This window comes from Crotalus tigris, unplaced genomic scaffold (genome assembly GCF_016545835.1).
Source record: "Crotalus tigris isolate CLP2741 ecotype Arizona unplaced genomic scaffold, ASM1654583v1 scf7180000018368.3068619, whole genome shotgun sequence".
In the NCBI taxonomy this organism is placed as follows: Eukaryota; Metazoa; Chordata; class Lepidosauria; order Squamata; family Viperidae; genus Crotalus; species Crotalus tigris.
The window spans coordinates 1,968,595-2,090,490 of NW_024096968.1; the positions used below are offsets into that span (position 1 = coordinate 1,968,595).

The window sequence follows — 121,896 nt, forward strand, 5'->3', positions numbered from 1 at the left end:
ATATATCTGCCACTAAATAATATCTTTCCCAGGACCCTGCACCTTGTGATTTGAGAGAATGGAATAAAGTAGGTCAAGTTTAGGATAAAGACTCGTTCAAATCAAGTTGAGCTCTTGAAAATTTCTTGATTGTGCCGTGGTAGTTTTCACGGAATCAGTTTGGAGCTAGTTTTTTCATTGCTTTTTTAAAAAAAGCTTTCCAGTCTCAGGTCACATGCTTCTTCTCCGCAAAAGGACCGAACATCCAGTTGGATGCTTTATCTCCTATCTATCTGCCTATCCAGCACTTGGACTTTTCCTTCTGGGCAGTAACCTCCAGCCCAAGTAACTTGTAACACGCGGAGTCAAATATAATATATTAACTCTGCTTTCCAACTACGTACAGGTAGTCCCCGACTTACGGCCACAGTTGAGTCCAGAATCTATGTTGCTAAGTGAGAAATTTGTTCAGTGAGTTTTGCCCCATCGTATGACTTTTTCTTGCCACATTTCTTAAGTGAATCGCTACAGTTGTTAAAATAGTTGTTAAGTGAATCTGGCTTCCCCCATTGGCACAGAAGGCCGAAAAAGATGATCACATGACCCCGGGACACTGCAACCGTCATAAATATGAATGAGTTGTCAAGCATCCGAATGTAAATCACATGACCATGGGGATGGGGCAATGGTCATAAATGTGAAAAATGGTCATAAGTTCATTTTTCACTGCCGTTGTAACTTTGAACGGTCACTAAATGAACTGTTGCAACAGTAAGTAAACTATCTGTATGCTGTAAATCATTTCAGGAAACAATAACGCTTCCGATGTTGCTGAACTATAACTCCCAGCATGCTTTGCTATTGGCTTGTATGCTAGCAATCGTAGATCAACCACTCTTCAGAGAAAGAGGATTTCCATCCTTGCAAACTCAGTGTACTTTTTTTCCTTTTTCACAGTTTTTATTTTTAAGAAAGGAGAGAGTTGCAAAAGGGTCCCTTGCGCTGATATTTCTGAGATGTCTTGGTCGACAGTGATAGTGTATTGGCCCCATTTGATTCATCTACTATGGCTTCAGCTCAGATTACAATTTGCACTTTCCCGACACCCTAAGAATTGAACCCCCTATGTTGGAGATGTGGTTATAAGGATGCTTCCTATTATCATATTTGGTGGTCATGCAGAGAGATAAAAGCATTTTGGATTAAAATATGGTGGAATATCCAGAGAATTTTTAGAAGGAGGGTAAAATTTACTCCGCAATTATTTTTGTTAGGTATTGTTACAGATTGTGATACAAAGGAGGTTGTATTGATGTTAAATTTGATTACAGCCGCCAGGCTGTTAGTAGGACAATATTGGAAGAAGGAATCTTTGCCTACATTGCAGGAATGGTTTCTTAAAGTAGCTCATTTGGCGGAAATGGCAAAGATTTCGGCTTTCTTAAAGCAACAAACGCAAGAGAAGTTTTTTGCTGTTTGGGATAAATGGATAAAATTTATACAATTTAGATTGGGTATACAAAAATATTATATAGTTTTTTCATAAGTTTTATTTTTATATATATTATAGATAATCTTTTTATATATATAAATATAAAGTTCTTAATTTAATTTTTATTTTTATTTCTTAAGCCTATATTCTGCTCTGGGAAGCTCAGGGGGGGGGGAAGGGAGGGTTTTTTTTTGGGGGGGAGGGGTGGGGGATGGGGGGTTTTTCTTATATATGTATTGTTTAGTTTTATTTTTTTGTATATGTTGTCTCTTGTTTTGTATTCTTTTTTCTTTTTTGTAAAATTTATAAAACTTTTAATAAAAAAAAAAAAAAAAGAATTGAACCCCCTAAGAACTTGCATATTTTATTTCAAAACATTTCTTCTGTCAGATTATATAAAATATTCATAGGCTTGGAGATGGGCCTGAGAAATCTATGCTGTTCCTTCAGCTGATCGACTGTGACATCAGTGGATGTGTGCCGCAAAAGTTATTTCCAGTGATAACAAAATCCCAGAATTTAATCCTTAACTTATAGCTGTTGCCCAGAGCCAGAATTGGATTTAGACATAGTGAGGCCCTAAGCTATGGACTGTATTTGGCAGAGTATATAACAAGTAAACAAGGCAAGAATGCTGCCAAGATGCATAACAGTCCCAGGGTGGGATAGAGAAAGACTCCCTATGAACAGAAAGTGTGAATGCCTGCTGAAAGAATGCATAATTTAATCAAATTAGCAAGTGCCATATGAGCCATACAGGAGGGCTTAATTTATGGAGGCTTTCATATGTGAAATTATAATAAAATCATGACAAACGAAAATTGGAAATATTGGAGGCCCCCTTTAGACATTGACATCTTAAGCTGTAGCTTGATTAGTTTATGGCTAAATTCAGCTTTGCCTAGAAGCAAGAAAAATCTTTATTTTTTCTTGTTAGGAGTGCCTGCATATTTATATATTTCTTGCTCACACTGAAAGCTGTGTTTAGGTGATTTTTTCCCCTCAAAAGCTGCAAAGCTTTTTGTAGTTTGCATTTTTAGAAAAGTCTTGACTTTTTTTTTTTTAAAAAAAAGGCTACTGAACTTTTCCAGCCAAGCCTTTTAGTTTTGCTTAATCCATAGTCTGAATAAAAATGATCCAAAATATGCAAAGAGGGATGGTGAAAGAACCACTAAAATTGGAAATATCATTGACTCTGTATAAAGCAACAACAACAAAACTCATTTCCATCTGCTGTCCTATAAATAGCTTGAGACCTACAACTCATTATGCTCTGTCACTAAACATTGTAATAATGGTTGATTGCTACTTGCAATTTGATAGACAGATTGAAGATTATGCCTTACAAATGAAACTGATCAGAGGAGTAATGGCTACTGTATATTCTTAGATTTTTTTTTTTAAGGAACATTGACTATTGCCACAATTCTTCACCAGATACGTTTGGGCTGCTTAATAGATTTATACAGATTTTTTCATATGTCCTCAGAGTAAGATTAGTGCCATGAGAAAGCTAAGTATTTATCCAGAGATGGTATTTTCACATTATTTCCTATTACGGTGTTTATTACGGTGTTCGCAGGAATTACTAAATATTACAGTGTTCACAAGAATTATTGAAAATGAATAGGACAAAAGCATTAAATAAGCTTTGGCTCTCTGGATATTATGGAATTCAGCTTTCAGTATTCTCACAAATACTGAGGTTCAGCAATATCTGCAGGACCACAACCTCCCCACACTTTAAGAAGTAATTAAATTGAATACATGGTAATCTGCAGAATGAACAAAACCATGAATGAATTGGTAGGTTCTGTTGGGCTGTTCCTAAACTGGGAATTGACTTAATTCTTAAGATGTAGACCTAAGGGAATGCAAAGATTAGACGAGAAATATAAATAAACAGTTAGTAGGAAGGAAATAAAGTATATGAATTACAACTCATATTTAAGCCATGGAGCCCTACATGACTACAAACTACCGTATCTCCCAATCTTGAAGTCTAAATTCATGCTTGCTGCCTCAGCTCAAAACATATTATCCATTCAGATATCATAGCTAATTTTAGCAAACCGTGATTTCATACACCACCTGAAATGACCTAACACATTAATAGAAGAGTGTAGGCCAGCCTTTCTCAATCTAGTGTCCTCGTGGTATATTAGACTTCAGCTTTCATAATTGATAACCACTAAATTCAATACGTCTGAAGACATCAGACTGTATAAGGTCTGATCCCTGACTGCCCTCAGTTAGCAAGAATGTTGACTGTTCAGCCATTTCCAGAATGAAATTCTCTGCACATTTCTACTCTTATTATATTTCCAATTTGCTTCTGTGCAGGTGTTCCAGGCAAAAGAAATGAGCTGTACTATGAATGCTGTAAAGAGCCATATCCAGATGTAACTTATACCGTTACGATGCGCCGTCGCACCCTTTACTATGGCTTGAACTTATTGATTCCCTGCGTCCTTATATCAGGCTTAGCACTGCTTGTTTTCTTACTTCCAGCTGACTCTGGAGAGAAAATATCTTTGGGTAAGGATTAAGACAATGCACAGTTTAGATACGTAGAAAAGGATGTAGCAGCAAGGGTGATTTGTGTTTTTGATTATATAAACAAATATCCTTCAATGTATTGATTAAGCGAAAACTTAAGAGAGAGAGACTTTTGGCATTACTGTCTTCTACTATGCTGATCTCGTGTACATAGGGAAGCATTTACATTGATTATGCTTATATGTTCATCCAGAAATCTAGAATTCCACCATCTTAGTCTCGGTTTTGCTTTCTAAGCCTTTTTTTAATGTCACCTGCCGTATGAAACTATAAGTATGGGGAAGTTCCACTATAAGACTGTTTCTCCTGCCAGTTGGCCCTCCTCAAAATTGGGGAAATGTGGATTCAAAAGAAGGAAGCAGATTAATTGGAGAAATCTGTTGTTACTCAAATTATATTAGAATGGTAATTTTATAATGTGCAGAACATTTTTTTTAAACTTTTCTACAACACACATTTCTCTTAATCTAGGTATATTTCTTTATCTAATAAATGGAAGGTGTACATTATTAATGACCTTTAAAGTGGAAAGCATTCATGACTTCACTTTTTGTCTCTTTCATAATTTTGTTATAGGTATAACTGTTCTTCTGTCCTTGACGGTTTTTATGCTCCTTGTAGCAGAAATAATGCCTGCCACATCAGATTCAGTTCCCTTAATAGGTATGTTGATGGTGCACCACTTCTCATGATAAAAAATGAATCAGGTTTAAAACTGCGTAAAATTTATCTGGATCAGGTTCCTGGGCAACTGATGGGAAAGTAAAGGTGAAAGCGAGGAGGTGGCAGTGGAGGTGAAATATATATATATAATATTTTTCCCCAGATTGGAACACAAATTGATTTGCTTTTTAGAATTAGATGATGGCTGTAGATATCAACTTTTGTTGTCCTTTGGGAAAGAGAAAAACTGCTTCCCAAAAAACTTTCTTTCTTCTCCAAAGAAATTTGGAGGAAGAAGAGATTTCTTCTGAGTTGTCAGCGGACCAAACTGAGAATTATAAATACAGATAAATAAAAATCTGCCAGATTGCTTTGTGAATGCTAGAATGTCTTAATATTGTTGCTCTGTTGTCCTTATCCTTAGGAGAAGGAAGTTCCAAAGCAGTTTTCCAAAACCAAATTCCTTATGAAAATCAAGGTGGCTGTGTGGTTGTTAGAATCTTGTGATTGTTTTGCATTGCGATGTTTATAGATAGACAGTTGAACAGACACTACCCTAGGGGCAGCTTAGTAGTAAAGCATAGGCTTTGCTGTGAAAGAGTCAAAGATTAGTCTCTTGGAGGGCTGGAGATACGTTTTCCTGAAACCTTGTAAGTCTCCATTAGATGGATCGAGCAGTTGAGTTAAATACAAGTAGTCCTCGACTTATGACCACAATTGAGACTGGAATATCCATTGCTAAGCAAAGCAGTTGTTAGTCAGGAGAGATGCTTCTGATTTTACGACCTTTTTTTTTTGCTAGGGATGCTAAGCAAATCACTTTGGCCATTAAGCAACTATAGCTCCTTCTATTACTGCTTGTTGAGAGCCAAGCTGGGAAGGTTGCAAATGGTAATCACACATGACCCTAAGAAGCTGCAGGGAATCATAAAACCATCCCGCTTGCCAAGAGCCTGAATTTTGATCCCATGATCACGGGGACACCGCGATGTTGTAATTGCGAGGACTAGTTGTAAGTCAGGTTTTCTTCACTGCCTTTGTAAGTTCAAATGGTTGTTAAGCAAATGATTGTACGTGAAATACTACCTGTAGATGACCAATTAAATGGACTGGCCGAGGATTTTGCTCAAAGGGCCTTTCCAGAGAGATATACAAACCAGATTATAGACTGAAATAACCCCCACCCACCTTGACTGTATGAGGCTGTGTCTGACTTACATGATATGCCCACATCCTCCAATGTTTCAAACAGGAAAGGTCACTCTTGCAATGACTGTGTCTCCCCATTGGTGCTTCTTGGGCTTCCATAAGCACTCCAAGAAAAGGCACACATCACTAGCTGAGCATTGGGTGGCCGACAGTTCTCTGTGATCATCCCCTGCTTGACTGCTCATTCTCTATCATCACTGTAAACCAGTAGTAGTAAACTTATGTCACTGCACCTACAGCATTCTGAGATTCTTGTTCAGATCGATCCTGTTTGTGCAGTTTTAAACTGCAAACAGGAGAGTCGGAAAACAGAAAAGCTGGTCATCTGGACAGAACTTAGGACAGCTTCTAGCGGTCGTATACTTTGTCCTCCCCTTTACCAGTGAAACTAGAAATATTTCGCACTCAAGGAAGGCTAGGAGAAATGGGACGGAAATTAATTCGTGAGTTGTGTGGGCAATATGATCAGGCAGTCTATGAACACAGTGATGTTTTTCAACTGTGCCTGAAATGTCAAAGCAATATGAATAGTTTCAGCTCAGTCCAACTTCTTTTTCCCCACGCTTAACGCAAGAGGGGATGGTAGAGATTCCACTCTTGTAAAAAAAAAAAAAATACCCGTCATGTATGTAACATGATGTGTGCATTTCTTATGCATTTTGTAAAACACGCATGCACAATGAGTGTTGTGGCACATTTACTCTTGTACAATAGATCTATTAGTATCACCCAATGTTCTTTTGCATATTTTCTCCTGGGCTTTTCATGATGATCATAGGTCACTGAGGATGAACTCCCCTCAGCTTCAGAGTAGCCATTCGAGATAATCTCTTGTACGGTGGCCTCCTTCATTCCCACAGGGACTTTTTGTAGTCATGAGCTGGGCTGAGTTCTAGAGCTAGACATCTTCTCAGCAAGACAAAAGATCTGCCATTAAGGGTCCTGGCTAGAGGCAGAGCAAGGCTGATCTGTTTCTTGCTATATTTACGGTCTTCTGCTCTCATACTTGTTTCATGGCTGCTGGAACTTCTGTCTCTTCCATTTCCTTTGCCTCTTTGATTCTCTTTTTTGCAAGAAAAGTGTTAAGCTGGCAAGATTTTTTTTTTCCAGTGTCTTGATTTTCTGTGTCATCCTAAACCGAGTCTTCAGGCTAAATAACAAGCTTGCCCCTCTTAGTCTACATAGAGACTGTTTTATATTTGTATTCTTGCCTGATATCTGTACTGGTGCAGCTTTACCTCCTTGGTGGGAGTAGAAAGAAGGCTGCTACTTTGGATGCATGTTTTAGAACACATGCATCTTTATTCCATTTGCCTTTCCTATAAAAAGACCATAGGATGAACTCATACATCAGTATCCCCAAGCAGCTATATTTTTTCTCTTGTTTTGTAAGCCACAGAAATCAGATGGATTTTGTCTTCTCTCTCCCTCTCTCTCTCTCTCTCTCTCTCCCTCCCTCCCTCCCTCCCTCCCCCTCTCCCTCCCTCCTTATTCTTATCTCCCCTCTTTACCAGCCAAGTAGAAATGGCGCTATTGATGAAGTTACAAGGGCATGGCAACCTGCATAGATCCTTCTGAGATATTTGCCTGACTCTATAAGCTTCATTAGCACACACAGTTCTTTGTATGCTGCTACTTTTGCTGATTGAAAATTTGATAAACAAGAACAAGAAAGGAGACGGAAGAGAAAGCAGAGGACATGCTCTATTTCAGTTATATTACTTAGATAATAAAACCAATGTTTTTTTACTTGAGGTCTAGTACTTTCCTCTATTCATCTCTAAAACAGAGGATGACAGCACAGAGAAGTAGATTCAAAATGAATTCTTCTTTCCCCCAATGTGCAATTTTTGTTCTTCAGTTTTTGATGATATTGTACAATATTTTGTTTGTCTCTGCTAAAAGTCATCAAGGCTGGACAGGATAGGAGAAGTAACAAAATATTCAGCATTTACTTAATGGTTTACTACAGCATATCATTCTATTCCTAATTATCTAGGACTTCCACAATTTTCTGAGAATATCACTTCCTGATAATATTTAATCAAAGAAAAGGATGTGTTCATATATACTTTTAAAATTGAATCTATGAACCTTCTTTGAAACAGGAATATTGTGTTTAGGGTGCTTAGGAACATAGGATTTAGCTACGACTGACCTACAGTTCCCAGCAATCTCATTTTTGACTAGGCTGCGTGGGGCTCCTGGAAAGTATAGTTCAGCAATGTCTGGAAAATCACAAATGTTCTGTTTTTGAGATAGTTGCCTATTATCTCATTATGTATTAGGGTTTTTAAAAATCCCGACAAAAACACACATCTTAGGATAGGATAATGAAATGTTGATATATCTTGAAATGATACTTACCTATCCACTAGTTAATTTGTGTGACAATATATTCCAAACTATTTTCCCAACCAGCTTGTGTAATGTCTTGCAAGATAAAGAAATTGGAATATCTTGAAGGGTTTCTATCTTCTTGTAGCCTGTCAGTTGTCTTAATGAAAACATTGCCCTAAAGTGACCCGCAAACATTGCTTGGCCAAAAGAAAGAATTCCCTCTTCACTCTTCTATCACTTCTCTTTCTGTTAGATGTTTTAATCTATTTTGCATTCAGATGTTTTCTCTATTTTCTCTGAAATTATCAAGCAAGATTTGAAAAGTAAAGGTCTTCTTCTCATCATCTTTCTTGAGGCCTACAACTTTCAGTTATCTATTAAACTGACAAGTACCATCTGAGTGAAACTTGGGTTCACTAAATGCTTTAGAAGGGATATTTTTTTTTTTTTGTGTGTATATATATATATATATATATATATATATATATATATATATATATATATATATATATATCGGTCAGAAGCACACTCCTCAAAAAAAAAAAAAAGAAAAAAAGAAAAAAAAGGAAAGGTAGGGCACAGTAGAGCCAGGAAACAGAATTAATATTACTTGAATTATTAATTAAAATAGATTGTCTACTTAAAAAGCTCTCTATTTGTAAAATTAATTGATTCCCATTTGCAAATTAGCCATTCTCACACAAAGAGAAAGGCAGTAGGGGCCTGTATAGGTACATATACATAAATATACATCAAAGAAGCAAGAGTAAAACAAGGTGGCGATACGGTAAAAGAAAGAGGTAGTTGTTTTAAAATACTTGTAGCTTGTCTCATATATAATCTGCCTCCGCATGACCACCCTGTCTTCCCCTCCCCATTCCCTCTTTATCTTATTCCATATTAAGTCCTACCTCAGTTTAGCTCTTCCATGTATCCGATGAACCAAACTGTACTTCAACAAAATGTGCTAGTCTGAAAATGCCTTACCAGACTGAATTGTGGCTGTTCTGTTTGATTCTTCTGCAAAGGCTAGTAAATTTCCCTTGAGGGCCAAAAATTATAATCTGTCACTTTGTACTAAAGCCTGTGACAGAAGACTCCCAGAGGAGCTACTATGACATATGTTGAGACTAATTAATAATCTTGTTTACTTTCCTTTTAAACTTCATTGCATTTGTTCTCCCTTCATCTCTGCTACAATGCATATGCCTGTCCAAAGACTGAGTAACCTATGCCCATGTGCATATTTCTCTGTGTGAAAGAGAAAAATGCAAGCATAGATTTATGAAGGCTATAATCACCCTTTGCAGTCCTTCCGTTTTAAACTATGAAAAGAGACAGTGAGCCAGACATTGTTTTATGGGCAGAAAGATTGTGAACCTAATTTGTAAATCATGAGCTGGCTGCCAAGTCCCTAGTTCACTTTGAAAAAAAATGTTAAGATGTGAGCAGGTTACTGCCTTCATCAAAATACATAGACAGATCGAAGTCCGGTTCTTCTGGTAGGCGTATTTCTGTGATATGTATTCCTGCGCTTTCTGGCTGTGTCTGCAGGGTCTGAAACAGAACAAGGAGACACACTATTGAAAGAGACTTCCTGCTTAAGCTGAAATGCTTACGTAGAAAGAGGTGAGAAAGATGATGATCCTAACGGATGAAGGCAGGAAGCTGTAACACTTAGAAATAAGCTACTAAAACTGGCAAGGCATGACATGAAATTAGAAAGAGACAGACATTCTAAGCATATCAATGAATTGGGAAAAATGGTTTTAATTCAGAAGGCAACAAATGTATGTGTTGCATTTCATGGTTGCTTTTTTAAAATGGCTGTCCCTTCTTACGCTGCTACCGGGATGCAACTATCTCTCTTCTCCACTGCATGATTGATTTATCTCAGCAGAACTATCAAATTGTTTTTGGACTTTCCAAGAGCTATTAAATTTTGATTCTAGCTGTTGTGCATACAACAGAAAAGCCAGACTACAAGTGAAAGCATGTGCCTAGATGGAGATAATTATGGCTGGACAATTGAATGTTATAATCTAGTCATGAAAGTAGCAGAAGTCTCCAGAGCAGAGTAACATAGAATGGCTAAGGCAGTCACAATAATCACTCAGTAGTGCAAGTATTTGATATTAAGCTGTAAATATAATGGTTGTACTGGAGTCTCTCTTCAAATAATAATGTAGTTTGAAATCTGGAATAGAAAGTTTAGGAGCTCATTTGTACTAGAGATCAGTGCATTGTTCCAAAGCAGAAAAACACACTGATTTTAGGAAAGCCTGATCCACCACTGATCAGTCTCTTGGACTCCATTTTGAACCTGCAACACAACCGTTGTCTATGCTGCTTGTATAGACTTCAAAGCAGCATTTTATTTTATATCCCAAGCTAAATTATGGGGGATGTTGGAGGCCTGCTAAGTTGACCAATGTCTACTTCATTCAGTATGTATGCTCCTCCCCTCAATCCCATTGAAACCAGAAAGGCAGCAAGCAAGGCTACATATTGGCCGCACTCTTATTCAGTTTTTATGGTGAGCCCTCTCCACAACATGGATTTTCACTCCCAAAAATTTTCTGGAAGACACAGATGATGCAACAATACTTTCAAGAAGGCTTTCAAGAGAGCAATGGGGAAACTAGTGCAGTCCTGCAAGAAAGACCAGCTGGAATTCAGTTATCAAAAAAGCTAAAATCATGGCATTTGCCAAAAGACCCAAGAGCCATTCCTGAAACAGAGATGGATAGCCACAAGTCTGAAAACGTCTTCTTCTTTACTTCCTCTTTTACCACTTCAGGTATTGAGAAAACAGGTCTCCTGTACCAAATACAGGAGGGGTCTTTCTAATTTACCTTCAGTATGAGAGCTCACGGGGACTTCATTGTTGAAAATACACAGAGGAGTTCATTTGTCATTCTTAAATATCTTAGGACAATAGGTAGCTACTCTTCCTCCCTCCTGGCAAAACCTAAGTACTCAAAGTACCTCAACAAAGAAAAGCCTTTACTTTGGCATGATGTCATGCCCTCTCCTTAACTGTATTTGATGGCTGGAACAGGAAAACCCCTAGGTCGAGAGACCATGCCCCTGTGGATTCTGCACAGACAGAAACAACACCGGGTGTGTTTCTGTAATGTCTGTATTACAGAGACATTTGCACTGGTCTTGCCTTACCATTATTACAGAAATACTTAGGGTGTACAGAAAATTTTTATACCACCCTGTTGCTTTCAGGTACCCACCCTGCTACAATATACATACCAGGCTCAACTAGTAAATTAGACAAATTAGGTCTAATAACTGCCTAGTTTGCTGTATTAGGCTGCTTTGTAACTTGATAGAGATAGATTCCACATACTACCTTTTTACTTCCCTATACCCATCCCTAATAACTTACCTTTTGTTTTAGATTCTTACTGTTGCATATCCTTTTAGTTTTTAACTTATATATCTTTTATATCTTTTTATAATTCTTTTTTTTAACTTTTTCATTTTTTCTTCTGTATGTTCATACATCTATAATATATAATTACACATATAACCTTTGTGATTGTTTTTAATGATGGCATCCCATCCCTTTATGTTGATCTATGGCCATCAATAAAATATTGATTTGATTTGAAGTCCAAATTAGTTTATTTCAGCAACTGAGGTCTGTGATGTGGATGCATATAAATTACATTATACATTTACATTTACAATATACATTTAATCAATATAGTGAATGATTTGATTGCATTATGGCAGATATGTGTCAATGAGGTCAGGAGAGTGAGGTAATGAGGTGAATATAATGGATTTCTTACGTTAAACAAAGAGCTTCTAGAATGCCTCTGGTCGAGATGTTTCTTTCAGCGAGTGTTATATCAAATGTTCTTGCTTTCCAGTGTCTATACTTATCTGAATCAGCATTCCTTTGTGTTTCACAGCTGAGCTAGCCATTTATATTTCTTTAAGAAAATGCAGATAGGGAAGTGCCGAGTGACTTTAGAAGGAGGTGATTTACGTATCTGAAGATAGAATACTAGTTTGCCTTCAGTCACACAATGAGAAGAGGTCATTCATTAAAGGGCCTCAGTTTCCATATCAGAATGCGTACTGGACATCTTTCAAGCAGCAGGCCTGTGTAGCAATTTGCACAACTTGCTTCTTGAATTCACCTGTATCACAGACTCAAGAGTGAAAACCTCCACTACACTCCAATCTAAAATCAAGAGGATATTTTAAGTGATTTAGGATTTAGATTTAGGATGTGCTTATTTTTAATTAGAAATTATTCAGCAAGGGTCTGGAATTCAGATTATGATTCTTATCTAAAATAATGTCAGAGCTTTACAGCATAAAAATATAGTTAGCAAATGAATGAATGCACGAATGAAGCAAGCAAGCAAGCTATCAATAATGTCAGTCTTAAAAGCAGCAAAATTGGAATATGATGTACAATTCTAATCACATCTTTCCAAAGATTAGTTAAAGGCAGTATCAGATTCTCTGATAAAAAGAGTCTAAAGAAGTTGAGGTGATAATTTAAGGAAAAAAGAGACTGGATTTGGGGAACGTGGTAAATAAAAGTCAAAGATGTTGACCAGTAACCTTGCACAGCAGAAAGAATGTTTGGAGGGAGGAATGCTAAAGCTGTAATTTTTCTGAGAAAGCCTTCTCTAGTCTGGGGCTTGAGTGAAATAAAGGTAAGCTTTATTTAGGAATAGAACATGGTGATAAGAAAGTCTCACTGATTTAAGTGTGTTTACAGCCAAGAGATCCTGATGTCTACAGAGGGAGAGCGAGTCAGTTGAAAATGTGAACTGCACAGAGATAAAAGAGAATTGAACTGAGAAAAGAAGGAATGATAAAAATCATCCCCCATCGCTAATGAATGATATATATTACATAACAATATGCAAAGTAAGGGTCTTAGACAAGGACAGGAAATAAAAGTGCAGAGTCTCTCAGCCAATTGTCTCAATATCTATTTTTCCTAGTGGTCAATAAGTTTATAAGTGCAGAAAGCCCGTGTAAGCAAAGTTGAATTTTGACGAAAGATACATGATACGAAGATTGCAAAATGTTTGAAGTCTGTATCTTCTAATTAAAGTTGATTGTAAAAAATAAATAAATGCTTTCACAATGAACATGAAAAGCTTTAGGATTAGAACAAGTGAATAATAGTACAGCATGCAGTTTAGACAAAGTTATGGAGAAGGTAAAGGTAAGCTGAAGGAATCCCTGCAGATTTTACTCGTTAGTCATTGCCGACTATTGGGGGCAGTGCTCATCTCCATTTTAAGACCATTGAGCCAAGGCTGTCCAAAGACATTTCCATGATCATGTGGCCAGCATGACTATATGCCAAGGTGCACGGAACACTGTAACCTTCCCACCAAGTGGTACCTATTTATCTATTTGCATTTGCATGCTCTCAAACTGCCAGATTGGCAGGAGATGGGGTGAGGATGGGAGCTCACCCTGTCACATGGTGCTCAGTCTTGAACCTGGGCTGCCAGCTTTCCAGCCGACAAGCCCAGCATCTTAACTGCAGACCCACAGCGCCACCCCTTATAGAGAATGTATGTCAAGAATATTAGCCTCCTTTACCAGAGGTGCTGTTCTGTTAACTAGTGGATGCTAATAGAAAACAATTGTCCATAATCCCTTTTGCTTAATCTGGAAGTTTATTACTTGGAGGAAAAAGTGGGGGCATTGGGCTAAATGGTCTAGCATGAGCACCCAAAGTGATGGATGATGAAACAAGTATTGTTACTTAAAAATGCAAACTCCACCTCTTTTATATCTGCATCATGATGTCACAAACTTATGTCAAGGGCAGAGCTTGACACATGTTTCATCATTCTCAGCAAATTGTTGGATTCTATGGATGCTTGTATGGACTGATGCTTAATACTCTTTTATACTACCCTGTCTGTTCAAGTGTATGAAAGACAAGATGATCCAAATCTAGGTCAATCAGTTAACTCTTTATTAGGATAATTGATCAGTCCAGTCCAAAATACATGCTCTCTTCTGAGAGTTTGGGATAATAGCCTTAAAATAAAATATTATTTCTGGAAGTCTGAAACTGTTGAAACTCAACAATAAATATAAAGAGATAATATTGGGGCCTGTTGGATATCTCCTGTGGTTTGACAACGGCCTCATCCAACCCTAAGAGATGTATTGAATAAAACTGGTGGAGGAACAAAAGTAGTCATAGATTAGGGGGGGGAAAGATCTCAAACTTTATTTAGAGCAGCCTTGGCAACTTTAAGACCTGTGGACTTCAACTTCCCAAGACAGCCATGTCCAGAAGTCTTAAAGTTACCAAGGTTGGACACCTCTGATTTAGAGGTTGTTTCTGGAGGCAATATCCAGTGCAGTCTTAAAATTTATGAAATTAGTGTTCAGAAACAATTTGAGCGACTACGTCAAGGTATTGATTTAACAGCTAACCAGCTTATGTAATGCAAGATATAAGATGTAATGATGGGAATGACCAGGGCTTTTTTTCTCATAGAACGCCCAGAACGGAGTTCCGGCACCTTTTTTGGATGGAACCTTGTAGGGTAGGCAAGGCGGGTTGTATGACATGTGTGAGTTACGGCACTTTTTTTTTAAGAAAAAAAGCACTGGGAATGACTCAGCAGTGTCTGTATCTCTTTAAGAAACTTTGTATAAAGGGAAGGCTCTGCTGATCTGTTCTCTCTCTTCCATTTCCTGCTGTAACTGTGGTTTGTTGGATCCTGCTGTATTAGCACGTGTATGGATATTGTTCCTGGTGTATGATATTGTAGATAGTGTAAGATAAACCACCATTTACTGTAGACCACTGTTTACTGTGTTTACTCCTGGGTTATCTCGTGCAATAAGATTGTGCACGCTCTGACGGACTGTGTATATTTCTCTGTCAAGTGCTGTACCATTAAGATCTAATAAACTAAGTTATTTTTGATCTTCTGTAAAGATTTTAAGATTTCCAGCCAGTGCCATCACTTCCCCAGCAGATGCTTAGCATATAGTTTGCAAATGATACTTAGACTGATTATCCAGTGGCTACATGAAAATTTAATTTTCCCCTCTTTCTAATTCACTGGAATGTTGGAAAGTGATTGTGTAAAGAGGCATGAAACTCTATCTGTGAACAGTCTAACTTTTGAGTAACAAAATAAATCGAGACTACATTTTGTATGGTGGAAGAAGCCAGTGAAAGTAAAATAATCTTTGAAAATACCTTGGAATGGGTCAGGGGCTGCAGAGGGGGAAAAATGCACAATGTATCCTCATTAGAGAATTATTTGAGCAGCAACTACCGGTAGCAGCAAAATGAATTCATTAATGAACTCAGCACAACATGCCAAGAAATAGAATCTCATATTGATTAATTGTTATCAAATACAACAAACAATAAGAAGTAGCTGGAAAGATGATGCAGCTCAATTTGCTTACAACTGTTTTGCTTACATCAAAGAAACAAATGAGAAGCTTGCTTATAACCGAGGTATAGAAATTTACATGCAATTCAGCAAAACTAAAAAGCAGTTTAGAACAGCCAGTCCATTTTTAAAGAAATTCCAGATCATTCATATATTGCTACTCTCATTTGAGAAAGCTGGAGTACGTAAGAGTCCCTAAGTAACTTTGGTTAGTCTTAAAACCTAAGTAGGGTCATGCTGGGTTATTACTTGGATGGGAGACTACCAAGCAAATCCAAAACTGTATTAGGCTGGGAAATTGAAAAATACCTCCTGCCCCCAAACAAAACAAGGTGCAGATAGAATGAAGGAGCAGCGTGGTTGCATCTGGAAGGAAAGAAAAGGAACAGCGGAAGTGGGAAGCTAGATGGAGATAACGTGAGGGGCAAGGTAGCTGGTTAAGGAAGAAAGGAGAGCAAAGCTCTTTTAAACATTGCAGAAAGGAATTAAATTCAGCAAACAAGAGGCCTCTCTCAAGAAGCTGTTAATTTTCAGGCTCCGGCCAGTTGCAGCACCAAGCTAAGCAGGCTTGGACCTGGGTAGTGGTTGGATGGGACAGCCTCAGGGAGACCCCAGCACCATAGATTATATCGGTCAGCTAAAAATCTCCCTGGATGAAGGCAGTAGAAAACAACATTCATATGGCTGTCAAAAAAATTACATGGACACGTCTAGGGAGCTCAGAGGAGACTGCCTTTTGGCTGCTCAGTGCCTTCCAGATAATTGAGACTCAGCTTCTGGCCAATGGCAAGAGATGGCTGAAACTGTAGTCTGAAATACCTTGAGCACAGGAAGGAAAAAAAATTACCCCAGGGACTGTCCTTTCATCCCTGATATAACGATGATGTGCAGTCTGTTTCAAGAGAACACATTCTCTGCTTTAAGTATAAAAGTTTTCTTCTCAAGAGTTGCTGTTAGCTCTGCATGAGAGATGCTTCCAGCTGATGAAGCAGCAGGGAAGAAAAGAGTGAAGCTTGCTTCCTTCCTTCCTTCCTTCCTTCCTTCCTTCCTTCCTTCCTTCCTTCCTTCCTTCCTTCCTTCCTTCCTCTCTCTTTCTTTTTCTCCCCTCCCCAGCTCCATTTTCTGGTAGATTTGACAGCCTTTCCAATCCTTTGATAGCGAAGACCTTCACCCCAAGAATATTCTCCCTTTTGTATGTTCAGAGGGTGGGGAAAAAGACAGGAGCTCATTCACACACACATATACACACACACATTTCTCCCAACTAAAGTGATTTGACAAAGACATTGATGTGTGCTTATCCTTCCAATCTATTATGATTGGGTGATCAAATTTTTGTTGGCTCCTAGCAACCATACAAACAGATCTTTCTTTTACATCTTAATTGCAATCTAATATACATTTACTTACAGGGTGTTCATTGCAATTTTTAATTGTTTCCATCCCCCTCTTTTTTCACTGCAGTTTCTAAAATTAATCCCTGGACTTGGTTAAGTCCTTCTCTTTGCTTTGTTTTTGCTTTTCTGTTGCCGATTTTTTCCAAGTTAAAGAGGAGGGGGAAAAAAGGAAAAAAAAATAACTCTTTTCTGAGGCTTCTTGGTCATGCTTCTTTATACTTTGTCCCATTACTCATCTCCTGAACTGTCCTTCCAACATAGCTCCTTTTCTTCATTGTTCAGTCCTTTCACCAGCCAGCCTACTCTTCAAGTCTTCCTTCTCAATTCTTCTGGGTGAGGTCTTCCATCACACATTCCACCTTCTTCTGATTATCCTTTCTTCTTTCCTTCAGCATTTGCAGATGACCTGTTCTGTGATCCAGGTGCATCTTCAGCCTAGAAAGAAACTCAAAAAACCAGATGTGCTTGCTTGCAGGTGTCCTAATTAAACCAAGAGCCTTCTCATATGCTGTGTGAGATCTTCCATGCAGTTGCATGAATCCAACTCTGTCATAAAGTACAACATCATCTTATTCATAGCAGCAGACTCTACCACAGGGATCCTACAATAGTGGCCAAAATTGGGGAAGCCTTTTGGGAAAAGTGTATTTTTGAGATTTGATGGCTAATAACACCACTTTTTTTTTGGAGTAGTACCATAAAATTATATATCAATGGAAAGATAATCTAATCAAGAATGTAATGCAACATAGTTTGTTCAATTATCTGTACTGTATTCTATGAAAAGTTATAGCCAAATAACCAGAAAAAGGAAGCACAACTTGCTTAGGTTGATATCAGGTAGCTTTCCTTCATCTGATTGTAGCCAATGAGCATGAGTGCTTAGAGAGCCAATCAGGTGTCATTTTGTTTTGGCAATGAGCCTATCAGATCACAGTAGGATTCAGTTATTGATGTCATGTATTGAAGCTGAGAGGAGGACATTTGTCAGTGTGTTATGTGATTGCTATCAAGTTGGTTGGGTTTTTTTGCGTTCTTTCATTTAGTGAGCTTGTAAAACGTAATGAAATTAAAGTAATGGTGCAAAGAGTTGACTGGTTGCCCAAAAAGCGATATAAAATAGTATTATTGTGAACAAGGCTATAGTTATAAAGAAATTGGAAAATTGGTGGAAACTTAACCAAAGGTGGCATTTCTATTCCCAAAAGATTTCCACAATTTTGCCCACTACTATATGTTGCTTCTCACCAGACTATCAGCTCTAACTAGCATAGCTAATATTCAGAGATGATGGGAACTGAAGTCTATCACAGATTCTGATGGGCTAGATGTTATATAACTTCATCTATAAAGAGAGGCTGCTGAAGCCACAGATGGAAGTAAGGCTTTTCTGTGGACTGCTGTCTTTTCAAATAGCAGCCCAAAGAAAAAGAGGCCACTAAAATACAAACTTGCTTTGCTTATATTACATACTTCAGTAGGTTTATTTACCTCTGTGTCTTGAAGTTCTAGTTCCTTTTAAACATCTTCTGGTGAAGAAACATACAAAACATAGTTTTTCAGATGGTGTTGTTATTAGTTGCAAAGTCGCGCCCCATGGACCCATCGCGCCCCATGGACAACCTTCCTCCAGGCCTTCCTGTCCTCTACCATCTTCTGGAATCCATTTAAGTTCACGCCTACTGCTTCAGTGACTCCATCCAGCTACCTCATTCTCTGTCATCCCATTCTTCTATTGCTCTCAATCTTTCTCAGCATTAGGCCCTTCTCCAGTGAGTCCTTCCTTCTCATTAAGTGGCCAAAGTACTTGAGTTTCAACTTCAAGATCTGGCCTTCTAAAGAGCAGTCAGGGTTGATCTCCTCTGGGACTGACCGGTTTGATCGCCTTGCAGTCCAGGGGACTCGCAGGAGTCTTCTCCAGCACCATAGTTCAAATACGTTATCTATTATCAAATACATTTATCTAGTTTTCATAGTCCATTTCTCGAGATTGCTTGCTGTCCCAGTGGGTGCTTCCAAACAGTAAGAAGGTGGATGGTAATTTATCAGTTTAGTTACGGTGGGTTATGAACTTCTCCCCTTCATCTCTTTTCTCTTTTTCTCTCTTTCTTTCTCTCATCAACAGATTCTCCATTTTTGCAGGAAAATGCAAGATAAACAGTGATATCTGAACTGTATCCAAATAGGCACATTCTCAATAAATACCTGTCTCACAAAAGATATCTGAGTTATGCCAACTTAATTGTTATAGCTGTTCTCCATGCAGAGATCAGCCATTTTTTTTTTCTTGTTAAGGCATCATCCTGTGTAGCTGGTTGGGAATTGTTAGAGTTATCCAGAGGCATGAGCAAAGCTTCCCCTCTCTATGTTGGGGAGCAGAGGGTGAGTTTATGGAGAAAAGGGCAATTTGCAACGAAGAACAGTGGGGCTTTCTTCTGTGCTGCAAAGAATGCTGGGAACTGTAGTTTGATCAGTAGGCTGGCTATTCTTCATTTGATATCAGAGGCAAGCTAATATCTGCTATTGTGTAAGTAATAAAATAATGGGGCTCCATAGAATGAGTTTAGAAGGGATATACTGTAATCTCTATCCTCTATTCACATTTTTGGAGGAACAATCAGCAGTTAATTGGACACTTTCAGAGAAGTAGCTGGTGCTCATATATAATTTAATATCAACGAAGGGATAGGAGGGATTATGCTGAGTTGCACCTGAGAGCATTTCCATTCCAGACATCTACTTCAACAATCCTTTTATCTTTGGAGCAAGTTATAATTAAATCCCAATATTCCGTTCAATCTCTTGAGCCTGATTCCTGGAGGTAAAGAAATTTAGGGATGACCTCGGGGGAAGTTATGAAAGAACTGTTAAGAAGAAAGCTGCAAAATCAATCAGATCTTACTCTCAGTCATGGGCCAGCCTAAAACTTGCAGAAAACTTTACACAGTCCAGAAACTGAAGCAAGCCTGAGAAAGAAACTCAAAAAAAAAAAAAAAAAAAAAAAACCCCTGCCTTGATTTTGTTTAGTATAAGATGGGACAGAGAGACTTTTGGACAGGCTTTCAAAACTGATGCCAGCCCTACAAGGCAGATGCCACAGAAATCTCTGGAGTTCTCCTTTATTATTGTAGGGTACATTACATCTTACAATAAACAAAATCAAGGAGGCATCATTTTCAGTTTCTTTCTCTTATTTCTTTCTGTCTTTGTACTGGGTAATCTTTCTGCATGTCCTTTAATCCAAAGCAATTTCTACATTCTTTTACTTTGGATCAAGTAATTCCAGACATTATTTTGGGATGTACTATCTTCTTCCTTTTTATTATTGAATCTTGACTGCTGTTTTACCTTACAGAAAACATTCACCTTTTTTGAGCACCACCCTGAGATAGGAGGCTCAGTCTCTGTGTTGTGAATATGCTGTTAAAAGAGACATAATACCAAGATCACATCTGCTAATTCATGTTAATTTAATTAACATGAACAGTATGTATCTAAAGCTTCTTTTTAGTTGGCTGAGCCAGACCAAATCTTTGCTCGTGATCTGTCGGAGGAACACAGTGGAAGAACATAAAACAATTATTGGATGCAATTAGGCCTTGTAGGCGGGGGGGGGGAGAATGTAAAGAGACTATTTTGGTTGCTTGCTGTTTTAAAACCATGTTATTTTCCATTAATGTCACCATGCCTGGGGATCCAGTGGTAGTACGGAGCCTGTGAGTTGGTTATATTGATAGCAATTGCATGGATTGTACTCTCCCAGAAATGAGATTTTATGGTTTTAACTGTTTTAATTGGCTTTGGATTGCTTTTTATTTTAATTGTTTATTGTTTTGTTATTTAATTGTGTGAACTGCCCAGTCACAAATGTGAAATGGGGGGGACTACATAAATTAAACAAACAAACAAAATGTGTGAAGTTGCCTAGAAGCCTTCATCTAATAATGTGTTACCTCTTTTTTCTTTGTCATCAGCATCTAGAGCAAAGAACATGATAAAAACAGGAAGAGTGGAATTAAATTTAATAGGATTAGAAATGTGTAGTTGTTTCATTTTTTAAAAAAAATATGCTTTAACCAGATGTATTTTGTGGTAACTCTTTTGCAATGTAGCATTACAATTATTATTATTATTATTATTATTATTATTATTATTTAACAATTGTCGATAAGAAAGACAAAAAAGTCTGGATAATGGACGTGGCAGTGCCTGGAGACAGCAGAATAGATGAGAAAGAACTGGAGAAGATAACAAAATACAAAGATCTAGAAATAGAAATAGAAAGACTGTGGCAAAAGCAAGCAAGGGTAGTACCAATAGTAATAGGCTCCTTGGGTGCAGTCCCAAAACAACTGGAGCACCACTTGAACACCATTGGCATTGACAAATTCGCTATTAGTCAATTGCAAAAGGCGGCCTTACTAGGAACTGCTTCCATCCTGCGACGATATCTGTAATACCATCCAACATCCACATCTGCCTATCCCAGGTCCTGAGTAAGGACTCGATAGGTAGACAAAATGCCAAATCCAGTCTGAACATCTGGCTGACTGTGCGATGATCCATAATAATAATAATAAAAGTTGAAAGGGACCTTGGAGGTCATTGAGTCTAACCCCCTGCTCAGGCAGGAAACCCTACACCATTTCGGACAGATGGCTGTCCAGTCTCTTTTTAAAGACTTCCAGTGCTGGAACATTCACTGCTTCTGGAGGCAGGTTGTTCCACTGGTTAATTGTTCTAACTGTCAGGAAGTTTCTCATTAGTTAGTTAGTTAGTTAGTCAGTCAGTCAGTCAGTCAGTCAGTCAGTCAGGCTTGAAAGTTATAAAACCTATGGTCAGGTTAATCTGGGAGTCTGAAAACAGTGTAACTGTTTATTCTTGTTCCCCTTTTAAATCTGCAGCTCAGTATTTTGCAAGCATCATGGTCATTGTTGGTTTATCTGTCGTAGTAACAGTCTTGGTGCTTCAGTTTCATCATCACGACCCTCAAGCAGGAAAGATGCCTCAGTGGGTAAGTGACTACTACACATCAGCCTTCATAAACAGCAATACCTTTTGTATTTCATCACTTAGACAATGCTAGAAAGAACAGATGATTTTAAGGATACGATACTAATTCTCACTTCTCACATTGGTGTATGCTGAGCCTGCAGGGTTTATGACTGACCAAGCAGGAGACTTTTCATCTTTTCTTTTTCTTTTTTCAAAAAACCCCAGTATTTTTATTTCTTTTAATATAGAGAAAAAGAAAAATAAGGAAAAGTGAGTTAACAAAAACAAAAAGTGAGTTAACAAAAACAAGAATACAGAACAGTCTCACACACAGAGAGACTTCTGACTCACCCTTATGGGTGGTTTGTGTCTTCCTCAGTTGTGGGTCCTATACCAGAGGCCTGGGAGTTTGAGGGTTCGTGTAGTATCTTAGCTGTTCTTAGCACTGCACTCTTTTGGACAGAAAGCTCTGATGCTCTTCCTGGGATCTGTTGGAATCACTCTCCCAGCTTAGAGGTCACAGTCCCAAGTGCTCCTACTACCACTGGGACTACCACGATCTTTATTTTCCTCATCCAGTCTAGTTTCTCCTTCAGGGCCTGATACTTCTCCAGCTTTTGGAACTCCTTCTTCCTCATGTTATTGTCACTTGGCACTGCTGCATCTATCACCTGTTCTTCAGTGTGACCTTCTGTGGAATCCCCCATATGGACCTGTAAGAATCTCGTTCCTATATTGTGCATCTCAGTTTCAGTTCTTAGTTTATAATCGTGTGGACCCTGTTGCACAGTTACTTTCCATCTTGAAAAATATGTTTTAATTTACAGAAGCATCTATATCAAAAGATCAGTAGAAAAAGAATTGTTCTCAACAAAATTCCACTTTGTAAATTGTAAAACATCAGTTTTACCAGCATAAGTCTTCATTGCACTTGAACTTTGGCCTATTTCTTTAAAATTGGCCATCTAACTACAAGCCCTTGCTTCTGTTTTGCTAAATGTACGCACCTCTGAATTCAGTTCAAGTCTTTCCCACAACATGAGTGTCTTCGTGTATGGTATTTTTCTGAAATGTTTTCTTGTCTTTTTTAAGTCTACAGTTTTAAATATCCTGATGAGTTTCAGTTTCAATAACCAGACCTAACTCTGCATAGAATCAGCTATGGTCAACTTAAAGCAGTAAAAAGAAATGTTTTTCCTTAGTCTTTGGCATTTCAGTCATCAGTGGCACCTTCTTTTAAAGTTTCTGATTTTTTTTCCTGTTTTCTCATTGTATGCCTTTTTGAAATAATGCATCATCCTGTATCGTATTTCACTTTTGCCCCTCCACTGAAAAAATCCCTCCATATGTAAACATTCTAAAATGTAATTGTTAAACATTAAATATTTATCATCAGGAGCATATTATTTCTTCTTTATACTTCTTAAAAATTCCCTGTTTTTCTGCATTCACCGCTTCTGGAGGCAGGTTGTTCCACTGGTTAATTGTTCTAACTGTCAGGAAGTTTCTCCTTAGTTCTAGGTTGCTTCTTGTCCTGCCTTCAAGCGCTTTGGAGAATAGCTTGACTCCCTCTTCTTTGTGGCAGCACCTGAGATTTTGGAACACTGCTATCAAATTCATCCTTCGTTCTTCTCTTCATTAAACTAGACATACCCAATTCCAGCAACCATTCTTTATATGTTTTAGCCTCCAGTCCTCTAATCATCTTTGTTACTCTTTCTTCTCTGTACTCTTTCTAGAGTCTGAACATCTTTTTTTACATCGTGGTGACCAAACCTGGATGCAGTATTCTAAGTGTGGCCTTACCAAGGCATTGTAAAGTGGTATTAATACTTCACGTGATCTTGATTCTATCCCCTCTGTTAATGCAGCCTAGCACTGTGTTGGCTTTTTTGGCAGCTGCAGCACACTGCTGGCTCATATTTAAGTGATTATCCACCAGAACTCCAAGATCCCTTTCACAGTTACTACTATTGAGCAAGGTACCCCCTATTCTATACCTGTGCGTTTGGTTTTTCTTGCCTAAATGTAGAACCTTACTTTTTTCACCATTGAATTTCATTTTGTTAGATAGCACCTAGTGTTCAAGTCTGTTCAGATCCTCCTGTATCTTATGCCTGTCTTCTGGAGTGTTGGCTATTAAAAAGGCTCCATTGGTGTCTTGGGAGCTAAACCTTGTGGTGTAATAAAACATCGCAGGCAGAAGTGCTAGAATTATTCCTTTACATTTCTACTACAGAATACTTTGTGAGATCTGCTTGTTGCAGTAATCCGAGTAATAATTCTAAGACATGTTCTCCAGCTGTACAATTGTTTTCCACCTTGCAGATATTCTCATACAGTTCAAGAACTGTTTAGAGCATTCTCAGTGGCAGAGATATTAGTTTTCCTAAAAGCTACCCAACTAAAGCCACAGTTAAAACAGACTTTGAATTAGATACTTTGCCGAATATTTTTCACTAAACAAATACAAGGTAGTCCTTGGTTTACAACAATTTGATTCAGAGTTATGACGGCACTGAAAAGAAGTGACTTATGACCCATCCTCAAAGGTGTGACTGTCACCCCACCCCACACAGTCACATGATTATGATTTCAGCACTTGGAACCAGCTCACATTTATGACAATTGCAGCATCATGCAGTTGTGATTTGCGACTTTCCCAGTCATCTCCCAACAAGCAAAGTCAGTGGGGGAAGCCGCATTCGCACTATAAGTGTATGATTTGCTTAATGGCCAGTGACTTGCTTAATGATCACAATAAAAATGGTCATAAAGTTGGGCCTGGTCTTGTAATGACTCAATGACCTCGTTGCACAGCGATCAAAATTTCTGTCCCAATTGTGATCATAAGTCGAGGACTACCTGTACAAGAGTGTTACCCTTTTCATGTCGGAAGCTGGTTCAAAGTTCTTAGGGATTTTTCTGCCCAACAATTAGAGTAAAATAGGACATGATAGAGAAATAAATGAAAACGTTTTGACTGGTTGTGTCAAAATAGCGGTTGGTCTTTTCCCATTCGTTACATTTAACAGGCTTAGCAATCGCTTTCAATCAAATTAAACTTCTTCAACTTCAATAAATGCAACTTTCCAGTGATTGGATTCTTGGCAAATGTTAATTTCTTGGGAGCAATCACATTCTTCCTAAAGCTATCTGTAAGCCTTATTATGAAGGATTATAGGTATCTTTAAGAAAAAATCTGTTTCTGCGGCAAGGATAAAACAGCGATTTTGTGAAAATACCTGAGGTGGTTTTTTTCCCCCAGATGAACGGCTTAAGGCTAGAGAGGAAGGGCTGGAGGAGGCAAATAATTGAAAAATGACTTTGTCCAAGATCTTTGTAATGAGTTGCTATGCTTCATATAGCAATGTACCAAACGGCAATATCCTTTGTGAACCACGTTCCCCCCCCCCCCCGGCTCTCTTTATGCAAGACCTCCACGAAGGGCACTGAGAGTTTGTCTTTTTCAGGTCCGTGTCATCTTGCTGAACTGGTGCGCTTGGTTTCTCAGAATGAAAAAACCAGGGGAGAACATCCGGCCTCTCTCTTGCCGATACGGCCACTCGAGGCACCAGTCCAGTGTCAGCAGTGTAGAGATGAACATCTTACCAGGACACCATTCTAGCAATGGCAACATGATCTATAGCTACCATGCCATGGAAAATCCCTTCTGCCCACAGAATAATGAGATGGACACCAAGGGCGGAAAGGACCAGAGCTCTTTGCCTGAAGATAATGACAGCACTCAGAGAAAAGTTTTAATGGACGCCATCCCAGTGATTGTGAAAATCCTGGAAGAAGTTCAGTTCATTGCAGCCCGTTTCCGGAAACAGGATGAAGGGGAAGAGGTCTGCAGCGAGTGGAAGTTCGCAGCTGCTGTCATAGACAGATTGTGCCTGGTGGCATTTTCACTTTTTGCCATCATCTGCACGCTTACAATTCTCGTGTCCGCTCCGAATTTTATTGAAGCTGTTACAAAAGATTTTACATAAGGCTCTCCGAGATGAGTAGAAAAATGCTCCGTGTAATTGGAAATTATGAAATGGTGCCATTAATTTTGAAGAACAACGAGACTTTCTGTGCTGAATTTGGTATTTAAAACAAAGAAGTCGGCACGGGTTTCAAATTCCAATTGTTTCCCCGGTGTTAGATATTCTAGATACAGAATTGGCTCTGTTACTTGTTATTTGTTTCAAATAGTGTCTTCTCCCTATACCTGTGATCATAATCACCAATAATATTAGACAAGAAATCAGACACACAGCATACACTTTGCTGAGTAAATAGAACATATACTGTATATGCTACTAGGAAACACTAGTGAACATGTTGCTGCATTGGTAAATTCTTCCTAGAAACATGATCTTTGCTAAATGTATCATTTTCAATATTTTTGTTTGGCATCGTTGTTTAACACAGATTTCATCTACAGTAATGTATTGAATAATGCTGTCAGTAGCTGTTTGCCAAATAAACGGCAAGTTTTAGCTTTTATTATCACTGTGATAATCTGAAACATTTTCCACTTGATAACAATGTGAAGTCAATGCAATACTTTTTTCTAATAAGTTAAAAATGTTTTCATTGTTGAATATTCTGTTTTTCTATTACATAAATTACACCCTTTCCCTAATCTGCAGCTGCAGCTGCTCACTTATTATCTTTGTCTTTGAATGTATGTCTGAACATCTCCAATGTCCTTAAATTGCATTTACCATATTGATTTTAATTTTCTTACAATTGATATATACCACAACCCCAAACGTGCACAGAAAGCAGCACGTTTCACTTATTACTGACAACTATTGATAGAAATCAGAGATATAGTCCGATGAGCAAAATTAATGCACATCAAAGCAAGATTCAGTTTTTCTGCACTATATTGCTTTGAATGGAATACACATTCCACTCACGCGTAACTGCACATTAAAACTTGGGCATGACTACTTGAATTGTAGTTTTTACCTTCTACAGCAAAAATTATAAAGTTTTTTTTCCATAGAATAAAAAGATTCAAGAGTCTCAGAAGCCTATAAGATCACAGAAAGATGTTGTTACTCTAACTCCCCCCCCCCCAATTGACACCACGGTTAATGAATAAAGGATTTTTCCCTGATTTTTTCCATTCATTAAGACCATGGGTTTTGTTTGTTTTTTTTACAATAAGTCTTCAGGATTGAAATAGTGATTTGCCAAATGCAGATAATCGCACCATACATTAAACTCACCCAAGATCACAATTTGTACCCATCAACTCTTGGAAGTATACAATGTAAAATTTTCCAATTGTTTGCAAGCTGCCAAATTGTGATGATAGCTTTCCCCAATAATTATTTCATGTAGAAAGGTTCGAGAGAAACCGAGGAAGGACGTATGACATTTTACAGATAAAACAGAAGCAGCCAAGACCATTGGTTTTTTTTTTAAAGGATCTTCTTTTATAATCAGATTGCATTTACAAAGAAAATGAAATAAAAAGACTAAAAGGATAAAATTCACAATAAGATAATAATTTGATACAAAACATGCACTTTTTTGACATTTTTTAAAAACAGCTGTATTACTGATGCAACAATCCATGTAATCTGCCTATGAATACATGCAAAGGAATGGAGAGAAATGAAAAGTGAATATTGATTCCTGAATATTAAAACCAAGTTGAAGAGAAGTATGGCCTTCTGACAATGTGTTTATGCAGGGATCTATTTCCACAGGCATGACAATGATGGAGTGTTACTATTCCCCACCTGGAATAGAGTCTCAGCATGATGCCAAGGTCTTGCTTGTAGACAGAAACCCTATCCTGCTGATTATTCATTTAGCTGGCAAAGTAATGCAGATCCTTTGGATATCCAGTAGTCGCTTGGTTTTTTTGAAGGAAGTAAGACGGTAACCACAAAATTGGTAGAATGACCTAATTATAAAAAAGAAAAAATTGTTAATGTTTCAAACTCCCCATGTTCCTAAGCTGCCAACCCCCCCCCCCATCGTACACCCAAACCTCAGAATAAGTTCTATACAAAAAGAAAACCAGTATAACTTACTCCTTATATGGTTGAGATAGTTGGGCAACATTTGGGCACTGGTATACTGCTGATGCTAACCAGTTGGCATGCATGTTGACAAAGGGGTACAGATGTGAAAGGAAAAGTTTTTCTCGTCTTGTCAGGAGGAGAGCACTATAAAGAAGGAGCTCATAATACTCTCTTCTTCAATGCAGTATCACGCTTGCCTGAGTCCCCTGCTGATCTGACGACTGCTGACAGTAGGGCATGTGAAGGTGACAGCAAGAACTAAGGGTTGAGAAAGCCATCCAGGCAGACTGCCTTGGAAGCTTAGGGGGTCTGCATGCAGCCCATCAGAGGCCTGGGATTCCAATGAATTGGGTCAACTTGTGTGGGGCTGTGGAATAGGCTGACTTTTCTGGAAAACTGCATACTCTTTTGGCAAAGTACACCTTACTGTGCTTATGTGGTTTCAAAATGCAGGCATCATAAATCAGACACCTGCATGCATCTTTTAGGTTAAATTGTCATTATTCCTCAGATACTTGCATTGATTACGGTGAATCGCAACATAATTGCGACGTGCTCAGATATGGCACACAAGCACACTAAACCATAATGCTTGAAAATCAGGCTCCTGCCATTCTAGGAAATAAGAACTTAATAAAATCATCTTTTAAAATGAACATTTCTTCTGGCCTTTCAACTCAAAAAAATTAAAGGCAAATTCTAATCTGGTAGCAGCAAGTAAGGGCCTGAGTTGCCCTGATCTACTATAGATGATGAGATCAAACCATTTTCTTTAGATGATTTTTCTTTGGGGGATAATAGGAGACAATGGACACATTTAGTGCAAACGATACAAAGATAAATGCACAAAAGTTTGCCAAATTATTTTAAAACAACTACATAGTTGGAATGAAGCTATTTCTAGGCATCTGTTTCTGTATTAATGTCTGGTGACCAGCGGCACTAAATTTTGTCCCTAGTGCTGCATAAAGGTCCCAGTCTGGATCAGATGTGACAATAAATCTTTGTGGGATCAGGTGAAAATAAACATGCCACAGGAGAACGTTACAAGTTGGAAGATAGGGCTTTAACTAAAGAAGTTTAAAACAATTTATTCATTAGTTGAAATACTAAAAATTTGCTATTTATTTTCTCTTCACTGCTGATAAGGAATTCAGCCAACAGGCAACAAAGCACTCAGAACTTGAGTCTGTTAAGCTGGCCATAAACGATTTTCTTAATACTTTCATTTAAGAAGGCCTTTAGTTCATATGACATACTATACCTATGAACGATTTATGTGTTCTACCAGTAGTGTAATAAAGGAAGCAAGCATATAGAAATCAGCAAAACAATCAACCAAACAATCTGTGATGGTTCATCAGCTGTGCTACTCACTTCTTTTGAGTTGAGCTGAAACAGAATTTAGCAACAGATGTCATATCCTTATATACTGTTCAGCTTCAATGGAGTGGAATGCCCCCAACACATCACTATTCATCTCCCTATTCAAATTACCTGGAGTTTTTCACTTCCACTTTCTCATTCATAATTCTAGGGAAAAATATCTATGAAACTGTCAGGAAGCTGGAACATCAGCCCACATTCATTGACTCATGTGGCATTATCCCCATTTGCCACATCCCCAGAAGCAAATTCACTAATAAACAGCAGGTTTGGCAATCTGCACTCTTATTCCATGAGCTATTTGCAAAGGGGAAGATCTCTTACAGCAAAGCATACATACTTCTTAAGAAAAAAGAGTGACATCTGATAACCTGAAATAACTTGATTCTGCATTTTTTGTACCAGATTCCAGATAAAAAAGAAATTATACTTGCTTTTTAGGAAGGATTTATCTACTCCCAGGATCTGGTTCAGGAGTAGGATCCATTCCAAGTACTTTTGAAAACACTTATAAATATTATCGATGTGGCAAATTTCAAGAGTGGGACTTTGGTAACGTAGAGGGTTTCCCTGCATTTTTTTAACATAATAATATCACCTGATCGATAGACAGGACTTTACTCTTATGTTGCCTAGGCCTCTGGCCTTTGATCAAGCTGTTCTTCAGCCTGGATCAGTGGTTCCTTGCAACCTCTTGCACCCTTGAGTTAGATGGGGGATTCTCTGCTACATCTGTCCCAGGATGCCCCTTCAAAGCATCATCTGCCTTGTGGTGTTTGAATAAAAGTCATTTGCTAGGCTGTCATTCATGTATATTTGCCAAGTTGATATTGGATATCTAGTGAATGTTATAGAAAAAAGAATGACCTGTGGTAGACAGAGTTCCTGCTCTAGCTCCTGTTTTGTAGAGGGGCGCATGATACAACAATGGATGGGGCTCGTAATTTTGATGCGGCTCAAAATGAATTACTGGAAGCATTGGGTTCATTTGTCGAGGTAACGCATCTTCTATAACCATTTCATCCTCATCCCAACGACTAGCATCCATAAACATGCCATGGACCAACACCCCATCCTTTGGAGAAGGTAACTGAAAAAAATAAGGTAGAAGGTGGAAGTCAAAGCTGAGCTACTCATTCATTATCGCTATCAAGTTTCTACCTTACCCAGGTACATGTTCTTCAAACATAGCAAAACATTTTAAAAAAAGTATCAGAAATCTACCACAGTACAAGATAAACGTGATGGTTTTATGTAAAGGTACTTCATGTGAATTCAAGTTCTTTGTGGCTGGATAGTCATTGCAGTTGCAGACTTGTAAATACCTTTTCATCCATTGGTAATTCATTTCCAAAGTGGCAGAGTTTTGAAGCTTCTGATACTTGTGTTTGGTCTCTGAAGACAGGAATGACGTTGTAACTAAAACTAAGCTCATCAATCGGCAAGTTATATTTTCGAGCGTGATTCTGAAGAGTTCCTGAGAAATAAAACATGGACCTGGTTCTCTTTTTAAAAACAAATAATCAGTCATTAAAGAACCATTAACAATGCACAGCCACAGAGAAATATGATTAGGGGATAGTTTATTTGATGTTGCACATCTTGACGGCTGCCAGACTGGCGTTTGCACAAAAATGGAAAAACAAAGAAACTCCCACAGAGGAAGAAATACTATACAAAATACTATCTTGTGCTGAAATGGACAGGCTTACGATGGAACTGAAAGATAAAAGTGGATCTGAATACTTTAAAATCTGGGATAAATTTTACTCTTGGTGGGAGTTGAGGAGGACTGTTGGGGTTATAGATTAGCGTCAATATGGAAATGTATATAATTTTAGGCTAACAAATAGAGAAATGAATTAAGTATTGTATAAAAAATATGTATCTACAGAGATAAAGAACTAAATGTAAGAAGAGAAATAACTTGACAGAAATGTTTATACTGGAGTGTTACATCATGTCCAATATTTTCTTTTTTAACTGTATTGTAAATAAAAAACTTTAAAAATATATATAAAAAAACAATGCACAGTAATTCAAACTTAATTTACCCTCACACAGACTCAGAAATATGTTCTATATTTACAAAATCTCTCGGCAAAGTCCAATTCATAGTGTAATCTTCAATATCATAAAAAATATTTTTATAGAGCACTGCTTTATTATAATACCCTACTATTCCAAGCCATCTTTTTTTTTAAAGGCAACCTTATCATTTTGAACAATTATTATGGCCCTAATGTATTGCTTTACTTCCAAGTACCATACTGACATTTTTATTATTTTTATTGCTTTTGTTAGTTCAGAATAATAACCTAAAGGGAAAAAAAACTTCCTATTAAATTATGAGAGGGTTTAAAGAACTCCTTTTTGAAAGCCAGGCAGTGCATGATTTCTACTGTATTGCAGAGCGCCTGTTTAACCCCTGTATTTTCCAATCCACACTGAAACGATTTCACTTATTCTAGAGGCAATAGATTATAAGTTATATGGTTTGTAGGGTGTTTTGCTGCCAGATCTTAGAACAGTGGTTCTCAACCTTTTTAATGCCGCGACCCCCAACCGGTCATAAGTCGAGGACTACTCAACCGGGCGTAAATCGAGGACTACTCAATTGTTGCAGCACCGTTTGCAGAATGGGACTTTTGGCGGGCTCAGCAGGGCAGAGACAGCCTGGACAATTCCTATTGGCTTTCAAGAGAGTCTATTCAAGAGAGTCTATTCTATTGGCTTTCAAAAGCCAATAGAATAAAAGGGAGTAGCACAGCTAAGAAAAAGGGGAAAAAATGGCGGACTGCGTTGTTTGGCAACCCCCGTGAAATGGTCGTTCGACCCCAAATGGGATCCCGACCCACAGGTTGAGAACCACTGTCTTAGAACCACAGAAACGTGGTTAATAGGAATTGATGCGCAAGATTAATATAAAGAGCACTGCCTATTTATGTTAGCAAACTGCTTCTGACTATGAATTTATTTTCAAAATTGAGAAGAAGGAAAGGGCAGTCTGTTCTATATCACCCACTGCCTAAAACAGCATTTGATAAAAATGGTGCTTCAGGTTCCTTCTCTTCTGGATATTCTATTTCAACATTATCTTCCGTACGCTATTCACATCTCCCCCACCCCTGCTCTTCTTCACTCCAGTTACAGCAGCAACAGGGGACTGGAGTTATTTAGGAAAACTATTGGCTCCAAATTTATTGGCATGTTGCATCAGCACAATGAGCAACATGCTTTCAGGATACTAATCTGGTGGCTTTATAGCTTCTTCCTTTTAATAACAGCTTTATTTCCTTTTTGCACAGATTCAACCACAAAGGGAGTTTTGGGGGGGGCTGCATACCCTGCAGGCGGGACACTGACTTTTTCTTACTGATCAGCTGATGGAAGAAGAGTGACTGGTTCCCATTACACCCTGGCTGCGCTTGGTTTTTAGAAGCCAGCAGCAGTGAAGAGAATTCTGCAGCCAACTTAAAAATGGTTTGAAGGGATTGGGAAATGGAAACAGTGCCCTGTGAATTTGATCCCAATCAATCAGCTAACAATAAAGCGACTTGGCAGGCTATTCTGAGCATCTGAAACCAAAAGCGAGACAAACAACTGAGCAATTGGTTTCCCACCCTTTTGTGGGCATGCTACCGTTTAAAACATACATAGGTGACATTGGAGACAGCGAAATTTTGTTGGAATGTTTACCAGTCAAAAATCCTTGTGGAAAAAAGAAACCAGAAATCCAAAATGATTTAGGTTGACCTCTTTTGAGCCAGAACTGAAAAAAAAAAAAGTTGATATACGTTAGGCATAAAACCCGACATTCCATTTAACTTATTAAACAACGGATTGCTGTTATTTTATTTGCAGAGAGGGGAAGAACTGAACTGGGTTTGCCAGGGTTTTACTTTTCCATCTAAATGGATATGGCTTCATTATGCTTGGTCTTAATCCAGGAAATCTTCGGTGCTGCAGAATGACAACATTTGAAGTTCTCCCAGACCAGGGGTAGGCAACCTTGGCTCTTTTATGACTCGTGGACTTCAACTCCCAGAATTCCTGAGCCAGCTGTGCTCAGGAATTCTGGGAGTTGAAGTCCACGAGTCATAAAAGAGCCAAGGTTGCCTACCCCTGTCCCAGACAGAATGAAGCTCAGGGCTTCTCTCACACAGATCAGAAACTGGAGGATATGAGGAGTCACTCTTGGCATCTGCCTTAGTTTTTGTCCGTCACCATTTTGGGTGCTTAGTGGGAAGCACTAAGGGTAAAATATATCATCTCTTTTCTTTACTTCCAATTTTCTTGATTATATTATTGGTTTAAGATTGGAACTCAGTCAAAACAGCCATGAGTACTTTGCACAGTGTTTGAAGTTAAAGAGAAATAATGGTTCTGATGCATGGTTGAGGGTCTCCGGATCAGGGTACCTGCATAAAAGCTGATGCACTCAGTTTGTATATACAGCACACCAGCAACGTATTATTTCAAAAATCATAATCATATGGCATAATTATCTTAGAGAAGTGGTAAGTCCAACATCTGATGGCAATGCATTATCAAGCCACAGTAAGGAAGATACCTTTTGGAATTACGAAGGTACATAAAATACCACTGTAAATTTTTGATGACAAAACTGTATCCATTCTGCAAATAATCAGCTAAGCCATTTAGGAAAAGCAATAATGCCATTACTCTCCCGTCTCCATTATTCCCCAAGCCAAGAATGGGGAATATTACCTTCATTCTGCCAAGCATTTTCTCATTAGTTTATTTGCTGCAAGTCATATTTGGCATATTAATTTAAACAAGAGAGAAGCCAACTTGTAATAAATGGAAAGGCAAGCATTTGGCATGGGTTTTAATGTCCTCTCCCTTTTAAAGTGTTTCTTGTCCCCACTTGTTTCCTAATAATGGTGCCTCTGACCTTCATTTTTAACAATTTGAACAGTCTCAGCTGCCTGAAATTGTTACTGTTCCCTGAACTAATTTCTCTTCCATGGGTTGTATGATTTTTTTTTGCCTGACATACATACTTAATGTGCATATTCTTTCAGAGATGTTTTTTCTGGGCACATTTTTGAGTTGCAAATTGCAGTTTGGTATGCTAATGCATTCACATTTTGCATACACATTTCACAGGCGCTCACTGGCCTGTGTTTAAATGAATTTACCCCACATTTTATCTTTTATGCTAAAATAATCAATGATCTCATGCAGTATTTCTCAACCTTAACCATTTTAAGATGAGTGGACTTCAATTCCCAGAATTCCCCAGCAAGCCATGGAAATTCTGGAAGCTGAAGTCCACTCCTAATAAATAGGTCATTAGTGCTCTAAACTTTTGTGTGTGTGGGAGGAGTTCAAGGAAGCTAAAGAATGAACCTGGGTAGAAATGTCAAATTTACACAAGCACAGAACTTAAGGGAGAATTTTTATAAAATGTTTTATAGATGGCACCTTGATCCACAAAAAATGTCTTATATGTACCCTGACGTGCAACCCAAATGTTGGAGATGTGGTTATAAGGAGGCTTCCTATTATCATATTTGGTGGTCATGCAGAGAGATAAAAGCATTTTGGATCAAAGTATGGTGGAATATCCAGAGAATTTTTAGAAGGAGGGTAAAATTTACTCCGCAATTATTTTTGTTAGGTATTGTTACAGATTGTGATACAAAGGAGGTTGTATTGATGTTAAATTTGATTACAGCCGCTAGGCTGTTAGTAGGACAATATTGGAAGAAGGAATCCTTGCCTACATTGCAGGAATGGTTTCTTAAAGTAGCTTATCTGGCGGAAATGGCAAAGATCTCGGCTTTCTTAAAGCAACAAACGCAAGAGAAGTTTTTTGCTGTTTGGGATAAATGGATAAAATTTATACAATTTAGATTGGGTATACAAAAATATTATATAGTTTTTTCATAAGTTTTATTTTTATATATATTATAGATAATCTTTTTATATATATAAATATAAAGTTCTTAATTTAATTTTTATTTTTACTTTTTAAGCCTATATTCTGCTCTGGGAAGCTCAGAGGGGGGGGGGAAGGGAGGGGGGGTTTTTTGGGAGGGGTGGGTTTTTTTTTTTTTATATGTATTGTTTAGTTTTATTTTTTTGTATATGTTGTCTCTTGTTTTGTATTCTTTTTTCTTTTTTGTAAAATTTATAAAACTTTTAATAATAATAAAAAAAAAGAATGAACCTGGGTTACATCCTTTTTTAACTTTCCTAAAATCTCTTACATCTGAAACATAACCTAAATCAGTGATGGCGAACCTTTTAGAGACCGAGTGTCCAAACTGCAACCCAAAACTCACTTATGCATCGTTGGGTGCCGGGTGGGTGTGGCCCATTGGGTGGGTGTGGCCCATTGGGTGGGCATGGCTGCGGTGGTAACAGCAGACTGGGTGGGACTAAAAAGTTCAATCAATCAATTCCAACTTTGCAAGATCTTTTTTTCCCCGCGGGAAGTTGAAATTGACTGATTGATTGAACCTTTTTTTTGTACACGGCGGCGGAGGCCTAAAGCGAAAAGGTTTTATAAAACCCAGCTGAAGGCCTAGGACTGCGGCAACAGTGCGAGTGCCCACAGAGAGGGCTCTGAGTGCTGCCTCTGGCACCCGTGCCATAGGTTCGCCACCACTGACCTAAATTATAGATCATCAGTACACTGCACACCTATGAGTAGCATTTCTACTTACATCTATGAAGCTTGTCCTGAGCACAAGGTCTTTCACCCAGGCCCCCAAAGGTTTCAGAGAGGGATAGGCGGCATTGGCCCAGAGGGTTGGAACCTGATTGTTAAGAAAGCTGTGGTACACTCTCTCCATTTCTTCGGACATGACTACAAACCCCGCAATGGCTTTGTTGAGTGTTTGTAGAGAGCTCTGAAAGTTGAACAACAACACTGTACTTTAATCTTCTGCGGAGAGGAAAGGAATATAACAGCAATCTTATCTTCTCCAAGCAGTTGTATTGCCAGTTCTCTCGCTCTCACCTTAGCTTCAATGATCTAATGCAATGTTTCTCAACCTCAGCAACAGCTGAGAAACAGTGCATTAAACAGATGAGCACGGCCGGCTGGGGAATTCTGGGAACTGAAGTCCACTCATCTTAAAGTTGCTAAATTGAGAAACGCTGATCTAATGATCCTACAAATCCAAGCAGGTAGAAGGGAAGATCACTGATAAAATCTCAATGGTGCTGCAACAATGTTTGCTGAAGCTGTCTATACAACACAGGGAAGTTGCCTTCACATCTTCCACCACATTCTTACCAGTACCCTTGCCTAACTGTAATAAGGAGCTTCGCAGTGATACACTGCAGAGCAGGGGTCTTCAAGCTTGGCCCTTTTATGACTCATGGACTTCAACTCCCAGAATTCCTCAGCCAGCGTGACTGGCTGAGGAATTCTGGGAGCTGAAGTCGATGAGTCATAAAAGGGCCGAGTTTGAAGACCCCTGCTGTAGAGATTATGCAGGTGTTCCACTTTCCAAATGTTTTTGGCCTGTCTCCTTTTCTCCTCTTCCTCTGAGAGTAATTTAAACGTCATTATAAGGCAAATGGGGGGGGAGGGGAGGGAATGGAAGAGGCAGAGAAAGAAATCCTTGAACTGATGTGGCTGTCTAGATAGGGCAGCTATTACATTGTGTGTGTGAATATTCATTCCATTTCTCAGTTAAAAATGAAAATTATCGAGTAATTTATAATATTTTACTAAAAATGGAGCAGTATAACTAAGGCATAAATAAGATGCTATTAAAACCAAAATATATTCAGATAATTTACCACTGGTCTTTCAGGAAAAATCCTCAGGGTTGTGTACAGTTAAAATAAATTTTAAAAAAATTCTGCACAAAATAATATATAACAAGCTAAGGCAAAGGATGAGCATACAGAATCAAGCATCAAACAATGATGAGCTCAAACAAAGCCATCCTTCTTACACTCTTAATCTGAATTGATTTGTTTGAAAATTAGCTCCAACGACATCAATTAAAATCTTCTTCAGATTGATTTTTCTACTTTGATCATCTACTTTATATTATCTATGTTTATAAGAGGGTTTCCCAACAGTTTTTATACCCGTTTCACAAATAAATGGAAACTATTTACCATATTTGTTTGAAAAGATAAAAATGCAACTATCTTGTCTTAACCACCTTCAACTAAAGGAAGCCAGGAAAACTAACCTGGTGTGACCAATGTTCTGAGAAATAAGGATGAAATTTTTCTGTCAGTAAAAGTATATGCCTGTGAAAATAGTGAGGTAATTCCTGGAACTGTTTTCCCGATTTGTCACTCTCTTTCTACAAGGTTAATGCCTTCTTTCCAATGATGTTGATATTCTTGCATTCTATGAAAGCCACATTTCTCCCATGCAGCCCTCATAACAATCTTTATTAGCCAGAAATTATTTCATGCTGCAATAGGAGTGGGAGGGGCTTCTGACTTCCTGCTCGCTTCCCAAATGACTTTGTTGTGGGAAGCTGGCAGAGAGTGTTGGAAATCATGATCACATGACCGTAACTGACTACAGCGATGCTGCAGCAGCCACAACTTTGTGAATACAACTGGTGTGAAGATCTTTGAAATTCCAATTATACACAAGTTCTGGATTTTGTAGCAAAATCTCTAAATCAGAGAATTTGAGATATAGATAATCCTTGACGTACAACTATTTGTTTAGCAACTGTTCAAAGTCCAAACAGCAGTGGAAAAACAACCAGGACTCACACAGAGAATCGTTGCATTGTGCCTATGATCACGTGATCAAAATTCAGCTGCTTGGCAACCAGCATGTATTTACAGCAGATGTTGCATCCTGTGATCCTACAATTGCCTTTTGTGACTTCCCAGCTGGCTTCTGACAAGCAAAGCCAATAGGGGAAGCCAGATTCACTTCATGATTGCATGTGAATAACAACCAGGGCAAAAATGTCACAAAATTGGCTGCCACTCATAGAACAATTGCCTTGCTTAGCAACAGAAATTCTGGACCTTATTGTGGTCATAAGTCAACGACTCCCTGTACCATGATTCAAAAATTGTTCTGTTATGAAGCATCATTTGGCCTAATGGAAGGTTACAAACAGACAGGAGAACTTTAGTACCATATAAATTAAAGTATATCACATGGTTGTTAAGTATATCAGCTGTTAAGTATATCACATAGTTGTTAAGGAATTCAACTCCCTTCCCCCCTTGTCTTTGCTAATTGGAAGTCAGCTGGGAAGGCTGCAGTAACAATCACGTGACCTTGGGAGGTTGCAACCATTGTAAATCCGTGCCAGTTGCCCCAAGCACCTGAAGTTGGATCATGTGACCACAGGGACATTGTGACCGTCATTAGTGCAAAGGTCGGTTATTAAGTCATTTTTTTCCAGTGCTGCCGTAACTTTGAATGATCACTAAATGAATGGTTGCAAATAAAGGATTATCTGTAATGCCATATATAGTGAAAGGAATAACACAGACATTAGGCTAAATTAGGCTTGCTAAGTCACAGTGATGTCATAGATATTATTTAGCAACACTCAGTCTTACATATTCTGCCTGCCTGCCTGCCTGCCTGCCTATCTATCTATCTATCTATCTATCTATCTATCTATCTATCTATCTATCTATCTAGCCAGACATGTCATGCGTAAGCCGCGCCCACCCCATTGCCAGCAATAGCAAAATAGTCCCGATACGTCATGCGACATCGCGAGTTTGACATGTCTGATCTAATTTCATATTTCTTAGCTGCCCATCCCTCTCAGAGAATATGTTTGCTTTCCAATAGAAAGTATCTCTAGTTTCTCTGCAAAGAGTATTTCTGCTTTCCACTTTATTTACTTTTTTGGTAGAATGGAAGAACGATAGAACACATTAGAGAAACATTTTGATTTAAATCCCTGGTTCTTAGTGCATGGTAGTCTTAATATAAATTCAACAAATTCATAACTTCAGCATTTATTCCATTGACTAAGAAATGTATGTTTTTATACCCTCAGCAGACTGAGAAGGTTATTAAAACGATCCACTTCTTGCCCAAGGACCGTAGTTAAAGAATCTATTCGACTTTTGCTATCCCTCGCAAAAAGTACCTCCGCAGCAAGGTCCATGTCCAGTTTTTCTGCAAAACAACAATATTGTTTTCATCTTTTAGAAAGCTAGGCACCACACATTTAAAACATACACTGATGGCTACTAGCTGATTTGAGGAGAGATTCGTGGGCCAGCAGGAAATATAAGGCTGTGCTCAACAACTAAGATTTTACACCAACTTAGAAACCCAGGAATTTACTTTTATTGTTAAGAAGCTTTGACAACAAAAGAGATGCTGGTCATGGTGATGGCTAAGCATCTAATCCCCAGGTTCTCTTAAATTTACTGCCAGCCTTCCTAAAGGGAATCATTTAATGGCACTGCATAAAAGCATAGAACAACTGGGAATTAGTCTTCCTGGCGTTGGTTTTGACTTCTTAATCTCCCCCTCAGCCAGAGGTGGTGGGATTCAAATATGTGAACAACTGGTTCTCTGTGTGGATGCTGCTTCTGGACGTCCATTCTGGGCCTGGGCAACAAAAAATTAGCTACCGGTTTTGCCGAAGTGGTGCGAACCGGCTGACTCCCACCACTGAGAATGTTGCACTCCAGTAGGAAATAGGCCATGCCTTTGAGGACATTCCAGGGCGCCAACTTCACACACCACAGCAGAGATCCACATCAAATTGTTTTACGAGATAATATATCAATCAGGGAAGGATGACAACCATAATTTTTCATAGTGGGTAGTACTAAAATCAAATCAAATAATAAAACAAAATAAAATAATCTTCCCAGATTTTCCAAGACTTGGCAGGCTAAAAAAACATGATGCTTCTCCCATACTTTCAGTATGAAAGAGAGCAATCCTGAATTTAAAGCAGCTGATATCCTTTCAAGGAAATGAAGATTAAAAAAAAATAAAATCCTGTGTCCTGGCAATGTAAGCTTCCCTTTGGCAGACTCAGAGGATCTTAAAATGCTAAAATACAGTTTCTACTTCTAACAATAATGATGACACTTTTCTACATTCTATAAATTTCAGCTAAAATTAACTCTATGTATACAAGAAAAGAAGGAATCATAAGAAAGACTTTTTTCCCTTCCTCCTGTCAGTTCTGACATTCCCTTAGAATAGTTATTAGTACAAAGTAGTTGGTTAGTTTGTCTTTTAATAAATTGTATAAATGCAGGTGATCTCTTTAAAAAAGTAAGGGAGTTTATTTCAATAAAAGTTAGGCCTTTTGTTGGAAATTTTGAAGTAAACCATTGGAAAATTAGACAAATGAGACAGCTACAGTATAACATCGAACTATATCCAATATGCAACATACTGAGTTAACAAACACTATATCCCCCAAAATTGCTGGATGCAATTGCTAGATACAGCATTTTCCAGATTAAACAAACATCTTTGGAAGAAACTATTAGGTGACTTCCTTTGCTAATGAAACAAAACAAAGGAACAAACCTAAGCATATATTTTAAATGTTCAGACACACTAGCATATTCTGGAAAGCAGTGCAAAATTCTATGAACAGAGTAAATAGGTACAGATTTTATATTTGAATAAACACATACAAGAAGATGCCAAGTGGAGTTCTGGCAAGTGGATTTAAGTTACATTCTGTTTCTGGACTGTACTAACCCAAGTTAGATATTACAATCAGAATAGACAGCCAACTATTTAATTGGGCTGACATTAGCAGGTCTTATCAATTAACTATGTTTTTCTAAATAATTGCTCAGCTCATTAAGAAAATATTTGCAGATATGCACTTAAAAGAATAACTTGCCTCAGTTAAGACCACAGATCATCCCTTCAAAAATGGTTTATCAATAGCAATGTCATTTGTATCCTACGTTATTTATTAAAGGAAGCTAAAATTAAATTAGTTTTAATCTGCATTAAATAAAATCATTATGCTGATTACTGCTTATTGTCTTATAGCAACTCTATTTCAGAATCTGCAGAACAGAACCATACAAACCACAAATGCCCTGACAAGCATTTTTCAGGATGAAGATTTTATTTTGTGCATTTCTGAAGCAGTCTTTGCAAAATCCATGGCAAAGTCAGCACAATGTCTATATCATGATTATAGAAACAAGGTACACTCTAAAGAAATGAAGATTATTTTCACTCTACATCCCTATTCTTAGTTGCAAGATGTTTCCTGAAACAATTGTCATGTTTTTAGTTTCAGTTTATTTTCTCAATATTAAACATGAAGCACAAAAGAAACAAATTAATTCTGTGTGAACCTTGGGTAGCACAGATTTTACTAAAATAACATGATTTTAGACAGCAGATAAGCGAATTAGATACAAGTTACTTGTTATGTCCCGAGCCTTGCAAACGGCTCGGGCGTTTGCAGGCAGTCCCGGGCAGGTGCAAAGCTGCCCGGGACCAGACAGGCTGTCGCCAGCGCCGTGCGCATGCGCGGGTGCTGGCGCGGGAAAAGTAACCCATTTACCCGGGAGTTGCCTATATAAGAGGCTGTGAGGCGTTTGGCTGAGCTGAAGCCATCTTCCTGTAAGCTGAACGCTGAATAAAAGAACCTGAGAACTCCAGCTGTTTCTCGTGTCTGTTTTCCCGCCAAGGACGCAACACTGGCGACGAGGATGGGATGCCTTGCACTACCTGGAAAGGAAAAAAGTGTAAGCTTACCCAAGGAGTCCTGAGCGGCGGAAGAGGAACGGTGTTGACTCAGCAGCTGCCCGCCAATCCAGTGCGCATTCGGGGGTAGGCTGGCTGATAGACCCGTCTCCTGAAGATCCGAAGATGGCGAAAATCGGAAGGCTTGCTGAATTCGACGTCTCACATCCAGAGCGGTGGGAGTCCTACGTATCCAGAATGGAGAACTACTTCAAGGCAAACCAAGTGAGGGAAGATAGCTTGAAGGCTGCCACCCTGCTTTGCGCTTGCGGCCAAGACGCCTTCGAAATCGCAGAAAACCTTGCAGCCCCTGTTCCAGTAGAGTCTGTAAGCTACGCAGACCTGAAGAAGCTGCTGAAGGACCACTTCCACCCCAAGGTGTCCGTTATCTCATGGCGCCACACCTTCGAGCAGAGGGATCAACGGTCCGGGGAGTCAGCCAAGGAGTACATCGCCGCGTTACGGAAGGCCGCCAAGCCCTGCGAGGTCAAGGACCTCGAGGAACGACTGAGGGACCGATTCGTGTGCGGGTTGAGGCATCGAGAGCTACAACAGAGACTTTTCGCTAAGGAAGAATTATCCTTCCAAGACGCTTTAAGGGAAGCCACCGCGGAAGAAGCAGCAGGCGGCGCCGTCAAGAACATGCGGCCGGTCAGAAGCAGTGCAGAGGGTGCGTCCGTGCACCAAGAAGACGTCCGACGAAACTCCGAGGAGGATCCGGACGAAGAAGTCGACCGTCTACACCCCGCGAAGGGAGAAAATCAGAAGGAAAGCTCTTCAGCTCCGCTCAAGTGCATCGGCTGTGGAGGTCGCCACAGGAGACCCGACTGCAAGTTCCGCTCCGCTACCTGCCGGGCATGCGGCAAACAAGGGCACATTGCAGCTGTGTGTCTGGGCCGACGAAAGGCACAACCTCAAGAAGACCGCCTGAAGGGTACCAGAGTCCCCAGCCAGAATAGGGTAGGTTTTTGCGCTTCGCGTAGAAACATTTGTAGGACAGGCACACACAAGCCCATGAAGAAAAAGCTTTCACTCAACGTGAAGCTACAAGGGGTTCCATTATCTATGGAACTAGACACAGGGTCTGCCCTTTCCATCATTTCATTGCATACATTTAGGAAGATTTGTTCCAGTAGTGGGACTAATGCCAAGTTAAGGCCTTCTGATATTGTATTAACTGATTTTCAGAACTCAAGAGTGTGTGTTAAGGGGGAGGCCACCCTTAACGTGCAATACAAGAGTTTGGAAGGTCCACTAGACTTGTTAGTAGTAGGGGGTGAAAGAACGAGTCTCATAGGACTCGATTGGTTTGAGGCCCTGGGGATACACGTCACAGGACTCAACAGCTTACACACACTCGACCTACAGGAAGTCTGCAAGGAATTTGCAGATGTTTTCAGCCCCCAGCTGGGCACATTCAAAGGACCACCTGTGTCCTTAAAGCTAGACCCCACTGTCACTCCCATTAGGATTAAAGCAAGAAGGGTCCCTTTTGCTTTAAAAAGTTAGATTGACACTGAATTAGACAAACTAATCCAACAAGGAATCCTAGAACCTGTTGATTCCAGCCCATGGGAGACCCCCATTGTCACGCCTCTAAAGGCAAATGGGGACATTCTCATTTGTGCTGATTACAAATGCACACTCAATAAGGCATTGCAGCAACATGCCTATCCTGTTCCTGTGGTCAGTCACATCCTGGCCTCTCTCAAGGGGGGGCGTGTTTTTGCAAAGCTTGACCTAGCTCAAGCATATCAACAGCTGCCTGTTGATTATGATGCTGCCATAGCTCAGACCATTGTGACCCACAGTGGAGCCTTTAAAGTAAAAAGGCTACAGTTTGGAGTAAATGTCGCTCCTGGGATTTTCCAAAGCGTAATGGAACACAACTACGAGGTTACCGGGGTCTGCCCCTACTTGATACGATGTCTTGATTGCAGGAGACTCCACACACATCTAGCTGGAGGCTTAGGGCGGTCCTGTGAAGATTCAGAAATCAGGCTTAAGCTCGAAAAGACAACTGCAAAGATTGGGGTGCCCTTCTACTGAATTCTGGGATTCAAATTGGGCTGCTGGCTCATCCTGCTGAATCCAAACTAACTGCTATTTTAGAAGCACCCAGGCCAAAGTCTAAGGCCGAACTTCAGGCCTTCTTAGGCCTCCTGAATTTCTACAATTCTTTTCTTCCACATAAAGCTAGTGTAGCTGAGCCTCTTCACAGGCTACTAGACAAACAAGCTGTGTGGCTGTGGTCACAAGCACATGAGGCTTGCTTTAAAAAAGTCAAGGCCTTGCTCACTTCTAACAGTGTTCTTGCACATTTCAACGAGTCTCTTCCTGTGTGCATCGCTGGTGATGCATCCCCCTCCGGGGTTGGAGCTGTCCTGAGTCACCTCAGGTCTGATGGAACTCAGGTTCCTATTGCATACTACTCCAGAACATTGTCTTCTGCCGAGCGCAACTACGCTCAGATAGACAGGGAGGCTCTGGCTGTTGTTGCTGGAATTAAAACATTCCACGATTTTCTATATGGCAGGCATTTCACGGTCTTCACTGACCATAAGCCTCTGCTGGGACTGTTTACCACACGTAAGCAGACTCCCCACATCATTTCCCCTAGAATGCTTAGGTGGTCTATTTTCTTGTCTGCATATGATTTTTCATTACTCCACAAGACTGGGAAAGAAATGGGCCATGCTGATGGCCTCAGTAGGTTGCCTCTGCCAGTAGTAGAAGCTGACCCCGCGCCAGCTGTCAACATTCTATCAATTCAAGCCTTGCCCGAGCTCCCTCTTAGTGCCAGGGATGTTACCGCTGAAACGGGTACAGATCACACACTTTCACGTGTCCGCTCCTGGGTCCTGTCCGGGTGGCCTGAGCACTGCCCTAGTCCTGAGTTTCAGAGTTTCTGGTCCAAAAGGAACGAATTGTCCCTCTCTCAGGGTTGTTTGCTTTGGGGAAACAGAGTTGTCATTCCCACCTCAATGAGGACTAGGGTCTTAGAATCCCTCCACGAGGGTCATCCTGGCATTGTTCGTATGAAGGCTCTTGCACGCAGCCACTTGTGGTGGCCTGCTTTAGATAAAGATATTGAGGCTAAGGTACACGCATGCCACCTGTGCCAACGATCTCGCCCAGAGATGCCCCAAGCTCCTGTGCATAGATGGGAGGAAACACAGTCCCCATGGTCTAGGTGCACATTGACTACGCTGGGCCCTTTCAGGGCCAGTTCTTCTTGGTCCTTGTTGACAGCCATTCAAAATGGCTTGAGGTTGTGCCTGTCTCATCCACCACCACTGCAAAGACTATTCAGGTACTGAGGGTGATTTTTGCTGCACACGGGCTGCCAGATGTCATTGTGTCCGACAACGGCCCTCAATTCACCTCCTCCGAATTCCAAGCTTTCTTACAGGCAAACCTGATTCGTCATGCCACGTCTGCACCTTTTCACCCGTCCACCAACGGTATGGCTGAACGCATGGTGCGCATCGCAAAGGACGCCTTGAAGAGACTCACCTACGGGGACTGGCATCACAGGTTGGCTGACTTTCTCCTTTCTTATCGCACCACACCGTCCACTTCTACAGGGAGAAGTCCAGCTGAACTTCGTTGGGGGCGCCAACTTACTACTAGACTTGACCGGTTGCATCCGGACAGACTGCCTTCATCTACCTCACATCCTAGGGCACCTAGACGACTACTTGTGGGTGCCCCGGTTTGGGCTCGCAATTACGGGCCTGGTCATACATGGGTCCCCGCTTCGGTGTCCAGGATCACAGGTCCTCTCTCCTACGAGGTTGCCCTGGACAACGGTCGTGTCCTGCGTCGGCACATCGACCAACTCCGCTCTAGGCGGGACTTTTCTGATGAGACTCCTGGGTCTTTTCCAGGGGGGGGAGGGGGACCCTTTGGAGCAAAGGGAAGGGCAAGAGCTACTGCCCATCTCCACTGAGGGAGCCACAAACGGCCCATCCCAAGATTCCGCAATTGCTCCGAAAAGGAAGTCATGGAGCTTACCCACACAACAGGCACTCACACCTACTCCAGCCAGGGAGTCACCCCGGGGGCATACTCACTCTCCACACACATCACACAGCACTCCAGTAACGGAGGATACCCGGGGGCATCCCAACAAATCATTCCCCGCAAGAGAGCTGGCACAAAATTCCCAAGGTTGGCCTGACCTTACCCCAAATCTTACAAGGGGTCAAACATACACAGAGTTAGTCGAGGAGCCAAGTCCCGACTACAACACCCCTAGCACAAATCAGGGAACACCTGAGTTTTGGGAAAGTACAGAAACCCACCACACGGCCCGAGCCAAGATGGGGTTCAGGAATGGACAGACCTCCTGACAGGTCTTTGGACTGACCCTAGGGTTTCTACAGATACCCCAGCAGTGGCTATCACTTCAAGGGGCGCTGAGGGTCTACAGCTAGGTAGGACAACCAGGTCACAAAGCAACAGAAGCCCTGGCCTGACGAGCCCGGTGGGCAAGCAAGCAGGCCAGGCATCGGGGCACAGTCCTTAGAAGACACCAGGGCACAATAGAGAGAACAGGCTCACGCCTCCCTCCAGTCAGGGGACTTATGTCAGTAACCCAGAGCTAAGAAGGTCACAGAGAGCAAAGAAATCTCCTAAGTACCTAGAAGATTACATAACATTGCTGGCAAGCCAAAAGCCAGTAAACAGTGGGAGCACTGGGGAGCAAATTGTCGTATAAAATAAATGTTGTATGTTGGTAGTAGTTTTAGCCCGGGGGAAAGGGGTGTTATGTCCCAAGCCTTGCAAACGGCTCGGGCGTTTGCAGGCAGTCCCGGGCAGGTGCAAAGCTTCCCGGGACCAGACAGGCTGTCGCCAGCGCCGTGCGCATGCGCGGGTGCTGGCGCGGGAAAAGTAACCCATTTACCCGGGAGTTGCCTATATAAGAGGCTGTGAGGCGTTTGGGCGAGGCTGAAGCCATCTTCCTGTAAGCTGAACGCTGAATAAAAGAAACTGAGAACTCCAGCTGCTTCTCGTGTCTGTTTCCCGCCACGGACTCAACACTAATAATGGCAAACTACATAGTTACCAAGGTCAAAACTTATTCAATGACAGCATACAGATAATCCTCGAGGTAAGACAGTCCATTTAATGAACATTCAAAATTATGACAGACCCGTCCCAAAAGCTACGTATGACCCCACTTCAAAGTTACAAGGGCTGCAGCAGGCCTGCGTCATTCACCTTTATGACCCACCACAGGATTGCCCTCCCACTTCTCTCACACCATCCCATCCTACCAGAAACCTGCAGCACTTGGGCCTCCTCCTCACATCCCCACCATGCCCCACACTTACCGTCTGAAGCACTCCAGACCTCGTGTTTTAAAAAGGAGGGCAGCCCTTGTGGCCATGTGGTAGCTATTCAAATGCGGCCATCATTTTTTCCTGCTTGGTTGTGAGCAGGACAAAATGACAGCCCCCAGAAAAATCTACCTTAGAGAGTTCTGCACATGCTATAGAAGCTTCTGAATACTGTAGAAAGCTTCAGCAGAAAAATGGAGAAGTTTGTCATCAGCCCATGCAGTGGTGATTTGAATGCAGTTACCCTTTTGTTGGTGGGACAAAAGTGTGGTGAGAAGAGTGTTTTGCCTGGTAGGGTGGGAATCAGGCCTAAGGCTGGGAGGACCCAGTGGGAATGCAAAAAAGCCTTTTGGGACTCAAGGTATGGGAAGTGGAAAATGGGGGGTGTCGGGGAGCTTAAAATCCAAGCTCAGAAGAAAAATAAATATTATAACATAGAACATAGAATAATAGAGTTGGAAGGGGCCTTGGAGACCTTCTAGTCCAGGGGTCCCCAAGCCCCGGTCTACAGACCAGTACTGAGCCGCAATATGCCAGCAACTGGGCCACACAAAGAAGCAAAACTCCATCCGTGAGATGCAGGCAGCACACAAAACCATGCACCCTCTAATCCATGGAAAACCTCTCTCTATGGAACCGGTCCCTAGTGCCCAAAAGGTTGGGGGCTTCTGTTCTAGTCCAACTCCCTGCTCGAACAGCAAATCTTATACTATTTCAGACAAATGGCTATCCAGTCTCTTCTTAAAAGCCTTCAGTGATGGAATACCCACAATTTGTGAATGCAAGCCATTCCACTAGTTCTCACCATTAGAAAATTTCTTCTTAGTTTCTTAGTTGAATTTGAATATACAAAAAGGGAAAATAGATACATTTTATTTATTTATTTGCTTGTAAAATTTAAGTTATTACCCATCTCATCTGAAGGAACTCTAAGCTGCATATAATAAAACCAGGAATTAAAACATTTTGAAAACCCATTAAAACAGTAGGAATATATAAAACAAGACTGTAGAAGGTAAGATGTTACATATTATATAACCAGCATGCAGGCTCCTTATTAAAAGGATATCCTCAGATTTGCTGGAAAGAAGAAAACATTTTGAAAGCTTTCCAGATGTTTAAACCTAAACAGGTCTAACATTAAGAAAATAGTGGTATATCAAATAGGTTAGGTGTCTCCAACCCCCGGTCCATGGACCGGCACCAGTCTGCAGCATGTCAAAAACCAGGCCATCCAAACAAGCAAAGCCTCATCTACGGGATGCGGGCAGCACATGAAATCACACCCCACTGGGTCCGTGGAAAAACCTCTCTCCATGGAACCAGCCCCTTGCGCCCAGAAGATTGGGGGCCACTGAAATAGATAATGACTTTACAATAATGAGAATCCTGGAAAGGTACAAGATAATTCATAATATTAAAAGAGCTTTTAATGGGAACAGTCTGAATAATTTTGACTGCATCCAGACTAATTTTCAGTGTGCTACATGCATGGTTCATGGCAGTTCATAGATCATCCAGATAAAGTTGGCATTTTGTATTTTACTTTCTTATTTTTTCTATGACCAGAAATATTCTATTTTGATAGAATGACTGAAAACAAAACTGCAAATATGGTGTAGGTGTTCCATAGCACTTCATATAGATTTTATGAGGGTGGCTTTGATGAAAGCAGTGATATTTATTGACCTTTTTTCATTCTGTCCTAAGTTATTATGAGCAGACAAAATTGTTTTGTAAATTATTCTTTCTCCCCTTTTTTAATTACTGTGAAAATCTAAGATTCCATAATTCCAAATTATAAAATAACATTTAAGAACTGCACAACTCAGCTTGGTTTTTTACTTTTTGGTTTCATAATAAAAAAAAAAGCACTGTATATGTGCAGATATAGAAGCTATAGCTGAAAGGAGCATTTTTATAAATGAAATTGTCGCCCATAGTCTCATATGTAATATTGATTCTGAAGAGGTGAAAGATTTATATTAATTATAATGTTTAATCATTCATTTTTAAGACCAATTCCTTTTCAAACTTATTTGCTTTAGTTGAGCACATGAGCTTTGTCATAAGAGATTTCATGGCAAATATTTTTTAAATTACATAATTAACATAAATTCAGATATTATAACAGCTTTTTATTGTTACATCACATTTTTATTCCATAACTTCGTGTAAAATAAGTAAAAATATGCATGTTTGCAATCTCCCTATCATACCTATGCATAAGAATCTCCTCAACTAACAGTTGGCATTAAAAGGGGGGTCAACAAAATTAAAGGGAAATTGGACATAGTTTGCTTGTGACTACATAGGGGTTCTAGACTGATCCCTCTTTTAACTCTGGCCACAGGTTCTGCCACTCATTCTACTACACTCCCCTCCCCTCCCAAAAAAAACTACAAAACAAAACAAAAGCAAATATGTTTAATCTCTAGTACAGCCTATCCTATAGACAGGACAAGTATGGTTTGTTTCCAATAAAAAACATGGTTGAGGGAAGGGAAGGATTACTAGATCAAACAACATTCAATCTGTTATTCTCAGAATCTCAAATACCTTTTTTAGAGATGACATTCATTCACATATTAACATCTGTTTAATAGTTAATGTAAGTTAAAAATCTGCTTTAACATGCAATCTTTAGGAATAAGCACAAATGTTACCTTTTATTTTGTAGAATGACTCTCTAGAAATGTATAGATTTCAGCAACAACAAAGTTAACAAATAATATTGAATAGCACATATAAAATCCATAATAAATCCTAAAAAGCATTGATTTGAAAATCTATAGTAAGCAATCATTAGTCATTGTTCTTCAGTAGTGTAATTTCACTTCCTTTAAATATTTGCATATTAATAGAAAGTTCTACTTGCTCTCCTGTGGTGAGTGATAGCCAACCACTCCTCCTTCCTAGACCTCCTGTTTATTTTCAAACTCAGATTTGCCGTCAGGAAGCCCAAAAGAAGCTTAAATGTTCCCAGCTGCACCAAAGTATAGCAGAACTGATATGAATAATGAACTTGTTATGCTACAAAACAAGTCTATTTGCTTTTTCACCATACAAGGTAAGATCATAGAAATTATAAGAGATAATTCCCCCCTCCCCCTGCAAAAAAAAAATCAGAGAAGAGAATCTATTTTAGAAGAATGTATGATGTACGTATTTATATTTCAGCTGCAGTTAAGATGTTTAAGGAATGTTCTTGCACAAATTATTATGCTATTTTACTTTCATTGTTGGTTTATTATTATTTTGCTTTATTTAGGACTTGAATTGTATTGAAACAACACAAAAAGCCTACAGTTTACTCAGAAGGGTGTACTGTGCAGTTCATTATTTTATTTATCAGCTTAATTCAAAGTGAATTATAGAAAAAAGGATATCATACTCAATATATTAATCAATGTTATTACAATATTAAAAATATAATTTATCTGTTGTATATTTCAGAACATGTAATAGATAATAAACAGTAGTGAATTCCTTGCTAAGAATATAATAAATCATTTAGTATACATACATGATAGAAACATTTATATTAGAGACATTTTATTTTGGAGGGAGATAGAGAAAATGGTGTCCTATGTTTATTTTATTAAATACTTTATTTGAATTAGATTGTGTACTTGCAGCCAAACACTGTATGGATTTCATATACCCCACTGTAAGAAATTTGTATTTGTACTAAACTCCTAAGAAAAACAGATTTATTTCAATTTTTTTAAAGTGATTAAAATAATTTTGTATAAGATGAATAATGTTGACATTGAAATAAAAAAATGTATCATCATTTGTTTTTTCCTTTCAGTCTTTCAACTCTTCATGGGGAAAAAAATAGTTGTCTTGCTTTGTAGGTTTGCTTAATTTCATTCATGGTTCAGTGAGCCAGTGTGGGATAATGCTTAGACTGTTGGGCTAGAACCAGAGGGTGCCAATTTCAAATTACTGCTCTGCCACGGAGTTCTTAGGGTGGTCATTTTCTCCTGTCTCTCTCATTTTGTCTCAATTTATATATCTTACAAGGTTTACGAGGATGAAAAGGAAAAGAAGATCACCATATATGTAATTAACTTCGGAAAATGATACTGATACATTCCAGAAATAGAATTACAGTCTTAAACAAATTCAACTTGTGTTAAATAATAGATTTACCCATTTGTCCTAATGGTTTTTTCAGTAGTCACCTCTAGTGTTTATAGCAATCAAATTAAATCCCACACCAAAAAATCAATTCTAGGATAGGGATTTCTTTTTATTTCTTTCTAGAACTCTGTGGAGAGACAAGGTTGGGGAAAGAGGACGATATTGGATTAACTAAAATCTTCCTAGAGAAATGACCTCTGAGTATTTGGGTCATTCTGACTGTTTCAGAAATAGACCAGTCTCAAAATGGGTCCAGAACATTCCTCAAAATACGAAGGCAATTTGGAAATAAACTTCTGTTTGGTTATCAATGACAGACACTTGCAGATACAGAACTTTTATTATACACATTAGAAAACTAGAAAATTACATTACTTTTCAAAATAATTGCCATTCAAATTGAAGCACTTGTCATAACGTCTTACTGGGTTTGAAATTCCTTAGTAATAGTCACTCGGCACCAAATCTGGGCTATAGGGGGCGAGCATTATTGTGAACCAACACCACACCGGAAGTCAGCAAGCCCAACACTTGTTATGGATGGCTCATCTGAGTTTTTTTAATATTTTATAGTAGACTTCTGTATTGATGCTCGAACCACACTCCATTAACTTCACTAGCAGTATTCCTTTGGCATTTTCACATTTGGCGGGATTTTCTATGGCACCGGTGTGGTGTTGGTTCATGATAATGTTCACCCGCATGCTGCTAGATGCACCCAAGAACTTTTGAAGCAGTTCTATTGAGATGTTTTTGATCACCCCCATAGCCCAGATTTGGCGCCGAGCGACTACTACTAAGGAATTTCAAATCTTGTAAGACATTATTACAAGTGCCTCAATTTGAATGACAATTATGTCAAAAAGTAATGTAATGGTGTGGTTTTCTAATGTGTATAATAAAAGTTCTGTATCTGCGAGTATCTGTCATTGATAACCAAATGGAGATTTATTTCCGAATTACCCTCATAGAATATTTGGCATACTAGTAGAAATGACTTTAAGATCTTCTATACCTTGTTTCACCAACTCCAATGCCCAACCAGGAAAACAAGTAAATTGTTGATTTGGCACCTGGGACACTATAGAATAGTGTTTCTCAACTTCGACAATTTGAAGATGTGTGGACTTCTGCTACTAGAATTCCCCAGGTAAACAAAGTAGTTAGGGAATTTGGGGAATTGAAGTCCACATTTTCAAATTGCCAAGGTTGAAAAACACTGCTGTAGAATCTCCATCTAACTTGGTTGCACTGGTTTTTGCTGCTTGTTCCAAGGTAAAGTACTGAATAAATGAAGTTTTTTAAAAAAAAAGTTTAAAAAAACAATTAAGGGCTAAGTCTTTCATTTGTGTTACTGTTATTTTGCTGTAAAATTCAAGTGAAGGATAAAACAGGAATGAAAGCTATTTTGGAGAGAATATTTTTACACATTGTAGTCAACACTTGTGGCTAGGGAAAAAAGTGATGTACAGTAAGTTGAAGCCTAAAGCTTAGAAATATATTTTTAAAAACTTTGAAGATGTTTCGCTTCTCATCCAAGAAGCTTCTTGGATGAGAAGCGAAATGTCTTTAAACAAAAACAAGAAAGTTCAGTTGCCTCATGACCTGGATGGCTGAGATTCTCCATATACATACTTTTTAAAAGTATACAAAGAACTTAGTTTACAAAATTCAGCTGTTTACTGATGCAGAATGCTTTTTTGTTTGTTTGTTTGTTTGTTTTTGCTTCTGTCCAATTGTGTCTGATTCTCACTGACTTCCTGGACAAATCCCTGAAGTTTTCTTGGGAAGGTTTTTCAGAATTAGTTTGCCATTGCCTCCTTCTTAGAACTGAGGGAAAGTGACTGGCCCAAGGTTGCCCATGCTGGCTTTGTGCATAAGGCAGGACTTAATCTTAAGATCTCCAAGTTTCTAGCCTGATGCTTTAACCACTACTGGCTCCCTGCTTTATTTTAGAACAGCATAATATAGATGTGATGCAAAGGAAGCAATTACTGTCTTCAACCATAAGAGTAAAACTGCAAGTAAGATCTCAGAATGTTATATTGATGCTTCTTTGGAATTAATACTTCCTGCCTGGGTCTTCAGGCTATTCAATTTATACATTAAAGTTGTATATTAAACCATTTTAATAAAATGTGTTCATAAACCTTTAGAATGCTGTATTGTCCAGAATTACATCACACTAATATAGCAACTCTCTTGCTAGGTTGCTCGTGAAGTGTACAGATTGTTGGATTTGTAAGATAAGGGAGTACCACTTTCCTATTTTCCAATGTTTTTTTTTTTTAACTGAATTGTTCTGTATTTGGATCAGTAAGAGTAACTTTCTTTGCCAGGGTCATTCAAGTAATGAATTGCACGTACTCATTAAATGATATTTGTGTCATCCTCTAAATGCCATTTTGGGATCTATCCTTGGGTTGATGTTCCATGCATGGGAATAGGAAAAATAAATTTATTGAATCTATTGACAGAGATTTCTGCAGCTTACTATAAATATGCCAAACTGACAAAGCTCTACAACTTTGAATTTGTACTGTGAGATCACAATATTGAGATCCATGTTTCATCTTTTCCTACTTTTATGGATACGATCTATCAAAATCTATCAAAGAAAATGTGTTTTACATTTAAATTGTTTCTTCAATCCTATCAATCAACAGAAATGCAAAGGAAGTGGGTATATTCTCAGTAAATGGTATCTTAGCCTGTAAGAATTTACATATATAAGTAATCCTAGGGATACAATGGTTCAGTGACCATTCAAAGTTACAATGGCACAGAATGAGCGTGACTATTTACCAATCCATAAAGTTGCAGACATTGCAGTATCCCCGCAATCACATAATCATAATTTGAGCACTTGGCAATTGGTTCATTGTTACAATCGTTGCAGTGTCCCATCATCACTGTAACCTTCCCTGCTGGCTTACCCCAAGAAAAGTCAATTGAGAAACCAGCAAGAGGTTGAAAGTCATTCCCCGTCCCACTGTTTTTTCACTAATCGTGGCACAAACACACTTATTGCCTGCAACACTGCACACTTACAGGTATTTCATAGCACCTTTCCCCTGCACTCACCCCCCATAACTCTCACCGACAGCTTTCAACCACTGTCCAGCTTGCCTTGAACTCCCATTACTTTCCATTTAATGACCTTTGTGGTTGTGAGGATACCATGGCAACTGGGATTGCTGGAATTGTCGTAGCTGAATAGTGAAATTACATGACATAGTGCTTTATGCCTACATTGTTTAGAGATGGAAATTCTATTCCCAATTGTTATTGTAACCTGACGACTACCTGTAGATACACATTGGTATTATTGTAACAGGCATGAGTAGATCAGTATCCGGAAGAGTGGGATTCTGGAATATGTTTACTGATTACTGTTAAGAATTTCTTATTTTTGATTTAATTTTTCTAATATTTAATTTCATCAGATGAAATCCAACATATTCCTTCTGAACGTTTGAATCACATTAATTCTAAATCTTCAATGAATCTGGAAATTTCTGAATTAATAAATCCAGATTGATAAAATTTTGTATTATAATTATAAACTTAATCAGCAAGTCCAAGACCAGCTAGAAATCTTAACAAATGAAGGTGAATATATGTGTTCCAGGAAAATGTTGCAGAATCCAAATTGGGTCAGTCACCAGGACAAGAGGTTTAGATTTCCAAGCTTTTGGACTCTTGCTGGAGAGAAGTTCCCTGAGGATGGGCTCCAGCAAGAGTCCAAAAGCTCAGAACACTAAATCTCTGGACCTGGTGACTGACCCAGATTGGTCCTAGAAATTTTAATTTTAGACAAGTCACAGTACCATGTTTATGTAGCCCATTAGTCTTTTGATAAAATCCCCATTTAATAGTTCAAAGAAGCTGAATCCTGAAGAAGTTAGTGGTACTTCTCTACAAAAAGTACAAGTCAAAACAGTTTTGAGAAATAGATTATGCCTCTTTGTCATTTTGTCTATCAGAGAAGTTTGGGGATATGGTCAGGTTTGCATACAAAAGCTTCAGTAATGCAGAATGAAAGCTTGATGCTTCATTTATAAGAATCTTATTAGATATGCGTATTCTGCTGAACAGTTTAAGCAGTTAATTTGCAATGACTATTGCAAAGAAATTACTTCATGGTATAATATACCTTGATATAATCACAGAATCAGCTTTGGCTTCCCCCAACCCTATATTGCTTCTGGGAGAATTTGATAAGCTTGGATTTAGCATCAGTGTTCTTTGAGCAAACTGAAAAGATTTTGCATTATAGGTTCCTCAAGATGAATGGTCTGGATATACTCCTCGTGGCAAAGATGAAGAGATTCCTTGTCGGCGAATGCGTAGTGGCAGCTACATTAAAGCCATGGGAGATGATGACAGTGGAGACTCAGACACTAGCCCAAAGGCATCTCCAAAGATTGCTGCACGCAGAGAGAGCTATCTTAAGGCCACCCAGCCATCACTTACAGAGCTCACAACCCTCAAGTAAGTCTGTTTTAATTATTATTATTATTATAGGATACAAATTCAAAAATGATCATATGGTGAGATTTCTGGACCACCAATTATGGAAATGAGTAGGAGTGTGTCTGTATTATCAGTTGATATGTTAAGATGTTGTCTAAGTTACAGTTTGGGTAAATAATGTGTATTACGTGCTATGATTCCCTGTTACATGAAAAGACAAATGCACATGAAACTCATCATCTACATCTGAGACTTTATTCTGCTCCCATTGCCATCAGTTGGCATAGATATTGGATAAAATGGTAGGCATTCCCAAAAAGGTTAATGCTCAGGTGCTGGAAATTCCTGTTAACTAGACCTAGCTATCCCTGACTTTTTTTATTTTTCTGCAGGATAATGGTGACAATTGTCTTTCTTTAATGTTTCTATTGAAGTACATTGTTTAAATTGAAGGTAATCTTTCTTTTTTGTTCATATAATTAAAAACTTTAATTAATTCGGTTTTTATTAAAAATTAAAGCAATTTTTGTTTTAATATTGGTAGCAAAGCTTTTTGCTCAAACCAGACTAACAGATTATGAAGAATAGAGAACAGATACATATAATTTCTAGCCTTTAAAATCATAAATACCAATTTACTCACCTGAAAACTCATGCAATTAACTCTTCCAATACAGATTTTGGAACACTTTTGCCTGTAATTATGCAATTTTTTAGTATTTATGTTTCAAAAAGCAATCTTCATTTTTGCAAGTAATTTTATTTAATGTAAGTTTATTGTATATTTTTGAGTTGTAAACTGCACTGCAAAATTTTTAGAAATGCAGATTCTTAGTACATATACAGATCTAGGAAATGAAAATTAATTTAATTTAATTAATTTAAAATTAAATCAATATTATACTGAAGCAAGTTAATTTCCCTTATATAACAGTCTAACCTTGCCTAGTGGTTGTATCAGTCTTGCCTCTTGTACATATAAAAATATTCTACCCATCTTTGCAGTGTTTGCAAAATCATCTTAGAAGCCTAGAATTAATCATCTTGATAAATAAGATCATTTCAAATGTTCAGCAAAAATGTAAAATTCTTGTACTAGTGAAGTACTAGATCTGTTAAGTAGGACAAGTTTGAGCTGCATCTTATGAATCAGAATATTCTTTAATCAGTATAGATTTCTTTTCCTTTACTTAAACTGCTTCTGATTTTTTAATCTCAAATAATAGCCCCAAACTGACTGCATTAAAAAGACACTGCAACAATTTCTGTAGGGCTTAAGGCAAGTAGGAATGAATTTATATATTCTAGTTTTATGCCCATATTTTCCCTTTACTGCATGGAATATTGCTGTATTTCAATTTTCCAATACTAGATATTCCCAATATTTTTCCAATACTAGACATATACTGTAATATAAATCACCCCCTTTTGGAGAATGATAAGAAAGCAGAATATTTCATTATCCACAGTGCTTTTTATTTGAGTATAAAATCAGAGCTGCACTGTGGTCACATTACATAAGCAAAAATACTTTCTGATTTCTTTTAATATATTTTCTCCTTAGCCCACCTCACAATCTCCCTCCTACAATCTGTTCCCCATGCCATGGTTTCCATGTGGTTACAGAACACTTTTTGAACATTATAGTTAAAATTCTGAATAAAACACAGCTTGCTGTGATCATGAAATCACACCTCCGCTCTTTTACTCCCATTATCCTACTAGGAAGTGAGAAGCTGTTGTTATTTTTTCCTTCAGATGGCAATGTTTGCTGGGAAGGGAGGAGGGGAATAAAAAGAATTATCAGGCAAATAACACTGTTCTGATTAAACTGATTCTTTTTCTTCATAATCTCCCCTTGCAGATTAATGCTTAAAATGATTTTTTTTATTTTTAAGTGTACAGATAAAAGCATTATGATTTAACAGAACATGGCCTGTGAATATAATGGAAAAAAAAAAAAAGACAGAGCTAGCTACGGTAAATCCTTGAATTATCACTTATACAGAATATAGTCCTAACTATTACTAAAATGATGGAAAAAGCAATGGTACTACCATTTTCTCTTTAGTGATTAGGTGTTGAATATAAGCAAGCCTTTAGGCAGATGGTACGTGAAGTTAAACAATGTAATGCATAAGGGGTTTACAACTGCTATATATAAACAGCAACAAAATAAAAGCTAAAGCTCTAAAATACTTAAATTTGAAAAGTGAAGATTTTTGGTTTAGCAGATCAATGTTGAAGTTACATTTCCATGGAGATGTTGCTTGTTCTTCTGCCAATAAAAAGCTAACACATGCAGATTTGTAGTGATATCAGATGAAAGTTTAACAATTGCAATTCAATCTTTAAAAAGATACGAGAAGTATTTCCCAAAGAACATTTAAGATGCTGATACTAAAATTGTTGATGATAGTAAAGAATGCACAATGATAACAGATACTTCCAAGTAAATTGTTGTTGTTTCCACAGAAGGGGGACATTTTCAAAGGCCTCAGGATGTGCTAATTTTTATATGAAGTAATTTTTGTGTTAGTATGCAGTCTTCCTTGTGACATATTTAGAGATTTAAAAATACATTTTATTTTCTATTTTAATTCAAAAATTCAAAATAATTATTCTGACTCAAAGTAATATTTAACAATGTTCATTTGTAAATCCTGCAGTGCTAGCCTTCAGCAGATTACAGTTGGTTTTATTATCTGTGATTGCTATCAACCTTATACAAAATGATTGCAAAAGTTTTATTTTATTTTAATGAAATTGTACTAACAAATATTAGCCACTATGTTTGTGTGTGCCTCTGTTTATGTAGGGTGACACATGTAGTTTCTGAAGAAAACATATTTCAAGCACAACTTTAAAAGTTACACTTATGAGGCACTTTTTTAAAAAATGAAGTTTTGTTTCCTTTATTTTTTTAATTAAATAAAACAGGAAAAATCAATAAAAATGCATTAAAAATAATTTAAAAAGAGTAGCAATGCAATTACATGACAAATAGTATAAATAATGGATTATCAGTTTGTATGCATACATATAGGTGTGTGGGTGTATATACACACACACACGTATATTTTATTTTTTATATAATATTCATTAAAAGACAGGTACATTTAATTTCAATTTTATTAAAAATTACAATAATAAAAGTTAATACACTTAAAAAAGAAAAAATAGAAGATACAGAAAAATAAAAATATTGTAAGAAAAAGAAAATAAATATATAAAAATGGTTTCCTCCATCACAACAAGTATAAACAATTTCTTAAAATACAAAATCTCTCTTTTCCATATCCTATCTTTTATCTATAAGCAAATCCATAAAAATGTATTATTTCAGTTCTGATGACACCAAAAAATCCATTAAAGGTTTCAGATAACAACATATTCATATTAACCCTGATCAAGTAAACCAATTTTGCATTCCTTTCTTTTCTTTTAAATTAACCGCTGGGTCCATTGTTCAACAATTTTCTACAATATGCCCAATGTTAAAATATTTTGCTTCATTCTCTGTTTGTAAGTCAAGATTGAGTGATCATTTTCCTTAATTTTAGCCTTTAGCTCCTTCTAGTTCCCTTTAGTGTCCAAGTTTTTATCTTATTATCTTTTTAAAAAAATAATTCAAAACAAATGCATTTTTCCTTTGGGAAGGATTTTTTATAATTAATTCCAAAATCCTATTTGGAATTTATCTGGACCCTTACTCCATTTGTAACTTTCTAAAATAAAATTTCCAATCATACTTTTGCTATTTATTCAAAAGAAATTTAAGTCTCTAAACTTACATTTAAAACTGCTTTCATTAAAGATTTCAGAAAACTTACCTGATGCTATAAAACATATTGATCTCAAGGTTACTCAGAAAAAAAAAACAGTTAATAAGCAATTTCAAAAAGTTATTAGAAAAGGAAGCATCTGCTTAGTACTTCCTTAGAACAGGAAGAACCCCGGGTCCTTTCAAAGTGATAGCTGCATTTTCAACAAGATAGCTATTCCCTCAACTGCCAGAGCTGTAAACCCTCCAGATACCACTTTCTTGCATATTCATTGTGAGAAGCAGCAGACTGGACACTTGAGGGTAATCTCAAATCCTTTCCTTGTTTGGACAGGAATTATCAAACATCTGGGCTCCTTGCTGGCTCTAAATTCTGTTGGTTTTGCTTTTCATCAAGCTACCTTTGCCATTTTTTCCCTGGATGTCACTTCATTGCAATCATCTATGTATAGTCTATTTCTATACTCAATTCATCCACAGAGCACAAGTAATATCAAGTCTTTGATACTGGATAACTGGAGACATTGTTTGAGTTCAGTATTTATTTTTGCATCTTCTCTCATCCTAAATTTGTTCAGGCTTGGGAGAGTCCCTTGTCCTTTGTGTAATTTCTTACTTTGGAATAATAACAAAGTAGGAAAAGCATTACAGAACATGGCTTCTGGAATTCTCCTTGGTGGAAAGATGATTAGAAAGGAGTTGGCAACATTCAGCACAGCTGTCCAACTGCCAATTCCATGAGGTTGTATTAAGGGAAAATTTCTGGGATTTTCATTGTTGGTATCTTTTGCTTTGGTTGACAGCCCCTTGCATATAGCCCATTTTAACTTATTTTTTCTTTAGTTGCCATCTCCCTGCCACACCAAATTTGGTCCTGTTATATTCCATTTTCAGAGAGTTATGTTGACTAATAGACTCATGATCCTCTTTACATAATTTATTTCCAACATTTCGTTTTGTTGGAAAGACTAAAGAGAAAGACAGCCTGATCCTATTTTTTAATGCCAAGAGTAAGATACATAAACCAACTGAATTTGCATTTCAATTTCAGAAAATATAAATATATATTTGGATCAGTGATGGTGAACATGAGTAAGTGACTTCTTAGTTTAGATGGAAGTTTCCTTACTTATATATTAGAATAAATTTAAATACTGGTACCCATGCTTATGCAAAAATGACAGCAAAAAAATCAAAGTGACATGAAATAAAATCAGATTTGAGAGACTATAGAGGAAATTTTAAGTGAACTTATACTCTTAAGGACAACTTAAGATAATGGGGAAAATAAGATTGGTGGAAGATAGATCATAGTTTCGGGGAGTTCAATATCTTTGTGCAAAAGATGAGATGACTTGCCTTACCCATCCATTGTATCTTTCAATTTTCTTTCTCAAATGTAGAACTTTACATTTCTCTCAGTTAAATTCTATTCTGTTGATTTTAGCCCACTACTCAAGCCTGTATAACTAATTTTGAATCTTTTCTTTTTTCACTGAAAGTGTTAGCTATCCTATGACAAGCCATGACCTCTTGTTTATTCATCATATATCTAGACTTCCAGGCTGAAACCCAATCAAGAGTGGTGTGTTAGCTTTGTTAAAAATAAAGTGAAGATAGGTATTATTTTAGATTCTCATAGACAAGCTTCTCACAGGAGAAGGGGTGATGTGGAGTGCAGATGGCCTGGTAAAATAAATTCAGTTGGCAACAGAGCAGACTTTGGGAAGAAAAAGAAAGGAAGAAAACTGGAATGGAACTTTTTGAAAAAACGGGTAATAACCAAAATGAAGTTGTCAGCAATTACTGAATATGAGTTGTTGCTTTTATTTACAAACAGTAGGGCTGGTAAACCTGAGTTAGCCTGGGGAGTGTTTGCTTTTCATTTTTTTTAAATATATTTTTATTTAAAAATTATTAATATAAAGAAGAACATTGTTGGACTCAATCTAAAGAAATATTAATAAAGAAGAACATTGTTGGACTCAATCTAAAGAAAAATAGAAAAGGTGAAGAGCATAGAGAGACAATAACTAACAATGCAGAGAGCATGACAGGGCTCCAAATGATTGCAGAAAATCAATGGTTTTTATTAATCAGTAAGAAAATTGCCACTGTTTGCAATTTCCACTAAAATTAGGAGAGTCAGAAAAGATGGTATGCATATAAAGTCACATCATATTCTATAGGTATGCATGCCTGGAGAGGTTTAAGACTATTCTGCCTTGAACTGCAAGTTAACAGTACTCTTGGAAAAGCCAGATTAAAAATCAAGCTTCAAGAAGAGATGAAAGAGGAAGTATGGAGATGGCCTTGTCTTCTATAATCACAAGTCATTCTTGCTATCACTTACTAAGGCAAGGGTCCCCAAACCCCGGGGTCTGTGGCGTGCCAGCAACCAGTCCGCAGAAACAAGCAAAGGCCCATCTGTGGGATGCAGGCAGCACACAAAACCACGTACTCTCCAGTCCATGGAAAAACCTTTCTTCATGAAACCAGTCCCTGGTGCCCAAAAGGTTGGGGACCTCTGTACTAAGGAATCTAGCCGGAATACTGGAATTAAAAATGCTGGGCGGGGGGGAGAATAACTTGCTGGTTTGCTCTGATGTTTGTTTGCTTGAATAAAAAGATAAAAGAATCTGGATTTATTAGCAAAAAATGAATGAGAATTTTTGGAACCTTTAGCTCTTGGCACAGTAGCATTCTCAGCAGATGCTTGTGCTTATCATAAATATCATTCCAGCAAGTTTCAATTATGTCCATCACATCATTTTTGTTTTCCCAAGTTACAATTTCTAATTTCCCCTATTTACTACCTGTATATTGCTTTATATTGTTGTAATATGTTCCACTTTGAATTTGTCGTTCAAAGATTAGCTGCAAAATTAGAGTGTCTTTTGACTTGCCAGCAGTAAGACATTCATAATTTTTTGCGCAGACATTGATTTACAGCTCTGCACTCTTGTTCTGGAATTCTCCATTGACCATTAGTTTTAATACAAGTATTGGCAAATGTTTTGGCATGAGAACTATCTGTATTGCCCAGAACTGGTAGAAAGCTGCAAATATGCACACACCAAGCATGTGCACTCATTTGAATATGAAAATATAGACTTTTCTTTCTCTTTATCACTGAACTGGACAACTGAAGTTGTCTGAGAGAATTCTTTCTTATGTTCTCTTCTTTAATAAGAAACACTATTGCACTGGCAAACTGATATACCCATTTCCTTTGAAAAATATGTATTTAGAAATACATTAAGGTCCATGCCCAAGCTAAGTAATATGAAGCTGGTTAGATGAGACAGAGGATGAACAATAAAAAAGTATTCCGTGATCATCCAGCCACAGCACATACCCAGAAAACTTCCAATGTGTCTTTCCTGAACCTGTTCATCAGTATTCAGACTCAAGAATTTTTGTAATAAAGGCCTTTTCTCTTTATGTTAAAAAAGTGATGATAATTGAAATAATACAATACCCTGGTATACAATTTAAATAATATTTTTAACATAGTACAGAAGGAAGGGTTTCTAAATGATTTCAATATTGTCACACTTAACTCAAGAGAAGGCAGGGTTTCATGCAAGCCAAACCCAAGTTCTGACCAAATTCATGGTCAGAACTTTGAACTATGACATGTATATCATAGCAGTGAATTTGAACTTTCTGTTTCCATCATATTTCACAACAAAATGAACTCTAGCATCTTTCTGTAAAGTGACAACTCTATATATATTCCATTAAAGTAATGTGATATAATGAATGTGGATTAGCAGCATATGCGGTTAAAAAAAATTCAATTTACATGCTTATTTTTTTTTCAGTGTTTACTTTAAGTTCATTTTATTTGAACATTAAAATTAAACCTCCAGATTTACACTGAGGTTAAAAAGGAAATGGGTAAATAAGCCAATTTGAAGTTCAAAGTTCAAAGAATCATAGCTGTGGCTATTAGCATTTGCATTTATCTTGAATATTGATTTTGGTTTATTTTAAATGGAAATCATTAACTGGTACAGCAGGATGGACTTTCTTTTGTTGTATTATTAAACTGCATGAGGTCCAAAGACATCATAACACCTGCTGATTCAAAGTCCATTTAGGAATTAATTTTATATGGCATACTTATAGTGGAGGAAGAGATTATATTGTGATTTCTCTGTTCCTGGGCTATACATTATAAAGAATAAGCAAAAACTAACCTCAGATTGATTGACTGAAAGCATAAGGGAGAGAGAAGGTTTATGCAAAGATTTAATTCAAATATTTGTTCCAAAGGCGACATGGTTAAATCTCCTGATTGAATGAGATGTCTCTGAATCAGTTCAGTGATTCAAAAACAATAAATGTGACTTTATTTGTTAGTTCAAATTAGATGAGAGTGCATCTGCACACTATTAATAATTAATCCTTTCCTTGCCAATCATCCATTCTTTTAAGATTATGTCTGTCCAAGCAGTCATAAGGGAGATAATGGAGAAAAGATGCTTGTAAGTCTATGTAGCCTATCCTCCCCACTTATTATTCCACACTGAATTTTAGATTTTGATTTTGATTTCCTTATAACAGTGTAGTTCTCCTATGTATAATTTCAAAATAGTTCCATTTGTCAAAATTTGACCTGGTTGCTGAGTATTGATGGGATAAACAGTTAAAAATATGAACAGATGGGACCTCACAATTCCACTGAGGGAAGACAGAACAGCTTTTAAAGGTTGGAGAAAAGTGTGATGTTCCTGTTTCAAAGACAGCTTTCTTTTTTGGTACTTTTAGACAATGTGTTTGTAATTGGCTTCCATAAAGGACAGCCACAATAGGATTTATGCAGATATATATCTGTGGCTGTTACCTCTTGGCATTCAACACTACATGTGCAATTGTCATATCATCATTTTCAGCAAAACAATTTAACATCAAATAACTACTTCAGAAATCAGTTCAATCCATGTTTTAGAATGATGATAAAATCAGAAAATGAAATGGCTCCTTGATTTTTTTCAATCAAGGATATGTCCACAGCTTCTTTCCTCCATGTTTTTTTTCCATATCTTTCATAATTGAACCTAATCAGCATCCTTTCTTTTGTTTCCAGAACTTTGTAACTTATTAATTTCTTAGTGAAGAGAAGAGATCCATTTCAGAGAGAGAGAAAAAGCTTTTCCTCACTGCTAGTCACTAACTTTTTGACTGAAAATAACTTGAGACTTCAAGAAACACCTGACAATTCAGTGTTTCTCAACCTTGACAATTTTAAGGCATGTGGACTTCAACTCCCAGAATTCCACAGCCAGCATTGCTGGCTGTGGAATTCTGGGAGTTGAAGTCCAAATGCCTTAAAATTGTCAAGGTTGAGAAACACTAATGATTACGAGCTCAGGCTTTGATTCATTGCACATCAAAGAAAGCTCTTGCATTAGATCATTTTTAAGCAAACAGATATCCTACTTGATTAAGATGCTTCGAACAGTATTACAATAGTCCTCACTTAACAACCATGGCAATCATTTCAAAGTTATAACAATGCTGAAAAAAAGTGACTTATCACCAGTCCTCACACTTGTATTTGTTATTTGGCAGTTTTTGCATATTTACAATGGTTGTAGCATCTCAAGATTATGTGATTGCCATTTGTAGCCTTCCCAGCCAGCTTCTGACAACAAAGTCAGGAGAAGCTGGCAAGATGGTGCAAATCTAGTCATGTGATGTCTTGCTTAATGACTCTGGGTGATTCACTTATAATGACCACAACCAGGATTTCTGGAAATCCTATTGCTAAGTGCAGCATTTATGTGATGTTCTGCTTAACAGCCATTTCAGCAACAGAGCTGCCAGTCCCAACTGGGATAAAGTGAGGATTATCTGTACTTGCCTTCTCACATACAAAAGAATGCACCAGCAGTTGGTGCAAGCAGCAGCTTACCTATCTAGCATAATTTCATTAAAGTTAGCATGAATGACAAAATTTACACCATGTATTTCTTAAATATAAACTATAATAGATTTCTTGTGTATACGTCCCCTACAGAAAAAAACCCTATCTAATTTCTGAGATCAGCCTAACAAAAAACTTTGCATTCTTTACTGAACTTTTCCTACCATAAATAGCATTTATTCTAAGATCAGTAGATACTATCTTATATATTTTATTTTCATAATGCCAAATGTGTTTATTTAATAATAATAATAAAGTTGGAAGGGACCTTGGAGGTCATCTAGTCCAACCCCCTGCTCAGGCAGGAAACCCTATACCATTTCAGACAAATGGCCATCCAGTCTCTTCTTAAAAACTTCCAGTGTTGGAGCATTCACCACTTCTGGTGGCAGGTTGTTCCACTGGTTAATTGTTCTGTCAGGAGGTTTCTCCTTAGTTCTAGGTTGCTTCTTTCCTTAATTAGTTTCCATCTGTTGCTTCTTGTCCTACCTTCAAGCATCTTGGAAAATAGCTTGACACCCTCTTCTTTGTGGCAGCCCCTGAGGTATTGGAACACTACTATCATGTCCCCCCTCGTCCTTCTCTTCATTAAATTAGACATACCCAATTCCAGCAGCCGTTCCTTATATGCTTTAGCCTCCAGTTCCCTAATCATTTTTGTTGCTCTTCTCTGTATTCTTTCTAGAGTCTCAAGTATAGTATATATTTTATTATCATAGATCAGTGATGGCGAACCTTTTAGAGACCGAGTGCCCAAACTGCAACCCAAAACCCACTTGTGTATCATCGGGTGCTGGGTGGGCATGGCCCATTGGGTGGGTGTGGCCCATTGGGTGGGTATGGCCTATTGGGTGGGTGTGGCTGTAGTGGTAATGGCAGACTGGGTGGGACTAAAAGTTCAATCAATCAATTCCAACTTTGCGAGATTTTTTTTTCCCCTGAGAAGTTGAAATTGATTGATTGATTGAACCTTTTTTTTTTTTTTGCACACGGCAGCAGAGGCCTAAAGTGAAAAGGTTTTATAAAATCCAGCTGAAGGCCTAGGACTGGGAAGATGGCATGAGTGCCCACAGAGACGGCTCTGTGTGCCACCTGTGGCATGCGTGCCATAAGCTTACCACCATGGTCATAGATAGTTATAAAACATATAACACATTTATGCTGTTTGCCTGGAAATTTACTATCATTTCAAGACAAAATAATGTTCTGCCAAGTATGTACAAGCCTTTTCTATTAGAAAGTTCTACATACTGTATTTAAGCTGATTATTTGAAAACTTTCGTAGAGAAAAGACACATACTTCAGTGCAGATTGGAAGTAGTTTGAACATACATGTACATGTAATTGTGTAGCATGTAGCTTACACTGTTCTTTTTTTAAATTTAATTTATAAATTCTTTGCCCTTTCTCATGCAATATTTTTTAAAGTGTTTTTTTCTTTTTCTGAGGTATGCATAATTTGAGAGAACAGAATTAAACGTATTCTCCCCATATTGACACTTAAATTTGATGTGTGCTTTTGATTAAAAACAAAAACTGGAACACCGCAGAATGTATAGCCTGACATCCCCCTCAAAATGCAACCCACTTTTATCATATTTAGAATGCTTATCTTTACTTTTAAAATCCTTGTACTGAGAGAGCCCATGGAAATTCATTAATTTCTCCTTTCTTTCTCATCTAAGTAAAATTATATAGCACTAGAGACAAATGAACTAAATTATCAATTATTTTGAAAAGGTTGTCAACAGAAAGTTTTTTCTATTCATGATAGTTCCTGATTAGCGTGCACATTTTAAAATGCACAATTAGTATGTACATTTATTTGAAAATAGATAGATTGAATATGGAAAAAACTGGTATCAAACTAAATCAGTTTTGAAATTGCCTATTTACGTTACATTTAATTTCTCCCTTTCTCTCTCTCTCCTCTCTCTCTCTCTCTCTCTCTCTCTCTCTCTCTCTCTCTCTCTCTCTTTGTGTGTGTGTTTAAAGACTATGTTTATATTTCAACCTATACTACAGCTTGATTAAAATGATAGTTCTTAGAATGATTGTATGTGGTTAACACAAGATAAATGAGAATCAGTAAAAAAAAAAACCCTATAGAAATCATTCTAGTTTTTCTTTTAGGCTTTTGTAGCTCATTTAAGTTTACATCATCCATTATTAAACAGCAGGTTTGTTCAAACCCATTATCCATTATTTCATATACTGTATAATGATTTATATCAGATTGTATTATATAAGCCAGCAATCATCAGGCTATCAAAACAGCAGATTTTTCAGATATATACAGGGCAACACAAATCTCTGTGGGTGCTTTTGGGTAAAAATATTTAAGCATTCTACAAATTAATCTTAGTTTTTAGAACAGAAAAATCCTGCTTCAAGCATGCCACAATAAAGAGGCAAGTCCATTTTGAAAAAGCATTTTTAAAAAGCCTACTGAATAATTTACATCCTTCAGTAATGAATTCAAATCCAAGTTGCAACCCCCATTGAACTGAGTTTGGACTAGATGAATGTGCCATGCTCACTATCCAATGAGGGAAATTAGTGAAAATGGAAGGAATCAAGATGCCTATGGCAAACTGCTGGCCCGCGGGCCGGACATGTCACCTGAAAGCACGCCCACCCCATTGCCAGCAATGGCAAAGCAGTCCCAATACATCACGTGACATCACGTGACGTTGCGAGTTTGACATGTCTGCGCTATGGAAACAACATCAAGAGTCTGGGTGAACATGATCACTACAAATAACCTGGGCATCCTTCAAGCTGACAACATCTGAAGTGAAGAAAAAGTTTAGAAGTGAATACATCAAGAGTGTAAAGAATATTTTATAGGCCAAACTCAGTGGAGGAAATACCATCAAAGCAATTAACACTGAAACAGTTCCAGTCATTAGATACACAGCTGGAATTATGGACTGGACTCAAGCAGAACTAAAAGCCCTAGAAAAGTAATGACAATGAATCATGGTCTTCATCCTTTCAGTGGTGTTGACAGACTCTATTTACCAGGGAAAATAGGTAGGCATGAAATGTTACAAGTACATCAGACGTTTGGAAAAGAAAAAAGGCATTGGAAAAATATCTGAAGAATAGTGAAGAAGATGCACTGAATGAAGCTAGCATACCAGGAAGCTTACTGACTACTGGAGAAACCAAATGACCTACAAGAAAGATTAAATGAAGAACAGAAAAGAGGCATAGGAAGACAAAGTACTACCTGGCCAGGACATTAAAAAAAAAAAAAAAAGCAGGCAAGGCAGATAATAACAAGACCTGCCAATTTCCTGGTAAGAACAGGAAAGTTGAAGAAAGAGATAGGCTAATTCTGGCTGCACAAATGCATACAAAGCCAGAACTGAGAAGACAGCAACAGACAACAGGTGGCACCTCTGCAAAGAAGCTGAAGAAACAGTTGTTGTTGTTGTTAATTGCGAAGTCGTGTCCATCGCAACCCCATGGACAACGTTCCTCCAGGTCTTCCTGTCCTCTACCATCTTCTGGAGTCCATTTAAGTCAGTGGTTCTCAACCTGTGGGTCGGGACCCCATTTGGGGTCGAAAGACCATTTCATGGGGGTCACCAAACAAGGCTGTCCGCCATTTTTCCCCCTTTTCTTTGGCCACGCCCCTGGCACCAGTGATGTATAAGTGGTTGGGGGTCACCACAACATGGGGAACTGTATTATGGGGTCGCAGCATTAGAAAGATTGAGAACCACTGATTTAAGTTCACACCTACTGCTTCAGTGACTCCATTCAGCCATCTCATTCTCTGTCGTCCCCTTCTTCTATTGCCCTCAATCTTTCCCAGCATTAGGCCCTTCTCCAGTGAGTCCTTCCTTCTCATTAGGTGGCCAAAGTATTTGAGTTTCAACTTCAGGATCTGGCCTTCTAAAAAGCAGTTGGGGTTGATCTCTTCTAGAACTGACCGGTTTGAACGCCTTACAGTCCAAGGGACTCGCAGGAGTCTTCTCCAGCACCATAGTTCAAAGGCCTCAATTCTTTGGCGCTCAGCCTTTCTTATGGTCCAACTTTCACAGCCATACATTGCAACTGGGAAAACCATGGCCTGGACTATACACACTTTCAGCTGCTGCAAGAAGATTGCACAAACAATAGCATGACAAAGTAACAACAATCAGGCATTGGAAGATCTACAAAAAATACTATTTGTGTGCAAACAAGAACTGGTGGGACCATAAAATAGAGAAATTAATAGAAAATGAAGAATCCAGAGTGCTCTGAGACTTTAGAATTCAATCAGATTTGCACCTGCTGCAAAACACATCACATGTAACAATTGTCAATAAGAAAGGCAAAAAAATTCTTGAGACAGCAGAATCAAAGAGAAGGAATTGGAGAAGATAACAAATACAAAGACCTGTAAATAGAAATGGAATATCTGTGGCAAAAGAAAGCAAAGGTAGTACTAATAGTAATAGGGAGTACATCCCAAAATAACTGAAGCACCATTTGAACATCATCAACATTAACAAATTCACCATTGATCAATTGCAAAAGGCAGCTTTACTCAAAACGGCTTATATCCTGTGACACCATGGATAATGCCAAATCCAGTCTGAGCATCTGGCTGCCGGTGCTATGAACTAAAATATTAAATTTATATTCTGTCCAATCTCAGCAACTCTGCATGGTTTATCGATTGTTAAAAATATTTTAAAAACAATGAAATAACACAGAGAACATAAAAACAATACTAGAAAAGAACACAAAGCTAGATGATGCTGTTTGACAAATGGTGCTCAGACTTGGAAAAATCATTTGAACAAATGAATAGGGGGGTTGAGTTCTATGTTTATATATGGCTATGGGTCACTGGGTAGATTTTTTTTGTGTGTGAATATTATGGTAGTTGTTTTGCTGTGATACATTGTATTGTTCTAGACGAAATGTAGATATGGCATAGTGAATTGTTGTTGTTTTTTTTCCCTTTAAGGATATCCGGTGAACATTCTCCAAAGCTTCAAATCAGAAGCCACAGTTACTTGAGGGCAGTGAGTGAAGTTTCAATCAATAGGAGTTTGGATAGCTTGGATCCTGCGGCTCTGCTTACATCTCCTAAGTTTCGTTCCCGAAATGAAAGCTACATGAGGGCGATGAGCACTATTAGTCAGGTGAGTGACATGCCTGTACAATTAAAAAAAAATAAAGTTAGAACAAAAACACCTCTGATAAATATAAATATAAAATCTATATAAGAAAAAGATGTATGGACAATTCTGCAATAAAACAAATGTATGACAGCGTATATTATTAAAAATCCCTTAGCTATATAAATGCCAGTTCCTAATAATCAATAATATTATTGAATAATTATTGGCACGACCAAGAGTCTCAAAATGGAACTCTATAAAATTGGTGGTTGGTGCCACACACAAATATACCTCAAATGCCAGAAAATATAAATTTCTATACAGTATTTGGGAAAAACATTGTGATAAGGGCAGAGTGACTATCAAGCAACTTCCACCCACTGAAGGAACATACCACTTTTGCTTGGCACATCAAGGGTTGGGACAACCCTTCACATATAGGTTGGGACAAAGAGGGAATATTAAGTGTTTCACTTGCTCACCTTGTCCTTTTAAGTCCCTTCCCAATTAAAAAAGGGTACACATTTGGTCCTCACCCACTTTAAAAGGTCCTGGTGGGCTGCATAGAATCCCCAAGCCAAAAAGTTTGTACCCTGGCTATAAACCAGATGGCATCCCTGATAGGAAGTGTCTTCAGATCCTCTGTCCATTTGTTTAGCTTTTGACCAACTTGTTTTTTTTAAATTTTGTTTAGAATCCATATCTAATCATTTTTTTAAAAAAATATTATTTTTGAACAGAGTTCAGTAATAATTATTCAGCAAAAATGTGTTGTCTGAGTATCTTATTCACTAATACAAATTAAATTCCTAGTCCCTAAATCTTTTCTCTAATCATTGATAAAATAGGCCCCAAGTTTGAAAATATTCTGTTTCTTCTTTTTCTTTCAACCTTAAAGTAAGTCTGTCCATTTCCGCACAGTCTAATATTTTTTTGATTATTTCTTCTTCTGGTGGTATTTTTTCGTTCTTCCAATATTGTGCAAATATAATTCTTGCCGCTGTTATCACATGTAGAATCAAATATGTACTTTGCTTATCAGGTTTTTCTGGCATTATACCTAATAAAAAAAAATCAGGTTTATAGTCTATGTGTTTCTCTAACATTTTTTTCTTACCAAGTGTGGATTATTGTCCAATATCTCCTCGCTTTAACACATGTCCACTACATATGATAATAAGTACCTGGTTTGTGTTTACATTTCCAACATTTCTGTGACATGTTTTTAAACATTTTTGCTAATCTTGTTGGTGGCAAATGCCATCTATAAAACATTTTATATAAATTTTCTTTGTATGAAGCTGACATTGTCAATTTATAATTTCTTTCCCACAAACTTTGCCACTTTTTAAAGTCTATATTATATCCAAAATTCTTTGCCCATACTATCATTGTCTCTTTTACTTGTTCATCTTCCATTTTGAAATTTAATAAGAAATTGTACATTTTTAATTAACTTTTCATCAGAAGTTTATAATGTCTGATCAAACATAGTCTGTTTTTTGTAAAATCCATATTGTTTAGTATCTTTATCATATCTGACTTGCATTTGTAACTGTGACCACCATGTTAAATAGATGCCCTGATTTCCCATCTCTTGCCTGGATTTTAAGTTCCCTTCCAGAATTTAGAATATCTTTGTATGTCCATATTTTATCGAGACTGACTAGATTTGGATGTACGAATGCTTCCATTGTTGAAAGCCATTCTGGAATTTTCAAATAAATTTTACATTTTATTTTTTCCCAAGTTAATAATAATGCATTTCTAATATAGTAGTTTTGGAAGTATTTATGTATTTTATTTTTTCTGTACCATAGAAAAGCATGCCAACCAAGTGGCAGGTCATGTCCCTCCAGATACAGCAGTCTTTTATTTTTAAGAGTTATCCATTCTTTTATCCATGTTAACACTGATGCATGATAATATAAAACCCAATCTGGCAAGCAAAAGCCTCCATTTCCCTTAGCTTCTTGTAACATTTTCAGTTTAATTCTAGCTTTCTTTCCTTGCCAGATAAATTTTTGAATTAGCGAGTTTAAATCTTCAAAGAATTTTTTCTCCAGTTTTATAGGTATCATTTGAAATAAAAAATAATATTTTTGGTAATATATTCATTTTCACCATAGCAATTCTTCCTAACATTGACAGTTGAAGATTCTTCCATTTTTCCAAATCAAGCTTTATTTGGTTTAACAATTTAATGTAATTATCTTTTTTTAGTGTTGAACATCTTACTGTCAAATATATTCCCAAATATTTGACCTTTTTGACTATTTGCAATTCTATTTTTCTGATAATTTCTTTTTTTTTATCTGTAAAATTTTTAACTATCACTTTAGTTTTTTCTCTATTTATCTTTAATCCTGCCATCTCTCCAAATTGTTCTATTTTTTCCAACAGTTTAGGAATTGTCTCTAAAGGTTCCTCTAGAATGAATACCAAATCATCTGCAAATGCTTGCAGTTGGTAGGTTTCACCTTTTATTTTCAATCCTTTAATTTCTGGATCTTGCCTAATGTTCCTATTTAAAACTTCCAAAGTTAAGATAAATAGCAATGGGGATAATGGACATTGACATTGTCTTGTGCCTTTTCATATATCAAAATTCTCTGTGTAATCCCCATTTACAATTACTTTTCATAAATTGCCAAGAAACATTATCAAATGCTTTTTGGGAATCTAAAAATACTAGTGCCAGTTGTTTCCCTGGATGAAGTTCATAATATTCCAATGTATCTAGTATTATCCTCAAATTATTTTTTATTTGTCTCTTTGGCAAAAATCAGTTTTGAACTGGGTGTATAAATTCAGTCAAAAATCTTTTCAGCCTCTCAGCTATTATTGATGTGAAGATTTTATAGTCTACATTCAGTAGTGATATCGGTCTATAGTTTTGGATCTGGGTCAGATCTGAGTCCTCTTTTGGTATCAAAATAACATTACCTTCTATCCATGTATTTGGGAGTTTTGCCTCCACTAGAAGTTCATTACATACATTTTTCAGTGGTGAACTTAATATATCTTGTAAACATTTATAAAACTCTGCCATCTGGTCCCGGTGTTTTTTCATTTTTTTGTCTTTTTATTGCCTCTGTCAATTCCATCATTGATCCATGAAATATAAGATTATAGGTTTGCACATAATAACACACCCTTAATTATTCACATATCATTTGTTGAATTAACATATTTTCATAAACTGTCCTCCACATGAAAGCCAATTAATGTAGGTGAAACATTGAGCATACAGATCTATGCTTTCAATGTGCCTTGGAAATGAAATATTTGATCCATGTATTTAAGATGTTGCCTGGCTAGAGAAATATAGATTGCTCATGTATATCAAAATTTGAGGTATCTGCAGGATTCAAAACTTTGGTGAAAATGACCAAACAGTATCATCTGCCACACTGCAGATACCACATTTTTCATAAGTATACAACATCATAATGCATGTATAAAGTGGATAGAGCTTGTGGTGTAATGATATGACCATTTTTTTTATCACCCACTTCTTATTAAGTCCCCTGTGGATGTCTCTGCAAACAATGCAGATCTCTAAATGAGGGGTTCGTAGGCTGGTTGTATGTCAATGTGTCTGTTGATGGAACTGCTTATGGATTGCCAGGCTTCAATGAACTCACAAGCTTGGCAGTGATTTTTGCGTTGTTCCAATCAAACTGGTGCTGTTTCATGTCAATGTGGATAGAGATTAAGAATTTGGGATTGTGGCATTTAATTGCTAGCCGGTGTTCATGGAACCTGGTTTTTAATTGACATGATGTTTACTCCACATAGAATTAGTTGCAATTGTTACAGTTGATTTTGTAGATTACATTGTTTCTTTTGTCCTTCTGTGTCTTGTCTTTGGTTCTGGATAATTCCTTGCAGTATGTGGCTGTGGGTTTTTGGACTATTACTATTTCTATGGGATGGAAAATTCTGGTTGTCATTTCAATGATCACAAGACCCACCACAAGACCTTCACATACCCACACCTGAAGCCCTTATAAACAGAAGAACATTGACACTAACATCCCCTAAACTCTGCTTAAGATGTTACTTAGCCTGGTAACGAAATGTTCGGAAATCAACAAGCAAGTTTGGAGAATGAACCTTCACTCTCATCCTACACCGGAGCTACAGATATTCGCCACTATAATTCTTTTTGCTTTTTTTCATGCATGTTTCACATTCTCTTTCCTTACATCCACTTTCAATTCATTTTGTTGAGAATCATACTGTCTTTTCCTACTATGATTCTATTTTCACTCTAGTTTTTTTTTACTTTGTTCTCTTTTTTCATAATCATTTTTTCCAAGATCCATTTGACACTTTTGAAAAACAATTTTTCTGCATTCATCACCTTGCACCACCATTATATCCTTTACTAATTATATAAGATTTTCATCATAAACAAATAAATTAGCCACTCTTTTAAGATTCACATCCATTCCTTTGACATGTATATACATGAACTGAGCCTGACAGTCTTTTTCTTAAACACTGTATTTCAAATAGATTTTTTTCTAAACACACCAATCATTAGTCTCATTCATTCTAAGACTGCAAATACCTCAGTTATTTTTAGCATTCCCTCTTGTCTTGTCTTCCAGCCATCCAATTATGTCACTTAACAGAATATTTTTCCCTATGGATCTTAAACATTCAGTATTATTGCACAATTTTTAGTTATTTATCTTTGCTTCTTCCATTATCACCATTCATTAGAGCAAAACATTAAGGGACTCCAATTTACAAACTCCTGTTTTCATGCTTACCATGCAACCTAGATGGTATTGATTCATACTTTCTAATATTACTTTTACTTCTTTCTTTTATAATTAAACTTACATCTTATCAGCTTTAGTCTACAAAAATCAGACTGCCTTCATTTAGATTATTACATTGTTCCCCTTTCTTTTTATGTTAGTGATACAGACATACAATATTGCAATTGGTTTTCCTTTCCTTTTTTCAATTCATATTCTGTGTCAATCAGAATTCAAAGTTGCAATTTTCCATATACTATGGTAGTCGCCAGACAGGGCCATAGATATTGGTATATTTCACTCATTCTAGCATTATTCAGTCATTATTCAGTCATTATTCAATCACACACTTTTTTGTAGTGTACAGTGCCAGTTGGTTCTTGTACATTTTGGACAGTACACCACAAATCAAGAAGTTCCTTTCTGTATCTAGGCAAGCTGGCAATACTGTGAATAATTTATTCCTAGTTCTACTAATACACCCATCATTGAAGTAGTAGGCAAGAACTTGAAATTCTGACAGAAAGCAGTTGAGAAGAAAAAAATTACATTAAGGAACCTTTTTTAAAAAAAAATCCACATAGAGAGAACCCCAGGGATTATTCTATATTCATACAAAATAGTTTCCTCACTAAACCACAAGCAAAGCTGTGGCATTTTTAGGATGGATAGTGAAGTTAACAGAAACCTGTGGCATAATAGCTTGTTACGTGGTTGGCTTCCATTTTGTCTTTCAATATAACTGATCTGTCAGTTTTATTTTAGATTTGAAACTCAATTGGTTCATAGGCTTTTATGTCATTAAGTAGCAACTTGCAGCATATAATTTACTCAGGGTTTAAGAGGTTCACTGCTGAATCTTAGTAGCATGTTCAGAATTTTATCATTTAGAATTTAAAGAGGAACAATAGATATTCTGCACCTAATTTTCCTGCAAGTTTTTGGACAAATAGGAAACATTATGTTAGTAATGATTTTCCAATATTTGCATTTTTTTCTGTGCAAAGACCCTACAGAGACTATTAGCAATGCTTGTAGTGAAGTCTGTGACAAGTCAAACAAAAAAGCCATAAAGAGACATACCATAATTATTTTCATTTTATTTTCTCTTAAATATTGCTGCCATTGTTCATTGCTTGTTTGCACTGGAATTTTACCCTGAAAAAACAGTCCATAGGGGATGAAAGATCTGGGTACATCTTCCGCATAAAGATCTTTTGAACAATAGCAAAAACATGATAAAAATCTATATATTGTATAATGCATGTCATGATAATAGTCAAAAGCCATTGTGGAGGACTTTGTGAGTGACTGACATATAGATAGTTCTAAACTAACAACAGCAATTGGGACTGGAATTTCTGTTGCTAAGCAATGTGGTTGCAAACTGCACCATCATCACATAGGAAGGGCAATCCCTGCAGTTCTGGTTGCTGTTATTAACTGTCATTAAACAAGACAACTTCCTGCCAGAATCCCACAACCAAAGTCAGCAGGCAAGCTAGAAGGATGTTTCAAGTCCTATGCCCATAGGCAAGTAAGTAGCTGCTGCCAGTTAAGAAGGAAATGAGGGGGTGGGCAAGGCTGTGGAGGAAAGTCCGAGAAGGATCACAAGAGGCATATCATGTGGAGGGTGCAAGGAGGCACATGAAAGTAGCCCTATGGGTTGGGAATGTTGTGTGAGAGGTGTAACATGAATTGAGGAGGGTCTATGAGAAGGATTGTGTGGGTCAAGAAGGATGCATGAGAGACACTGTATGACTCAGTGAAGATTTGTGAGAAGTGTGGCACAGGGAGGGTACAAAAGGACATGCAAGATTCATTGCACAAGTTGGACAGGGTATGCAACTCTCAAGAGTGACACACAGATTGGGGAGCAAAAGGCACTGTATAGGTCAATGAGAATGCATGAGGGTAGGAGATACTGTGCAGACTGGGTAGGATACATGGATGTACAAGTAGTCAACACAAGCACAAAGGACGTGGGGGAAGATGTATGGGTGGTGAGATTTATCCCGGTTATATTTTACCTTTGACTTTAAGGGGGTGTTGGCATGGAAAATTGTAAATGGTGATCATATAGTAATTAGACACTTAGCAAACAGTCATAATTGGAAAGCACTCTGATTGCAATCACGGGACTTCAGGAATGCTGAGACAACAAGATCTTCAGTCATAGCCATCATTCATTCATATCACTGTAACTGTACAGTTGTTGAATGAATGGTTGTAAGTCAAGGACCACCTGTAAATGTTTGCCTTAAATATACTGAACACTGTTAGTAATCTGTCATCAGTATTTTGTCACTTTTTTGTCTACTAAGTATTTACTATTATTTAATCATGTATTCCTTATATCAGTTTACACTTTCATTGGAAATATTTCACTTATATCCTTATATATTTTAAAAACCTACAACCCCAAAATAAATGGTTTATATAGCTTTTACCCTATTTTGTGATTCTTTACAATGGGAAAATAATTTTTTGATCCCTCTTCTTCCTGCTATAATATGGTACTACAAATTGCACTTTCTATTCGTTATAATTGGGTACAATTAAGCTGTGTGCTTTTTGCCTGCAGGTGAGTGAGATGGAAGTAAATGGTCAGTTTGAATCAGTCTGTGAGTCTGTATTCAGCGAACTAGAGTCTCAGGCAGTAGAAGCCCTAGATCTGCCAATGCCTGGGTGTTTCCGCATGAGGAGCCACAGTTATGTGAGAGCAATCGAAAAAGGCTGTTCCCAAGATGATGAATGTTTGTCTTTGAGATCCTCATCTCCACCTCGCACAACCACTACTGTAAGGACCATCCAAAGCAGCACTGGTAAGTCATCGTTGGATTGCTTTCCACTCATAATTTTGAATGTTAAATGTAATCACCTAAATGGCTCTTTTGAACCCTAGATCCTCTGAATTCAATGAATCTTCATGTCCTGCACAGTCACTTGCTTCATTTTCCTTAGATATCCCTTAAAAATTTGCATTGTCTGTCTGTCCTTTGTGGAGTATTGCATGTAGTCAGAATAGTCTGTAACGGCTTATGCTCAGCAGATTAGTTTTTTTTTTTATTGGCAATACATGGGGTTCTTGATTTATGACAGCAGTTGGGACAGGTTGCTGTTGTTAAGTGATGCAGTCATAAATTTAGCACAATGTCACATGACCATATTGCTTAGTGATGGCAGTTCTAGGACCATGTGTGTGTTAAGCAGAAAGAGATGGAAGTTCAAGGAAAGGAATAGGAGGGGTTTTGGAGGGGGAGCTGCTGCAGATAAGTACTTTGGAGCTTATATAGTCAGCAAGGGTACTAGGGAATTCAGCTAAGCCAGGTAGGACCTTGGGCAGGTCAATGAGAGCTGTGATTGACAATGTGCTATGGGCAGGTGTGCAATAGACAGGATGGGGAGGAATGCTGCAGATGGGTACACACTGTGCTGGAATGGACCAACATGTTATGGCCAACTTGCTACAGCTAACTCACTGCAGCCAACTTGTCATGGCCAGCTCACACAGCCAATTCACTGTGGGACAACTTATCATCAGACAATTCGCTGTGGGACAACTCACCATGAGACAATGCAACAGTTCAGTTTAATTATTTAAAATAATTTAAAAATTATTTTAATTTTTGTCATTCACATTTCATTTTGTCCCTTCTTTGGCATCCTTTTTTAAATGATTCTATTCTACCATTTCTTAGATATTAGTGTAACTCTTGTCCTGTGGTGAGTTGTCCCTCGGCAAGTTGGTCATGGCAAGTTGGCCATGACGAGTTGGCCATAGTGAATTGTCCTAGACCCCACTGTGCAGTGCAAGCAGCTGAATGGGTGCTATAGAATTCAAGATCCCTGGGGTTTTCTACTCTATAGTGGGTCTTGTTGAGAGAAAAATCAGCAGGAGTGATTTATGGAAGCAACTTGCAAACTTCCCTGTCCCCCTTTGATTTTGCTTGTGAGAAACTGGCAGGGAAGGTCAGAAATGGCAATCATGTAACTACTGCTTAGTGCAACATCATAATCATGAGGTGGCTGCCTGATTGCCTGGATTGCAATCACTTGATCATGGGGATATTGTGACAGCTGCAACTTTGCAGACTGTTCATAAGTCCGTTTAGTGTTGTTATAATTTTGAACAGTCACTGAACAAGTAAAGACAACTATTGTAATGGTGCATATGGTAACAGCAACATCACATCAGACTTTCTTTTGCACTTATAATTTTAAAAATTTGCATTTGTGTACCTAGCTTTGCTATTGGTTTGTTGAGAAGCACCCCAGAAGGAGTGCTTGACAGCTTGTAAAGTACTTCAAACTGTTGTAAAATGTGGAAGCTTCCATCTTCTTCTGAGAGAGTGGGGAAGAGAAAGAGTGCAAAAAAGTGTGGGGGGGAGATAGGGAGGCAAATCAGTGCATCAAAACTCTAGGCAGGAATGGAAGTAAAATTAAAGGAACAGAAGAAGCTGACAAGGCTCAGGACAGTGCCTGGGTATGAGTGTGCATTCACATGTACAATAGGAGGAGAAAGGGCAGAAATAGGGAGCAGTGTGTATGTATGTGTGGAAAAGAGATGAGAGCTGAGTTAGGTAAAACTGAGTTTGTTCATTATAGTCAATAGCACAATAGAGATATCATCTTAGTACTAGTTTAGCCTAATCAAAGGCCATTACCAATATAGCTTTCTGAAAGAAATCATAATACTATATAGCATTTCTGGGAGATTTCTCAAAGATGCTTGTATTTTTTTTTTCAAAAGGCAACTGGACTGTTTTTTGAGGAAGAAGATATTTCACTTTTCATCCAAGAAGCTTTATCAGTTGTGATTGGATGGTGGGAGAATGACAGGATTAGGGGGGCAGGAGGGGGGGGGAAATGGAAGGATTGTACTTCTTTGCAGTCATTTGGTTGTTAGCTCTCTCTGAGAGCCATTGAGGCCACTTGGGGTTTATCTGCCTTCAGGGTCACTTAAATCAAGGATGCAAATATCTCCATAGACATTCTAGGCAGATGTTTTCATCTTCTGACAAAGTTGACAGCTCATATCAGCAAAGATAGTCTTAAAGGATAAAAAGATATCCTTAAACAGTAAGTATATATGGTTGACCATCTCCCCATGACCTTGATGGAGAATACACTTTGAGTGTCTTGGTAAATGTTTTTAAAAGTTTCAGTCATACTGATACTAATTTTCTGTTCTTGGATCATCTATATAATTTAACATTTTTCTTCTGTTTCTATGTAACATTATAAAAATACAGAATACTCTTATTATTGTTGCATTTTGAGCTGACATTACTATGATTCTGGATAAATATGTGTGTGAAAGTTACGTGTGCTATTCTTTACTATAGTCCCAATATTTGGAATATCAAAATATTAGGAATGTTCCAGGTTTGGCTAAAATAATTATCATACCACCTGATATTCCGCAGTGCTGTGCTGCTGTGTTTTGTCTTTCACCTTTTGACTTGTTGTGGGTTAATTGATATGTCTTTACATTAGCAAGGAAGCCTTTTAATAAGATATTATTTTGTATAGATCCTAATTTTCCAGATTCTTTTATATTATTATTTAATTAATACTTTGTTATATATTTTTATATAATTGTGCTGAGAATATATGGATTAGAATTTTCCGATTACATGCAGAAGCTAAGAAAAGTTCTGTGTGTTTTCCTCATCAAACTAACATAAATATTGGAAGAGTATATCTTGATTACTGAATTTTCCCACACTAGGATTTACTGTATAATGAGGATATTAATAAGGCAATCTCACAAATTTTAGAAACTATCATGAGTACAATGTAATGGCATTAAACCTAAAATTCAGCGAAAACACTTGTTAAAAAATTCTAATTTGAAGAAATTATATAATGAACCCAAGGAACACGAAAAGACTGCACGAAAAGACAGGTGGAATTGAACCATGAAAATTCTTTTGACAAGTAAATTTCCACTTTCTTTTGAATCAGCCTTTAAAGTGTTAGCCCTTTCCTTACCCAAAAGCCTTAGTGAATAATTATACTCATTATAAATAATCCATGTGCTTAATATACTTTCTGTGCATACAGTTTGCATGTAGTAGGGGGAACATCATATTTCAAAACCCAAGAAATGATAGCTTGATTGAAGAACTGAAGTGAAATGGACCTCTTCAGATAAGCACCGATAGGCTCTGTGGTTCTTTTTGAGTTCTCCCAGGGTTGATTTGATTAGACAATAGTTGTTCTTACTGCTTCTTGTCAGTTTCTGTATATTGTGGATTTTGTATTTGTTTTTACTGCTGTGGGTCAGTAGACCAGCTGGCTTTGCTTTTTTAAACTATTTCTCCAAGTCTGATTGCATGTTTTTTTATACATCTGATTTTCTTACCTCTTTAAATGGACAGCAATCAGCGATTTCAGGCAACTTATGTTATTATGTCCATTTAGCTACTCCTTACTTTTATACACATAAAAGCTCCCTCATCTTTATGGAAACTTCTCTGAAAAGGTAAAAATGTTTTCTACCCCTTAATGCTCTGTTCCATGGGCTTGCAACTCTCTTGATTTTTGGCATGTTGAATGTAACAATCCCAGAAGTCGGAATAAGAATACAATGAAATTAAAATTGAGCAATTCATTAGCATTTACATGATTATACCATATATTTAATAATTTCTACAAAATTATAATCTGATGATAATTTTCAACCAGCCTAACTAACCACTAGAAACACCTGTCAATCTGCAGCTTCCAGTTCTATTGTTCTGGTTTAAAACTTTGCTTTTTGCAAACCTTTGACAAGCAGAGTCAATGAGCAAGCCAGATCCATTTAACAACCATGTTACTAATTTATCACTGCAGTGATTCACTTAACAAATGAATAATCTAAAGCTAGTTTTATGCAGAATTAATGTATTTTCATGGAGCATGGCTTATGATCAGTCAGAATCATAGCAACATTTAAGACTAATTTGGAAACATATATTATAATTTGGAGACACTGCTACAGTCTTTCCTTAATCATATTTTCCTAAGCTGCATATTTGAATGGTGCTGAAGATGATCAGTGCTCAGTACAAAAAATCATTTTTATAATTGCCACAAGCATTACTGAAATTCTCAATAAATTATATATGCTTTCTTTCGCTGCTTATTGGCACTTACCAAATAACTCCAATAGCTTAGTAGATCAGGCTGCACCATTAAAGAAGCTATATTGATTCTTTTTAGCAGAACTTGCCCTTTTATGTCCATATGATTGATAAGTATTTTTAACAGCTTCTTTTCACCAATTTACCTGAATTGAGTTAGCTGCCCTGTAATTTTCTGTAAATTCTGCAACAGCTGTATAATAATAATACTATTCAGACGTTGGAAAATGAATATCTGAGAGCTGAAATTTCATTTGCCTCAGCAATTTCCTAATACAGAGGCCAGTTTAAGGATGCTTTACAAATTTTGGTGGATCATCAAAGACGGTTGTCTTAATTTTTTGGTGACTCTTCCCAAAATTATTGATTTTGGCATAAACACTTGTTCTATATTTTCTATAGTGAAATAGAATGTGGCATTTTAGCAATTTCCGTATGACTTTGAATACCCAGCTGACTTTTTGGTTCCAGTTACTTTTTATTTAAGTTGTTTTTTTGTTGGTGAATGAAAGATATCAAATCCCATTTTTCAAAATCCTTTTTACCCCCCTGCTGATACATTTCTTTAGTGCTTGTATTTCCTTTGTATTTCGTTCTTATTTTATCATTTTGACTTTAACTAACATTAGGCAGTCTAGACAAGTCACTTAATTAATTTCCTCTTTATCCAACTTGTTTTGAGGGAGGATGTGGTAATTTTTTTTAAGCAAATGTGACCTATTTTGATTTTCATTACAGCTATACACTAAGACTAATGCATTTTGTAATTGTCTTCAGTTGATTCATCAATATGCAAAACTTTTCCTTGAATTTAGGATTAACAATCTCAGTTAACAGCATTACCAATTTTAGGGTTACCCTTCAAATTATTCACAAATATGACTGGACACTTACAGAAATTCTTCAGTAAGATATTTAATCTGTCTTCAGGCCAGGATACAGTAAACAGACAGCATTACCCATACCCACTGATAACCTTTGGCAGAGTTGGGATGGGGTGCATGCTTCCTAGTTGTTTTCCTAGTAGCTTTCAATATTATTAACCACAACTGGCTGCAGAAATTAAGAGTAGGAGGCATTGTGCTCCAGTAGTTCATCTCCTTCCTCCATGGCCAGTTCCTGTCAATGTTGAGAGGGGAAAAGAAATTGTGTCTGGGTCCCTCATGTGTCGGATGCTTCATAGTTCAATGCCCTTCTTTCTCCCACTTAAAATCTACATGAAACCATTGGTGAGGCCATCCACCAGTTCAGGGTGTGCTATTATCAGTACAGTATGTTGATGATATCTAACTTTACATCTCTAGCCTGAAATACACAGGTGAAGCTGTTAGTGTATTGACCCTTGTCTGGAAGTTGTCTGGACACGGCAGAACAGACTTTGACTCAATCCTAAAAAGATTGAGTGGCTATAGCCGTTTGGAACCCTTGAGTTGGAGATGTCATCATCTTTGGTATTGGATAGGGCTGTACCTCCTCAGTCAAAACTGGTGCACAACTCAAAGAGCAGATAGCAGCTGTGGCCAGGAAGATCTTTGCACAGAATCAACTTGTGTGCTAGATGTGCCTTTCCTCAGTTAGAGGAATTTTTCAGTATCAGGATTTTTTTTAAGGGTGGGTGTATTTAATGTGATATTTTTCTTTCTCTATTTTTATGCTGCCTTTTTAGACAATTAAATTGAATGGGGATGAAGGAGAGCATTCAATTCTTAATAAGCCATTGGTTTAATCCATTTGCTGTTATATAATAAGAGATAACCAGAGATGGCCAGAGTTCTTTTTAGGAATCTCAATCCTTTTCTAGGCTGTTGAATGTGCTGTAAGTTTTTAGTGACTTTGTCAATCAATGTTCTAATATTATTAGGAGTGCTTGTCAATTTAAATGAAATGATTAACAAGTAGAATGGCATCCAGATACCATAGTTTTTTCAACATCTATAAAATAAATTTATAATTGTAGTTAAACACTAGAGGGAGATATTGTTCTTTTGAAGACTTTAGCAGAATTCAAAGAAATTATTGCATTTATTTATTTGTAGTCAAATGCAAATTAAAGCTTTTAAATCATCTTTATGGAGAAATGTTGACAACTTTAAATTTTAATAAACATTTTGTAACTCTGTGACTATCATTTAGCATAACAATAAATTTTATTCCATGTGAATTTTGTTTGAATTGAAATATTTGAAGGCTTTGAACTATTTCTTCTACCTTAAATACCGTCCCAAGGAAATGGTTTTTCAGACAGAATTCCATCTCTTCCCCTCTGATAGGCTGTATGATGATAATGACTTAAATATCCAAATCTTTCTTGGAAAAAAAATATATCAGAGAAACAAATCTGGATTCACTATTCAGCATTCCTTTCTCGTCCTACCTTCATAATTTTTCCCCCTATCTGTGGAAACCTCTGAATTTGAGGAGATGTTTTACCCACCTGAAGCTGCACTTACAGTGTTCCCAAAGAAATTAAATCTCTCAGTTATCCAAAGATTGCTAGTGGTTGGGAATTATGCTGAAAAGATGCAAGTTACAGCCTACACGATATAGAGAACAGCAGAGATGGCTATTCCTGGATAAAGAAAATGGCATGCAAATCTGTGGTTGTAATAATGCTATACAAATTGATTCATAGCCATCTTTTTTTAAATTTAGGTATGTAAGGTCCCAGTCCCTTACTTGAACTTGAGATACTATATCAATCTAATCAGATAACCCAAGCGGAGACTTCTTGATCAAGCAACACTTTATTTGATCAAATTAATCAGCTGGGTGCCCAACAATCTAGAATGCTGGCAGAGTTACATCCAGAAGTGCCACACATTAGAAAATTGGTAGCATTGCTTTATAAACTTTGTTAGCCAATGAAAATCAGACAACAGAGCCATTACATCATAAGAAAGACATCAATCATTCCTATATACTCCCTTATTCCCTCTTTCAGTACATCACATCCATGTACATGTTTCCCAAGCTTGGAAAAATTTTCTCTGGTGCAAAAGCTGATTACAAAAAGCAAGAAACCAACAGTTAGACTAAACAATTTCCCTTTGTTCCAGAACCCTTCAGGTAAAAAGAACAAACTGGGGATAATCTCTGTTTAGGGATTGATACATAAATCTGAATAATTTCTCTATAGCACCATGGCAGTAGTGCAACATAAAATGTAGTTAGCACATAACATATAATTTTATAGAGAATACCTATGCTTAAGAAAGTGGTACTGTGCTATATGAATCATATTCAGTTCTATGCTATGCCAAGCCTGTACCTGATTTTTCTAAGTGTGTTTTAAGCTAAAGATAGTTTTACCAAAGGAAGAAACAAACAAGCCTGAAGCCTTGGAATGCATGGATTTATTTTTGAAGTAGCAATGCCTTGACTGACCTCCAAGAGATATGATGAAACATAGCATTTGCAATTCTTTGACCTGGTAAGGTGACATGATCTGCATGAAGCAGTTTGCCCTTATCTAAAAATCTATTTGTTTCTTTTGAAAACCCAAAACAGTCCCAGTAGTATTAAGTATAAAGTGTTAGGTATTTTAAAAAACTATATTTGCCTAGAGATTATTTCTTCTTTTAATCAATATGTTTTCTTGAAAGGCAAAAAAAAAAAAAATACAAGAACTGTGAAATGCTCTAACAAGAAGAAATGTTTAATTGTACATTTCTCACATGTCTTGATATAGATTTTTAAATTTCTTGTCACCAGAAATATCACAAATGTGAATTGTTCTTATATTTATTGGTAAAATATTTTCTATATTCTTATAACTTAGGATTTTTTTTTCTTGTCACTATTTCAGTGTCTGCTTAAGGGAAGGAATGATGTTAAATTGAAGAACGATCTAAAAATATTTTCAAAATGTCACAATTTAATTTTACATTTGATTTATTATATTTAATTGATTCATTGATTAGAACAAGATCTATTTTGTCTGGTTATGATTACCTTCAAGTAAGCATGCAGGATTATAGCCAGGCACTACAATCCATTTACCTTTACCTGGGGCAATTCATAGGACAAAACAGGAGTAGTTTTTGTGTGTGTGTGTGTGTGTGTGTGTGTGTGTGTGTGTCTGTAATATGCATATTAGAGTTATTTTGTCATGATTTTATGGCAAGTTTTACTATTTCAAAATAAACTGTAAATAATTGCTTATCAATTGCATTTGTAAATTATACTTTTATTGTAAATTGGCTTGTTATATGCCATGGCTTTCCTTTGACAACGTTGTGGACTGTAATATGTTGCAGCCTATTGCCCCAAAACATTCTCAAGAAGTAATAGAATTTGGTGTGAATTTCACCTTACACTTGTTTTGTCCTAATCTAATGTGCAATTATCCAATACAGTAAGTCCAACTCAAGTTCCTGATTGATTTGTAGTTTTTGAAGCGAACCATAATAACATATGTACATACTGACCTCATTTTCCTTGGCAATATTGTTTAAGAAATATAACTCTGAATGTAACCAATTCATTGACTATGCATTTTTCTTAATGCACTGTGCAATTTACAGGCACCAATTGTTTATGTATTTGTTAAAATTTGCAGATTAGTTTTCTGAAAAGAAAAATGTCCTTATAATATACATTTTTGTCTGGATCTGAGATTCCTGTGTTATCAGATCCAGCTATAACCCCAGCTGCAAATGATCAAAAATCAGTTTGCTCTCTCCTCTCCTATCTCCTCCACTCAGCTAAACTGCTTCTCTGGTCACAGCATTGCAGCAGTACATATAGCATAGCCAGATTTTTAAACCATATAATTTGGAGCTTCTTTGTTCCATTCAACTCCTTTCAAGATGGGAAACCAGAGCAGCATGTCACATTTTTTGATTTGAGAAAATAAATATTTGGGCATAAAAGCTGTGGAATCTCATTTTCTTCATTGATTGAAAAAATTACTCTAGAGGACTGTCCTGTGATCAACAAGCAGAACTGGTAAGGGGAAACAGACTTAAACTACTATAGAAAGGATATGAGTTCTGGCTGGAATCCCAGGTTTGCTCAGGAGATCAAAGGCTTTTTGCTTAGCTTGTGGAGTACTTGGAAGAGCAGCTGCCCAGTAGCTTGTCAGCATCCTGCTTCCCCTCTCCCTTCCTCTTGACAGCAGCCAGCTGGTTCCCTTCCCTTTCCACATCAGCTATTCAGTTCTGTCAGCATCTTCCTTCCACCAGAACTTGCTCCTTTGTTCTGCCAAGTGCTCTGTTAATGTAATAGCAACAGTATCAGTGATTGAACTTTTTAAACTTCTTGCAGAATTCTTTCACTGTGTATGGATGCATTGTCACTGTTAATCATATTAAAAGTTGTTGTTTAAAAATGTAGTATGTTTCCTCAAGAACCTAGTTGGATTTTGGAAATCAATGTTTATTTTTTTAAAACTTATATGTTACTAAATCACTATTGATTCTAGTGACAGCAAGAAAGCAGTCTCCTGTGGGTTTATTGCTGGGGGAGGCAAGAGAATAGCCATCTTGTTCACGCCATGGTTGGTGCGTTCAAAAAGACACTGAGTTCGCATACTTCCTTTCCTAATCACTTTTGGAAATTGCTTGTTAACTGCTTCGCAACAGTTAGGAACCTTTGGATTCATGCATATAAAAACATTGGGTGAGTTTCCTTTGAATCTTAGTAAAGAAATTTTATATAGAAGTTTAAAGATGTGTGTTTAGAAATAAACAGCAAAAGAGCTGTTAGAACTTTGATTTTGGAAAAAGACTAAGGATCCAGATGAATTTGAAATAAGATTTTGGAATTAATGTTGTGTTTTTCCCACAGGAGAATATTTTTATTAAATTCCTTTTTGAAAAATGATAGGGTGAAATTTTGAAGGTTGGACACTAGAGGGAACTAGAAGGAACTAAAGATTACAATTAAAGGAGGAGAATGTTTAAATTTGACTTATTAATACAGAATGGAAGAAAATATTTTAACATTGGATATATTGAAAGATGTTTTTTGAATAATGGATCCAAAAATTAATTTTAAGAGTTCCTGCCTCTATAGATAGACTATGTTTAAAATATATTATGGAAGAGGAACAAGTTTTATTAGACAAGACTGAGACTGATCACTAAAAGGGGGAAATAAAAAGTTGATTTACTGGATTAAGATTAAAATAGGTATGTTGTTATCTCTGGTACTCTTCTTAGTGTACATTTGCTGATTGGGACTAAAATGATGAGGTTTTTAAGAATTTATTTATTGATAAGACTTTAAATATGATAAGAATAGATCTTTGTTGCATTTTAAGAGATGATCAGTTACTAAAATGATAATCCCTCACCAGCACAACAAACGTGTGTGTGTCTGTGTGTGTGTGTGTGTGTGTGTGTGTGTGTACATGTATGTATTACCCTTCAAAAGTTGAACAAATTATTATTAATTACTGTTTTCCTTATGTAGGTTGCTAGCGCATTCTCCTCCAAAAAAAATATGCTTTACAGTGACTCTCCTGCACAATATATTACAGTACAGAAAAGAGCAGAACTCAAAATGTCTAAATACAGAGTAAAATAAGCAGCTGTTTCCTGCATGTCCTCGAGGGACAAATGAGAAGGCTGCAAAGCTACAGTATGTCTGAAGCTGTTTCATGCCAAGTGTGGCACATATCCTAAACCCTAAATACATATTAGCAACTTCTGGGATTTTTTTTTATTTTAAGCAAAAATGAAATCTAATGTTCTGTGGGTTTTACAGCACATGCAAATATGTGTGAAAACAGATATTAATAACTTCCGTGGTGGATGGATGCTTGTCAGATTTGCAGATGATACCAAATTAGATGGATGTTTAACACATGAAAAATTTAAATGATCTCAGTAGATTACATGTATGAAATGAAAGTATCAGATAATAATAATGAATAGTATTAAATGCAAAGATGTGTAATATAGGAAACAAAAATCAAGTGCACAGACACATGAAGGGGTGTATTGGTTGAAATAATTGGAGAAAATATCTCATAATAGTGAAGGATTGTGAATGGAATATAGGCCAGCAGTGCGATCCACAGTTTGATAGGCAATGAGCACATTTCTGAGCCTTTCCTTTAATCTGGCTTTTATTATCTTCCAGTAGTGAAAAACATGGTTCGATTCCTAAGGATCCCACTATTAAGTTTCATCAAATTACTCTAAGTGTAGTGAAGCAAGGAAGAAAAATTCCTATCTACTTTTTAAACATGATGTAACATATAATATCAGACAATATTATATATTTCTGTCATAACTTCCTGGCCTTTTAACTTTCCTCCAGCCATTGGTACTTTGGGTTACTCTTTTCTGCGCCTTTTCTGCCCTGCCCCTCCCCCCAGCATCATTTTTGAAGTACAATTAGATTTAAACTATAATATTTCAAAGTATGGTCACAATGTGCGTTTGTGTACAGGAAATAGTGCCTTTGACAGTTGAACATTCTACACACTATGGAAGTTACCCTCACATCTGTTTTCCTGTCACTGAGGAAAAAGATTATGATTTAACTATATAAACTCAATAATATGTTCTACTTCTTTATAAAAGTAATCTTTATGAAGTTCTGAACTAGATTAAGGACAGCTTTTGCTTCACAGGCCTTTTGAGTAGATGGTCAGATTTCAAGTTTCACACCTTTTACATTTAAACAAAGAACAATGTGGCGATACAATACAGTACCATGTAATACAACACCAGAAAAGCAGTTTAAGCAACTGGCAATTTGCCATTCATTTTTCACTTAAATTACATGATTATTATAAGAAGATTTACATTTACCCAATTATGAATGTGTTTTTAATAATAGTAAAGCTATGTTTTCAATAGTGGAAATTACTGATAACTTGGAAAAAAAATTAACAGATGCAACTAAATTCTCCTAAGAAACCATGCAAGGATTGCTTTTTCAGATCTACAGAAATCTTCACAATTCCATGTATGCTTGTTTCAGAAAATATTTACTCAGTAAAAGTCTCAAAATTCCTTAGAGAACTTGCTGCTTTGCAACAGCTGATATCCCTACCAGAGAATTGAGTTTTTTAAGCAAACACAAGTGCCTGGTAGTAAGAATGGTCTAAAACAGTGGTTCTCAACCTGTGGGTTGGAACCCCATTTGGGGTCGAACGACCATTTCATGGGGGTCGCCAAACAACACAGTCCACCATTTTTTTCCCCTTTTCCTTAGCTGTGCTACTCCCTTTTATTCTATTGGCTTTTCTGCAAACGGTGCTGCACCAGTTGAGTAGTCCTCGACTTACGACCGGTTGAATAGTCCTCGACTTATGACCAGTTGAGTAGTCCTCGACTTACGACCGATTGGGGGTCGCAGCATTAAAAAGGTTGAGAACCACTGGTCTAAAAGGACTATGAAGCTCAGCTAAGGCTGGCATTTCAGATTTGCTTGGTAGGGAAAGAAAGAGTAAAAGAACATAAACTCATTCTAGGAAGATAGGTTATTTCTTGAGCTGGACATTGCAGTTTGATGTTCTGCTTTGAAAGACTGAAGCATCACAGAAGACTGTATTTGTTTTAAAGATGTGTCCCTAAGAGCTTAAAACAGCAGGTGTGAATGGATTTAATCAAATTCTCTACTACTCTGGTGTGTCAAGAGATTGTCTTCTAACATTCGCAACTACTTGTCTGCTCCCTACTTCATTACAGGAGAGGATCTCTTACCTATAGCATCCATTGGTATTAACACTTTGGAAATCTAACATATAGTGAGTCTATCTTCGGCGAGCTCTTCACACTTCTTTACATGTGTCAAGCTCCTTTGTCATGTCTACAGATAGGCCTAAGAGAAAAGGCAAATGGAAAGCTCTTCACTTAGCACATTTTTTGTTAATGGCAACGTTGGCTTGGCAACCTTCATGTAACCTAGGATCCCTAGTTCTTTGACCAAATCCTTTACTTGCTGAAGCAATATAGAGAGTGTTACTTAGTTGGCATTAACTAAGATATTGTACAATAGATTATTGGAAGCACTGATTTATTAGAATAGCTTTTATCTAGGTACTGGGGTGATCACAAATGAATTGTCAATCAATAGGGATCCTTTTTGTGTAGTTGGTATTCAGATTTAGCCAGGAATCTACTATCCTGGACAACAGTGTGAAAATTATTTCTGGGCATTAAGAACCTTGAATTTGTGTTTAATGTATTTAGGGAAAGAACCAAAAAGGGACTACAACCATTAATAGAAGTAGCAGATTAATGTACTTACAAAGTACATACTCTAAACTTTTTTTCCTTACAAAATATTAACACAACTTGAACTTTATATCTTGGTTTTTTCTTCAAATTCTAAAATGATCTATTGATAATCTGATGTATCTAAATACCAAAGCTCTTCTTGTGTCACAAAGACAACAAATAGTTTTTTTCTAAATCAGAGCCCATTTATACATGATATGCTGTAAGACACAGCATGTCATTCTGAACTGCTGTGTATATTGTCACACCTAAGAAGGAAGAACAACATGTAACTTCTGAGTAGTTACCGTAATGTTGTTTGCCTACAAACAGAAATCTTGCTAAACCAAACCAATTATCTGCATAACTATAGATATACTCTGTGAACTGCTAGAGCAGAACCGTCTTTGCCCTCTTCCTGCTTATTAGAGATTTGAAGCTCTGCTGCCTCTTTGCCATCTGGGAGACAACCTCTCCCTACTGGGACTCCATACTACATTCCACCACAATATCTGCATATAGGTATAAGGAAAGACAAACAGTTGTGAGAAAGCGTCTTTGCCTTTAAATCAGTTTTGTTCACTCTTGGTGACAGCCTGCAAAAATCACTGAGACTGTCTTGACAAGAATTTGAAAGTAGTTTGCAATTCCCTCTTCCTCAAATGAGAAAGAGTGACTGGACCAAGGTCACCTAGTTGACTTTATACCTAAGGCAAGACTAGAACTCACAGTCTCCCAGTTTCTAGTCTGATGCCTTAACCACTAATAGACTGGTTCTCTATAATGGGAGAATACATGTTCAAATATAATAAAATTATTTAATTTAAAAAACTGTCTTGTTAGTTATTGTTTATTTTCAACAATCTTCACTTCTTTCTTGCTGAAAATTGATAAACATCTCCAGTTACACAGCTGCTAAAATAAACAAATAAATCAAGACAGCAATAAACTGCTCTTTTTCTACCAACTATAAAGTAATTTGTAAACACCTGAGGCCTAAAATTCAAAGCCTTTGAACTGCCAGCCACTAAGTCTTTCCATGTTAGTAACTCTCAGCTGAAATACAAAATAAGTGATTTTTTTTTTTCAAATTTGCCTCTTTTTCTCTTCTCTTATTCCTTGTATGTGACTTCCACATGCTTTCTGTAGGAAATCTTTATTTACTACTTTGGTCATTGCTAAATAAAAGTTTGCAATATTTCAGTATTTCCTATCAGTAGTCAGTTCACCAATACAGTCAATCTTTCATAGTTTCTCAAATGTGTGAATACAGACTTCCACCTTTTTAAATACGCATTACTTTCTTTCCCAGTCAGCTTAAACACCAGCCTTCTGTTCAGCCAGAACTCTTGAGTTAACAAAGCTGTTTTGTATATTATTCTATTATATACCTGTGTTAACCAAACTTTTTATTATGTCATTCAAGGTGGCATAAAGTTTCATTTCCTGAAGCCAGGCAAAACTGAGTTTTTGAGGGAATAATAGGAATATTGCCTTTATTTTTCTCCGGTTGCCCTGTGAATAAATCTCTTGATCACCTCCATCATTTTAATTTGTTTAGCATCCCGTCATCTTCAGAATATAATTAAACTTCTCAATCTGGTGCCCACCATATCTCCTAGATTTGTGATTCATGGATTGGGCAAGGCTGTGCTTCACAGTCCTTAACAGCTGTAGAGTATGTGTGTATGTTTGTACTTTTAACTTTATTTTCTTTTGTAATTAATGGCTGGCACTCCTTGTTTCAAATTCCTGCCCCATGACTAAGTTATCTAAATGCACTACCTGCTAAATTAACTTCCTTCCTTTTTCTCTTGGTCTAAAAATTTGCTCTTCGAGCAACATAACTAAAATTAAAAAAAAAAAAATCCCCATTTGGTTGTTTTAAGAATTATTGGAAAATTAAGATTGATGTTATGCACAACATAGTGGAACACACCAAGTTAAAGAAAAATGACATATGAACTCTTGCTTTTCCCATTTTTGCATTTGGGCAAGCAAGACAAGGAGGAAGGGAAAGTAACTCTATCCTCAGAATGTACAAGTTTCCTTAAAGCAGCCAGTTTATTAACCACCTCTCTCAGTTTAGTTGATCTGGCTGACATTTGTTTTGACCATTATTTACCCTAGCCAAAAAAGGAGTGGTTCCTTTTCTGTGAAGATTTCACACATTGCCTTGCAGTTGCCTTTTCCTGCCAATTTCACTTGGCTCCAGAACAACAAAAAAAGTTATTGCATCTCTTTAAAAAAAAAAACTCTTTTAAAAAATTTTTTGCCGTTGTTGCCATGATTCAAGTTGCTAGGATCTTGGAGTGTTTTAAAAAAAATCTAAGGCATGTTGTCCAATTGCTCCTTCTAACTTATGCACCTGAAGTTCTCTGGTCAGTGCTGACCTTTAGAAGCTTCCACTGAAACTTGTGGCTTATTTTGTAGTTCCAGCACAGGAATGACAAATAACTTGCATCATTTCCAGTATAAAAGCCTGAGGTTTTCTACCTACCTTTCTGCCCCCACACTCCACCCACATTATGATTTGCTTTCTGTCTGCTTCTGAACTTTATATGTAACTTCAGGAACTAAAAGATTGCATTATCTTGTTTCAGAAGTCTTGTTTTTGTACTTTCTCTTCCTGCTCTTCTTGTCTTAATTCATAACATTCATTGAATGTTGTTTTAACGGAAGCATTTCTGACACGCTCAGAAGTATTTACAATAATCACTTTTTAATATTTGTGGGTGGATGTGGATGTGTGTATAGAATATTTCATATGAGAAAGTGAATTATTGCTTTGTTCTGCAAAAAGATAATGGGAAGACTGATAGCAGATCATATACTATTTATAAAAAGTTCAATATATTCTTTTAGCATTTGAATTTGGGCAAACATGAAACTGGAAATGAAAGGACCATATTCTAAAGAAGAATATTTTGTTTTCACTAGAAAACAAAAATAAGTTTTTATCAACTTGTGAGTTTGTACTTTCAGTCACAAATAAATAAATACATGTCTGAAAATTAAAACAAATTCGTATTTGTAATACCTGCCTAATTTATTTCAATTTGCATTCTCATTTTTGATATATAACTTATTTCATCCATAACATGAAATTATGTTACTATGTTATAATTTGTTATACGAACATATAATATATTAGATATATGTAGTCTTCACTTTACAATGGCAATTTGAACTGCAATTGCCATCACTGAGCAACAATCATAAAGCACAAAGCACAATGTCACATGAGTGTGCCACTCAGCGGTGGCAGTTCTGGCACTCCTAATTGTTATTAAGCAAGCACCCCACATGATTGCAACTTCCAACTTCCTGCTGATTTCCTCAGTGACTTATGGGAAGCCAGTAGGGAACATTGGGAATCATGACCTTGATTTTCTGTGGCATTTGTTTTAATTACAAGTCAAGCACTGAGTGCCCAGATCATGATCATGTGACTGCAGGGATGCTGTGATGGCTGAAACTCCAAGGACAAGGATAAGTACCATTCATTCAGCATTGTTGTATAACTTATAGTTTATCAATATGTTATAATTGTGTAATGGTAATTTTTGTCTTTCATAACAGTTTGCCTTCTGTCTGAAAATGTTTTAAATGTTATCGATATTTTCTAATATGAAATAGCTTCTGTGTAATTACATTCAAATAAATATCTTTTGTGATTCATTCAAAAATAGTTGATAAGTTGGTAGAAAATACATTGGTGTAAGAAATGCACCTGAAACTTTCAAAGCAGATTCTGTGGCAAGAGTTATCAAACTACTTAGTCATGTTAAATGATACACATTCAAAAGATTTTTAAAGTTGGTATCTTTTTTCTTCAATTATTAGAAACATTTTATATACAAATATATACTAAACCAACAATTCTCGGTATATTAAATATAAATATTGCAATTTAAAAAATATATTTTAGGAGACATCTTCCTGTGTTTCTGAGCTTGGTCACAAATTTTTATTGACTTTATGGTAGAAAGTTTTCCATTTCAATATAAACAGATTGTTATTATGTATTTATGAAAAAAGAATACTAATTACAAATGTTCATATGTGTTTGCATTTTAGTTTCCTCTTGCATTACCACCTATAAGAAGACACCACCTCCTGTCCCACCAAGAACCACCACCAAACCTTTTATCTCCATCACAGCCCAGAGCAGCACAGAATCTGCCCAGGATGCCTACATGGATGGACATGGACCAAGGGGAGATATCAGTCAGTCAGGACTTAGCAATTCTACTGAAAGCTTGGACAGTATGAAAGCACTCACTGCTGCTATTGAAGCAGCTAATGCACAGATCCATGGTCCTGCTAGTCAGCATATGGGCAACAACACAGCTACTGTCATGACCACTGCCACCATTGCAACAGTAACTGCAGATGACAGAAAAAGAAATCATTTCAAGAAAAACAGATGTCTGTCCATTGGAATACAGGTACAAACAAAATAAGGGACTATATTACAGTTCAGTGTCTTAACTGCTATTGGGAGTTCAGCCACTCAAACATCCAATCATTAAACTCTTGGTTTTGGTTGCTCCCCTGTTTTACTTTGGTTTAGGTAACTCATATGGCAATCAGAATCACTTTAAGCTCTTCATGTTTTTTACGTTAGATGAAAGGATTAATTGAAGCTTCTGGCTGTTTAATATATTCTTATTTGAATGAGCACACAGAAACCTAAACCTGTGATTCATAACCCTGCAGGAGTGAGGAAATCATGAATGAAATCATTGAAAGGGAATGTGTAAATCAGTAAGTTACACTGCACCATCACCAGAGACATGTTTTCTGTCAGTTTAGCTGAATTGTCACTGCTTATTCATGCAACACATGTTACCCACTTGAGTGCAGCAGCTTTGTTCTATTTAGCTGTTAAATCAGCAGGGAAGGCCAAAGGATGATCTGTCTGATTCACCCTGTTTAAATAAATTATACTTTGAATTTATTCAAACAGATGAGAAACTAACTTTCACCCTAAGATGTCCAGCTACACCATGGGATGAAGTATTTACCTGAGTAATCCTGTCTCTGCATTTTGAAGTGCTCTTTCCACTTGAAATACAGATTCAGAGCAATACACAAGATCAAATGGGACAATCCTCAGCATAAACTTTTTTTTTAATTGCTGTTGCAAACGGTTCAAGAATCTACAGAGCAGGCAGAACTGTTGCAGGGGCTTTTGGAAAGTTTCTGAATAAGGTGAAACAGGCAGCCTAGCAAGCAATAGCAGTTCATCTTGTTGTTTTTTATTGTTGCATTTCTTTGTCTAAGCAGCCAAGGATGGCACATATGAGGTTTTTTCCCCTCCAATTTGATTCTTGCCACAGCTTTCTGATTATGCCCAAGTGAGTTTAGTGACTGAACAGAGGTTTTCATCCAGCTCCCTGGATTCTAATCTGGCTCCCTAAAAACACCTGTCAAATTATCTCAGTTGTCACGCCCTATACAAATAGATTAGATTTTTATTACACTGGCAGAGCAAGAAATTCAACAAATAAAACTTAACTAAAGTCCAGGCCCAGAAAGAATATAAATGAGATATAGTTTCTTTATTACAGTTAGTATTATTTGCCTTACTTAGAATTAAGACAGACCATTCTTTGTTATCTTATTATTTATCTTCAGAACCTTGCTTTTTAAATAAATTACTAATCATAGCTGGGCAGGCTGTTAACAATTCAAGTAACCTCTTTTCTTTTCATTGTGATAAATATGCTGTTAAACTGGAATGTACAGAAATTTAGAATTATGAATGTTGTTCAAACAACAATCAAGCCACTTAAGGTTATAGTTTATTTGTGTGGAAAGGAAAGAGAGGACGAAAACAAGCAGATATATTTATAATCTCAAAATGTACACAAAAGTAGGAAGGGAGATTACACTAAAGGTTACAAGTTCTTAGAAAGTACAATAGAAAAATGCATTGTAACTCTTTGATACTTTGCATTGTTAATATATACATTTGCTCCTGTTTCTTACTTGGAATTTAGATTTTATATTACAATGAAGTTTTCCAGAGAAAATAATGTTATACAAGCAGGTTTGTCCAAGGAAACAAACTAGATGACATTTGAAAAATTGATCTTACTATGAAGCTAGTTACACATTTACCCATAAAAAAAAGAATAAGCAGACTAATAAACCCAGAATAAATTATTTTTGAATGTATATGCTGTCTTTCCTCCAAAAAGTTTAAAGACGCATAAGTAGTAATTTCCTACAGCAAATCTACACGGAGGTTAAGCTGAGAGGTAGTAGTTGTTTTAAAATCATCCAGTAAGTTTCATGGCCAAATAGGATCCTGACTTGGTCTCCAACACTCCACTGTTATATGACATTAATTCTCATTCTTCTAATCCTGGATATAGTGGCATATATACAATAGAGCACTTTTCATTTTATATCAATAATATACTACAATCCAACTATCTACTATATGATTGCCATCCAGAATACTTTCTGATCTTCAAGTGTGACTATGTAAAGAACAGAGAACTACAGAGCTGCATCTTGAAAAGAATAGCTAAAACAATGTTCTACCCCTATAAAATTTGTTGTTATTTTTAGGATCTAAATCACTGATAAATCCCTTTCAGAAAGGTATAGTAAGTAATAGTATGCTATTTATCATCTTTAAAGAAAAATGCTTCACTGTCCACAGTTTTATTTTAAATACATTTATGGATTAGTTAAACAAATACACTGAATGTACATTCTGTTACACTGAGCCCTATATACACTCTAATGATAATGGAGTGTCTTTACTTTTAAGGTCCTGGTTCAAGTTGAGTGCCATAAGTTACACGCTCTTTGACAAAATTTAGACAAGATAAATTTAGTGCAGGAATCAAACTGATTCATTTTATAAATAATATATTGAAATATATGCTGAAAATTTATAATAATTTCATGCTGTCTTATATAGGAGCTTTAAACAGAACAACAGAGCTAAAGTGGCAAAATACGGTTTTTAAAAAACACATCCTCAATAAGTTTACACATTGCCTTTAATTCTTTTTTAATTTGGTTGTTCTGCAGGTTGATGGCGGAGATGAATCCTCTAGTTCCAGTGAAACCAGAGTGTGCAGTAAGTTCCAATCCATAGGTGTTCAAGTAGAGGAGGAAAAATGGTAAGCAAATATTAATTTTATATTCTAAGTGTGTTATCAATAGTTTGCAGCTATATTATTGATAGTTAAAAATCTTCATGAAATACTAAGAAATCAAGTATCTATTTCTGTATTCCATGTGAATAAACTGAAATTCTCTTCCTTATTTTAAGGCCAATGTTAGAGAATACAAATGTCTATGCAGTGGTGTTATCAAGGCATATATCCAAATGCTAACTCTGTCTGATTGTCTGATTTAGCTATTCCTTGTAATATTACTGTAATAAACTTGAGTATGTGGTTTTTAATTGATTTACCTAACAAAATCTATGAATTAAATTAAATGAAATTGAATTAAATGAAATTAAATTATAATAATCTTAAAATATCTGAAAATTTAGCAGCATAGACTGGAAAAATGTTTTCTAGGTAATCTTCCCTTCGTGAGGAGATATCTTCCTAAATTTGAGCCTTTTTTCAGATAAGTAAATTATATTAAAGCATAACATGCAATAGCAAAATAAACCTTTAGCACACAGTAGACATCCACATAGTATAAATCCAACCCTTACTTTGGAGATGGCAGAATTTCCTGCAGTGATACTTGAGCATGAGGTTAATTATTCCTATGATAAAAATAAAGATTTATTTACAACCCACTGATTAATTAATAAGTTCATTTTGCCCTTGCAGCATTTTGTTAGCTAGGTTTGCTGGCATAGTCTAACACTGTAATAATGACAGACAGTCCTCGACTTACAACAGTTTGTTTAGTGACCATTTGAAGTTACACTCAGTGGCACTGAAAAAAGTGACTAGACTATTTTCAAACTTATGAATGTTGCAGCATTCCCGTGGTCACGTGTGTCAGATTTTGGATGCCTGGTAACTAGTTCAGTGTCCTGTGTCATGTGATCAACTTTTGCAACCTTTTGACAAGCAAAGTATACATTTGAATAATAAAGAAATAAGATGTGTGCAAAGAGTTTTCTTCTGCACCTGTTTTCTTGATGGAAATTGTTTAATGTTCCCTCCTCTTTCCCACCATAATATCTTTGCTGCTGCAGATAGAAAATAATATAATGCTAAACAATTTAATATTGTTATTTCAAGCTATGTTCTGGTCTTGATTGATGAGAAAATACTAGCAAGAGTGGACGAGTTTGGTATTTAAATTGTGCTAGTTTGTGGGATAAAGGGGCCCATTAGGCCACTATGGGAGACAGCAGGGATTCTTCAAGAAAAGGGAAATGCCAAGATTGTTTTCCTTCTTTTACTGACAAAATATGCTTTTTGCATTATTTACATGGAAGCAAGTCCCAGACATCTAGGATTTATTTGTGAATACATATTGCTCACAATTCAAGTCAGACTGAAGTCTCAGTTTCTGATTGACATATGAAACTGCAATTATAGGATGATGCCCTTGACCTGCTGAGATGTGTTTTGAAGTTTTCAGTACAACTCTACCCTTGGATTTCCAGTGGTCTTCCATCAAATACTATCTGGTCCAGTCGTATCTTGAAAAATCAACCAATTAGTCACTGACAGCTACCAGCCATCCCATGAAATGAGAGCATTGAATAATTTAGAATAATATCACTGTTTACCTGGTGTAGGAAAGATATTTCCTATGAGTAATTAGCCTGGTTGTTGATTGATATAACGCATGAATAGCAGCTGAGAGCGGGTTTCCTTTTAGATAAACTTTAACATAATGTATGCTCATGGGGAGGGCAATTTTCAATAATTCCCATCAAGATTGCAGATGCAATCTCGTCCTTGCACACAAGTTACCTACAGCTTTTGTCTGCAATTTAAAAATAAACAACAAAGCAGGTAACTTTCAAATGTTTAGCAACTGAAGTTTCATCAATTAAAAAGTTTTTCATTACCTGCTTCATCTCGCTGTCATTGTCTGGGAGTTATTTAGTAACCGCCGTCTGTCCTAAATGATAATAATGAAGCAGGCTGAAGTCATCATCAGTACTGCTGCTACTTACCATCTGTAACTTCAGCTCAGCTCAGTTACACATGTATTTGTTTCAGCTATGAGTCAGAACCAACTGATATGAATTTTTGTAATTAAAATTTCAAGACATGATGAACAAGTACATAACAAAAATAGTCAAAACCACCTGTAAATCGTTTGGCACTGTTGTGCAAAAGAAGAATCTTCTTTGACTAAAAAATGTAAACAGAACTCTGGAGGGGATATAAAAAAAGAGCCTGAATTATTTGGAATAGACTGTTTTGTGTTCTATGCTTATTTAATCAGTCCATGGTTTCATGATTTTCTGCACTTTAGGCCAGGTAACTATCAAAGTATTCAGAGGCTGTAATTATTATTACCATATACCGGTAATATTCTGCCTGTGGGGCATGAATGAATGCAAAGGTACAGATGTTCAAAGCACAACAAAGTGAGGAAATTGTTGGGATTTTACTCTAAGAACAATTGATAAAACTCAATGCTGGTAAAGCAATATGCCACTGGCAGCAAGGTCTTTATATCTAGTCCAGATTTTCACAAGTGATATAGCTAAGCTGAATCAAACTGAGCTTGCCAAGTTCTTAATTTTTTCAAGTTATTTTCCTACATTTAGAATGGAGATCTGTAGTACAGAATTACATAAAATCATCACTGTCTGATCTGTAGCATTGTTTAAAGCATTTGAATGGGATGCTTCACAATGCACAGAAAAATGAACAAAGCACTTCTCTTTAAATCATTAAAGCAGCCATGGTTTTTCCAAGTTTGTCAGTGGCTTGGAAAGTTATTACTGCCTGTGTTTGTGCATGCATATGCACTTCTAATCATTGGTATGTTTGGAGCTATATATAATAAAATTATATTGGTTTATTAACAGCAGTGAGACATCTAAGTCAGTAATGAAGTTTTATTGTATGAAGATTTGTATATGTCATCATATTGTTTCTTTTTTGTTCATGAAAATAGCAACAATAATCTAGGTCATTATAGATATGTTTGAGTATTCACATTTTGTTAATATTAGTGAAAGAATTTTTCTGTTCTTTTATCAGATTGTGTTACATGAATCTCCATTGTAGCTCCATGCTTCAGTGCCAAGAACAGTCCACTCAGCAAGGCTTAGCCACAGTGTTGTATAAATAAATACAAAGGCATACAAAATTGGGTCACTCCTTATGACATGTTCAACACAGCCTGTCTTTTGTTATACAAGTTTAACCTCAGAACTGAGGGATACATTCCTTGTTTTAAAATGCAATGCCTGTCTCCAGCACTATATTTTTGCAGAGAAGTTCATAAAATTTGTATTTTGTGTTTGATGGAAAATGTTAATATATTTTCATGCAGCATTTATTTCTCACTGTCCCATATGAAAGTTGTGCATCAGCCATTCCCAACAGAATCAGTATCTTTTATTACACTATTCTTTTTAAATTTCCTAAAAGAAACATAAAAAATTATCACATCTATCTAAAAATGACTGAATTTAAAGTGAACCACTATCAAAAAAATAATGCTTATAAACATATATACTCAAATTTTGTTTACTATCCAGCTGCCCGCATCTATCATCTATTTCACAATGAAACCATTCTTAAGATTTTGTGTGCATATGTCACACAAAATCTATATCTATATCTATTATGCATTCTAAAAAAAGACATGGACATGTCAAACCAATATTAATTATTGACTTTTGATTGAAATTAATTTTATCCCACTTTTAATATTCCACCATACACATTTATCCAAACTATTCTCTCCCCCACAAATCTACCTACCAGTTACAGACATATAGATAAACTTAAAAACTGTCCTGAAAAAGTATAAACCCATATAAGCATACTCTGCTATAAATCCCAAAGATTTTAAGAATGCTTAATCTCTTAGTCTTAGGTGAACATTTCTGGGCTGCTTCTGTGAAAATTGAGAAGGAAGCTGCAGGAAAGCTTATTTTGGTATTGGACTGCTATGTTTTCCCCCATTTGCAGAAAATGATGAATACTTTGTGCTGGACAGCAACTGAAGAAAGAAAACTACACATGCTTACTTTGTAGGAAATCCCATTTCAGATACACATACTTAGGACTGTTAGTGCTATTAAGCCAATATGCTAAACCAGTCCACTCTCTTCCCTTCTGCTTGTAAAGAATTAATGTCTGCAATGAAGAGCCTATTAATCTTTTGAGACTTTCCATCTATTGAGATCGTGACATTTATAGAGTTCTCATTTGCTGTTCATTGCAGTTACCCTCTAGACATGGACAACAAAAAGCTAGGCTAATAAGAGTTACTTGTCCTCTCTGAGAAGTGGGTTGCCTTCCTTTCTGCCACAATAGTTTCTTCCTTTATTACTATAATTATTTTACAGATAAATAAAGTTTCTGTCATCCACATACATGTTCATAAAGTCACAGGTACTTATTTGGGGAAAACCTTGCTGTTTCTGTCTGTGTCTGAGTATAACTTATTCAATTCAATTGTACCGTATGGAAACTTCCAGCTATTTTATAGAAATTCAAATAGAAATCAGTAGCAGCAGGTACTGCCATATGATGATACAGAAATATAGAAATCAGATGTAAGGGAAAATGAGAAGAGGTGGAACTGGCAGTCTTATGCAATTTCTATGCCTTGAATGATGAAAGAGGGACACTATTCTAAACATTGTCATGCATAGAAATCTAATAATTGTGTTTGGTATAGTAGCATTCACCTGTGGAAAGATAGCTGTGATTTTGGTCTACAAGGTATCAGAGTAGAAGTAAGGTGGGAGTATTCTGAGAAAATGTTTCTCAGTTTTGGCTTTCTACCACTACCATATACCCACACACACACACAAAATGAATATCATTAGTTACTAAACAAAATTCAGATTTTTAAAGACATCCTAAGGAAATATCACTATGTTGTTGTTGTTGTTAATTGCGAAGTCGTGTCCGACCCATCGTGACCCATTCAAAGCCATGCAAAACGTAAGCCATTATGATGCCTACAAAAAGCAAATGTGTTTTTATTTCAATTGCTGATGTTATAAAATATCCAGTAGAATTTAAAGCTATCCCATTGTACAATTGCATCTGTTTGTCTGTAAAGTATACTTGCCTGTGAATGTCTGCATTGCTAAACTTTCTGTTTTGTGTTGTTCAGTTTCCGCAGATTTACCCGATCAAATAGTGTTACAACAGCTGTTCAAGCAGACATGGATTTCCATGAGAACTTTGAAATGTCCATGGACCCTCAAGATGATCAATCATATTCTGGGCCAATGTCAAGACAATATTCCCGAGATATTAGCACTTCCACTGTTAGCATACAAGGCTCAGGAAACCATTATCATGCATGTGCAGTAGATGATGACTTTGACACTGATTTTGATCCTTCCATTTTACCTCCACCGGATCCTTGGATTGATTCTATAATTGAAGATCCAATTGAAGCTGTTCAAAGGTCTGTGTGCCACAGAGATGGACATTGGTTTCTGAAGCTTCTTCAAGCAGAAAGAGAACGTATGGAAGGTTGGTGCCGACAAATGGAGAGAGAAGAACAAGAAAATCATCTTCCAGAAGAAAGTAAGTAATTCCAATGCTAACAAGAAAAGTTGTTTTTATTCAGTTATCTTTTAAATCAAAAACTAAAGGTTGGAAAACCAATTCCACTTGTAATTTCTCAATATATATCTCTACTGCTAAAAGTACCACAAAAAGCACTGTGCATTTTGCTAACATCCATAGCAAATTGAAGTGATACGGAAATGACTATCAGTGTGTGCTGTCCTCATTACAAAAGACACCCTTACATTCTTGCATTTTGACATTGACACAAATCTTGCACAACATTTGCACAGCATTGTACAAGTAGTCATCAACTTATGACCACAATTTTGTCCAAAATTTATGTTGCTAAGCAAGACATTTATTAAATGAGCTTTGCCCCATTTTACGACTTTTCTTGCCACAGTTGTTAAGTGAATCACTGCAGTTGCTAAATTAGTAACACAGTTGTTAAGTTAATCTGGTTTCCCCATTGATTTTACTTGTCAGAAGGCCACAAAAGGTGGTCACATGATCCTGGGGCACTGCAACCATCAAGTTTCCAATTGTCTAAATTTTGATTATGTGGCCATGGGGATGCTGCAATGGTCCTAAGTGTGAAAAATGGTCATAAGTCACTTTTTTCAGTGACATTGTAACTTTGAATGGTCACTAAATGAACTGTTATAAGTTGAGGACTACATGTACACATTTTATTATTCCTCCCTTTACTTGCATATGTTTTTTGCTTTCACTTCATTTTACTTCATTAATATTCCCAATATTACATTATTGGGAAAAATGTAACACATGTTAGGAACACCATAAAGCAACTGTTCCCTTTTGGGGGCTAATATAATAGCCTTCCGCAGTTTGTAATTTACACCAAGAAAGATGCATTGCTATTCCAACCGACCTTACAAAGATTTTGGTCCATGCACACTCTGAATAAAATGCCTATTTTGAATGCAAAGCCTAATACAGAGCCTTCTTTCTTTCAATTATTTTCCACAACAGCAATAGGGAGTTTCCAAGACTAAGAATGGCTTCAAACAACTTCCTCTTCCTTTCCCTTCCTCCATTATCTGACCTGTGCTTATCCATTATGTCTTAATCACTACACCATACTAAGCTTTACTGTAACTTGCAAAATTTTTCTCAATATCTTGGCAGCTGAGAGAGGGAATGTTCTCCCATCCCACCCCGAAGCTAGGAGTAATCTGATACAAGCCTTTCCAGACAATGCCTCCTTATGTACAACAGCTGTCTGGAGGAGATGGCTTAGGGCTGCTTGACAGGGTCTTGTGTGCTCCATGGACATGTTTGTTATTATCTTTCAGAGAAAAAAAGTGTCACAATGAAAAGAGTGTTTCCAGTTATGAATGCAATTTGTTGTTACTGCTGCTGCTGATCCCGCTGTTGCATATAAAAACAGTTTATAATGTCAGTCACTGAGTTAAGAACATCTGGAAATAGTTCTTTAGTTAATTATGCACATGTTTTATTACATTAAAGTTTTGTTAGTTTCCTCTGAAAATACTTATTCATAATAGTGATAATAACTAGCTTATTAAAGCCACGCCTGTCTGTACTAATTGCTGAGCATAGGTCAGTATTCACGATCAACATAAAATTGCCAAATCTGCACAGGAACACACATGTACCATGGGAATGTGTCTTTGATTAAGTTTTAGAAAAAACATTTTGAACCAAGAGATTGCACACGATGCCAATAGCTAAATAGATAAGTCCCTTTAAAAAAAAAAAACCTGTTATTAGTAGATTATTGAATAAACAAGAGCAAAGAAGCTGAAATTAGTGTACTGGACAATATACTGATTAGATTTGATTTTTGTTTGGTATTTCTATTCCTGGACCATCAACTAGTTTTCTGCCCATTGCACATGTTTATTTGTTCATTTTCTTTTAGAATGGACACTTACTTCTAAGAAGGTGCAGCTCAGTGGAATAGATTTTTCTGACCATTCTTTCTTCCCAGTAAACAAATAAGGTGATATTTTAGCTGAATTAAATATGCTTAATTTTACTTCTACATGCATCATATTAAGAAATTAACAAAGTTTACCAGTGAAATTCTCAGAATGAGAGGAGTATCTCCAGAATGGGCTTTGATTATTGATAAAAAGATAGTTTAAGAATGCTTATAATGCTTATTCTTAACATTATACATAATAAAAATTTTGTTTTGTAGGTGTATTCTTTACTTAGCTGATGTAAAAGAAATCAGAGATAAAATATGTATAAGGCAGAACTACAGTAGGCTTTCAGTTAAATCAGTGTCCAAAAGGAATACATGGCAATAGCCATTCGGGGATTTATAAATTATCAGCATTGTTTTTGGAGTTGGTTACATATTTTTGGCCATTGGGAATGGGTATTAATGAAATTAAATCTGGCACATCTGAAAACTGAAAATGGGGAAAGATTGCTATAAGAAGTAGGTATAAGGGGTGTCACTGCATGTACTTTGCATGCCAAACATCCAAGGTTCACTGTCTAGAATCATTGGATGGATTTGAAGTCTGAAAGCATGAAGATAGTACTGAAAACTACACCAAGCTGGGAGGGCTCAATATTATTCTGTTCTGTTCATTTAACTCAATGCAGAACAACTTCAGCATTCATTTCATAATCATCTAAGAATTTGTGTTAGATCACCAAATATTTGGACACATTCTATCTTCCTCAATCTTCTTTACTCCAGAAAGTATTGGAATATTATAGAGTACTATTTTAATAAGGAGCATTCAAGCTATTGTTCAATATTGCATCATGAAACAATTTTTAAGCAACTTGTCTTATCAGTACAATCACCCGAGCAATTTTTGGCTTTGTGCAAAATTCTCCTCTCATGCACAGCTGGGAGACCATCTCCATTCTATTTCTCTCATCCTTCCTTTCAATTCTTGAAATGCCTTGTGAAATGTTAGATGGCCCAGCTCCAGCTGAGGCAGCTGTTCTGAAGTCGATGCAGTGGGAAGGGTTCTCATAACAATAGGAACCACATGAAAGCTCTCCGATTAACTCCTCCCCCCTATTGAAGGCTTCTTTCACTTGAGTGGTTTGCACATTAGTACGAATAAAAGACTAGACACACCAAGGGGTACATTTTCAGCACAGTGCCTAGAGAATTAGACACGCAACCCTTGCAAACAATAATGGGAAAATGGCAGTTATGTGTAGAATTCCCTGTGCTGTGTAGTGTGAATTTATGTTTCCCTCTTCAAAGTTGTTTCCTTTTGGTGTTGATGTCTAAAACTAAGGAGAAAACTCTGCTTCCAGGACCTCCAGAGGAAAAGATATAATAATTTATCTACTAATACAAAGTATGTATATACTGGACATAGGTCTGCTCAGACATAAAGCCCATTGATTTTTGTTCAGTGAAACTTACTTCCCAGTTAGAATATGTAAGACTGTTACCTTAGTATTTTATGATTTTGGGAGATTGTTTAGAGAGTATGTGTCATGGTGCCAAGGTGCCTCATATCTAATCTGTCTTATGTGCTAGTTCTCAGAATTTATCAACAATAGCTGTAATGGTCCTCATAAAGAAAAAGATGAGAACTGCTGAAGTGGGGATCATCTCTGTGATAAAAATCACCTCACAATATTTTACCACGTTAAACATCTCAGCACATACTCTAAAGTAAGGAAGCTTAGGATTTCACAAGGAATTCTAGCATTCATCTATGAACCCATACCACAACTGCCACCAATTTACAAGTGTGCAATTTTAGAATTATGCCATAACATTTGTGGTTAGGACATAACTCCTATTGAATGTGCAAGATTCTCAGAACTGAATACAAATGCTTTTGAGATTTCTCTCAAAGCTCATTTAAATTTGGAGAATATTTTAGGAACAAGGAATAATTATTTTCAATTCTGAATGACCATGAAAATCTAAGATAAGATGCAAGCGGCTACAAAATAAAGGAACATTTCCAGGAATAAAGTGGCATGAAGCAATTTAGGATCCAAGCCAGTGGCCTCCTATATGTTCACAATTCATAGTCTCCTACCGGTAAATAGATTTGCCTTTTCATTGGCTTAGAGATCTGTTTAACTTGGCACTATACAACTTGCTACTTTACAGAAGTCCATGCATTTGGCCAAACCAAACATATGTTGCCTGTGGGGAACCCAGCACAGATTCAGTTTTGATTAAATAGTTTACATTCTTTGGACTATTACTGTATTGTTTCAATGATAAATAGCAGAAGGATTACACATGACTCTCTGGATATTGTTGAACTGAGTTTCTATCATCCCTCGTCATTCAATAAGCAACACAACTGAAAAAAATCTGCATATGTGAGAAGTATATAGGCCAAGTTGAAACACAGTGCTGGTTATTTTTTTGATGTAAGAGTTTTCATTGTTTTTGCATTCCTGCTTTTGCTAATTGGTGTATCTGTTGGAGGAAGTTCCAGTGACTGGGAATGTATGATCACTTTTAAAATGAACTGTGGGTTTTTAGTAGTAGCATTTGGAAAGGAATGGAAATATTTTCTTGTAGAGGACTGCATTTTCTTAATTGAAATCTGTTAGCACCAATTATCAATGGTGAGCTGAGCTTAAGCAGCCATTACATATGGAACTACTAGGAGTGGATAGCAATACACATTTATTCACTTTCTGTGATTCCCTCTCTTCCTTCATTCCTCTTTCTGACACTCCATTCTCTTTTCTATCTTTCACTCACTCTCATATACAAAAGGAAAAAAAATTTCTTCCCACAGATATTAATATGGATATCTTGCAGATAGCATTTGAAATTAGTCCAGAGGCCACAGGTTGCATATGATTACACTTCGCTCACTCCTGAATTAGATCTGTAGCTGACTTTGTAACAGTGGAGAGATTTTCAATATTTGCTTACACTAATACATCACAATGGTGTCTTACGCTCTGATTATTTTTAAGTTTTAGGTAAAATTCGAACTGCAGTTGGTAGTGCCCAGCTTCTCATGGCTCAGAAATTTTACCAATTCAGAGAACTTTGTGAAGAAAATCTGGTATGTAACATGTATTATGATATTCGGTGTTTTATTACTTGCATCCCAAAAAAATATGTTAGTGTCTGAAGCAGAATAGTGTATAACGCCACTGTTGCTCTTCCCATAACTCAGATGCAAGAATCTAAGGCTTGCCAAAATATTTTGATACTTGAGAAGAAAATCTTACAACTGCCTCTCCCAAGAAGTTTTAAAAAAACCCACTAAAAATAAAATAGAAAAGTGAGTTTATAACATTTGCAGGCTTGTCTTTATTTCAATTCTACTATATCACAGCATAAAACAGAAATTTACATTAAATTTAACCAAAAGTATGCTGTCTAGGACACAGATGTATTGGAACTATACCAAAAAGTGGATTTTAAAAATGTTATTTGAGAAATTATTGAAAGCTCAGGAATGTGCCAGAATATTTGGCCTTCTATTTCTGGTACAGGTAGTTCTCAACTTATGACCACAATTGGGACTGAAATTTCAGTGGTTAAATGATGTGGTTGTTAAGCAAGTCATCATGTAACTGGACCCAATTTTATGACCATTTTTACTGTGGTTGTTGAACGCATCACAAGAGCAAATGAATCCTGCAGTTGTTAAACAAATGGCTTCCCCATTTGGCTTTGCTTATTGGAAGCCACTTTGATGGTTACAAATTGTGATCATATGACTGCAAGATACTGCAACCATCATAAGTGCAAGCTGGTCACCAAGCTCCTGAATTGCAATCACATGATCACATGGGTGATGCAATGGTTGTAACTCCAAAGATGGGTCACTTTTTCAGAGGCCATCGTAGTTTCAAGCCATTGTTGAATGTTCATAAGTCAAGGACTACTTGTATATGCAATAACAGAAACATGTCCAGAAGAAAATATCTATAGTCATTACCTCAACATATTGCTACCAAATCATTCATTCCAAGGTAAGATTGTTTCAGCTAACTTTTCCGCAAACATTTAGCCAATTTATAGCATATGCTATCTATACTGGTTATGATGAAACTATGACATTTGTAAGCCTCCCCCATTACCTAAGTGCATGATTGCTTAGTTAATTTAATCAACTTGTATTGTTATTCCAGATGAATCTGATGCAGTAAGGTAGCCAACATCATTAGAAATAAAAAAAAAAAAATCCATCTGACTTTTTCAAGGACTTTGAATTTTTTTGTGTTTTTTCCTATTCTTTCCTCTCACACAGAATCCCAATGCACATCCGAGACCAGCCTCCCAAGATTTAGCAGGGTTTTGGGATATGCTGCAGTTGTCCATAGAAAATATTAGTATGAAATTTGATGAACTTCATCAGTTAAAGGCCAATAATTGGAAACAGCTGGACCTACATGACAAGAAGGTAGAACATTGTCGATTTTGTATGCTTCATTTAACACCCTGCACAAATACTGGACAGATTAAATAGGCCTCTGAATACTTCATTGATGTTAAAAACATGAAATGGATTTCATATCAGATTAATTCCATTGTAAAAGAAAAGAAAAATGTTTACTTTAAGAATCACCTGGAATATTATCTGTAATATGTTCAGGCATATTTTTAAGGCAAACTTGTACATGTGAAAAATGGGAATGTGCTCATTTGTCTTATTATACTTAACGTATAATCATATTAGATAATCAACTGTTAGAAAAAATTGCCTCATATATTGATTCTTACAATTAAAATAAATAATATAGAGAGTACACAGTGCTGCCTAGTGTAAGAGTTTTGTTTACTAATGCACTATGAAATGTATAAGTAAACTAGGGGAATAGTGTTATCAGCACTGACTTGGTAACCAGCCCCATTCCCATGGATAATGTATGGTATCTGCCAAACAAGCCATCATAAATATTACCTGGAAAATCTCTTGTGTCATTACTTTATTTTGAGGGAGACCTCATAGGTAGTTTCACCTCTTTTATTTCATTCAGTAAGTTTTAGCTCTAAAACTCTAAGTTGTTGATGCTGTTCAGTCGCCAAGTCGTGTCTGACCATAGCATGCCCCTAACCTCCATTGTCTTCCAGACTCAAAACATTAAATAGGATGGTAAATCAAGACTCAGTTTTCTTTCCTAGACTTACCTGGATGTCAGGTAATTTTTAGTGTGCTTTCACACATTGTTTTCAGCAGTAGTATTAGAAGTAGTCATTGTTTTCCTAGAGATCAATAAGCATTTTAAAGCTGAGATGTATCCTATCAATAATATCAGTAAAAATATACAAATTGACAGGTAGAATAGAAATATGAAAACTTGCATGCAAACATTTTTCTTTTTCAGGGCCCAAAATTGGGAAGGGAGGGAAGGAAAGGAAAGGACATTAGGAGGGGAAAAATGAAAGTCTTCTGAAATATTTTCTCCTACTATGAAATGTAAAAATGTACTATTTAAATGAAGTAGTTTAATATATTCCAACCCTGTTGCCCTTAATAATATGTCTAACCTTAAATTTTAAGATGGAGACTTAAGATGGAGATCTAGTGGAGTAATGGGAAATTTATTTCAATGAGTAAAAAAAAAGCCCTACAGCAAATTTCTCTTTGCTATGGAAATGTAGGGCTTTTTTTTAACTCATTGAAATAAATTTCCCATTACTCCACTAGATCTCCATCTTAAGTCTCCATCTTAAAATTTAAATTTGCTGCTTATCTAATCAAATATTTCTAAGGCCCATGCCTTTATAAGGAAAAGCACAAATTCAGTTTCACACAGATTAAAGAAAATTGAAAAGGAGGGACAAAGTGTTCCCTTGGACCTGTTTGTTTAGAACATTTCAAGCTGTTCGTAACGTTGTTTATACTCCGGCCTATTCTGCCTATGATTATTTCATGTATTACTTTTAAGGCAAAGGATAATAGTATGGGAATAAGTGCTGTAGATATTTCATTTTTTTTCAAGAGATACTTTTTTTTAAAAAAATGGGATTTCATTTCATAATGTCAGTATTCTCAGAATCTTTGTTTTGTTAGTTATGGGAATATGAAGAAAGTCCAGGAAAAAGAATGGGCTTGTCAAACCATTCTTGAATTTGTTAAGCCCCATGCTGGAACCTTAACCAGTTCTGAATATTGACCCTCACCAAAATAAATACTGCATGATTAAGTCAAGTAAAAGAATTGTTCACCTATAAATGTTCAATAGGAAAAGGCATGAAGTCATTTGGTTTAGACAACATTTTGAGAAAATCATGCATTTGCATTCTTTGCTTGTTCCAAACCAAAATACTAATAAATGATTACCTCTTGAAGTCCCACAAGATAACATTTCTACGGCAAATTTTTTGGTGATTCTAAAGCAGGGGTCCCCAATCCCTGGTCCATGGATGGCACCGGGCTGCAGCAAGCCAGAAACCGGTCCACACAAACAAACAAAGCCCCATCTGCAGAATGCAGGCAGTACATGAAACCACGCCCCCTCCGGTCCGCAGAAAAACTTCTCTTCACGGAACCAGTCCCTGGTACTCAAAAGGTTGGGGACCTCTGTTCTAAAGCATCCTATTTTTATTAGATGTTATGATACCTAAATAGGCCAAAGGTTTTTTTGTTTTTTTTTTGCTAGCATAAGAAACCAATACTTTAATGATAAACTCAACAAAAGGAGTAAATTAAACAGACTTTAAAATCAGGATGTTTCATCAACCTGTAGTGAAAAAATATATTTTGTGGATCATGGTTACCAAGTGTGGCTACATTAATATTTAAATTAAATTGCTTGTTTTCCCTATTTAAGCAAAATATGAAAAAAGTTGTGAATCTGTTTTTATATTTGTGCTTGTTATCCTTCATCCTAAACTTGGGTAACTGCCATAGTTCATTCTTTGCATGCAGATCGAATGCAGTGTTTCAAACAAATTCATTTCCATTGACACAAGCAATGAGGAACTGTTTTGATCAACAATGAGAAAATAATAAATTATAATGACACTTATAGAGCATAATGCAATTAATAATCAATTTAGGAAATTATTAAGATGAATACCATATAATTTTTGGAAAAAATAGAGTCTGTGTAAACGAGAAATATATTTTGGATTAGGCCCGTGGATCCAAATTTAAAGGGGAAAGGGTGAACTGGAGTGCATCCTGCACTAATACAATATCTGTTGACAACTCCTTAAAGAAAATGCATCATTCCTGGGCTCCCATAGCCACTATGCAATCCCAGAAAGATGCATTTAAGTCTAGATACAGATTGTATGATTCCTGTGCTCCTTTGCACTTCAAATCCAGATTACTCTGTAGCCCTATTTGGATCCTAGATATAAATTCTAGAAGTAACATACCCACATTTCTATCCCCCCCCCCAATTCTCTGTCTTTCTATATATGTATATGATATATTGATATATATCATGTGGATATATACAGATGTCTTCCTTTTTGTTAACTACGATATCTTTGGATGCCAAAGTAATTACTAATGTATATTCTCAGAATTCCTTGTTTAAGTTTTCCCCACCCACTTCTGAATTCAGTTTGTAGATTGTTGACTCTAATACTATATTTTTAAGAAGCACTTGCACCCAAAGTATGCAATGTTCCATGGCCAGTCACCGCCAACCACATGTTCTTTTTTTATTTTGTTTTTAAATTTTGCTATGATAACTAACCTCAGGCTGCTAATTCATATGACTGTGTGAAATCGATCCATAAGTCTTGAATGTTGTAAGCCCATTTAGTCTTGTGTATGTATATTGTATACAAGGGGAACAGTGCTCATTATCTTTGTCTTTAATTTTTCCATATACTATTCTATTATGTGGCGTTAATTTATTAAGAACGTCCAAGAATTTTATTAATAAGATGGCAGATGATTTTAATTACAATCTTACTTTCTAATATTATAGAATTATGACATTGTATTAAGCAGCAATACTAAAAGTGCTCTCCTTTCTAATTCTGAATATCCAGAAGAGGAATTTAGATTGCCCAGCAAGAGCTACATACAATAGTTAATGGTGGGAGCTTCATCCTTTTGAGCCTCAGACACCACATATCTATGGAGAACTTGCGCTATTATCAATGCCATCCTTTTTTGCCTTAAGATTATGTTTTTTTTTAAGTCTTTCAATGGCAGTTCAATGAAGAGAAAGTGAGTTAACTTTAGGTAAACAAGTATCTTCTAACCACTGACTTGTCCTAGTTTGTATGTCTCCCCCACCCGCCCTTTCTTTAAATTTTTCCCGAGAAGCTGTATAATGTCATTAACCTTCTGCTTTGATCAGGAGAGAAGGGCCCCTCCTCCAGTGCCAAAGAAGCCATCGAAAGGTCAGGTGCCACTCATTCGGGAACGCTCTTTGGAGAGCTCACAGCGTCAGGAGGCCCGGAAACGGCTGATGGCTGCCAAACGAGCTGCATCGGTTCGTCAGAACTCAGCCACTGAAAGCGCCGAAAGCATTGAGATTTACATCCCCGAAGCCCAGACCAGGCTATGAAGGGATCCAACCAGGAGGACTGTTAATGGCAAGAAATATCTCTTGTATAATTTGCCCTAGGTCCATGCTCAGAGATACCAATATGTATTTGTATTTCTCTCCTCTTCCTTTTATCTCTCTCTTCTCTCCCAATGAATTAACACTTCTGTGGTGTAACTGTCAATTCTCCAAGAGGGTTTTGCTAACATCCCTTGCTTTCTAAAGGTTTGCCCATCTCAACCTAGTGCTTTGCCATATGTACTGATGCTGCCCACTTTGCCTCTTGTAAAGAATCCCATACACCCATAAATAACACCTCTCTTCCTTTATGTCTCATGTACACACATGTATGCGCGCACACACACATATACACAGAGATCTGTATGATAGATGCACCGATTTATTTATCTTTGTTCTTAAAAGCTAGTCTGTTATCTAGTGTACAGCAATATTCCATTATTTGGTATTTTGGAAATCCAGTATTTCAGGGTAATAATACCTTTAGGATTCTGTTGTCCTCCACATTGATAGTGAATGGAGCTTGGGCTCAGAATCCCTTCTTTATATGACTATTTTTTTTTTTATTTTATTTTTTAGAAACAGAGAAACATATGATTTTGATCTTTCAAGATAATCCTTTTCATCTGTCATACCAGAAGGAGATGGGGCAATAGGTGTATTGCAGTAAAAGTTCAAATGAGTCATGGGGATGAAATGTCTGCCATTCCATGAAAAGACTAGCAGCTGCACAAACTGCCTCACTTTATTTCCTCAAACTCAACTTAGAATTTTTTTGATCAGGAGAAGACTGTAAAATCTATCTTCCAAGGTAGTAATATTTAAGGCAATAACAAGACAGCTTAGATGAATTTAAAAGATGACTGAAAATTGGGATTAAAGGAATATTTCATCAAATCAATTAGTAAGAATTTTTAACCTTGTACTATATTGTCATTTCCTATTACAATGTGTGCATTTTAAAAGGGAAAATCATTTGTTGATTTCCTGACTTTGATGAGCTTTCAGATTTTGCACATCTCCAACTAGTTGTTTGTTTCTAAAATGCTGTAAATGAAATACATGTTGTATACTACTCATGACATTGATCTCAAGTGTTTCATATTCCCCTTTTTTTCTTTAAAATTGAGAATATCTTTCTTTACAAAACTGTTTTAAAGCATGTAGTCTACACCTAATGCTAGACTGTTTGGGAAAAAGACTGATAGGCAACAGAGCTATGCAGTGTTTTACAAATGATTTCAAAAAAGTTGCTTCATCTTTGGAAGGACAAACATAGAACTTGTTTGTGAATCTTTAAAGCAGCCATATCTTTTCCTAGGATTATGTCTCTCTCTCCAGAGTTGCTAAAACAAAAAATCTTTTTGGAACCAAATATGAAACACTGCTTAGCCCTAATAAGCAGTCCTGGTATAGGACTGTAGAATACAATCTGACCAAACAGAAAGTATGATGATTTCACAAGCACCACAATTTTAAGGAAAGCATCTAACATGCACTTGTGCATGTTTAAATAATTAGAGAATTAACAGTTCATGTCCTAAAGGAGGTGTTGGGTTCAGTTGCAAGGTTTGGTCTACATTCTGTTGCCAAAACCATAGATGAAACTAAAACACTCAACAGATTATAGATCTGGACTATATATCATTTTTTAGTTGTATCCTCCCACGTCACATGAGCAAAGAATTGTGGGTCACTTCTTATTTTAATATTTAACTACCCATATCAGCATCCATGTCAAGTACGGAATATAATACTTTACTGACAGATCAAGAAAGAATTTTAAAGAAGTGAATTAGTGCTAATGCAATACACTGAATGACTGTCTTGTAATCTGTATTATCAAAGCTGGCTTTTAATTATGTTAAGGTCAAAACTTTTCAAATATGAAACTCTTAACTGGTTGGATAGTAAAATTACACCGTTCAATCTCGCAGTGATAGAAATTACCATTCAAAAGTTGGCTTTTTCTTTTGTGCCTTTTTTTGAGAATATACGTATATCAACAGATCATGCCAGAACATGTTGTAATGATACAGTATCATTTTTAGGCTCTACCTTTCTTTCTTTTTTTCAAGAATCTGGGAGAGGTAACAGGTATGGAAATCTTTAAAAAAATGTAAAATCACTAGAAAATTTGCTACCTCTCAAAGCCATTGATATATCCAAGCTATATACTTATTAACAGGGCACAAAATATCACTGCTGTGTTTTACAAGTAAAGGGCTAATAATTTCATATTTTTAAGACTTTTAAAGGCAAGGATAAAAATCCAGTGTTAACTCAAAACTGAAAATCTGACTTGCAACATTTGAATTGTATTGTGTTGAGAATGTTTTTGCTTTACTTTGTAGCCTCTTTTTAATATTTGAAGGCTTGCACATTATTTGCAGTCAATATCAGTAGCCACCTTTAAATATAGACATGGTGTTTTAAAAAAAATTGGACTCTTCATACACAGATGTGCAAAACATGTCATATCGATCTGTTTTCACAACTATATTATTTCTGTGGTATTTGAATCCCATGAAAAAAAAGTTTAAAATCTAGCTGAAATGCTGCTGAAAAAAAATGTGTTAAGGTAATATATCTAGCAATGTTATATACCATATGATTACAGACAACGATGTACTACAAAGTAGCCAATTGTTTTATTTAGATTACCCCTGGGGAAAAAGTGGTGAGGATCACAACTTAATTTTATATTTTAGGAAAGATGTATTTACACATCATGACTTAAAGAAATTTGTTAACATGATACCTCATTATTCATCTGGGTTTGACGTAGACATAACAATTATATCTTCTAATAAATTCCTAGAACAATGCAGAAGATATGAAGATGTTGAACATCTGCAGGCAACAGAAGGATTTAAGAAACTACAGTCCTGCAATGGACAATAGTGCCACCCAGATTACTTTTTGGCACTGCAGGTCCATAAATCAGGCTGCTGCTTTTACTCTGATTCCCTGTTGCGGACCTTTTTATCTATACAAAGCAAAAAGAAAAACATTTTCAAATAATTTGTTTGCAGGGAATCTTATCATGCTCAGATTTCTTCAACTGAAATTGGTGGGAATTAGAAACTTTAATTGGCTAAATTGTGTCTTTTATTATTTCAATTGATTTTGTAGAGTTTATTTTATTCGAATTTCTGAATCTCTGCAAAAAAGCTGCAATCAGTGTTTTAAAGTACAATTGGGATTAGGGGATATTAAAAAAAAGAGGTTGACCTCTTAAATCAAAAGTTTTAAAATATTTATTATATATATTTTTGCAGATCTTTCCATAAAATACCTTTAACAGTGCAATACAATGCAGGTCTACTTAGATGTAAGTGTCACTGAATAAAACAGAGTTTATTTCCACTCAGTATGGTTTAATACTCTTACCCAAGCTGGTGCATTCAGATAGTTTGGAGTTCTTCTAAATCTTTTAGTAATTCCAAGCACACTAGGCGAACACATCTCAATTGTGCCAAATTGGAGAAGACTGTTAGGATACAAATGTGAACTGTAATTAATCTGGGAATAATCTCATTTAATCTGTGCTTTACTTCTAAGTAGACACACATAAGCATGCACTGTTGTTCTTTTGTAATGAGAGATAAAGAAAGATTAAATGTTTTAATATAAAAAAGTAAATGCTAGTATCTTATTTATAATATATTTCCATTTATTTATTGGGTGTCCCCTTAATGTTTTGTTATGCACTATCACTTTAATTTGTATTTTATATTTATGAATTTAAAGTTTGTTTTTTTAATTTATAATGCATAGTTTTACTAGAATGTGAATCAGAATCAGTGACATAGATGCATTCTAGCTGTATTCCTAGTCAGGATAATCCGTTTTTGTTTTTTCCTTTTTTTGCAAAACTGCTACCGTTTTAAAAACTCTAGATGGAAGGCTGGAGAGCATTATATGGCACTTTGAATTAGTTTTTCATAGGATTATCTACTTATCTGATATGTGGACACACAAAATGTAAATAGATTAATGTTTCCCGTAATGTAAAAAGAGCAAATTAATAAAATAAATAATGCACTGCTTGTTAAGAGCTGTGGCTTTTCAATATAAATTTTTATTCCCTTTTTGCAAACAAACAAAAAAAAACACCTGCTTTTGATGTGGTTGTATGATGTCTGGAACAGAACAGCAGTTCTGAGTATGTACAGGATAGAGTGTTAGATTGGCTTTGTAAAGACTTATGTGAACATTTGTTCCTACCTCATCCTTCTAATCCTTAGGAGGACAGATGCTGGTATATATCATATGACTTGATGGTTTTCTCTAAACAAATTTCAGATACTTTTTAATAGCGATGTGATAATTTTCTTTGAGCGTCAAAATACTAGTGTAAAGGAGTCTAATACAAATAGAATTCTTTCTTTTAGCTTGGTTGGTTGGCTGCTGGTAGTACTATATGTTTATGTTAAAACTATCAGAAATAATTGAAAAAAAAAGGGTTTCTTGCCACGTGGTATAGACTCCATATTTTTCTTTTTCATTAATTTTCACATTTTCATTCTCCATTTAGTCAAAAGTCATTAGAATTTTGATTGTAAATTTAAAAATTTTCGTGTATGAACCAATGTTTATGTAACCTAAGTTATTTGTTAACTTGCTTACTTATTTATTGGACTCATATGCTATTCCAATCATAAGTGACTGACTGGCACATATACCTAATAACCAGATTAAAAACATAACACACAAACATTAAAATATCCCAGACCTTTCTAACAACCAACTCCTTGCAACATTTCTACCAAAAAATAGATCAAAGACAGCAAATCAAACATCACAGACATGACAGGAAATCATCTTTATAGTTTTTCAGAATTCAGCCAGGCAGAGATCAAGCTGATCATCAGGGCAAAGCTATTCCAGATTTGGCGGAAGGGGAGCGTGTAGGAACTGAGAAAGCCCTTCTCTGTGGTTTCTGCAGATCACATTTATGAATTTAAAGTTTTGTTTAATTTATAATGCATAGTTTTACTAGAATGTGAATCAGAATCAGTGACATAGATGCATTCTTGGAGAAAGGACCCAGAGGGAATCTTGTTTTGGATCTTACAGTTGGGCAGAAACCACTGACAGTGAGCAATCATGAAGATTCTGAGGTTCTGATCCATGAAGGGTTTTGAAGGTGAAAACCAGCATTTTGAATTGCACTTGAGTGCAACTGGCAATCAGTACAGCTCTCAAAGAAATGCTTTTGGGATGAGTCTGGACAATCTGAAGCTTTTGGGTAGTTTATGCATAAGAGATGACCAAGGCATGAGAGACAATGAGGGACTTCCACTTCTCTAAAAGTCATTAATTGCATCTTTGTAAATTGCTCCTAGCTACAGTTAAGAAATTTTTGAACAGGAGCTGAGGACTCAGGAAGATCCCAAGATTATAAACCAATTCTCTCTATGAATTGGACATAAACCTGTTCTCCCAATCCAGATACCAACAGCTTTCAGTGACTTGGACATTGCCTTGGCTACATCTCCTATTTGATCAACAGTTTAGCAGTAAAGCTGAATGTTATCAGCATGATGATACCTGACTCCATGCTGATTGATGATTTCACTCAATAATATCACATAGTTGCTAATATGGGGAAGGGAAAGCATCAAGTCTTGTCGCAACCTTCAGTGGAGTTTCTTATGGTTCAAACTCTTTCTTACCTCTGACTGGTCCACCCACTTAAACACATAGAAAAAGTCATTCCTAGTTCCAACACTCATAGTTGGTTCAGAACAATACCATGAATGCCACTAATAGATAAACAGGACTAGGAAGTTTGCCTTGTATCCTGATTTCATAAGAACATGCAAATGTGAGAAAGAACAGTCCCGCCTTGACCTTGTTATTCTTAAAAGGGATATAGTGAAGGTTTTGAACAGGTTTTTTAATTCTATGAACAATCCTACATCAGTGAAGTGGCATGCCTGAAATCCTTGTGGTGTCCATTTTGAACCTGGTCTTTTTTTGAAGGACTGACATTTATGATTGGCCTGAAATCAAATCCAGACAAAATGGGATTGTCTTGGCCTATCTGCTATTGTAGACCTACCAGTATCTTAACTGTGTCTCCAAAAATTGAAGATTATTTAGACTTGGCAGTTGAACAATGGCTTCTTGAAAAGAGGTCACATTGTTACCTTTCAAGACATGCAGAAACATCCATTCAAGGAAAGAAACATTTGCACGGTTTGAACCCAGCTTCCTGTTAACTCTCTGAAAGCTTTCATGAGTCAGAAAGGACCAGGATCTAAGCTACAAGTAGCAGGGCTGATATGCCAGAGAACTCTATTTCTTCAGGACTCAAGCTTCAATCTGACTCACTAGATGACATTCTATGAATGTAATAAAAACAGAGAAACAATGCCTTTCCTCAGTCTTACTGCCTCAGATAAGCTTGAACCTCAGCCCTAATCCATGTTCAGTCAGGTTCACGTCTCCCTTTCCCTTTATTTTGACAGCTATGCCCCAGATATGTCCTCTCAACTTCATTTCCTGAAGTTCCTCAGTAAACTGAGGAAGTGCTTGGAGCTTGTTAGGCTGCTCAGTGGCAATCATGACTAAGGTGAGAGCCACCTCTATGCTTGAGACTATAACTAAGTCCCAGAAACACAGACCACCACAGCCTTTAGAAAATTCCAACAGGATTTCTCCAAGAAACCCAGAGGATTTATCAGATG

The 121,896-nt window shown here is 36.8% G+C and overlaps 3 protein-coding genes across 4 annotated transcripts in view; 2 read left to right on the forward strand and 1 right to left on the reverse strand.

Moving 5' to 3' along the window:
• LOC120311474 (neuronal acetylcholine receptor subunit alpha-7-like) overlaps window positions 1-27,735 on the forward strand; it is a 90,044-nt gene extending 62,309 nt beyond the window's left edge. For both annotated transcript variants that reach the window (XM_039351009.1, XM_039351010.1), the window contains 4 exons: window positions 3,815-4,009; window positions 4,607-4,693; window positions 21,974-22,083; window positions 25,538-27,735. In XM_039351009.1, coding sequence (XP_039206943.1) covers window positions 3,815-4,009; window positions 4,607-4,693; window positions 21,974-22,083; window positions 25,538-26,059 — 914 coding nt within the window. In that variant the 3' untranslated portion in view covers window positions 26,060-27,735. The remainder of the gene's footprint in view (window positions 1-3,814; window positions 4,010-4,606; window positions 4,694-21,973; window positions 22,084-25,537) is intronic.
• A 106-nt stretch (window positions 27,736-27,841) lies between these two features.
• LOC120311478 (dynein heavy chain 6, axonemal-like) lies at window positions 27,842-39,605 on the reverse strand. Its single transcript, XM_039351020.1, has 6 exons — window positions 39,478-39,605; window positions 36,187-36,372; window positions 33,188-33,260; window positions 30,814-30,965; window positions 30,356-30,578; window positions 27,842-27,981 (listed from the first exon to the last, which is right to left on the reverse strand). The coding sequence occupies exons 1-6, from the start codon at window positions 39,592-39,594 to the stop codon at window positions 27,878-27,880; spliced, it is 855 nt and encodes a 284-aa protein (XP_039206954.1). The 5' UTR covers window positions 39,595-39,605; the 3' UTR covers window positions 27,842-27,877.
• A 14,842-nt stretch (window positions 39,606-54,447) lies between these two features.
• On the forward strand, window positions 54,448-119,231 carry LOC120311496 (disks large-associated protein 1-like). Its single transcript, XM_039351054.1, has 11 exons — window positions 54,448-54,584; window positions 55,549-55,678; window positions 55,950-56,164; window positions 70,838-71,015; window positions 78,354-78,594; window positions 96,159-96,529; window positions 99,135-99,226; window positions 104,349-104,770; window positions 109,682-109,773; window positions 110,971-111,123; window positions 114,992-119,231. Exons 1-11 carry the CDS (start codon window positions 54,448-54,450, stop codon window positions 115,199-115,201), a joined length of 2,241 nt encoding a protein of 746 aa, XP_039206988.1. The 3' UTR covers window positions 115,202-119,231.
• The last annotated feature ends 2,665 nt before the right edge of the window (window positions 119,232-121,896 follow it).

Coding starts and splice junctions, on each gene's coding strand:
- LOC120311478 (XM_039351020.1), bottom strand. CDS start 39,594: ATGGACCTTGCTGCGGAGGTACTTTTTGCGAGGGATAGCAAAAGTCGA. Junction 30,966..33,187: donor TCCACAAGGATTTTTGACTG/GTAAACATTCCA, acceptor TTTATTTCTCAG/GAACTCTTCAGAATCACGCT. Junction 27,982..30,355: donor AGGAACTCTGTCTACCACAG/GTCATTCTTTTT, acceptor TTTTATAATTAG/GTCATTCTACCAATTTTGTG.
- LOC120311496 (XM_039351054.1), top strand. CDS start 54,448: ATGGCACAGAATGAGCGTGACTATTTACCAATCCATAAAGTTGCAGAC. Junction 96,530..99,134: donor GTCTGTCCATTGGAATACAG/GTACAAACAAAA, acceptor GTTGTTCTGCAG/GTTGATGGCGGAGATGAATC. Junction 99,227..104,348: donor CAAGTAGAGGAGGAAAAATG/GTAAGCAAATAT, acceptor TGTGTTGTTCAG/TTTCCGCAGATTTACCCGAT.